The sequence below is a fragment of the Halichoerus grypus genome, chromosome 13 (assembly GCF_964656455.1).
Source record: "Halichoerus grypus chromosome 13, mHalGry1.hap1.1, whole genome shotgun sequence".
Taxonomy (NCBI): Eukaryota; Metazoa; Chordata; class Mammalia; order Carnivora; family Phocidae; genus Halichoerus; species Halichoerus grypus.
Window position 1 is genome coordinate 63,114,231 of NC_135724.1, and position 141,701 is coordinate 63,255,931.

The 141,701-nt window shown below is 47.4% G+C and overlaps 3 protein-coding genes and 3 long non-coding RNA genes across 11 annotated transcripts in view; 4 read left to right on the plus strand and 2 right to left on the minus strand.

Moving 5' to 3' along the window:
• Positions 1-360: 360 nt before the first annotated feature.
• Positions 361-83,696, plus strand: DGCR2 (DiGeorge syndrome critical region gene 2). 4 transcript variants are annotated; one of them, XM_036104267.2, is made up of 10 exons: positions 361-717; positions 29,824-29,946; positions 49,430-49,555; positions 51,930-52,149; positions 53,858-53,931; positions 61,143-61,319; positions 73,273-73,476; positions 77,866-78,018; positions 79,028-79,264; positions 80,734-83,696. In XM_036104267.2, the coding sequence occupies exons 1-10, from the start codon at positions 639-641 to the stop codon at positions 80,988-80,990; spliced, it is 1,650 nt and encodes a 549-aa protein (XP_035960160.1). In that variant the 5' UTR covers positions 361-638; the 3' UTR covers positions 80,991-83,696. The 4 variants fall into 4 exon arrangements, with proteins under 4 accessions (XP_035960160.1, XP_035960161.1, XP_035960163.1 ...); XM_036104268.2 differs by having other exon boundaries at positions 51,939-52,149; XM_036104270.2 differs by lacking the exon at positions 29,824-29,946.
• LOC144379897 (uncharacterized) lies at positions 73,483-77,859 on the plus strand. Its single transcript, XR_013443400.1, has 3 exons — positions 73,483-75,322; positions 76,612-76,675; positions 77,380-77,859. It is a non-coding gene; the product is annotated as an uncharacterized LOC144379897 (long non-coding RNA).
• Positions 83,697-84,336: 640 nt separating the features above from the next.
• Positions 84,337-87,455, plus strand: LOC144379738 (carbonic anhydrase 15-like). Its single transcript, XM_078060102.1, has 6 exons — positions 84,337-84,400; positions 85,336-85,506; positions 86,081-86,258; positions 86,716-86,852; positions 86,956-87,122; positions 87,231-87,455. The coding sequence occupies exons 1-6, from the start codon at positions 84,337-84,339 to the stop codon at positions 87,453-87,455; spliced, it is 942 nt and encodes a 313-aa protein (XP_077916228.1).
• Positions 87,456-87,744: 289 nt separating this feature from the next.
• Positions 87,745-89,588, minus strand: LOC144379895 (protein FAM246B-like). Its single transcript, XM_078060631.1, has one exon. It carries the CDS (start codon positions 89,425-89,427, stop codon positions 88,699-88,701), a length of 729 nt encoding a protein of 242 aa, XP_077916757.1. The 5' UTR covers positions 89,428-89,588; the 3' UTR covers positions 87,745-88,698.
• Positions 89,589-104,701: 15,113 nt separating this feature from the next.
• LOC144379896 (uncharacterized) lies at positions 104,702-134,478 on the plus strand. The gene is made up of 11 exons (XR_013443396.1): positions 104,702-105,140; positions 111,166-111,736; positions 112,446-112,722; positions 115,328-115,397; positions 116,121-116,233; positions 117,900-119,304; positions 119,797-119,936; positions 120,432-121,074; positions 122,190-122,350; positions 133,216-133,271; positions 133,843-134,478. It is a non-coding gene; the product is annotated as an uncharacterized LOC144379896 (long non-coding RNA).
• The window catches only part of LOC118521537 (uncharacterized), a 32,768-nt gene continuing 8,379 nt past the window's right edge, over positions 117,313-141,701 (minus strand). The window contains exons 3-6 of one of the 3 annotated variants that reach the window (XR_013443398.1): positions 130,900-131,077; positions 130,039-130,233; positions 120,373-120,705; positions 117,313-117,915 (exon numbers count right to left, since the gene is read on the minus strand). This is a non-coding gene — a long non-coding RNA (uncharacterized LOC118521537). The remainder of the gene's footprint in view (positions 117,916-120,372; positions 120,706-130,038; positions 130,234-130,899; positions 131,078-141,701) is intronic. The other 2 variants (XR_013443397.1, XR_013443399.1) reach the window with 2 other exon arrangements.

The following is a 141,701-nucleotide window of genomic DNA, read 5'->3' on the forward strand; positions in this document are numbered from 1 at the left end:
GCGCCCCGCCCCTTTCTGTATCCGTCATCTTGGCCGGGTTACTCCTCCCCCACCGCCCCTGCCCTGCGCGTCCTGCCCTGGGATCCCGGCCCTCAGTAGGCCCTACAGCCCAGGCTCCACCCCCAGGTCCCACCTCTCCGCTTAACCAATGGCACACTTAACTCCTTATAGTCCCGCCCGCCCGTCGGGCCCGCCTCTCAGTCCCCGACCCCCCGCCGTCCCAGCCTCAGGCCTCGCCCCTTTCGGGTGCAACCGGCCAGGCTCCGCCCCCCGCCCGGCCAAGGGTCCACACGCATTGGGAGCGTGCAGGCCCCGCCCCCCGCCTCGGCACTCATTGGCCGGCGCCGGAGGCGCGGGCGGGGGGCGGTGCGGAGCCGAGCAGGACGGCCGCCATCTTGCGCGGAGCCGGAGTCGGAACCCGAGACTGAGGCCGAGAGTGCGCGCGAGCCCGCGGCCCACTTTAGCCGCGGCTTAGCCGGAGCCTTCTCCCGCCGCCCTTCCGCGCCCGGCCCCTAACCCTCAGCCCGGCCCGGTCCCCTGACCCTCAGCCCGGCCCGGTCCCCTGACCCTCAGCCCGGCCCGGTCCGGCCTCCCCGCGGGGTCACGCGGCCGCCCCGGGGACGATGAACGGAGGATAAATGGTGCCCAAGGCAGACAGCGGTGCCTTCTTGCTGCTCTTCCTGCTCGTGCTCACCGTCACCGAGCCGCTGCGGCCAGGTGCGCGGCGCGGTGGGCGCGGCGCGGTGGGGGCGGTGTGTGGGGGCGGGGGCGGGGCAGGGCGGGCAGTGTGCGAGGCCGGGGTCGCCCGAGACGTCCCTCCACCGGGCGGGGCCGCTACCCGGGAGGGCGCCGGCGAGGCCTGCCCCCGGGCCGCCGCGCCCCCCCCGCCCCCCGCTCGGGACCGTGCCCCACGCCCGGGACTGTGCCGAGAGTTTACCTGGGCTCAGAGCGCCCCGTACATCACGGAACTTTGTTCTCGAGGGATGTTATCTTTGGATCGGTGTCTGTGGAGCGCTGCGTGCTTTGAGATTGACGGAAGCGAGAGTGATGTGCGGGGCCCGACGTAACTTCTGGGGCCTGGGAGTTCTCTGGCCAAGGAGCTGCGCCCCTGGGGCGCGCCCACCTTGCCCAGCGGCTGGGGTCATCCTGGAGTGCGGGGGTCGAGAGAGAGCAGCTCGTGGAGGCACCTGGTTTCCCATGTTTTCCCTCAGCAGTGGTTTGGTGCCAGCGTCTCAGCCCTGGAAGCTCCTCGGCTGGAAAGCGGTAGCCGTGTCGCTTATTGTCACTCAGTGAGGTGTTGCAGTTGAGAACTACTCAGCGCAGAGACCGGCCCACCGTGGTACTAGGAGTCCGCCAAGCATCGCACGCAGGAAGCAAGCTTCCTGGGGCAGAGACTGGTGCTGTGGCCGGGTCTCCGCCGTCGGAGCCTGGGTATTGCCAGGCCCTTAGGAGTGTTCCTTGAATGTGATAATTAAGTGCTTTGGAGCTCCCCTCGGAACTTGTGTTTTTATAAGTAAGCTTGTGGTGGGGAATCAGGATCATGGCAGCTGGAAGGTCCGGGGTAATTTTTATTTCTACCTGTTTCTTGTGTTCCCCCTCCTCCATTGTGGAAAAAACCCTGACCTTTTAGGTCAAAGAAAATGTTACTATATATTATATACATATAATATATAACGTTATAATATACACATACAGATTTATTGTCTTTATACCGATGCAGTTGAAAGTATGATTCTTAATACTATTTTTTTATGGAGGAAGGGGCCCATGAAGGCAGAAGTGTCCAGGGCTGTTGTCTGTGAGCTCTGTCGGGTCTCGCTGTGTAAAGGCAGGCTGGGGGGCACAGTGGTGTGCCACTCCAAATGCCTCAGCCAGGGCTCTCACCGCAGACCAGACACCTCTCTGCCTTTGTCATCCTTGTGGAGTGCTATCTCCTCCCCGGTGTTTACTTGGTGGCCAAGGCCCTGGGCCCATGCTCAATCTGGAGTCACTCCAGTGATGCTTCTCTGGACTCCCTTTGTACAGCTGGTTGCTCGCTGCTTCTGATGGTTCTCTGGGCAGCAGGGTGACTGTGGGGTGGTCTTAGTAGGAATGGAAGCCAGAAAAAGGCCTACCTTTGGAGGGAGTATTGAATGGGCTCTTGAGCCATGGAGCCAATGGATTTGTGGCTTCTTTTGATTAAATTCTTTAGAAAACATGTCTGTATCTGTAGAGAGGTGAGACATTCTGTTCTGGCTCTTGGGTCCCAGTTTTGCTTGTCAGTCCCTCAGGTGGACCTTGAGGGACCAGGCCACACATCATGCTTGTCTTCGTTGGGGTGCCTCTGGTTCCAGGTCCAGCATCTCCTGCCTGGATGGTAGAGGTGACTAATGTCCCCAGCTCCCTTTCCTTTGCTGTCTGTGTATCCTGCCAACTGGCCAGCAACAATTCAGAAAGAGTTTTCAAGTGCTCACTGTCTGCCTACCACTAGGGATGCTCAAATGAACTGAATAAACCCCTTTCTCTAGGAGTGCCCTTTAAGTATAGAAGCAGAAGCTGGATGTAAATCGGGTCATCGAGTATGGGGGCTTAGAGGCAGGCAGCAGCGGTGGCCGGCCAGTCATTTGTACCCGTGAAGCAGGGGAGGGCTTCACAGGAGACCTCACATTTAGGTCTGAGTTGGGGCAGGGAGGTGGCTCTGGTTGAGGGAGCAAAGTTATCCTTTGCATTCCATGACTTTCCACATCAGAACTTTGCAGTGACTCCTGGTGGTATGTTGAGTTATTCTGCCCCCGGGGGGCTCCAGCTGGTACCCTGACTTTGGCTGAGCAGCAAGGGCAGGTCTCACTTGGGGTCATATGTTCTCCTTGGGTGCTTGTATGTGCTCTGTGTCCTTCCAGGCAGGGATCTGCTGGCTGGTGCTTGTGAAGGAGACCTTCCCTGGTCTTATTCACCTGCATTCTTTCTATGGGAGTCCCAGCTTAGACCTGTACTTGGGTGTGAGGAGGGCATCAGGCAGAACCTGCTTCCCAGGAGGGAGGGAGTCCTTGAGCATCGGGGCCAAGCCACCTTTGGCTCTTCTCTGGTGCAGCCAGGGTGTGAGACCTTTCACAGAGTGGGGGCAACAAGAGAGCTTTTGGCAAAGTTTCTTTTAAATGCATGTTTGATCTTGGTTGATTGAGGACGTGTTACATGCCAGGTGCTGTTCTAATATGTACTAACATGTGCGTTGCTTAACTCTCAGGTGGTCCCTGTGAGGTAGATGACTGCTATTAGCCCCATATTACAGATAGGGAAACAACCACAGAGAACTCACGAAACTAAGTGGCTGAGATGAGATTTCAGCCCCAGATATCTGGCCTGTGTTCCCATCATGTGCCCTTGGCTGAGGCTCTGTCTGCCCCAGCTGTGTATGTCCTGTCTTGGCCATCCTTAACCCCCAGCTGCGGAACTCCGGGACACATCTCTTCCCACGGTAGACCCAGTGGTTCTCCAGGTGAGGGTGCAGACCCTTTTTCATCTAAACACTCTGATCTGAGGGTTAGAACCAGCCGTCCCCTCAAATCCCTTTTGTGGTTAGCCGTAACGACCAGTGGTGGTGGGTGCTACATCTTCCTCCTGGGGCTGTGGTGAGAAGGGTAGGTTGGAGACCTCTGCTGAGGGGCAACAAGCATGGAGGGGCTTCTGGGGAGCCAGTGACCGTGGTATCATCTCATTGTCCCTTTCTCCATGTGTGCAGGTAATGCAGTAGCAATTGCTGATTCTGAAAGTGTTTTTCTAGCTTCAGTTATGATAGAAAATCATGCCATGGTGTTAGCCACAGCTCAGTCTAGGGTGACCCCCACCATACATAGCTGAGAAAACATTTGCCTTCTGCAAGTGAGCTCTGTCCCAGCCGTGTAAAAAGGCTTGTGTTCAGTGAGTCTGCCTGATGAGGTGGTGGGACTGGAAGCTGTCTTCTTTGTACTGTTGGGAAAGCTGGCTGGGAGAGGCAAATGACTTGCATAAGGTCGCACAGCTGGTGAGCAGCATCGCTGGGATTCAAACCCAGGTGAGTTGGTTCCGAGTTAAGGGTTCTTTCCCCTTCGTCATTAGGGATCCAGAGGGGCCTGCTGTCTGTGCTGAACTGGTAAATTTTCAGTGAACGAACTAGTGGCTGCTGCACCTTGCTTCTGGAGCAGCACTTGAGTTCGTGAACAGGAAGAGTGTGGCTGTTTTACAAGCAGACGTGTCTGAAGCTCATGGGAGTAGCTGGGAAGTTGAACCTGCACCTGGGCTTGCCACCTGCACCTGGGCTTGCCAGCCGCTTTCTGAGTTCTGAGCTCTTTCCTTCACAGCCCGCCTCCCTCTAACACTGTAGAACTTGCTCCGCTGGCTGATTGCGCTTTCAGCTTAACAATTTCATTCTTTTTAGTTGGAAAGTAGGATTAACACACTTTCCAGCCTCACTAGCTAGCTAATGAATTGTCTTTTTTTTTTTTTAAACATACAAAGAAAACTTGGAAATAACTTCAAAATTACAGAAAAGTTGCAGGAATAAAATTCATGCAAAGAACACCCGCATATCCTCTACCCAGACTTACCTGTTGTTAGCATTTTAGCTCATCTGCCTTATCCACCATGTGTGTACGTGCGTATGTATGTATGCACACACATAATTTATCTTCTGAACCATTTGAGAGTAAGTGGGCCTTTCCCCCGAACACTTTGGCCACTGCAGAGAGCAGGAGGAAGCTCCTGGTACTTGGCGCCTCCGGGAGAGGAATGGTAATGCCTCCCCACAGCCCTGTAACAAACCCTCACCACAACCTGCTGTGTACCGGGCACCGTGACCACGGGAAAGTATTGAGGGCACAGAAAGCACTGTGGTTAAAGCTCCGGTTGGCCCAGGTGGCAGCGAGTCAGGCTATTGTTTCAGTTGGCGCTTCTGGTCTTAGGAATGGAAAACGCGCTGCTGTTGCACACTTTGCCAGACAGGTCTGCACCTTTTTGCTGCTGTGAGGCTGCGCCTTTCCTGTTCCTCTGGCCCACATTGCTCTTGCCTGCCACCTTCCTTGGTCCTGCTTCCCAGGCTAGCTCACCAGCACTTTCCTCACCCCCTCCCTCCACTGGGCAGTTTGGCAGCGCTGAGGCTTGTCCGCCTCTTAGCCGTCATGGCAGGTGATCTACTTCTCGGCCCTCCCTGCCTGGGTGCTCTCTCACCTCTGTTCCTCTGCCTCCCTTGGTACTTGGCATAGGGAAACATTGGTAGTTTCTTGACTCTTGAGTGGAATGTATCAGTGACAACACGTAGGACCTAGTAGATAGCAAGGGACTGATTAAATGTCTTTTCTTTGGTACACTGCCAGATTGTTCCCTCCTCCCATGTGCTTTTGTATTCGGGGTGCTGAGGAGTTGGTGAGTGGTCCCTTCCTCTTCCTGTCTTCAGAGCGGGTCAGTAATCCCGAGAACGCAATTTTGGGCCAACACTTTGCCAGAATGATGGGTGGGCTCAAAGTATGGTTATTCTGTGATAGCTGTATTTTTGTTTCTGGTGTGATTTACCAGTTGACTTGGGGTGTTTAGTGAAAGTCAGTCACATCTCGTCCTGTTGCTCCAAGCTGGGCTGTGTGTTCCATCCGTGTGGACATGGTTGTCTTGACAGAGCAAGTCCAAGGGAGGGTGAATGGCCCGTGGGCCATGGTTGGAGCGCAGTGAGCTACAGACCCAGAGTGTCCTGGAGCTTCCGGGCATCGACCTGGGAGGGAGGAAAGCCCAGGTCTGGTGTTGCTTCACACAAGCTGTTTGGAGAAGGAGTGGCTGTGGTTTAGAACACAGTGAGTCCAGTGTGGTGGGTTAAGAGCATGAGCATGGACCCTAGAGCTGCATGGCTGGATGTCAGGGCCCACTGTGCTGCCCACTCTCTGACTGCACTGAGCCTCAATTTCCTCGTCTGTAACACAGACATAATAGAACATACTTCAGAGAGATGCTGTGAGAATTAAAATCAATGGGTATAGAGCTCTAACAAATCTGACAAAAAGACCATTCATCTTAGCTCCAAATGTAGGGACACCCCCCCAACCCCCGCTGAAAGTCTGGGTGTATGGGTGTGCATGCATAAGGGCATGTTTCTTGGGAGAGAGCCCCCACCTGGGAGGCAGCAGAGCGAAGTGGCTTTGAGCACTGTCCGACACAACAGTGAGCGCTAAATGAGTCTAGCCATTCCCATGGTCGGAGGGGGGTGTATGTGGTTTCCTACAGCCCCCAAAACAGCCACAGTGCTTTGGACAGGGCTAGGATTGTTCATACTGACACGTTTTACTCTTTGTCACGTTCATGTTGTGTCCCCTGGGCCTAGTTTGGCACAGAGTGGGCACTCAGAAATCAGTTATTGAACAAATGCACAAATGGCTATTTATATTTTGACATAAAGAGCAACAGCTTCCTTAGCCAGCGGGCCTCGCAGCTGCCCCTGGTGGGGGTGGCGAGGATGAGGGCCTTGTGGCCGCCTGCAAGAACGCCTTTGGAGGACCCGTGTGTTGGGGGCCGGGGGGGGGGTGGTGCTGCAGAGCCAGCTGGCCTGGGCCTCACACTGGGGGGAGCTTGCTTCTGTGGGGGTGAGCTGGGCTGCGAGGTGAGAGTGGGTGAAAACTTCCTCACGAGCGTGGATTCTCGTTGTTCACCAGCCACCCAGCCTGGGGTGGGGGTAGGGGTTGGGCAGGAAGCCTTTGGGGGTGGGTGGGCAGGGCTTCCTCTCTGATGGACTTGCTGGGCACCGAGGCTTGGGAACCGGACTTCCCCCTGCATGAGGACATGGCTTGCCCTCCCCTGGGCCATTGAACAGCACAAGCCTTGCTGGAGAGCTGGTGGGTGCAAAAACTGCCATACTTGCCTTTTGGCTTTCTCCCCCTTCTCTGCTTTGTGTGGCCTTTGCTTCAGCCAGCTTGGGCTGGTCATTGTCCCTAGTCTGTGCCCCTGCTCCCTCCAGTCTGTCTCTGTAGGCTGGCTTCCAGATCCTTGAAAGCCAGCCATCAGTTTGGTCACCTTGCTGTCTGTCTGCCCTCAGCTGTTGACTACTCTGTGTTGGACAGGACAGGACTGAGAGCAGAGCCCTGGTGGGTATGCTGGACGAACAGAGCCTTCAGGTGTCCACCCTGTTCTTCCCTGTCTTGGAAGCCTGCTTTCCTAGGGGACCTTCCATAGGAGTTTATGGCTGTGGAGAGGAATGCTTGGGGATCCCTGGGGCACTGGACAAGGGGCAGGGGCCACTGCAGAGGGCATCCCAGAGGGTCAGCTGGGAGATGGGAGGTTCCAGACCCCCCAGTGCTTAGATTGACATCAGGTCTCCTGATGCAGAGGCCTTTTGAGTACTACTGGCTGCTTCCTAGGGTCTCTGGGTCAGTTCATTTATCCTTGGCTTTGTGGTCTTACAAGGCAGAGTGAGAGGACTGGAAGTACCTGAAAGGAATGAGGTTCATTTAGGGCCAAGGCAGGCTTGTGCTGCAACCCTCAGTGGTTTGTTGGCCACATCTTCAGATTCTCCCTCCACCCCATCAGTGCAGGTGGGATGCACATGCAGAATGATGTAAAGAGCCACAGTGAAAGCCCAGGACAGTTTGGAAAAATGATGTTGATTTTTTTTAATATTTACAAAAATTTCATACATGGAATATTTTACATAAATGGAGTTATACTTTTTATATAATTTATTGAGTTTTTCAGTTTACAGTGTTCTGGAGATCTTTGTAGGCTAGCACACATACCTGTACTTCATTTTTTTTTTAAACAAGATTCTGTGAGAACTTTACTCAGTCTCATTTTGTTTTGTCTTTGGGGTCTGCTTCTGGGAGAGGCCTCTTACCTAAACTTTTCATCAACCAGAAGCTGCAGTTTAGTGAGATTTGTACAGTTAGAGATGCCATGGCCGATAGGCTGGGGGACCTAACTCCTAAAATACATAGGCAGTACTTCCAACTGGCTGTTCCCAGACCCTCATGTATTTATCTCAGTCTAAAGCTAGATCTGCAACAACTCCAGGTTGGGCTCCTGGTTTTCGCATGGATTTATGCTATAACTCAAATTTGTGTGCTTATTTATCTATATGGCATAATTTCACCAAGGATAATTTAGAATTAGAGTGGCCATTTAGGGCAACATTGACATGAGCAGAATTATTCAGTTGAGAGGTCCCATATGGGCAAAAATGAAACCAAATCCCAAAGACCCAATGGTCAGCATTTTTTATTGGTATGAGGTAGCTTAATTCCAAAAAGAATTAAGATTTCAAAATATCTTCCTTTGAAGGGAGGCAGAGGGATACTTTGTTCTTTAAAAAAACAGCAACAAACCTTTCTACTTTGGGAACATGCATACATACAGAAAGGTTGCAAGAGTAGTATTATGAACTCCACCTTTATATAGTTCACCTAGATTCACCAATTAACATTTGACTCACCACACATTTGTGCGTATATGCACACGTGTGTGCAGGCATGTGTGTACAGATATATTTTGTATTGGTGGGGGGAACTACTTGAAACTAAGTTGCAGGCATCATGACCCTTCATTTCTAAGTCCCTCAGTGTATATTTCCTAAGAACAAGGCTGTTCTCTTATCAGCACAGTATAGTTATCAAATTTAGGAAGTTTAACATCGATGCAGTACTGTTAGCCATGTTCCCATTTTGCCAGTTGTCCCATTACAACATATTTTCCCAAGCCAGGATCCAACCTGGAGTCATGGATTGCATTTAATTTTGGTGTCTGTTTAATCTTTTAAAATCTGGAACAGCTTCCTGTCTGTCTTTCGTGTTACCAACTTGTGAAAAAGTACAGGCAGCCATTTTATAGACTATTCCTCATTTTGGGTTTATCAGATTCCTTATGATCAGATTCAGTTGGTGCATTTTTGGCGGGTGCGATCCCCCAGATCGTTGAGTCCTCCTCAGTGCATGCATCTAGAAGCACAGCCCATCAGTTTGTCCCAGGAATAGCGATATTAACCTTCATCACGTGGTAGGGTGGCATTGGCTACATTTCTCTGGGGAAAGGTGCCTTTCCCCCTTTGTGATTGGCAGGTACTTGGTAGGGAGATAGCCTTGCCCGTTGATTTTCAGCATCTGTTAATGATTCTTGCCTGAATCCGTTACCACTGTGATGATTGCTAAATGGTGATTTTTCTCTTACTTTTTCTTTTAGTAGTAGTCTACTATAAAAGAGAGCTTCTCTTCCTTTTCATTTTTTACTGTCAGTATGGATTCATGGATTCTTCTTTCTATTTTTTTTTTTTTTTTAGATTTTTATTTATTTAACAGAGATAGCACAAGTAGGCAGAGCGGCAGACAGAGGGAGAGGGAAAAGCAGGCTCTCCGCCGAGCAGGGAGCCCGATGCGGGGCTTGATCCCAGTACCTTGGGATCATGACCTGAGCCGAAAGCAGCCGCTTAACCAACTGAGCCACCCAGGCGCCCCTGATTATTTCTATTCAATTATTATAGTCTGTTACTGTCATGATTCATTTTGATGCTTACATTGTAATTGATATATTACAAAGGGAAACCCCTTTAGGCTGGCTTCTGCATCCTTCTGACATGTCCTCATCCGTTTTGAACATTCCTTATTACCAGGCTCATCTTGTATCTTTCCTGCCCCAGGCATTTTTCCATGGAACACTGGTTCATTTTAGTGGGAGACAGTATTTAGAAGCCAAGATTTTGGTGCTAGGTGTGTTCATTGCTAGTGGGATATTGCTGCTACCAGTCCTTTCAATCCAGCTGGGATTGAAAGGACTGGTAGCATGTATGTGTGTCTGTCTCTGTGCATGTGTGTGTATGGATGGGTCTGTGTGTTCGTCCCTTTTTGTGCAAGTTCATACTATTTCTTTTTGTTCCAACCCAGCATTATGGGATCTTGTCTGCTTTCCCTGTTTCATATTTGTATCTCCCTTTTTCTGCGATGAGAACTCTGGCTTCCAACATCAGTAGATTTACTTATTTGCTTAGTCCTACTGTGTGCACAGAATAGTTTCAGAAGTGCTACACCCATTACCACTATCAACAGCAAACCAACTAAGTACAATTTTGGATTTTTTTTTCTTTTTGCAGCTCTTTTTGTCTTTAGACTGATAGTATATGTACAGTGTACTGGGTCCAAAAGCTACTTGGATTAATTTTTTTTCTCCTTCCTTGTGTTTGTTATACACTTAGGAACAAAACCTTGTTGATTTGGGGGCACCTGGCAGGCTCAGTTGGTAGAGTGTGCAACTCTTCATCTCAGGGTCTTGAGTTCAAGCCCCATGTTGGGCATGGAGCCTAGTTGAAATAAAAAAACAAAACAAAAGAAAAAACCCCAACTGTTGATTTGAAACCACCTTTACTAAATAAAGACTATTGAAAGAACTAATTATTAGAATCTCATTATAACAAGCTTCTACTTCGTCACACTAATCGGTAAAGAAACATCTCCTTTTTGAATAGGTTGTATTTTCCTGGGTAAATTAAAAATCATTTTTATGACTAGATATTTATAGTTTTAACAAATCAGCTCATTAGTGTAAATTGCTATTTGCTTAAGATATTTTTTCCAATTTTGTTTCTCTGGTTTGAAGAGAATTATGTATGTTGAATAAATGACCACTCAGCATCAGTAAAGAGAAAGGCCAAGTAAAATTTATAACAATTACATTCCTTAGATTTTAACACTAATAAGTGCTATTAATTAGTTTTTTAATTTTGTTAACCTTAAAGTCTTCTAATGGAGTGTATTAGAAATTACTTTATAATACTAACTACAGTGTGGGGTCCTGGATTGGATCCTGGAACAGGAAAAGGACATAAGTGGAACAACCAGTGGAATTCCAGTAGTCTGGAATTCAGTTCATAGAAAGGTACCAATGTTAGTTTCCTAATTATTGCCAAATGTGCCATGGTAGTGTGTAGTGTAAGATATTAACAACTGGGCAAACTGGATGAGGGCACATGGCAACTTTTTTGTAAACCTAAAATTATCCCATAGTCAAAGGTTCATTTGAAAAGTTATTTTGTAATAATTGAATATTTAAAAATGAGTTATTTTTCACTTCTAAGCGTCCCAAGACCTTGTTATCCTAGTTTTGTCATTGACAGTTTTGTCAGTGCAATTTTGGCAAGTCACTCTTTCTAGTTTCCGCTGCTGCTTTGGGAAAATAAGTGGAAGGTTTAGATGTCTGGGGTCATTTGAGCTCAAGTTTGCTTAGTAAGCTCCCAGTTCCACCATCCACCCCATGGTGTGTGCCATGTTCTGATAGTCTCTGGGGTGTGTGGTGATGTGGGGGAGCTGTTTGAAGGTGGGGTTGAGCTTGGGCATAGTTGTGTACATGCTTTATCTGACAGTCCTACTTGGGAGGGAGACAGTGAGGCAGGTGGTAGGTCCGTTTTAGGGATTGGGATGCCGAGGCCCAGAGAGGATAATTACCTTGCCTGGTGGCATCACTTGGCTTTTAAGTAGAAGAAGCAGAAACTGGATACCGAAGATTGCTATCTTGAGCCGGGTGCTCTGCCTCTTGCACCATGATTCCAAGATAAGATGAAAAAGCTGCATGGCTGTGGGGGACTGAGTGGAGATAGTTGCACCACCATCTGGCGCCCACCTGCGAAGGAAGAGGCACCTTCTCAGTGCTCATGGCTTCCAGCTCCACCAGTATCTTGTGTGGACACTGATGCTGTCACAGCTCTTTGGACCTGGCTGACCAATTCCGGGAGTTAGTGTTTTAGCAGCCTCCCCTGCTGACCTCAGCACCCTCTGATTGCAATCAAGAAAACACGGACATTTTAAGAAGCTTGGAAGTCTTGTTAATAATCTTACCTGACACCTCCTTGTGGATTTTGAACCGTGTAGCTATATTATCTCTTAAGAAGCATTAATAAAAGTTAATGATCAGAACAAGGTATTTAAAAGATTTCATATAACTAAATGTAAAAATGGTAATACTTTCAAAAACCAGAAAGTAACCCCCAAAATGATTAGGACACACAATAAAACAATGTTATAAAATTCTATCTGATCGCTGTTGTGTGTTTCTCCTTTATAATTGCAGTGTGAGGTGTGATGCTCTTTTTATAGAAAGCAGGTACTCATATCAACCTTATTTTACAGATGAAGAAACAGATTGGAAGAATAAGTGACTTGCCCAAAGTCACACAACTTGTAAGTGGTGGAGCCAATATGTGTAACCTGGGCAAGCTAGAGCTCACGCTCTGATATTGCACAGCTTCCGTAGGTACTTCGTTACCCTTAGCTCTTTGGCCCTCTGCTCCCTCTCGTATTTTTGCTCCTGACTTTTCAACTTGAACTTCTTGCCCACACACTTTTCTTGTCTTCTTCCCATAGCCTTGGCCACCGGTGTCACGGCGCTAACCCCCTATCTCATGTGCCCACGGCTGTGTCCTCACAAATGTCCTTCAGGCACCCTCATACTCGGCTTGCCGGATGCCAGAAGCATCCCCTGCTGGCCTGGTCCTGTACTTTTGGCCTTGGTTCTTGGCTGCTGTTAGTGTTGTTGTCATCATCATCATCACCACCATCCTTCTGCTTACCTCCGTCACCCCCTTCCCCCACCCCCCACCATTTCTGAGTATCATGCACTCTGCTAAGCACTAGGTGTGCAGTAGCTTAGTGAACCCTAACGATAACCCTACTTTTTGGATAGAGTTTTTGATGTGTTGAAACCTACTCTTGATTTTGGTTCTGAAGTAAGTGTATGAATGAAACTTTCAGGCTGCCATTGTAATCTTTAGTATTCTTTAAAGAGGCCCACTAATGAAAAGCTGTGTGCTTTTGTGAGCTCCTATGGGGGTTCATGCAGGTGTCAGAGCTTTGACCCTACTGAGCTAACCTGAGGGAGAAGCTGGGGCAAATCTTCTGATGACTGGGCCTTAGTGTCAATCTCCTTTTAGAGTGCCTCAGACTTATAAGCCTCTTGTTTTGCAGAAGTTTATTTGGTGTTAATATTTTCTTTGTGGCTTTAAAATCCCTCCGTGTCTTGTCTGTGCTTGTGAGGATTAGGTACAGCCCACTGTCACCTCATTTTACATATCGGAAACCAGCCCCGGGAGGGATATGAGGAGACCTCATCTTGTTTTCTCTAAGTGGGGATAATAATAAAACTGACCTCAGAGGATTGTTAACTGGATCCAGGGAAACAAGGTTTAGGTTGTATATTTCTTTAAATTTAAATTTGTGGTAAAGAACGTAATATAAAATATACCATCTTAACCGTTTTTAAGTGTACAGTACTGTTAACGAAATGCACCCTGTTGGGCAACAGATCTTGAACTTTTTCATCTTGCAGAACTGGAACTCACTAACCTACTGAACAACAACTTCCTTTTTCCTCCTTCCCCCAGCTCCTGGCATTCCATTTTCTAAGAGTTTGACTACTTTAGAAGCCTCATATAAGTGGAATCATGCAGTATTTGTCTTTTTGTAATTGGTTTATTTCACTTAGCATAATGTCTTCAAGGTTCATCCATGTTGTAGCATGAGAGAATTTCCTTCTTAAGTTTGAATAATATTCAATTGTATGACTATACCACATTTTCTTTATCCATTCATCTGTGAGTCATTTAGATTGCTTCTGCCTCTTGTCTATTGTAAATAATGCTGTGATTAACATGGGTGTGCAAATATCTCTTTAAGAGCCCATTTTCAGTTCTTTTGTATACATATCCAGAATTGGGATTGCTGGATCATATGGTAATTCTATTTTTAATTTATTGTGGAACCTCTATACTGTTTTCCATGATGAGTGCACCATTCTACAATCCTACCGGTAGTGCACAAAGGTTCCAGTTTCTCTGTATTCTTGTCAACACTTGTTATTTTCTATTTTTTTTTTTATAGTGGGCATCCTAAAGGGTATGTAGTAATATCTTGTTATGATTTGCATTTCTCTAATGATTAGTGATGTTAAACATCTTGTCATATTCTTGTTGGCCATTTGTATATTTTCTTTGGAGAAATGTCTAACTCACGTCCTTTGCCCATTTTTTTTTTTTTTAAATTTTTATTTATTTGAGAGAAAGAATGTACATGCATGCATATGTGGTGTGGGGGAGGGGCAGACGGAGAGAGAAACTTAAGCAGACTCTGTGCTGAGTGTGGAGTCCCGACACGGGACTTGATCTCACAACCCTGAGAGCATGACCTGAGCGGGAACCAAGAGTCAGACACTTAACCAGCTGCACCACCTAGGTGCCCCGCCTTTGCCCATTTTTAAATTGGATTATTTGTATTTTTGTTGTTAAATTGTAGGAGTTCTTTATATATGCTGGATACTAATCCTTTATCAGATACATGTTTGTAAATTTTTTTTCGTTCTGTAGGTTGCCTTTTCACTTTCTTATTTCTTTAAGTTTTATGTAGTTCTTTTGTCTCCTCTTGCTTTTGTTCCCTGTGCTTTTGTTATCATATCCAAGAAATCACTTCTAAATCCACTGTTGTCTTGTATTTTCTTCTAAGGGTTTTTTGTTTTAGGTCTTATGTTTATAAATCCTTGATCCATTTTGATTTAATTTTTGTATATGGTGTTGGGTAAGAGTCCAACTTCATTCTTTTGTATGTGGTTATTTTCCTAGCATTATTTGTTGAAAACATTGTCCTGTCCTCATTGAATGGTCTCAGAACCCTCGTCAAAAATCATTTGACCATGTACGTGAGAGTTTATTTCAGGGCTCTCTATTCTGTTTCATTGGCCTATATATCTGTGTTGTTGCCAGTGGCACGCTGTTTTGATTACTGCAGTGTTGTAGTATGTTTTGAAATAGGAAGTGTGAGGCCTCCAGCTTTGTTTTTCTTCCTCAAGATTGTTTTGGCTATTCTGGGTCATTTGAGATTCCATATTAATTTTAGGATAGATTTTTCTATTTTGGCAAAAAAAAAAGTCATTGGCATTTTGATAAGGATTGCATTGAATCTGTAGATTGCTTGGTTCATATTGACATCTTAAGTCTTCCATTCCATGAACATCGGATGCCTTTCCATTATTTGTGTCCTCTTTAATTTTAGCAGTGTTTTGTAGTTTTTGGTATACTGGTATATCATCTCCTTGGGTTAAGTTTATTCCTACGTATTTTGTTCTTTTTGATGCTCTTGTAAGTAGAATTGTTTTCTTAATTTCCTTTTCAAGTTGTTCATTGTCATTGTATAGAAATACAACTGATTTTTGTCTGTTGATTTTTATGTCCTATGGCTCTGCTGAATTTATTCTAACAATTTTTTTTTTTGGTGGAATCTTCAGATGTGACATATAAAATCATGTCTTCTGCAAACAGGTAATTTTACTTTTTCCTTTCCAATTTGGATGTCTTTTATTTCTTTTTCTTGCTTAATTGTGGAGTGGTTGTGCTCTTTTACATTCCCATCAATATTGTATAAGAGTTCCAGTTGCTCCACAATCTCACCAACATTTTATGTTGTCAGACTTTTAAAGTTTAGCCTTTCTTTTGTGTAATGGTACCGCATGTGGTTTTAATTGCCTTTTCCTGTGAGTGATATGCTGAACACTTTTTCATGTCCTTGTTAGCCATTCATATATCTTCTTTTGAGAAATGTCTGTTCAAATCCTTTGCCCATTTTTTATGAGGTTGTTTGCTTTTTTATTATTTATATTTTTTATTGAATTGTAGGAGTTCTTTGTATATTCCAGATAAGAGATATGTGTTACAAGTGTTTTCTCTTAGTGACTTACCCATTCATTTGCTTAACTGTACTTTTTTCTTTTGTATTATTTTTATTCTTGCTTAACTGTACTTTTAAAAAGTATCTGTTTTAGGGGCGCCTGGGAGGCTCGGTCGTTAGGTGTCTGCCTTCAGCTCAGGTCATGATCCCGGGGTCCTGGGATCGAGCCCTGCATCTGGCTCTCTGCTCCACGGGAAGCCTGCTTCTCCCTCTCCCGCTCCCCCTGCTTGTGTTCCCTCTCTGGCTGTGTCTCTCTCTGTCAAATAAATAAATAAAAATCTTAAAAAAAAGTATCTGTTTTAATTTTTAATTTGGTACACAAATTCCTTTTTGGTATATCCTTTGAGCTTTGACAAATGTGTAGGGTCATGTAATCAATCCCACACTGAAGATGAAGAGCACAGTTCCATCACCCCAAAATTCCCTCATGCTGCCATTTTGTAGTCAGCCCCTCTCCCTACCTTGAGGTTTCCACCTGGTAACCACTGGTCTTTTGATGAATTTAAGTTTATAACATTGTTTTATAGATCTTGCTTTTAGAGATGTATGTAAGCACTTTGCCTAACCCAGGTTCACAAAGATTTTATTTCTTTTCTGCCAGAAGTTTTATAGAGTTAGATTTTACATGTAAGTCTTTGGTCTGTTTTGAGTGAATTCTGTATCCAGTGTGAAGTGTGGATCAAGGTTCAGTTTTTTGTTTTTTAATTTATTTGACAGAGACACAGCGAGAGAGGGAACACAAGCAGGGGGAGTGGGAGTGGGAGAAGCAGGCTTCCCGCTGAGCAGGGAGCCCGATGCGGGGCTCAATCCCAGGACCTGGGATCATGACGGAGCTGAAGGCAGACACCTAACGACTGAGCCACCCAGGTGCCCCGAGGTTCAGTTTTGATATGTGTATGTCTAGTTGTTCCACCACTACTTGCTGAGGGCTTCTTTTTTCCATTGAATTGTCTTTCCACCTTTATCAAAAATCAATTGGTCACATTTATGTGGGTCTATTTCTGGGCTCTGTATTCTGTTCCATTGATCTATGTATCTTTACCACACTTTTGATCAAAGAAGTTTTAAATTTTGAAGTTTATCAGTTTTTACGTTTACACTCTGTGTTTCTCTAAGAACTCTTTGCTGCCCCAAGGTAGTGAAGATTGTCTGCTTACTTACTGGACTTTGAGCTCTGTGAAGGCAAAGACCGTGTATTTATCGTTCTGCTCTTCTTGCTTTCATCTAGCACAGTGTCTGAGCTGCAGGAGGTACAAGACTGTGCTAACAGGTTTGTCTTAAGGATTTAAATATAATAATGTGTTAGAGGCATTTGATACATTGCCTGGCACATACAAAATGAACATACAAGAATCTGATCTTGCTCCAGCTGTTTCTCTTGGAATGAACTGGTTACACTGTACTATGGCTGACATCAAAATGTGGTGTGAGTGATGGATGAAACAGCCAATGGATGTTACATCAGATGCGAGATAGCTATTACTCCAGGTCTACCCCACCCTCTTGCCCTGGTCTTATTCCCACATTTGAACTCTCCCCCACCCCAGCCGCCATAAAATATAGACTGATTGTGGGTTGCTGTTCTTTTCTTCAAAGTGTCATTCATTTAATAGAGATGCTTGGCGAACCTGCCTCTCTTTCCTCTTTCATCTTGTCCAGTCATCCTTTTCCTTTGGGCCTCCCCCTCCTCTTCTCAGATAACTAACTTTAAGCAGGGCCTTCTTCCCCAAACATCTGCTTAAGGAGAAGCTGGAGGACAAGGTAAGGCAGATGAGCCAGTGTCCCAGTTGGGCAGTGTCTGAGGATAGAAGATACAGTAAGTGATGGTCACCTCATCTTCTGGATGTAGAAAATGCTTGTGACTTAAAAAAATAAATACTGAAGTTTGGGCCTTGTCAATTTATTCTAGTGTGGTGGTCTCTAGCATCAGCCTTGTGACGCCTTGACTGATAGGAGAAAGTGGCTTCCCCAGTGCGCCCCCACTCCCCCAGTCAGCTGTCACAGCAGAGCTGGGTCACCTGCTTGTCCCTATCAGGCAGGTGGGTGACAGGGAACAGGGGATGTCCTCGCTCAGACTCAGCAGTCAGATGAGTCTCTCCTCCCATGTGGAGGGCTGACTGAGGGTGATTCTCAGTGATTCTCCTCCTGCCCCAGGGCTATTTGGAAATGGGTTTGGTGGTCACAGTGACTTGGGAGCAACTGGCATTTGAAAAGGCATAGCAAAGAATTTTGGTTGTATTTCAAAACCACAGTATTTTGGTACATGCCTGGCCCTGCAGGTCCCTATCCAGCAGTCAGACACTCCTCGTCCCTGGGGGTTTGTATTGCTGAGCTCCACAGAGGCACTGCGTTTCATAAGTCCTGTGTTTTTTGTCCTAACAAAGAGAAAATGGGTCAGAATTGGAAAGTTTGGACCCAGCCCTCTGAGGAAGGATGGGTTAGCCACGCCCCAAATCAGAATGCAGGGCATCCTGTTGGGGGTGGGTGTGATTCCTGACCTGAGTCCTGATTCCCACTTAGCTGAGCTGGTTTTGGGATAGAGATCTGGGCAAAAGAGCCAGAGCCTGCCTTCTGGTTCCTGTTCTGCTGCTGTCGGCTTGTCATAGGAATGGAGCAGGCAGGTCAGCCCTTTTGTGAAATGAGCTGACTGGACTAGATGGGTTTTCTGATAAATACAGTAGTCTCTGGCCTTCCTGATTTAAATTTTATTAGTAGAACTTCCATACCGTAGTCTTCATGAGCCACACACGTCCCACTCCCTCTTGGATGCTAGGCCCTCGTGTTTGAGAATCATGGGGCCAGCTGGTCTCTGAGCTCCTTGCAGTGTGACATTCAGATACTCTGTCCTTCCTGCTGTAACCCTGATGCCTGCCAGAGTGGAGGAGTGCCCAGGCCTCCCATTAACAGCAGCCTTCCCTGGGCTTTGCTGCTGAACCCCATGGTAGGCTGTGCTGTGCAGAAGCCCCTGGCCCCAGCTCCCTACTCGCATCTTCCCTTTCTCCAGGTGGGTCCCTTGGAGAGCATTTGCCTCTTCAGAGGGCCTCACAGAATCGTTCCAAAGGGCAGAATACATGAAACCGTTCAGCAACCAAGAGCCACCACACTGTGCCAGGAAGCAGGGTGGTTACAGGCAATCTCACTGGTGCCATGAAGTGACAGCTCCCTGGGAGAGGGCTGATGGGATTGTAGGGGTAACCATAGGGACTGCTGAGCCAGGGGTCCCAAGAACCTGAGTGGAGGGGTCTTTGGGAGAAGGCCGGATGGAAGTGGCCCTTCGCCTCATGAAAGGACAAATGGCATTTAGAGCACTGTAGAGAAGGCAACGAGTTTATAATTTAATCACAGTTTATTCTAGAGTGATCTTCTGGGAAATGTTCTGAATGCCTGGTAATGCTGTCCCCATCTCCTAGTTCTGCCCTCCCAGAACCATTCTCTGTCCTGCTGCCGATCGGTGTTCTGCTGAAGGTCTCCACTGCCTGCAGGATCCAGTCTTGGAGCCATAGCATATCCCATGAAACCAGCTTGCCCCCCAGTGCCTTTTGGTTTGATTTCCTGCTGAGCCCCAGCCAAGCAGAGAGCTCCTTTCCTGCTTTGGTGGCACTTGTCCAGGCGGCACCCTTGGCCTATGGCCTTCCCTGTGGTCTCTGGTGGTGCACGTGCCTGTTCAAGCCCCTTATCCTTATCCTCTTACCTGAGGACACAGGTAACTCTACTTCAGAAGGCCCTCTCGGCAGGTATGCCCTGTGTTTTGTATTTTAGTGATCTGTGTGGTCAACAGTGATCTCTGTCCCCTCCTAAAGGTGTCCAGAGCAACATTCCTGGCTCAAGTTCCAGCCAGGGAACACCAGGTTCCTGACATGGTGCTGGACAGGACCCAGCATCCCATGGGAACCGTTTTCCTAGACCTGTCCTGTCACACAGCAGAGCCTTATTTTCAGATCCTCTCTCCCTTCTGCCGCTAGTGTGTTAGTGTGGTGCCAGATAAATATCCCTGTTCCGGTCCTGCCTTGGTGGGGAGGGGGTGAAATGAGACCCACGGGACAGCCCCTCTGGGAAACAGCTGTTGCTCTTTCCAGGGAAGAATGTCTGAGCGGTCTGACGGAGGCTGCACTGCTCAGCTGGGAGCGGGTCTGCTGGGAGACTGGGGCTTCCTGGTCCCCGGGTGGGCACCCCAGCAAGGCATGGAGGGCTATGTCTGAGGATGCACCTCTGCTCTGTGCAGACCATCAGAGCCAGCTAGGGGCAGTGGGAGGAGATAGGGTTGTGGACATGTGTACTTCCGCTGTTCACTGTCTTTTTCTATTTCTCTGTGGGCAGATGTTAGGAGAAATCAATTCCAAACAATTAAGGCCACATACTAAATTTCACACAGTAATTTGAGACAGCTCAGCTTACGTAATTTAAAATGAGGCCAAGGCTTGCTGACAAAGAAGAAATTGAATCCAGAGAAAGAATCTGTATTGCAGAGGCTTCTAAATTTCTAGGGCCCGAATCCTCTAATTCCCAAATGTTGCTTGTCTCTGGGGGCTCTGTGAGGTCAAAACCATTTTCATAATAAAAGCAAGGGTCGTTAGCCTCTGTCTCTCATTCTCTCACCAGTGCTCAGTGGCATTGCCAGAGGCCACTTGACAGGTGATTGATGGCTAATGGGCTGTGTGCTTGGTATTCGCTCTCCCTCTCCGTCTCTCTCTTTTTTAAAGGATTTTTTTAAAAGCTGTGGTAAAATCCACATAACATAAAATTTACCACTTCAACCATTTTTAAGTGTACATTGACACTGCCGTGCCACTGTCCCCACCATACCTCTCCACAATTCTTCTCATCTTCCCAAACTGAAACTCTATCCCCATTAGATAACAACTCTCCATTCCCCCTCCCCCCAGCCCCTGGTAATCTCTGCGTTCCTTTCTGTGTCTGAATTTGACTCCTCTAGGGCACCTCATGTAAGTGGAATCGTACAGTATTTGTCCTTTTGTGTCTGGCTTGTTTCACTGAGCAGAATGTCCTCAAGGTCCATCCTTCTTGTAGCCCGTGTCAGAATTTCCTTCCTGTTTATGACCTGATAATATTCCATTGAATAGATACACCACATGTTTGTTCATTCATCTGTTGGTGAATGCTTGGGTTGTTTCCACCTCTTGGTGATTGTGAGTAATGCTGCTGTGAGCACCAGCGCACAGGCGTCTGTCTGAGTCCCTGCCTTCACCCCTTTTGGACAGGACATAGAGCTAGGAGTGGAATTGCTGGGTCATATGTGTTTTAACCTTTTGAGTGTATGTTTGGGAACCTGGTGTTTACAAAATTTCTCGGTTTTAATTTCTAATACAGTACATGTTGATAGATACAACCCACATAAACCGAAGATCTTTGGGGTCCTCAGAAATGTCAAGCACATAAAGGGGTTTGGGAATGAAAACATTTGAGAACTGCTTAGTGAGAAGAAGTTCTCATTTTGGTTCTGTAGCCTTGCACTTACATAGTTAGGGCCTGGCTTATTTTGAAAAGTGTCAACGGGGGCGCCTGGGTGGCTCAGATGGTTAAGTGTCTGCCTTCGGCTCAGGTCGTGATCCCGGGGTCCTGGGATCGAGTCCCACATCAGGCTCCCTGCTCCTTGGGAGCCTGCTTCTCTCTCTGCCTCTCTCTCTCTGTCTCTGTCTCTCATGAATAAATAAATAAAATCTTTAATAAAAAAAAAGAAAAAAAAGAAAAGTGTCAACGATCCCTTGGCTAGGAAGGGCCTGCCTGTGTCTCCCATTTGCTGGCCAGGAGATAGGCATCACAAGAGGTTTGGGGCAGGCCCTTGGCAAAGCCAGTAGTGGGCAGAGGGGGTGACTGTTTCTGAACAACGTTAGATGTGGCAGAAATCGTGCCGGACGCTTTACAAAGGGACTTGAGAGGATCTTGAGGAAGAAGAGGAAAAGGAATGTTGATTTGCAGCTTGAGTTATGCCAATGAGACCCATCAGAATTGCTGGCTGACCTACCAAGCAACTGACTATGTGTCAGTCCCTGCCACGTGAGGTAAGCTCTGTCATGTCCTGGGTCTCCCTGCTTTGTTTACCATGCTGGCCCCGGACCGGAGAGTTGCCTGGCACAAAGTGGCACTTGGTAGATATTTTTTGAATGAGTGATTCACATGTATTTTACCAGTGACTCACACATTGGATTGCTGTCAGAAGAGTCCCTGCACTACAGGTGAGTCAGGAAGGGAGAGAACCTTCCCTGGGGCTATCAGAGGACTGGTGACACTTTGTTATAGACTTAAAGAATAGAGGAAGATCTTTGAGCAGTTTGGTTCATCTGATATTTAGTGAGTGCCCCTCTGTGCTGGGTGTTGGGTATGGGGTGGAGGATAAAGATTTATCCTTACACTTACACTCTAAGACAGGGTTTGGCAAAAACTCTGTAGGTGGCCGCTTTTAAAAAAAAAACATGTTTCTGCATGTATCAACAGCTCACTCCTTTTTTTTTTTTTTTTGGTGAGGGAGAGCGAGCATAAGCGGGCTGGGGGTGGTGGGGGGTAGAGGGAGAAGCAGGCTCCCCGCTGAGCAGGGAGCCCATGTGGGACTGGATCTCAGGACCCCGGGATCATGACCTGAGCTGAAGGCAGACGTTTAACTGACTGAGCCACCCAGGTGCCCAGCTCATTCCTTTTCATTGCTGAGTAAATAGTCCACTATATTGCTATTTGTTTATCCATTCACTTATTTTGGATATTTGGGTTTCTAGCTTTTGGCTGTTACAAATAAAATTACTCTTTTTATGGACATGTAACTTTCATTTCTTTTTGGGCAAACGCCTGGAAGTGGAATGACTGGGTCATCTAATGGGTGTACATTCAGCTTTCTACAAACTGTCAAATTGTTTTCCAAAGTAGGTGTACAGTTTTACATTCCCACTAGCAATGTAGCAGGGTTCCAATTACTTCACATACTTGCCAATGCTTGGTATCACCATTCTTTTTAATTTTGGCCATTCTAATAAGTATGTAATGGTATCTCATTTTGGTTTTAATTTGCATTTCCTTAATGACTAATGTTGAGTATCTTTTATGTGCTTATGTGCCATCTGTGTATCTTCTTTGGTTAAATGTCCTTTAAAATATTTTGCCACTTTAAAATTACGTGGGTTGTTTTATTATTATTGAAATCTGAGGGTGCTTTATATATTTTGGGTACAAGCCTTTTATCAGATATTTGATTTACAAATGTTTTCTTGCAGTATGTGAGTTGTCTTTTCATTCTCTTCACAGTATCTTTGAAGAAGAAAAGTTCTCAATTTTGATGAAGTCCAGTTTATCAACTTTTTCTTTTATGGATCGTACTTTGGCTATTCATATCTAAGAAATCTTTGTCTAGCCCAATGTCACAAAGATTTTCTCCTGTGTTTTCTTTTAAGTTTTATAATTTTAGGTCTATGATCTATTTTGAGTTAGATTTTGGTATAAGGAATGGATCAAAATTCTTTCTTCTTTCTTTATTTTTTGATGGATATCCACAGTTGTCCCAGGACCATTTGTTGAAAGGACTGTTCTTTCTCCAGGGAATTGCCTTTGTACCTTGGTTGTAAATCACCACCACATATGTGGGCCTATTTCTAGACTCTATTCTGGTTCAGTTGATCTTGATGCTTGTCTTTGATGTTTATGGCACACTATCTTGATTACTGTACCTTTACAGTAATTCTTGAAGTCAGATAGTGTAAGTCCTCCAACTTTGTTCTTCCTTTCCAAAGTTGTTTTGGGTATTTTAAGTCCTTTGCATTTTCATTTGAATTTTAGAGTCAGTTTGTCAATTTCTACAAAAAGGCCTGCTGGAATGTTGATTGGGATTGCATTGAATCTGTAGATGGATGTGGGTAGAATTGGTATTTTTTTTTTTAAGATTTATTTATTTATTTTAGAGCAAGAGAGCATGAGCAGGGGGAGGGGGAGAGGGAGAGAGAACATCCTCAAGCAGACTCCCCACTGAGTGGGGAGCCCGATGTGGGCCTCGATTCCAGGACCCTGAGATCATGACCTGAACTGAAACCAAGAGTCACTCAACCAACTGAGCCACCCCGGTGCCCCTAGAATTGGTGTCTTAATGACGTTGGGTCTATTGATCCATGAACACTTCATTATGTCCCCATGGGTTTAGGTCTTTAAAAAATTTCTCTTAGCAATATTCTGTAATTTTCAATGTATAGGACTTGTCATCTGTCATTAGATTTATCCCTAAGTATTTCCTATTTTTTGATGCTGTTGTTAAGGTAATTTTAAATATTTTAATTTCTGGAACAGTTTGTATAGAATTGGTCTTATTTTGGGGCCCCTGGGTTGTGCAGTTGGTTGAGTGTCCGACTCTTGGTTTCAGCTCAGGTTGTGGTTTTGGGGTCGTGGAATCGAGCCCCGCTACAGGCTCCACACTCAGCTCGTGGGATCTGCTTGGGATTCTCTCCTCCTCTGCTCCTTACCCTGCTCTCTCTCTCTCTCTCTCTCTCAAATAAATAAATAAGATCTTAAGAAAAAAAGAATTGGTCTTATTTCTTCCTTAAATGTGGTAGAATTTTCCAGTGAAGCCATCTGGGTCTTGAGTTTTCTTATGTTTCAACTAAAAATTCAGTTTCTTACATAGCTATAAGGTTACGCAGGTGTCTGGGCTGCCTTTTTGTTTTTATTTTTTTTTATTTTTTATTTTTTTTAAAGATTTTATTTATTTATTTGACAGAGACAGACAGTGAGAGAGGGAACACAAGCAGTGGGAGTGAGAGAGGGAGAAGCAGGCTTCCCGCGGAGCAGGGAGCCCGATGTGGGGCTCGATCCCAGGACCCTGGGACCATGACCTGAGCTGAAGGCAGACGCTTAACGACTGAGCCACCCAGGCGCCCCTGGGCTGCCTTTTTGAGTGAGCTTTGGTAGTTTGTGCCTTTCAGGGAATTAATTTTATCTAAATTGTCAAACTTACTGATATAAAGTTGTTCGTACTGTTGTCTTATTATTCTCCCATTCTTTATTATCCTTTTTAATATCTCTGAAATCCTAGTGATGACATCTCTCTTCTGACGGTGCTATTTTGTGTTCTTAATTTGTTTCCTGACTAGTCTGACTAGAGGTTTATTAATGTTCTTAATCTTCTAGAAAAACAGCTTTTGTTTTCATTATTTTCTCTAATACTGTTTTGTATATTTCCACTCCGATCTTCATTTTTTCTTTTCTGCTGTTTGCTTCGGGTTTCATTTGCTTTGCTTTTCTAATTTCTTAAAGAAGAAGCTGAGATTACTGATTCAAGACCTTCTTTTCTTTTTTTTTTTTTTTTTTAAAGATTTTATTTATTTATTTGAGAGAGAGAGAATGAGAGACAGAGAGCATGAGAGGGAGGAGGGTCAGAGGGAGAAGCAGACTCCCTGCCGAGCAGGGAGCCTGATGCGGGACTCGATCCTGGGACTCCAGGATCATGACCTGAGCCGAAGGCAGTCGCTTAACCAACTGAGCCACCCAGGCACCCAAGACCTTCTTTTCTGATAACAGGAGTTTAATGCATTACATTTGCCTCTGGGAACTGTTTTAGTTGCATCCCACAAATTTTCATCAATTTAAAATGCTTTCTAATTTCCCTTTTCATTTTTTCTTTGACCTGTAGGCTATTTGGAAGTGTGTCAGTTGTTTCCATATAGTCGGGGATTTTCCAGATATCTTTCTGCCATTGATTTTTAATTTAATTCTTTTGTAGGCAAACAACATACTCTGTATGCTTTGAATCATATATTTATTGGCAATTTGTTCTATGGCCCATAATATTATCTATTATGGTAAATGTTATATACACTTGTGAAAAGAATGTGTATTCCTGCTGTTGTTGGCTGGAGAGTTCTGGAAATGTCAGTTGGTGTTGTTCAGGTTGTCTGTATCTTTGCTGATTTCTTGTCTGCTTCTCAGTTATTGAGAGAGGGGATGGAAATTAGTTGTGAATTTGTCTATGATAGCAGTTTTTCCTTCATATTTTAAATCTGCTTTAGATACATAAACATTTTAGGATTATTTTGTCTTTTGTCATTATTAAATGACCTTTATTCCTGGTAATATTTGCTCTGAAGTCTACTTTGTGTAATATTAATTTAGCTACTCCAGCTTTCTTTTTAGCATGGTATATCTTTTTCCATTCTTTTATTTTTACCTATGTGTGTCCTTCTATAAAGTGGGTTTCTTTTTTTTTTTTAAGGTTTTATTTATTTGACAGAGAGAGACACAGCGAGAGAGGGAACACAAGCAGGGGGAGTGGGAGAGGGAGAAGCAGGCTTCCCGTGGAGCAGGGAGCCCGATGTGGGGCTCGATCCCAGGACCCTGGGATCATGACTTGAGCCGAAGGCAGACACTTAACAACTGAGCCACCCAGGCAACCCTAAAGTGGGTTTCTTTTAGACAATATGTAACTGGGTCTTGTTTTTTAACCTGTGTGACAAATTTTGCTTCTTAACGGGGGTGTTTAGATCACCTCATCTGTTTATTGATAAGGCAAAATTAATTAAAATTTGCCATTTTGTCATTTGTTTTCTATTTGTACCATCTGTTTCCTTTTCTCTTTCTTTCTACCTTTTGGATTGAGTGTTTTTATTCCATTTTGTCATCTTCGTTGGCTTATTTGTTAAAACTGTTGAGCTGGCTTTGTGGTATTCATCTTGAATATACTGCAGTTGACCTTCACATGACAGACTGCTTTAAAGTCTTGAAATGGTTGCTTTTGCTCCTCCCTTCCCAGCTTTTGTGCTGGTGTTGTCAAAGTTCTACTTCTGCAATATAGGATACATGTTTTTGCTTTAAAAAATTCTAGGTTGACTACTTTTTTTGTTTTCAGAATTTAAAAATGTTGCTCCACCATCTTCCAGCTTGTATCGTTTCTAACGAGAAATCTGCTGTCATGTTTGTTTGTTTTCCTCTGCAGAATACGTCTTTTTTCTCTGACTACTCTTAAGATTTTCTCTTTATCACTGGTTTTAAGCAATTTGATCATGATGTGCTTTGGAGTAGTTTTCTTTCTGTTATGTTTGGGGTTCACTGAGTGGCTTGGGTCTGTGGGTTTTCATCAGATTGGGAAATGTTTTTTTCATTGTTTTTTCACATATTTTGTCTGTCTCCCTGCCTCCCAAGTCTGTGTATCACATAGCTCACAATTCATTGTTTTCTAGCCTTTTTTTCCCAGTGTTTTAGAGTTTCTGTTGTTGTCTTCAAGTATTCATCTTTTCCTCTGTGAAACTGAATCTGTTCGTCCTATGCCTTGCAGTTTTCATCTCTAGGCAGTGGATTTGCTTCTTTCTTAAAATCTTCTGTATCTTCTGAACATGTTTGATTTTTCCTCTAGCTTCTTTTTTTCTTGTTTTTTTAAAGATTTTATTTATTTATTTGACAGAGAGAGACACACAGCCAGAGGGGGAGCACAAGCAGGGGGAGTGGGAGAGGGAGAAGCAGGCTTCCCACTGAGCAGGGAGCCTGACATGGGGCTCGATCCCAGGATCCCGGGATCACGACCTGAGCCAAGGGCAGACGCCTAATGACTGAGCCACCCAGGCACCCCTTCCTCTAGCTTCTTGAGCATTTGTGACACAGTTTTAACTTTAATGTCTTTGTCTACTCTATCATTTGTACCTTTTCTGAGTCAATTTTGATTGAATTTTTTTCATTTTGGTCCTAATTTCCTGTTTCTTTGCATGTCTCCTAATTTTTTTTATTGTGTGCCAGACGTGGTGAATTTTGCCTTTTTTGGTTACTGCGTATTTTTGCATTCCTATAAATATTCTTGAGGTTTGTTCTAGGATGTGACTTGGAAACAGTTTGAACCTTTCAGCTGTTGCTTTTAATTGTTGTTAGGCTGCGTTTAGTCTGGAGTTTATTTTTCTCTACTAACAAGGCAGGACTCTTCTGAGTACTTGACTCAGTGCCCCACAAGTTATGAGCTTTTCCAGACTGGCTCCTGAGAACAAGCACTGTTTGTGGTCCTGCTGAACTTCAATTATTGTTTCCCAGTTATCCTTTAGGGTGGCCTGGGGTAGTTTCCTCACACCACACACTGATCAGTACTCTGCTTCATTCCCTGAGGGGTTCCTCTCTAGATCTCTGGAGTCTTACTTTTGTGCCACTCTCTCTTCTCCAGAACTCCTGGGAGCTGTCCTGTGAGTGCTCCCTGCCTTGGTTTCCCCCAGTTTTTAGCTGTATCCACTTACCTCCAAGAGTCTTTTGCACCCCCTGGAGTCCTTCTCCTTGCTTTGTAGGCTGGCAATGTTCTTGAGGCAGTAAGGCTCACCTCACATGCTCCCTGACTTACGGATCACTATTCTTTGTTGCTTGATGTCAGTGTCTGGAGAACTGGTGTTTTCTAATATTTTGTCCCCTTTTTTTTTTCTCCCAGTTGTTTCAGGTGGGCAGTTAAATCTATCCCTATAACTCCATCTTGGCTGGAAGCCTTTATAAAATATACAGCATTGTGACTCTTTTGTCCGTGTCATATATTTAACAAAGGTTTTCCTTATGGTTAGATTGATTGATTTACCACGGTGTGTAGTGGCAGGTAGAGAAGAGTGAACACTGGATTCATGATTCCTTTCCCTGGCCCTTCCTCCCTTCCCTCCCTCAGAGTGGAAGACTCTCAGACATATGCCTGACCCTTGGGGGGGATGTGGGTTGTCTCTCCTTGCAGAGCACTCTGAAGAGGCTCTCTCATGAAGGTACTGACACTATGGTACACAGTGTCCTGTGTGGCTGTCCCGGGGTGGTGGTGAGGGGAGGGCTCAGGCCTAGCTTCTATGTCCTACCTGATTTGGTGGGCTCATCTACCTTGGTTAGAGTGATGATTGGCTCTGGTTACTTAGGCCAGTGATGGGACAGGACTCAGGGGTGGGAATAGTTCCTTTTTCTTTCTGGATTTCAGTGGAATGATTCCAGAATAAGGAAGACCACAGAGGGAGCAGGACCATAGTAAGAGAGCTCTGTTTGTTTCTTCTTCCTGTGTTACCAGGTTAGTGTGCAGGACTTCATCCCTCACACCTCAGTGCTTTTCCTTGGTTCCATGTTTGTCCGTGTAGCAGCTGTCACCTTACTTCACAAGTCTGGTTTGAAGAACCAGAGTAAATACTTTTGCCTGTGCAGGTCCTTTAGTCTCTCTTAGTCATCAGTCTCAACTCTGCTGTTGTAGCTCAAAAGCATCCACAGCTGATACATATTTGTGGCTGTGTTCCAATAAAACTTTATTTAAAAAACAAGTGGGAAGGGCAGGAGTTGGCCCGAAGGCTATAATTTGCCGACCCCTGCCTCAATTCAGGTCCTCACTTTACTGGGTTTTTGATATTTTTTGTGTCATTCCCCTATTACAATTGCTTCCAGAAACCATTGCCCGTTCTACCTTGCTTAAAACACAGATCTCATCATGTTACTTACTGACTAAATAACCTCTGGCTTCCTATAACATTCCCAGTAAAGGTCAGAATTATCTTACCCTCAGAGCCTCCATAGTCTGACTCTTTTTATATTTCTGATCTTACCTCCAGTGATTCCCCGTCTGTCGCATACCATCTGCTTGGCATGTTTTCCTGCCCTGTGATATTCCGTAAGCTTTACTTTTTCTGGAATGTTTTCTCCCTTCCTGTTACATTATATGTGTGTATTGAAACCATCCACCTGCCTTGGGAACCCTGTTTACATCCCACCTTCTTTCAGAAGGATTCCAGAGCCCCTCAGGTGTAGGCAGTTTCTCCTTCCTTCATGCTGTTTGAGCACTCCTATGGTGCGCCCTTCTGATTTGCTCTTTGTCAGAAATGTGTGTGTGTGTGTGTGTGTCTTGTTGACCCAGAATCCCTCCTGAGGTGGGAGTTGTGCCCTCTTGTGACCTCTGTAGTCTAGTGCAGAGCCCAACTCAGAGCAGAAACGTGTCAGGTGTGTGTTTGAGATGGCACAAAAAGACTGATGTCTTGGGGGTGCATTGCCCTGGGGACTCGTGTTGTTGTGGGCACAGCTCTTGGCTCCTCCTTGGGGCCCACATGCAGGCCCCTGAGGAGGCGGGCTGTGGGCAGGCTGCCTGTGTTGGGCCACACTCCTGGGCCCTGGGCGGCGGCAGGCCTGGCTGTCTCAGGTCCCCTTTGCTGCTGCCGCTTCCTCAACGGCCTCTTGCCCTTTGGTTCCACAGAGCTGCGGTGCAACCCCGGGCAGTTTGCCTGTCGCAGCGGCGCCATCCAGTGCATCCCCCTCCCCTGGCAGTGTGACGGCTGGGTGACTTGTGAGGATGAGAGCGACGAAGCCGACTGTCCAGGTGAGTGTGTCGGGCAGGCAGCTGCCCGGGGCCCCGCTGCTCCATCACAGCTGCGTGATTGTGCTTCCAGGAAGGGGGGATGGCGTCCACTGCAGCCTGTGCTGGATCCACTCACTGGAGGCTTATATTGAGCTGGCCCCCTCCCCTCTCTCCGTCTCTCTCTCTTTAAAAATAGATGCCCAACGCAGGCAGGTTCCAGAATTTGCAAGGTCGCAGGGTCAGGGCCGGGGTGAGGCAAGAGGGGTGCCCAGGATGCCACGTTTTGGTTGGCACTGCCAGCCCTGAGAGCAGCGCCCCTGAAATGTGGTGCCCTCTCGCCTGGCTTTGGAGGTAGGGGCTTTTTGAGACCTGGTTAGAGTCCTGTTGAGGGTCATTAGACTGGCTTTGGCTCTGCCAACTCATCCTGCTCACTCAGTCCCTAGTAATTTTTCATTTGGGGGTTTTCTCCTGACAATGCATGGACTCCTAAAGATCTATGCAGATGCAACAGAAAGTCTAAACTGTTGGTTCTCCATTTGGTTTCTGCCCCAGCACCCTCAGGGAGTATAATACACCTCATGAGTAATGGTGTTTGCTGCATCCCTGGTTCTTTTGGGTTAGGATGGAAGATGTAGTGTCTTGCATTTGCCCGTGCATATGTGTGTGATACACACACTAATTTGTTTAAGACCCAGGTAGCACCAATAAAGCCCCTAAGAAGAAGGTGTTTTTATTCTACCTTGAGAACCTCGGACCTAATAACTCTTCAGCCTGGCATTTAAATTTCTTGACATTCTGGTTTGGTTCTACTTTACCAACCTGATGTATTGCTATTTTCACTTTAGTGGCTCCGCTGGCCTGTTTCCTGTGCCCACCCCATGATGAATTTCCTAGCCACATGCTTCATTCATGCCTTTCTTTTTTTCCTGGGATCCTCTTGTTCTGTTTTCATGTGGGCACATCTTACCTGTCCTTCAAGGCTTGGCTCAGATGGTACCACAACAAGTAGACATCTCTGGGCTCTCGGATGGAGGTTGGCTTCTGCCAGCACCTCTTCTCTCTCTCTGACAGCATCTAGAACCACCAGTATTTCTCACCATTACCTGTGCCCATGCTTGATCTCTCCTTCCAGACTATGAGCTCCCCGAAAGCAGGAGACCTGTCCTCTTCCTAAGTGTGACCTGGCCTAGGATGGAGGTCCTTTTTAACATTTGGTAAATGGAAAGAATGTTGTAATTCCTGTGGGTCAGGTACTGAAGAAAAACCAGTTACCTTCAACCATGGGGATCAGGTAGGGTATCAAATACAAGGTGACATTTGAGCTTGGGACAGTTCTTTGAAGGGGGTTCCAAAATAAGCAGAGGTGGTCTGGTCAGACTGCCTGAAAAGATGGCCTTTAGAGGGGATCCCAATTATCCCTTGAGCTTGTTCATTGGATTATGCATGTCTCTGGTTGAGGTGCTTGCCTTTCCAAATGAGTTTGAATGGTGGCAGCTGGGGCAGAAGCTTCTGGGACAGCCCTGTCTCTGGAAGCCCACCTGCTCCTTCCTTAGGTCACAGCCTGGAGAGCATGAACTACCCCGTGCTTGGGATGCTGATGTTTCATGTTCTGTCAGCTGTTGAGGACCAGTGGTTGTGACTGGGAGCTTCCCTGGGTCTGCCTTATGGGATGAGACTTCATATCCAGCCTCCTAGAGAATATTCTGAACAAAGAACCAAACGATTCTTGGCTGGCTTTCAAGTGGAAGGATGACTTATTTGCTGATCTCAAAGTGCCTTTTGGCTTAGCTTTTAAGGTTGTGTGTAATAACTGTTCTGTTGTGTAGGTACTGAAAACAATGGTAGGCACTCTAGTTCATCTTGTTTATCTCTCCATCCACTGTGGACTTGATAAAGGCAGGGACTAGATTTTATTTCTCTTCTGGGCCACATGGCCTGGCACAGGAGGTCACAAGTCGCTCAGCACAAGTGTTGATTTGAGGCTACAAAGGTTGCCATATTTTCTCCCCAAACAGAGAAATAAAGTCTATCCAACAGGAGCCTGGAGTTCTGAGTGGATAGTGTGCTCCGGGCCCTAGACACTGAGGGCACAATGATCATGGCAGTGTGTGGAAACTCACAGAGCCCTGATAGGACCAAGGAGTGTTTGAAGAGGGGTGGGAGGGCTAAGGCGCTGTCAGACCTCCTGGCTCACTTCTGGCCTCCCCTTGTGTCTGGTACCATGTCGGTACCGTGATGTAGTGCCACGCCATGATCCAGGTGGTGATAAGCTTTGATCTCTGGGGTTCTGAGAAATGTAAGTTATGAAAATATACAAGGAATAAGTATAGTACTTGTTTCTCACTTCCCCAATCATCAGTAATTGCTGAAATTTTGTCATATTTTCATTTTTTTAAATTAATTTTTTAAAAACATCATGAATATGTTAAATCCTCATTAACACTCTCCCCTACCAAAAAAAAAAAAAAAAAAGAAAAATCTTCGTTAGTGGGGAGGGGAGTGTGGACAGGGAGTTAGCTGATAACTACCTTTGCTGTGGCCTTCCTGTATATGGGGAGAGTTTAAATAAACCTATGGGAAGCCCTGGCCATGCTTGGTCAGGTTTTTGAACATGGGCTTCTGGACGTCTGGAAGGACCATACGAGATTATTTCATTGTCCTTCTGAAAGCCTGCTAAAATGATAGTAAAAGAGTATAGAAGTTATAAAGCCATAGTAAAAGAGTATAGAAGATATAAAAGATATAAAATGGGAAAAGATGGAACAGCAGACCAGTAATTCCAGCATGTTTTTGGAAGATAGGAAATGGGTGGTGTGCTAGATAAGAGTCTGGGCATCTAATATATTGCCTGCATTTCCAGGGCTGGAAGGCTGGAGCTTTCTTATTCAGACCTCACTGCCAGCAGGCTTGGGCTATCACTTAGCCCAGGAGATCCTTCCCATGCAGTTTGGAAGGTAGAAGGGAGGTGGACTCCTCCTTCCTCTGGCAGTGGTGTGGGGGTGCATGGGCTTAGACCAAGGTGAGTGAGTACAGCGGCCTCCGTGGCCTCCTCTGGCCAGCCGTCGCAGGGCTGCAGGGCAGCTGTGATTGGCAGAGGTTTTCTGCGGTATCCTGTCCTGTGGACGGCTTCCTGACTCTGGACTGCAACTGCGGAGGTGGAATGGAAGGCTGGAGGTGGCTCACTTTTGCACACACTCCAGCCTCTTCAGTTGTTCTGAAAGTACCTAATGCCCTGTATTAAACTCCTTTATTTTTGAAATAGCTACCATGGTTTCTGTTCTTCTGACCAAACCATCTTTGATGTAAATGGGAACTAACATAAGAGGGATAAAATTTTTTAATGGAGAAAAATGTACAACTTTATTAAGAGACATTAAAAAAGATTTGAATAAATAGAGACAAGATATTCTTGGCTAGGAAGACTCAGCATGGTGAAGCGGCCTTATATTGATCTGTGGAGTCAGTGCATCTCCAAAGGGGCTTTTGGGAAATGTGACGAGTCAGTTTTAAAATGTGTAGAAGAATAAAGTCCTAATATTGTAGGACACTGAAGAAGAGTAAGGTGTGAGCAGTTGCCTTACCCTTGTCAAGGCTTACATTATTGTTGGCTCAGGGAAGCACAGATTGGCCCATGCAACAGAAGAGCTGCCAAAAACAGACCTGAGAAACGATATATGGCACAGGTAGAATTACATATCACCGGGCAGAGGATAGGTTCCTCAATCCTAGCGCTGTGACAGTTGGGAAAGAATGTATACACAATGTACAGAAAAATCAGTTTCAGGTTAATTGAAGAAAAACTTCTAGAACACAGTCTAGGAGAATACCTTTATGACCTTGGTAGGAAAGGGTTTTTTTTTGTTTTTTTTTTTAAGATTTATTTGAGAGAGAGAGAGAGCAGGAGCAAAGGTGCCGAGAGAGAGGGAGAAGCAGTCTTCCCACTGAGCAGGGAGCCCAACGCGGGGCTCGATCCCAGGACCCCAGGATCATGACCTGAGCCGAAGGCAGATGCTTAACTGACTGAGCCACCCAGGTGCCCCGGAAAGGGTTTTTTTAAAGTCACAAAAATAATCAACTCTAAAATAAAAATGACCAGTTTTACTAGATTAAAATTAAGATCTGCTCAGCAGGGTGTCTGCTTCTCCTTCTCCCTCTGCCCCTCCCCCTGCTCTCTCTCTCTCGAATAAATAAAATCTTAAAAAAAAAAAAATCTTCCCTTTTTCAAAAGGTACCTGTAAAGAATGTGAACAGACAAGCCACAGAGTGTGAATAAATTTGCAATATGTGTAGCCCTTAAAGGATTATAGTACAGCACATATAAAGAACTACATATGAACAAAAGACACTCAGGCATGTCACAGAAGAATTAATAAGAACAGTGGTTATGGGGCGCCTGGGTGGCTCAGTCATTAAGCGTCTGCCTTCGGCTCAGGTCATGATCCCAGGGTCCTGGGATCAAGCCCCGCATCGGGCTCCCTGCTCAGCGGGAGGCCTGCTTCTCCCTCTCCCACTCCCCCTGCTTGTGTTCCCTCTCTCACTGTGTCTCTCTCTGTCAAATAAATAAAATCTAAAAAAAAAAAAAGTGGTTAAACAGATAAAAAGATACTCAACCTCATTAGAATTCCAAGGCTGCAGTGAGATTCCACTTCACAGTTATTTAGATTGGCAAAAATTAAGATGTCTGTTGGCAAAAATTAAGGTATCAACAAAACCAGTGTTGGAGAGGATGTGAGTGACTTGGAAGTCTTAATCTGCTGCTGGTGAGGGGGTAAATTGATGCACCTGCTTTGGAAAACTGGCATTAACTTGTAAAGTTGAACATTCTCATATTCTGTGATCCAGGATTTCCATTTGGGGGAGCTCTAGAGAAATTCTTACAGCACTCTTCATACTAATAAATATCTTGGAAACAACCCAAATGTCTGTGTTCACATGATGGTGTATTATGGACCAACAATGGTGAGTGAATAGTAGGTCCTTGCAGCAACATTAATGGATCTTAAGGACAGCATGTAGGTGACAAAGGCAAATTGCCAAAAAGTACAACACAATAAAGACAAGCAAAAGTGACCATTGTCTTATGTACAGGTACATACGGGTGTGATAAACAAAAATGGCAAAATGGTGATACACAAAATTTGGGCTCCTGGTTCCTCCCTGGTGAGGAGACAGAGGAATAAGACCGGGAGGAACAACCCTATAGCTGATGTTTGGGTTCTGAAGTAGGGTGGGGGTTGGGGTGGAGGGCTCACAACTATATTTTATTATTAGGCTTTAATAGAGAACCCAGAAATAAACCTTCATATATACGGTCAAATTACTTTCCACAAGGGTATGGTTCAGTGGGTGGGGGGAAGAACAGTATTTTCAATAAATGGTGCTGGGAAAAGTGGACAGCCACATGCAAAAGAACCTTTGCTTAGTGTACAAAAATTAATCCAACATGGGTCAAAGACCTAAGTATAAGAGATAAAACTATAAAACTCAGAAGAAAACATAGGAAAAAAGCTTCATGACATGGGCTTGGTAATGATTTCTTACATGTGGTACCCATGACCGACAACAAAGGAAAAATACAGATAAATTGAGCTACATCAAAATTTAAAACTGTGTTAAAACATTCAACAGAGTGAAAAGGCAGTCTATGGATTGCGAAAAAATATTTGCAAATCATATCTGATGAAGGGCTAATAATCAGAATATATAAAAAAAACTCCTACAACTCAACAAAAAAAATCTGATTAAAAAGTGGGCAAAAGAGGGACACCTGGGTGGCTCAGTAGGTTAAGCGTCTGCCTTCGGCTCAGGTCATGATCCCAGGGTCCTGGGATCGAGCCCCGCATCAGGCTCCTTTTTCAGCGGGGAGCCTACTTCTCCCTCTGCCTGCCGCTCCCCCCTGCTCGTGCTCTCTCTCTCTCTCTCACAAATAAAAATCTTAAAAAAAAAAATGGGTAAAGGACTTTGCGTTTCTCAGAGAAGACATACAAATGGCCAACAAGCACATGAAAATGTACTCAACATCACTATTCTTTAGGAAAGTGCAAATCAAAACCACCACGAGACACCACCTCACACGCATTTGGACGGCTGCTATCAAAACAAGTGCTAGTGGGGATGCGCAGATGATGGTGGGACGTGGAGAACTTGGAATGCTTTTGCACAATTGGTGGGAATGTGAAATGGTGCGTCACTGGAAAACAGTATTGTGGTTCCTCAAAAAATTAAAAATAGAACTACCATAGGATCCAGTAATTCCACTTCTGCATATATGCTCAGAAGAATTGAAAGCAGGATCCATGTCCTTAAAAATGGTTAAAATTTTATGTGTTTTGCCACAATGAAAAATATGTACATATATACGCATACACAGATGATCTATTTTCTGAACATGAACAGAACGCTGTGAAAAGGAACAGTTGAGCAAGAAGGAGCTCTTACCCATTGAAAAATTAGTCCAGAAAATCCAGTATCTGATTAGTAAAAGTTCCTTTTTTTTTTTGAGAGAGAAGGAGAGCAGGAGGAGGGGCAGGGGCGGAGGCAGGAGAGAGAATCCCAAGCAGACTTTGTGCTGAGTTCAGAACCTGAGGCGGCACTTGATCTCATGACCCTGAGATCACCACCCCAGTAGAAATCAAGAGTCTGATGCCCAACTGACTGAGCCACCCAGGTGTGCCCCCCCACTTTTTAAAAAGATTTTATTTATTTGAGAGAGAGAGTACAAGAGTGTGCACAAGCAGGGGGGCGGGATGGCGGGAGAAGGAGAAGCAGACTCCCCACTGAGTAGAGAGCCCAGTTCGGAGCTCGATCCCAGGCCCCTGGGATCATGACCTGAGCGGAAGGCAGGCACTCAACCAACTGAGCCACCCAGGTGCCCCATGGTTTTATTTTTAAGTAATCTCTACAAGCATTGTGGGGCTCAAATTCACAACCCTGAGATAAAGAGCTGCATGCTCAGGGTGCCTGGGTGGCTCAGTTTGCTAATTGTATGACTCTTGATTTTGGCTCAGGTCGTGATCTCTGGGAATTGTGAAATCGAGCCCCGTGTTGGGCTCCATGCTGGGTGTGGAGCCTACTTAAGATTCTCTCTCCCTCTCTGTCTCCCCGTCCCTGCTTGTGTGTGTGCGTTCTCTCTCAAGAAATTTTAAAAAGGAGCTGCATGCTCTACAAACTGAGCCACCCAGGAGGCCCAGTAAGAGTTACTTTTTTTTTTTTTTTAAGATTTTATTTATTTATTTGAGAGTGAGAAAGAGAGAGCCCGCACAAGCAGGGGAAGGAGCAGAAGGAGAGGGACAAGCAGACTCCACGCTGAGCACAGAGCCCGATGCAGGGCTTGATTTCACGACCCTGAGATCATGAGCTGAGCTGAAATCAAGAGTTGGATGCTCAACCAACTGAGCCACCCAGCCACCCACCCACCCCCGTAAGAGTTCTTTTATTTTTTTTATTTTTAATTTTTAAAAAGATTTTATTTATTTGAGAGAGAGAGAGTGAGCACAAGCAGGGGAAGTGGCAGGCAGAGGGAGAGATAGAAGCAGACTCCCCGCTGAGCAGGGAGCCCGACTTTGGGCTCGATCCCAGGACCCTGGGATCATGACCTGAGCCGAAGGCAGACGCTCAACGACTGAGCCACCCAGGCGCCCCAGAAACATTTTGTCTTTACCCCAGAATTGAACATTGTCATCATCATCTTTTTGTTTCAATAACTTTATTGAGATAAAATTCACATACCGTAGAATTTGCTTGTTAAATTATGGGTTTTGGTGGTTTTTAGAATATTTTCAGAACCATCACCCCAACTGTAGAATTTTTTTTGTCACCCCAAAATAAAACACTGTACCCATCAGCAGGCACTCTCCCATTTTCTCTTAAGCCTTAGCCCCTGGCAACCACTTACCTACTTTCTGTCTCTGTAGATTTGACTCTTCACATTTTATAGATATGGAGTCATACAATGTGCAGTATTTCGTGTCTGGCTTCTCTCAATTGGCATAATATTTTCAGGTCCATCCATGTAGTTTTCTTTTTGTTTTACCTTTAAAAAAAAACCTATATATGTACTTTAAAGAAAACATATGTCTTATGTTAAGACTTTCAGTTTTTAACACCTTTATTGAGATACAATTTATGTACCATAAAATTCATCACTTTTAAAAAAATGTACAAGTCTATGATTTTTGTGAAATTATTTATAGAGTTCTGCAACTTTAGAACATTTCCGTTGCCCCCAAAAGATCCCCACGTCTATTTGTAGTCACTCCTTGTTCCCTCCCCCAGTCCCAGGCAACCTCTAATCTATTTTCTGTGTCTTATATACTTGCTTTTCTGGACATTTCCTATAAAGTGAATCATACCATATGCCTTCTTTTGTGTCTGGCTTCTTCCACTTGACATCATGTCTTTGAGGTTCATCCATTTGCAGCCTGAGTCAGTAGTTTTTTCCTTTCCACACCAAATTTTCCATTCTATGGGTAATGCCACATTTTGTTTACCCTTCCACTTTGATGAGCATTTGAGTTACTTCCACTTTGTGAGTAAAGCTGCTGTGAACATCGTGAGTTTTCAAGGGGACATATGCTTTCATTTATCTTGGACAAATATATAGGGGTGGGATTTCTGGGTCATATTGTAAATTTATGTTTCACTTTTTAAGAAATGGCCAAATTGTTTGCCAAAGTGGCTGTAGATTTACATTAAAAAAAAAGTCCTTAGCAGGATGGAGCTCTTTCCTGATTTCCCCTCAGTTGTAGATCTGTCATTATTCTGCCAGAGTGATTTTGGAATCTCTTCTCCCAGAGCCCCCGACTTCACCTGTCTGGCTTAGTGCTGGCAGGGCCTGCTGCCCACCTTCCCGGCTGTCCTCTTGGGTTTTCCCTTCACCATCAGCATGGGAGAATCAGTAGATTTCTCCCTCGTGTCTGTCGCGCTTGTCTGCCTCTCTCTCTCTCTCTCATGTTAGATCCTTTGTTTTTTGGTTTCCTGTTTTGGTTTATTCTCTCATTTAAGTAATGTACTGCCTTCCTTAATAACTTATGCAGAAAAGGAACACCAGAGATAAAAGTTTTTGGTTCCTTGCTTGCATGTCTGGAAAGGCCTTTATTTGACCCTCACACATGATAGATTTAGCTGGATTTAGAATTACTAGTTAAAAGTAACTTTCCCTTACAATTTTGAAGATCTTACTCCATTTTTATGAGCTTTCAACATTGCTGATGCCATAATTCTGGTTCTTTGAAGGAAACCTGTTTTTGTTCTTCTGGAAATTTTGAGTATCTTTTGATACATTGTGCTGGCCACTCAGCAGATCTTTTCATTGTAGGAACTCATGCATCTTGGTTTAGGGAAAGAAAAGACTAGATTTTTTTTTTTTCTCTTCCATTTAATTAGTCTCTTTCTAGAACTGTTATTGGAAATTGGAGCTCTTGGACTGATCTTCAATTTTTTGTCTCCAGTTCTTCATCTCTTTGTCTCTTTTACTTTAAGGAAGTTTCTACTTGCACCACCACATCTTTTAACAGGTTTTCATTTTTGCCATCATGTTGCATTTCTAGTGGAGATTTTTCTTTGGGCGGGGGGGGGTTACTGGTGTCTGTATTATGTTCCTTTTTAATAGCATCCCATTCTTGTTTTATGGATACAATATTGTCTCTCACTTTGAGTATGTTAATGGCATGGTTTTGTTGAACTGTTCCATATGCATCCCTTCTGTATTGTTTCCTCTATAGTTTGGTGTCTTTCATTTGGAGGCTCTCCTCAGAGGTTGGTTGGCCTTGCCTGCCTGTCTGCTGTGTGTGGCAGAGGGACTGGAAACTGTGCTTCTGGGCCTCCTTGGATAGTGAGCCAGCTGCACTGTTTCATTGGGGGGTCTCCTCCCCTTGGGGACCTTTTTCTTAGGCTGGCCAGATTTCTCCATAGAGGAATGTTCCAATCTGCCCTCCCCAGCTAAGAACAGAACCCTAACTTTCAGTTGAACTGGTGTCCCCAACCAAGAGACACCTGTTTGACCCTCTCGTCAGTAAATCACCCATCTTCTGCTGGGGCGAAGGAGAGACAGGGCTGCCTGAGCAAACCAAGTACAGGGGATGAGATCTGGGTTTGTCAGCTGCCTTCTCTCCCTGACTTTTTTTTTAAGATTTTATTTATTTATTTGACAGAGACACGGTGAGAGAGGGAACACAAACAGGGGGGAGTGGGAGAGGGAGAAGCAGGCCTCCCATGGAGCAGGGAGCCTGATGCAGGGCTTGATTCCCAGGACCCTGGGATCATGACCTGAGCCAAAGGCAGACGCTCAATGACTGAGCCACCCAGGTGCCCCATCATTCCCTGACTTTTAATATGAGAAACTTCAAGTCTGTAGAAAAGGTACATGAGTAGTACAGTGAATGCTTATATTGCCCTTTACCTGCATTCACCTATCCATAGCAGTTTGCTGCAGTTGCTTCTTTACATGTTTTTTTCTGAACCCTTTGAGAGTGTGTTAGTGATACCATGACATTTTCCCCTAAATACTTCATCTATCTTCTTCTTTTTTTTAAAGATTTTATTTATTTGTCAGAGGGGGAGAGAGAGAGAGTGCATAAGAAGCGGGGAGGGGGCAGAGAGAGAGGGAGAAACAGGCTCCCCGCTGAGCAAGGAGCCTTGAGGCAGGACTCAATCCCAGGACCCTGGGATCATGACCTGAGCCAAAGGCAGACGCTTAACCATCTGAGCCACCCAGGCACCCCAACTTCATCTATCTTCTAAGAAGAACAACAGTCCCATAACCACAATACACTTTTCATGTGCAAGAAACTTACCATAGTACTGTTATGTTGCATACAGTTCATTTTGAAGTTTTTCATTTGTCCCCAAAAATATCTTTTACAGGTTTTTTGTTTTTAAATTCAGGATTTATTCGAAGTTTACATATTGTATTTTCTTGCCATCTAGCTTTATTCTGAAATTCAGAAGTGTCTCCAGCCTTTAAAAAAAAATTATTATTGATCTTACGTGGCATTGACCTATTTGAAGAGTCCAAGCCAGTTGTTTTGTAGAATGTCCTTCAATATGGGCTTGTCTGTTTCCTCATGATTAGATTCAGGTGAGACTTGTTTTTAAGCAGGTCATAAAGTGTTCCATTGGGAGCACATGAGGTCAGTTTGTCCCATTACTGGTGATGTTAAGTTTGATCACTTGGTTAAGGTAATGTCTGCCATATTTCAGTACAGTAAATGTCTCTCCCCCCTCCTTTGTAATGAAAAGTAATCTGAACAAGTAATGAGTAATATGTGGAGTGGTATTCTAGGTATTCTCCAACAACCTTACACCCAGTTGTTTTAGCTTATATTGATGGTTCTTGTCTGAATTAGTTATAATAGTGGTGGTTAAAAAATGGTGATTTTGTAATTCTACCATATGCACTCCACTTAATAAATTATATTATTTTATAAAGATCTTTCCTATTTCCTGGCACTGCAAAATGTTCCAGATTCAGGGGGTGCCTGGGTGGCTCAGTTGTTAAGCATCTGCCTTCGGCTCAGGTCATGATCCCAGGGTCCTGGGATTGAGCCCCGCATCGGGCTCCCTGCTCCTCAGGAAGCCTGCTTCTCCCTCTCCCACTCCCCCTGCTTGTGTTCCTGTTCTCACTATCTCTCTCTCTGTCAAATAAATAAATAAAATCTTTAAAAAATATTGTTCCAGGTTCATCTTACAGTTTTCCTGCCCCAGACCTGGAATCAACCATTTCTCTGAAGAGTCCTGTTCCTTTCGGTGAGGAATGGTATTCAGAAACCAAGATCTGAGTGGTAGCTATGCTCATAGTTATTTGGGCATCATAGCGTCTAGGCATTTCTTTCAGTGGATTGAGCTAGGAAACCTTTTTAAAAATAAGCAGCTCATATTTATTGATGCCTCTGATTCTAATCTATACTAAAGTTCTCTTCCTCCCATCTTATATTTTTATCTTCTCTTTCCCATAGTAAGAACTGTGGTTCCCAACACCCTGAATATATGTATCCATTTGGCCAGTCCTAAAATACTTGTAGTTTTGGAATTACTACTCCTATACCACTACCAAGAACACACCTACTAAGTAAATTCCAGGATTTCTTTGTAGTTTATTATGTTATTAAGCTGTTTCCCACTGATGGGGTATAGTCAGTTCTCAAGTCAGAAGTCACTAGCACTCATTCCTTTTTTTCTTGGGGGTGATTATGTTAACATTTCATTCTGTTTGTATTTAGTTTTAGGACTTCGCCTTCTCATCTTGTTGATTTATTTTTAATGTTTTTGTATTGAGATAAAATTCATGTGCCATAAAATTCACCCCTTTAAAATATATAATTTCACATTCTTTAGTATATTCACAAGGTTGTATAACTGATTTATTTTTAGGATATGTAAAATGTAAACAAGATTCAGAAGTCATAACTATATAAAAACATATATTTAAAAGTTCTTGGGGTACCTGGGTGGCTCAGACGGTTAAGCGCCTGCCTCCAGCTCAGGTTATGATCCTGGAGTCCCGGGATCGAGCCCCGCATTAGGCTCCCTGCTCAGCCTGCTTCTCCCTCTGCCCCTCAGCCTCCTTGCTCTCTCTCTCTCTCTCTCAAATAAATAAATAAAATCTTTTAAAGGTTCTCCACGGGGGCACCTGGCTGGCTCAGTTGGTAAAGCATGTGACTCTTGATGTTGGGATTGTGAGTTTAAGCCCCACGTTGGGCCTAGAGCCTACCAAAATAAAAAAGGTTCTCTTTCCTCTCCTTTTTCCCTTTGCCCTGTTCCTACTCACATCCTATAGGTAAGTAATTCGATTAGTTTCTGGCTTATCTTTCTGGAGTTTGTTCTTGTTTTGTTTTTTTAAAGATTTTATTTATTTGTCAGAGAGAGCACAAGCTGAGGGAGAAGCAGGCTCCCCACTGAGCAAGGAGCCCGAGTCGGGACTCGATCCAAAATCAAGAGTCAGACGCTTAATTGAAAAGCCACCGAGGTGCCCATTTTTCTCTTTTTTTAATTTAACAAAATGCCCATGAAGTCACTATGTTAATTCATAAAGATCTTTTTCATTCTTTTTTACAACTCTTTTGCACTCCATCTTAGGAACATACCGTACTTTATTTAACTAGTCCTCCTATGTATGGGCCTTCAGGTTGTTCTCATTAGTTTGCTATCAAATATAATGCCACAATTGGGGCGCCTGGGTGGCTTAGTCGTTAAGCGTCTGCCTTCGGCTCAGGTCATGATCCCAGGGTTCTGGGATCGAGCCCTGCATCGGGCTCCCTGCTCAGCGGGAAGCCTGCTTCTCCCACTCCCGCTGCTTGTGTTCCCTCTCTCGCTGTGTCTCTCTCTGTCAAATAAATAAATAAAATCTTCTAAAAAAAATAAAATATAATGCCACAGTAAATAACTTAATACATGTTTCCCCTTTTCAAATTGTTGAAGATGTATCTTCACTGTAAATTCTTAAATACAGGATTGCTGAGTCAAAGGGTCAATGTATATGTAGTTTTGCTAAATATTGCCAGATTCCTTTTTTTTAAAATTTTAATGGAAGTATAGTTGACATAATATAGGTACTTTACTTTTGTACTTGCCCACCCGTTGGCCTAGGATTTAGCTTTCTGGGCTCAAGTAAATTGAGTGATTTGCTTCTTAAATAAGACAGTCTTGAGACTGACAAATGCTAATAAACTGGATAGGATACTGGGACAACAGGCATAAACCAAGATCATCCCCAGGCAAATTACAATGTATGGTTGCCTTCTTCAAGCTAATTATTACTTCTGTTTTCCAGTTTTTACAACTTTGCCATCTTCCTTCCTGTTGTTTGTCCCTGTGACTATGCCTTTTAAAAAATTCCATTACTATTGTTTTAATTAAGAGTTTCAGGAGAGACTAGAGGTGAATGAATATGTTCATTCAGTTGCATATCTCTAACTAGAAGCTTCAAAAATGTTATTAATCTGGGATTTTTTACATTCAGAGGAACCTATCATGCATGAGAATGGAATAAAGGCCTTTTCAGATATGGACAGATTCAGAAAAGTTGCCCTGCCCTTTCTTAGGAAGATATGTCTTGTAAAAGGAGAGGGTAAAGCAGAAAAGAAGGTAGCCTGGGGTCCAGGAAAGAGGGCCCAGTACAGGAAGACAGCAAATGGACCCCAGGATTACAGCCATGCCCCAGCCCAGACAGCAGCCTATTCAGCCTGGTGCTAGAAGGTAGGGACTAGAGGAGGGGTTTCCGAGGGAGAAGTGGAGCCAGGAGATTCTGATGTGATGTTTCAAGTGTTTAACATTTTTATTGCTAGCCATTGTTATTTGCTATAGCAACTGGAAAGAATAGCAGTAGATATACCAAAAGCTAAGCAAATTTAAAAATTAATGCGCATATTAACTCCAGGAAAAAAAAAGGTTGTAAAGAATTGAAATACCTAGTATGCTTTCTGGCTCACAAGTGAAGAACCTTTGTACATTAAGTGTACATTATTACATTATTCTACTAACTTTAATTACAAAATTGATTCTACTCTGTTGGGAAGGTGGATAAGAGTGTATATGAGCTAAATCTGTACCTGTCCTAACATTACGTCAATGGACAACATTCAAAATTGATAAAACTGGAAGTAGCTGGGTAAACCTATTATTTAGAAATATGGACAAAATATCAGAAGATATGAGTAAAAAAGATGTTTTTAGGAAATGGGATTAGGAGCAGGGGGCTGGGAAGAAGGGAGATGGGTTTCTATTTCATCTTGTGGGTATACATAAGAAATAAGAATTAATACATACATACCTTGGGTGAGGATTCCTACCAGGCCATTCTGCTTCTGCCGTATCTCTGCTGGCACTTGAGACCCAAGGCCACATCTTGAGTGTGTCATAGGACTATCTGATGGCTTCAGCTTCTGTCACCGGCCTTAGTGGAAGGTAAGGCATTTTTTCTGTGAAGTTGTGCCTCAGACATTTGTGGATCCTTGCAACAGGAGGGAAGCAGATTTTGAGCTTGGAACTGACAGAGCTGTATTTTTGCAGTTATTCTCTGTGTTGAGTTACATATTATCCACATGTGGGTATAAAATGGGAAAGCAAGGGCGCCTGGGTGGCTCAGTTGGTTAAGCAACTGCCTTTGGCTCAGGTCATGATCCTGGAGTCCCGGGATCGAGTCCCACATCGGGCTCCCTGCTCGGCGGGGAGTCTGCTTCTCCCTCTGATCCTCCCCCTCTCATGCTTTCTGTCTCCCATTCTCTCTCAGATAAATAAATAAAATCTTTAAAAAAAAAAAAATGGGAAAGCAAAAGTGCTCATTTGTTATTTCAGAAGCATAGTTCTCGAAACCTTGATAGAATAGAGACAAAGATGGCAGTCCTGGGGCTTGCCCGAACTAGTAAACCTTTAGCCTCAGTGAGATTTTTTTTTTTTAAGATTTTTATTTATTTATTTATTTGACAGAGACACAGTGAGAGAGGGAACAAGCAGGGGGAGTGGGAGAGGGAGAAGCAGGCTTCCTGATGAGCAGGGAGCCCGATGCGGGGCTTGATCCCAGGACCCTGGGATCATGACCTGAGCCGAAGGCAGACACTTAAAGACTGAGCCACCCTGGTGCCCCTCAGTGAGATTCTTAGTAAGCTCGGTGCCCCTGGCCCTAGCTGGAAGGGAAAAGAATCAATGTAAAGAATGTACAACATAATGGAAATACCATTCAAAATTTTATATTTTCAGGCTCTCTGATGTTAGAAATCCTCTTTTGGTAAGCAAGTGTTACTTACCTACATTTGGATTTTTGACCATGATTCCAAGCCTGTTTCGTTATAAAGAAAGAAAGTGACATGCATTCTGACTACTTGGAGCTCTGGAGACTCTCCAGTCTGTCTTGCCCTTTATTTGGAGAGGTTACAAGCTCATCTGGACCCTAATGCCATATTTGGACAAGTTATACAATCCTAGAAACACAAATTAGAATCAGTCACATTTTGTCCTTTATTTGCAAATAACAGATGTTGGGAAGCAAGCATGCCACTGCCTGCCCTGACTCAGTTTCCTTGTTGGACTCAAGGCTCTCCTATGCCTCGACCCCTCCTCCCCCAGCTCTCCCTGTGAGGCCTGTAGTGGGAAAGCAGGAAACCTGGCATGCTGGGTGCCCCTCGTGGAGCAAGGGGCGGCTGCCCTGAGCACTACACACCCCCCACCCCCATCCGCAGCACACAGCTTGGGAAGATGGGTGGGGACAGGCCTCTGGTGGCCATGCTGTGAGGTGGGAGGAGGCTCAGGTCCAGTGGACCTGGAGCAAGTGGAAGGCTCACATCTCCTATTTTCCACTACTTCTGTGAAGCAAGCCTCATAACACTTCTGAGCCTGCTTTCCCATCTGGAAAACATTCCCTTTACCTCAGTTTTTATAATACCAAGTCAACCATGTTGGCTCCTCCTTGCTTCACGTCTCCGTCCATGCACTCCATCCGTCTTTGGTGGCCAGAGCTATTCTGAAGTCTTGGCGAGGACACCTGAAGAGAGCAGAATACAGACAGCAGTCTGTGGTGCAGAGAGCACCCCTTCCAAGACGGCAGGCTGGGCTGGGGACCGGGGGCTGGGATGCGCACTCAGACTCTTCCATTCCCAGTCACAGGGTGTAAGTGTGCCCACCGCCAGTTGCTGGATGGAAGAGAAGGCGGACCGAGGGCATGACCTCTCACTAAGGGAGGACAGGATTGTCTGCTGTTTTGCTCACTACTCTATTCCCCATGCCTGGAGTGCCTGGCACACTGAGGTTGCACAGGAGGCAGAGGGAGAGGGAAAGTTGCTTTGGGGTGTCTGCATCCTGAAACCAGTTCTTGGGGCCGGCTGCCCAGGTGTCAGCTCACACCTGCCAACTGGCCCGAAGGGGAGATGCTGTCAGTGAGTTGCAGAAGGAAATTGTGTGTTGTTAGAGGTGCTCCTAAGGGGTCTGTAGGGGTGCTACTCCAGTGAACTCTGTCTCTTCCCCATTTGCACCCAGTTGCTGCTTCTCCTGGCCCCCAGGACACTCGGAAGTCCCTGGTCTGTGCCAGTGGGTTCCCATGGTGGTGCTGAACACATGAGTGATGAGGGCATGGGTGTGGGCGTTTGGCTGTGAAGAGAAATAATGGAAAAGAGAAGGGCTCAGAATTGCCACCTGAGCCACCAGAGAAGCCTGCTCAGTGCAAAGTGGCTTTGCCATCACCACTTGGCTTTCTGGTGACTTCCCTGAGTTGTTCTGCCTATTGCCCCACACCCCCTCCACAGTCAGCCAGCATCCAGCCCCCGGCAGCACTCTCCCTGCCCTGTGCCCCAGATTTATCTGTCTCTCTGAACAGTTTGGTCTGTCCTCTACCAGGTGCTGCTGTGCTTGGGTCTGGGCCAGAGGCCAAGACCCAAAGTGGAATCACAGGTCTTGCTCGTTGGAGCAGACAGAGGGACACATGAAAATCAGGTGTAGGGAAACGTGCTCACCACACCCAAACTTGCCCTCGAGCTTGTCCCAAATGTGTCCACCTTTGGCCTTTGCCCAAGCTGTGCTCTCTGCTGGGAAGCCCTCCTTGTCTCTAGTCAGCCATCTCTTAGAAGCCCAGTGTGGATCTCCGCACTCCTCTGCCTGCCTCCCCGGGGTGGGGGTGGAGGGGGGGTATGGCCATGGTAGCACTGCCCTGTGTCAGAACTGCCAGTCCCCTGCCGGGAGTGGCAGTGCTCAGGATGTGTGGATGGAGCACCCTGGTCCTGGAGAACTGATGTTGCCCCGAAGAGAGCAGCTGCAGCACGCAGGTGGCTGCCAATGAGGTCGTTGTGTTGGCGGTGAGGTTGCACCAAAGGCCTTGAACATGCTTCTCCTCTGAGGTCTTGCCTTGAGTTGAGCTTCTCTCAGACATGGGTAGCACATTTATATTTTAGAGTGGTTTGTAATCGGATGGCCCCTGAGCCCCATCACATGCCTGGGGAAGGGCTGTGGAAATATTGTACTGAATAATGGGGAAGGAACCAGAGCTGCTAGGGCAGGAGGAAACAAGGAGGAGCACACACAGATTTCTGTACAGGTTGTTCTGTGCAGCCCTTTGTAGGGTAATGACAAAATGCAAACGACCTAAACTTCGAAACATTGGGGATTATGATAACTAAATCCATTCACAGAATTCTGTGCAGCCATTAAAAGTGATGTTCTTAAGTGCATTTAAGAATATGGAAAGCTGTTTAAATTCAAGCTTACGAAGCAGATCATAAAATAGAGTGATGTGATCCCAGTATTTTTAGGGATTTGTACAGAAAAAAAGACTGGGAGGGCGGCAGACCCTAGCATAGTAGTGGTTTATGTTTTGGCTTTTCAGACTTCTGTGTTTCTCAGTTATTTCACATGAATGATTTGTTATTTTACAATGAGGAAAAATACAGGTTATTTATGAAATAAAAACCGTGTCAGAGTCTGCGACACGAGCAGGATCAGATAGCTGGCGAAGCTTCAGTGAAGTGGAGCGCTGTGGAGCCAGGTCTCCCACAAACCCACGTGCCACGCCATGCCCGTGTGCCCCACATCCTCTGCCTCAGGCCTGCTGGAGGTGGCCATGGGGAAGCACAGCCGGCCTCCTTCTGTGCAGCCATGCAGACCAGGGTCACCGCTGTTTGTCCTGACCTTGCACCAGGTGTCCTCACCGTGCACCAAGATGCCCCCATGCAGGCAGAGGAGGGAGGAGAGTGGCCCGGATGGGACGTTGCCTCTGGCTGTCTCCTGTTCTGTGCCTTGGGTACCTTACGTCACGTCTCCGCATCACCCCTCACCTTTGAGAGGGAGGAGAGTGGTGCTCTCAGGGTTGGAGAACTCCACAGAGAGACTCTGGAAGCACCAACCTGCGAATTGCTATTAGATCATGATCCATGAAACTAGAAGTCTTCCTCATCTTCAGCTTCCTGTTCGCACTTCTGACTGTGCTTGAGGCTGGCTGCACGACGGGGCCTGTGCCAGGCGCCCGGGAGCCAGGCAGGAATGTCAGAAGGCCCTGGCCTTGCACTGAGAGGAACCTGCAGGCAGCTGCTCAGACAGCAGCTCAGGCCCAGTGTGAGTAGTGCAGAGGAGGGTATCACACAGTGGTTCCCCCTTCACGCGCACGGGAAGCTCCCAGGCAGTTGGGGTGCAAGGGGCAGCCTGGCCTCTGGAGAGACTCCTCACTGTCCCCCGCCACGGAACCAGAGCTGCTGAGGGATTTTCCACAGGAATGACTAGCCCTGTGCTGTGCCCGTTAGAAAATGCAATGAAGGAGAGACCTCATTTCGTAATAGTAAAACAAAATGAATAATTTCAGTGAGGAGGGCATGTGACCTGCTCGGCCTGAGCAGCAAGGTTTCCTAGACTTTAAAGAACACCTGAGTAACTAGAATATGTGCTGCCTTCCCCTCGACCTGGTTTTCCCAGCCCTGAGTAGGCTGACTACGCTGTACTTTAATTTGGCACTGGCCACAGAGAGCCCCTGGCGGCCGTGTGCCTCGCTGCTGTGTGAGCAGTGCTGACAGCCCGTTTCTCTTCTTGCTTTCAGAAGTGACTGGAGAGTCGCGTCCTTATCATGGGAAGGAGGCTGTGGATCCGCGGCCGGGGCGGGCCCGAGGCAGCGACCCCAAGCACTTCCACGCGGTGAATGTGGCTCAGCCCGTGCGCTTTAGCAGTAAGTTGCAGACCTGCCCTGTCCGGGACCTAAGCGTTGTTGCCCCGTTTGGCCCCTGGCCATCAGGGCCACTTGGCTGGACGAGGGGTGTGCCTCCTAAAATGGCCCTTCAGCCCCTGCGTGGTGAAGCCGTGATGCAAACCCAGGCTCTGGAACCAGGCTGCTTGTTTCCACAAGTCAGAGGCTTTTTGGGGTTGGACTGTACCGGCTCTTTGGTAGATGGAGAAATAAGCTCCCAGAGCTTAGGTCCAGCTGACGGGGAGGGAAGGCTCTACCTCTGTTGTTAAGCCGTTTTTGAAGAGACTAGTTAATGTCCCTATGACATTAAGATTTTAAAGGAGCGTTACAAGATTAAAGAAGGTTGAAAGAAAAGACACACCGAACTCCCCCCCCCCCCAATCCTAAACAGACAGGCGTAATGACATACGTAGGTACAATGCGCCAGGACAGGAGGAACTGACATGTGATGTGTCTCCTGCGGCCTAGGAGCCTGTTGGCTATGTTCATACCCCCCGCCCAACACACACACACAGACACTCAGCACTGGGGGGCAGCTCAGCTCTGGGTTGTCTAACCCAGACTGAGCGAGTGCGGAGCTGGCGTCAGCCATTCCCTATCCTGATGCAGTGCTCGGCCTTGATCCATAATAGCTGTGAACTGCAAGGGTTCTCGTGGTTGAAGGGGCACTGGGCAAGCTTGGCAGGTGAAGAAACTGAGGCTCTGAGAGGTCATCCCACCCAAGGTCATGCAGCCAACAGGGGACTCAGCCCTGTGGAGTCCCAACTCACACTAGCCCTTTTCATTGCTTATCTGTTTTTTTTGGAACAGGTAATATTTCTACTGAGGTAATAAATCCACAAATTTCAAATGATTAAGAAAAGATGAGCCAATAGAAAGTAATGTTCCCTCCTTCCATTGCTCCCCACCACCGGCTGCCATCCCGGGTTTCCTCTGGACCCATCCCAGGGTGATGGGCGAGGAGCCCGGGGTGGAAGCCCGCCCTGCTGCTTGCCAGCCGAGGTGCTTGGCCCCTGTGCGCCTCGGTGTCACCACCTCTGTCTGGAGACAAGGCGGAACCCACGTGGAGGGGGTGTGGCGGGCAGAACGCATCACGTGTGGGGGCTTAGGAACCATAGTAAAGGCTCCCCTGGTGATCCCCCTGCCCCTCAAGGCCGCACCACACACTCAGCAGGCATGTGCTGCGTACCCCGCGCACCTTCCGAACAGGGATGATCTCAGGGCTGGCTCCTGGCCCACCGTGAAGAGCCTTCGAGCACGCTCAGCAGTTTGTGAGCGGGTCCTCCCCGGTGGGCAGGTGGCGCTGTCCCCCTGTCGCACTGCAGCACTGCTGTGGCAGGTCTTGGCTCCGGGCCAGAGCTGCCATTTCCTCTCTTGTAATCTCTGTACCTCTGTTAATAAGTACACACATAGGCTCTAAATAATAAAAACACGAGCATCCATCTTTCAGAAGTTTTACTAGTTCCACAGGATGTAGATGGATTAAAAAGTTGGGGTTTGTTAACAGTTGGCTTTGTTAAAAATTATTATTATTCATTAATGTGTGCTTAGGAGGTGGGTACCCCAGCATCTGAAGGCTGTAGATCCTGTGGAACAGGTCACAGGTCTTACGTAAGGCCAGCCATACAGTAGGGCAGGAGTCTTCCCGGCCCCGGGGGGGGGGTGGGTCCACCTGGTGAGGAGACATGTGGGCTGGCCCACCTCAGGGAGACGCAGGCTCCCACTGGCTACTCTGCCTTTGCCTGCTGCACAACCACCTGGGCCTCACTTTCTCGTCTGTGGGAGGCAGGGGCTGGTCCCTTTATCCCAGTGGCACTTGCAGCTCTCATCCCCTGAATTTCTGTTTGAGGGGAGTGCTGGCCAGTACCCACGTGAAGAGAAAAGGAGGGCCAAGGAGTGGGCTCGGGAAGCAGTGGGCTTGCTGGTGGAGTGGCCAGAGAGCCAGCTGTTGGGGCAGTGAGGGCAGTGTGGGCGGGGAGCCCTTCTGTTCACCCCCGCCAGGCTTGCAGTGAGCAGACATGGGGAATTCTGCCATCTCGTCAACCAGATTTCACCTGAGAATGAAATCTACTTTACCAAAATGCATTCAGCAGCCAGTCTTTACTGCCAAGTCAGTCAAAGGCCTTACCGAAATGAGAGGAGTCCCTGAGTGTGCTTGTGCCTTGGGCTGCATCTGTGTCTTAGAGAAACTTGCATTTCACAGCATGTGTGGTCTTACAGGCAGAGCTTGCTTCTTGAGCCTCAGTTTCCCCGTTTTTCTGGGGTGATTTCTGACCTCTGCTCAGATGCAGCATGTCTAATTGCATTTTGGAGTAAGGATCCTAATTTAGGGGACAACCCCCTTCCCGCCCTTCATGTTTCCTAGGGAAGTGCCCGACAGGATGGCATCACTATGAAGGCACGGCCAGCTGCTACCGGGTCTACCTGAGCGGAGAGAACTACTGGGACGCTGCGCAGACCTGCCAGCGCGTCAACGGCTCCCTCGCCACCTTCTCCACCGACCAGGAGCTGCGCTTCGTCCTGGCCCAGGAATGGGACCAGCCAGAGCGGAGCTTCGCTTGGCAGGACCAGCACAAGTGAGTCCTGAGGTGGGGCTCCTGGGCCTGAGGTCAGGCTGCTGCCCAGCAAGCAGGATGCCCACCGAGGCCATGGCCTCTGGCCACCCATGACACTCCGCAGGCTTAGCTGGCCGGCATTTGGGGGAAGGGCAGCCCCATCCACTGGAAACAAATAGAGATCTGGGGTTTAGAGCAGGCATCAGGATGATGTTGGGAGCTCTTAGACGGGCAGGGATGAGCTGCCACATTGTATCACCTCGGGCCAGTCCCCTTCATTGGCTCCCATCTGGGTTCAGCTGCAGCTGTATTGGGAGGGGCTGTTTGATGGGGCTTCGTGGGCCTGGCAGGAAGGCCGTGCAAGTGGGTGGGGGTTCCTTCCGAGAAGGAGGAGAACTTTCAGGCCTAATGCTCAGTGCTTCCCATCGGCACACTTGTTCAGTCTTCCCAGAAACCACAGGAGGCCAGTGGGTGAACACGTAACTGCAGAGACACACACTAGCTGGGGCATGCCCAGGTTCCAACCCACGCAGTCTGGCTCCAGAGCCTGGCTCTTGACCCCAAGGCTCTGTGACGTGGAGAAAATGTGGCAGTTGCGGCCAGCTGCCAGCATCTCCCAGCCCAGAGTTTCCAGGGTCTTGTTGGGGGGCAGGTGTGTGCTGAGGACTGTGGTGGTCCTCCCCTGGAGGTGGTGTCCTGCTGCCTCTTCCACGCAGCCAGGGGGTGGGGGAATGGATTGCAGGGGTTGCCAGATGGCCAGCGCTCCCTCTCAGGGATGCCACGCTGCTGTAGGAGCACAATGACAGTTGCAGGTGGAGAGCGAGCCTTCATTTCGAGACCCTGGCTGGGTTCAGACTCCACCGTTAACACCCTGTGATGTTGGCAAATCACAGTCACCTTGCTGTTTTTCCTTCTACAGCTACAAAGTGAGAAAAATAACTTGTAGATCACAGGGTGATTGTGAGTCCATGGAGAAGCAAGAGGGTTCAGCCCACTGGGTGGGGAAGCACCCTGTCTCCCCAGGGTGGGCGTGTGCATGGCAGTAGGCTTAAGGGACAAGAGTGGCATCGATCCAGATCTCCCATGGTGGCATTGGGCCTGCTGACGGGCATCTCCAGGACTGTGGCTGGAAGGCTGGGGTGAGAGGCACGCACTCAGCAGGTGGTTGTGGCAGTCGGCCAGGTCCACGGGCGTGGCCCCGTCAGTGCTGTGATGTGCGTGCTCAGGAGCACACTGCAGGTCTGGGGCGAGCTGCCTTGAAGCGGAGACCAAGTGGGAGACCATGAGCATGGTTTTACCCAACACTGCACTATAGACTCGCACGGGTTTGTGTTTTATTGAGATGTAATTCACATACCATAAAATTCACCCCTTCAGAGCGTGCCATTCTGTGGTTTTAGCATATTCAGCAAGAGTTGTATTCACAGGGCTGTATATACCCCAAGAATAAGATTGCTTTTGCATAGAATGTGAAAACTTTATTGGATCAGCCAATAAGAATGGCCTTGGCAGGAGTTACCCAAGATACAACTTTTTCTGACCTGTGAATTTATTGTTTAGACTTCTAATACATTTTATTAAAATTAAGTATCAAAACTTAAAAAATCATTACTGCTTTACAAGCTTGGTATTTGAAAGGTCACTATAACTCTAAGGTGTCCACATTCATACCCCGTCCATGGCTGTCTCCCTGCTGTGCTGAGGTCTGCTGCCTTTCACCCTCCTGCAGGCTGTGGGTCGGCTACCAGTATGTCATCGCCAGCCGGAACCGCTCCTTGGGTCGCTGGGAGGTAGCCTTCAAGGGTAAGTCTTTCTGGTCGTTTAGAAGAGTTGTTGGGTTTGCAGTTGGGGTGGGGGGCATCATCCTGACTAGGAAGATATTGCTAGGGGCTCCCCACTTCCCCCCCACCCTCTCCCTAGCAGTGCCTAGTGCAGGGCTCATGGAGAGGAATGGGCCCCAGGCTGTGGGGAGCACCGTGATGATGGGCGGGCACCCCAAGGCCCTTCTTTCAGGCCCTGTGTGGGGCTAGAGCCTTCTCTGGAATCTGTGCTTCCTTCTCACTGGGCCATATTTCTAGACTGTCCATTTTCCCTTTAAGTGAACGCCTTTAATTGAGGTATAAAAATGAACATACAGAGTGTGCAGCTGACAGAGAGGGAGGGATAAGTCTTCTAGGATAGAGACATCAGAAGTAGAATCTGAACTGGAAGGAAAGCCATCAGGCAGATGGAATTAAAATAGATAAGAGTGTGTGTGTGTATGTACACGTGTGTTGCTTTAAGGATTTTATGCTGAGTTGCTTGGAAACGCCAACATAACGTAAAGGAAGCATGTCTGGTGTGGGCAGCTGAGTCCTGCCCCCTGCCTGTCCCTCCCCTCCTGCCCCATTGCCCTGGCACTGGCATGTTTCACCCAGGCCCTGGATGTGGCCTTTCCACTTGCTGCCTGAGCTATGTTCCCGTGCCCTGTCCCCTTTTCAGGCCTTGCTTTGGGGCTGCTGTTTGGGCCTGTGGTTTGAGCTTGGGTCCTATTTTCCCCCAAACATGTCCCAGTCCCATTGTGGATGTCTTAAGTATCTCTGAGAAGGACAAGTGAGGAATGGTGGTCCCAGGGACCCCAGAATTTTGCTCTGTCCACCTCACTTTGGAGAATGAAGGGAATTGACCTCAGAGCCCACCTGTTACCCAGCCTGAATGGCCTTGAGGCAGGCTGTGTTTTTACATAGAGTGGGTGAAGGCACAGACAGGATCAGTATTCAAAAGCCCCAGGCAGCTGGCTTCCCTGGAGAGAGGCAGGGTCTCACGGGACAGGGGTGCTAAGCCTGGCAGCTGGAAAGGGGCAGGGAGCAGAGATGGTGACTGCAGAGGCCCCAGCAGAGGGGCCACACCTACCAGTCTTTGCTCCTGCTTGGGAAGTCACCCCATTCTTGTGTCCTCCAAATATCCTATTGAAAGCATGTCCCATATTTGCAAACTTGGTCTTTCCGAAGAGTTGTGAGTGTAATGCGTAGATGTCCCACCGGAGTAGTAGATAAGTAAAGAGCTTTTGGGTTTCCAGGCCCAAATACCTTGCAAAGGGTAAATCTAGTAGTTCCTCATTGCCCTAATCACAGCCATTGGTGGTGAATCCTAGGCCTAGGCCAAGGCCCACTGCCCTGACCCCAGCAGAGCGCGCTGGCCTTCGGGATAGTATAGACACTCCTGGATACTGTTACCTTCTTGACATTGGCAGTTAAACAGAGAATACCCCAGTCTGCAGTGCATGATAGCATCTTCTGAGCTGGGGGGCATGGGACCGTCATCCCTGGCGAGAATGGCAGAGGCCCCGGGTAGGCTCTAATGGCCGTGCTTGTCTCTGTGGCAGCACTGGGGCATTTGGAGAGCAGTCATGAAAAATAAGTGTGTCGACACTGGCAGCAGTGGCTCAGTGTGCGAGGGACCCGAAGCAGGAGTGAGGCGCCCACACGGACGGTGCTGATGCCCTGATCTCCAGCAGCTCGGCGTGGGTGTGGGCGCAGCGTGGTGTTGGCTGCTTGTGCCCGCTTAAGTGAGACTTGGCAGTTCTGTTCCGGATTTAAATTAGTAGCCACAAAATGAATATGTGGCTAAAAAAGGTTCCTCTACTGCAGGATAACTGGCCGCAATACTTGACACAGCTCAACATCATTTGTTCTGGTTTTTTTGTATTTTGTCTTAGGTTTTTGTTTTTGTTTTGTTTTGTTTTGTTTTTGTTTTTTTTGAGAGGGAGAGAGAGTGGGGCGGGGGAGGGACAGAGGGAAAGGGAGAAACAGAATCTCAAGCAGGCTCCACGCCCAGCGCAGAGCCCGTCGTGGGGCTCCATCCCATGACCCTGAGATCATGACCTTAGCCAAATCCAAGAGTCAGACACTTAACTGACTGAGCCACCTGGGCACCCCTGTTCTGGGTTCAAAGAAATTAAAAGAAAAAAACATAAACTCACATGTAGCACCTGAATTCTGATGCATCCTGGATTGGGAGGGGAGTTATAAAAACTTTAGGGCACAGTTAGGGAAGCTGAATCTGGATTTGTAGTAGAGGTTGACTCATGGATTTTCAGAGGTTTGACCGTAGTGTTGTGCTGTGGACGAACGTGTAGGGCGAGCTGCCATGATGCAGGACAGAGCTTCGTGGGAGTTCATTATCTTCTTCCCTCTGTTTTTGTGTCTGTTTGAAAGTGTTCATACCGAAAGCATCTTAAAAGGTTTGTGCTAAGGAACTCCAGCGTGGGAGAATCCTGAAAACACAGCCCCAGCAAACGAGCCGGTGGCAGAGCCCCCGCTTTTGCTTACGAAAGTCGCTGTTTGCGAGGTGCCACCTGCTTCAAGACTGGGGACCCTGCCGCCTGGCAAGTGGGCCCAGAGGTGGTGCATCACGAAGGCAGCGGGAAGTGGATTTAAGCCTTTTGTCATGAATGGCAAACTCGCCCCAAAGGAAAGACTGCGTAAGAATATGAGCGATAGTGGTAGGAAGCCACCACGAGAAGGTGTTTAAAACTATTCACTTCATTTACATCTTGTCCAGTGTTTTCCTGTGTGTTTTATAACGTGTTGTGTACCGGCACAGTGGTGCCCGCAGAGTATTATCCATATATACACACTTCTTATCCGTGTGTGCAGGCACCCCACTCCCCAGGTGCACTTTAAGTTTGGAGCTCTGCTTGTGAGAGGGCCTGCTCCCATGGCCTCTCCCCTTGGAGGGAGGCCCTGCCTCCGGCTTCTGTCCGCACAGCAGGTCAGCCCCACCCCAGGGTGCCGAGACCCTGACGTTGAGGTAGCACCCAGGGCCTGGCGTGCCCCAGAAGGTGGAGAGCTGCTGCCACCAGAGAACACGGGTGCCACTTTTATAACATTGGTGACCGAAGTTTGAAAAGAGATCTGTGTTCTCCAGACGGAATCATCCCCATTTTCCCGTAAGCCACTCCCCAGGGCCCCAACATCATTGTTGTTAACAGTGTCATTTCAGTTTCTGGTTATGATACATGATATTTATTTTAAAATACAAAAATGGAAGCATACTGCATGTTTGATGTGTCCACGTTGTGTAACTTGCTTATTTAAGACCTGCTCAGTCTGGCGTCTTGGCCCCCATTATCCCCCCATCTCAGCATGCCCACCTCTAGGGGCTCACTTCCGTCACAGGTGGGCTGAGGCCACACATGCCACTTAGGAAGCCCTTTGTGGTCTCCATCTTCTTGGCCCTGGTGCCCACACCCGGGGAGTGTGACCCTCTTGTGTGCCCCCTGACCCGTCCTGATCTAGAATCTTCTGTCAGCAGTGAGGAAGGGGGCGGCGGGGGGAGGATCAGGGCTCAGGCGGGCCTAGAAGGCACAGTGCAGAGACCCTGTCCTCTGGGTGAGGAGACTGTCAAGCTGGAGTGGAGTCAGCTGGGGTCAGGCCACAGTTTTGCTGAAGGAAGGCAGCCCTGAGAGTGGGGTTGCTGCCTCCAGTAGAGGGGCATTTGGGAGGATCCCCATGGACCCTTGTGGGCCCCAGGGCAGGCCCGTTCGGTGGGGACTGTGGTAGCATACAGGAAGGTGAGACCCTGCCTTGAGAGGCAGACAGCCTGCTGCAGGATGGGGGTGCCGGCCGAGGAAATTCCGTGTTGTTGTACGTGGCCGTGTGTGGCCGGCTAAGGACAGCTCGTGTGCACAGGGAGCAGTTGCCGCCACCCCCACCCACCCCCACCCACCCCCATCTCCTCACACAGCTGTCTGAGGGTCCTCTATTTTTCCCCCTCCCACCCTCGTGGCTCCTTCTCTCAAGAAAGGCTACAGTAGCCTTTCCCTCTGCCCTCCCTCCAACGCCCCGCAGCCCTCCTCTCTAGCCACATGCCTCCTCTGCTGCTGCTGGAAGCCCTCCCTGGGATGCTCCTTCCCCAGGTCAGGGCTCGCTCCGGAGCAGGGCAAGGTAGCACAGCTGGCCTGGTCCTGGCTGCCGCCTGGGACGGCTCAGGGATTAGGCAGAGCCCACTGTGTCGAGCCGCCTGGACCACACGAACGATGGGGTTTATGGTGAACACCGGCTTCCCTTGATGAGCCTGGAATCGGGGTGCCCGGGGGCTCCTCTGGGCAGAAATGCCACACCCATGTGGCTGTAGCTTGCAGCTAGCAAAGGCCCACACCCTCTTGCCAGGTGGGAGAGTGCTCGGGAAGTCTGGCCTGGATGCCCCCAGACTCCGCTGAGCTGTCCCCTTCTCTTGCCGCTGGTGTGTCATGCTGTGTTGCTGTAATAAATCTTAGCCATGACTGCAGCTAGAAGCTGGGCCCCTTGAGTCCTTCTAGCAAAGCAGCACGCCTGTGTGTGGTGTGGGACTCCCAACACAAGCCTTGTCACCCCTCCCCTCCATTCTCTGCTCCCGAGGCACTGTTCCAAGGTCTGCCTTCATCTCCATGTGCCAGCTTTCTCTTTACCTAGAACAGCCATGACCTTCCAACATCACATACACTTCACTCACTGGGTCTCTTAGTCATCTGTTTCCAGTCCCTCCCCCCGCCCTGATTTGAGCTCTGCAAGGCAAGGCCTGGTGTACCCTGAGTGCCTGTTTACAGGATGGGGCCTGTGGGCATTTGTTAAGTCAGTGGGGGAGATGATTAGGAGGCTCTGTTAGATGCCTGGGGCTGCCCTAACAGAGTACCACAAACTTCTGGCTTAACACAAGTTTATTTTCTCACAGTTCTGGGGACAGATCCAGAATCAAGGTGTCAGCAGGGTTGCCCTCCCTCCAGAGGCTCCAGGAGAGTTCTTCCTTTGCCAGTGCATAGTGGCTCCTGGCGGTCCTTGGCTTGTGACAGCCACACTCCAGGCTCTGCTCATTTTCCACATGTTCCTCTGTGTCTTCTCCCTTGTTGTAAGGATACTGGTCCTTGGATTTAGGACCCACCCCAAATCCCAGATGATTTAATCTCGAGAGCAAAATAAGGTCACATTCTTAGGTTCCAGGTTCCATGAATTTTGGGGGGATGCTCCTCAACCCACTGCAGAAGCTAATTGAAGACCACACTGAGTGTGTTGGGGTTTTAGCTGCTGGCAGAGAAAGAATGGCTCCATTTTTGGGAAAATAGAGTATGAGGTGCCATAGAGAGGGCACATAAGATGAAGGCTTGAAAGGAACTAAGTTTGGCAAAGAGGAAGTGATCTTCTTAGTCATTGGTTTCAAGAAACTGCAGCCCACATGGCCTCAGGGTAAATAGGGCTTCTGACCAGCACAGAGCGAGGAGGCCCAGGTAGTCCCAGGTAGTCCCGTGGGCACCAGCGGGTGGGAGGAGCTCGCTCCACTCTGCCCTCCCTGTGCCCTCCGTCTGTGCATGGCTTGCTGGGGCCTGAGCCACCCTTACCCCACCCTACCCTCCACTCTCAGCTTGGCTCAGGTAGGTTCCACGCAGCTGTGGGCAGGACAGGGGGTGGGGACCAGGTGCAAGGACTCTACCCTGAGAGGTCATTTGTGGTCTTGGTCAGAGTTTTGCAGTTATGCACTGACATCGTGCTCTGGGCTGGTGACTAGACTCAGGGCTAAAGACTTTTTTTTTTTTAAGATTTATTTATTTTAGAACATGAGCAGGAGGGGCAGAGGGAGAGGGAGAGAGAATCTCAAGCGGACGCCACACTGAGTGCAGAGCCTGATATGGGGCTCAATCCCAGTACCCTGAGATCATGACCTGAGCTGAAACCAAGAGTTGGATGTCCAACCAGGTGCCCCTGAAGACTTGTTTGTTTTTTATAAAGGACAGGATGAATCTATTCCATTTTCAGCCCATGAGACAAGAAGCCAAATAGTGAAGAAAACAGTTTTTAAGAAGGGAGGCATCTCCCATCTGAAGGAGAAGAAGAAGGCACACAAGGGTTCCAGGAGACCTCATTGGGGAACAGGGGCTGGATGACACTGTGCTCATGGCAGGGCCCACTCTTAGCATTGGAGGCAGTCTCCCCAAATGGTGTAAGAAGACCCCCCCACCCATGCCCTCCCTCCACGGTCCTCCTGTGAGTCTGACCACTGGGGCCCCCGTATCCCCTAGCAGGTGTGCACTGACATTGACTGTGCCTCTCGGCTGGCGACTGGGCTTCTAGCCCATCATGCTTCCCCAGAGTCCATCTTCCTGCCCTTGTCAGGGAGCTGGGAGGCCATGTTCCCAGCGTCTAAAGGATGAGGCCCCCCCTCCAGACTCGCTGGCTCTTTAAAACTGACCTCCATGCTTAGTATTGGGAGGAAATAGAATTCAAAAGGCATGCATGGGAATGCCTTGTTGCTGTCAAAGGGTAAACCACATTGTCATCTTAATAAAATGAGGGTATCTCCGGTGACCCGCGTCCGGGTTAGCCTCAAGGCATCTTTTGGTGGTCCAGTGTCGGAGGGTTCTCTGAGGTAGAGAGTGGGGTCTGGGAGCTGGCTGTGCTGTGCCCCAGATATGGCCAGAGTCCCACCTCCTGGGACATTGCAGAAGAGAGGCTTAGAGGTTCCTGGCCCCCTCTCCCTGCACTCCGGCACCCCCACTCTGGCCTGCTAGGGCAGGACGATTTCTGATTGCCTGGTCCCCAGCTTGGAAGGCAGAAGTTCAGTGAGTGACAGAGTCTCCCTGGAGCTGGGGCTTTCCAGTTCACCCGGCCAGCTGATACCCCTGCTGGGCTGTCGGAGCCACGATTCTGTCGGAGTTGTGTCCCCCGGCATGTGTGGTGGGTGCCTTTTTGAGCCCTTCTCCATTTACCAGTTGATACCCTGTTGTAAGAGAGGATCCCCCGCCCTTGTTTATTTGTTGTTTATCCATATGAGCTCAGACATTTTAATCCACTGTGTTCTGGCCCGTTACTTTATTCTTCGTGTTGCCCAGAGCAGTGCTCATGGGAACTAAGGGAGGCTGTGAATGAATGCCGTAACTGCAGTGTGCACCGAGCACGTGGCGGCCCACAAGCCCTTTGACTGATGGTCTGGTTTGGGGGGGTCTTGGTCCCCATGAGGACTGCACATGATTGGTATGTTGACAGCATGTGATTTCCCCCCAGGTTCCTCAGAGGTGTTCCTGCCCCCAGACCCCATCTTCGCGTCGGCCATGTCGGAAAGCGACAGCGTGTTCTGCGCCCAGCTCCAGTGCTTCCATTTCCCCACCCTCCGCCACCACGACCTGCACAGCTGGCATGCCGAGAACTGCTACGAGAAGTCTTCGTTTCTCTGTAAAAGAAGTAAGCCACCGTGGCCGTGACTCCTAGGGAGCTGTAAGGAAGTGCTTCTCATGAGTACATGAATACGGCTCTCTGATTTCCGGACCTTGGTGTCAACCTTGAGTAGCCTTTGACCTCACGGTGCACCAAGGCAGACCCCTGTATCGCGGTGGGGCGGCAGGAGCTCCTTGCCTGGCTCACACCCCTCTCTGAACGCACACCGCCACCGTGGGGGGAGGGCAAGAGCTGGGCAGCAGTCCATGTCTGTGAGCCCTCGTTCCTCTTTCCCAGGATAGAGGTGGTAATTCCTGCCCTCCACACCTCGTTGTTGTTCGGAGATTAAATGAGAATGGTGACGGAGGACTTGCCACATCTTGTGGTGTCTTGGAGCCTCTGACTCCCCTGGTCACCCACCTGCACTCTCCTTGGATCTTTCCAAGACTGCCCACTCTGCATCTGGACTGCTCCCCCGGCTCCGTCTGTGATCCTTCCCTGTCCCTCTGCCCGCTCCCTCGCTCATATTCCACATTGAGGCCTCCTCTGGCTTCAGGGACACACAGTGTGTTGTCCTTATTGAGGGCAGGGACCCTCGTCCAGGCCCCTCTGCGGTGGGAGGAGGGATGAATTGCACCCAGAGGCAGCATGTAAGGCAGGCTGGGTGGCAGCCGATGGTCTGAGCGCCATTAATTTGGACCATCATTCCCTTCCCTCCTGATGGGTCATTCATCAGGGGTTCATAGATGTTTGAGCCTATTTCTGGACTCCATTCTGACCCTAGGCTGTTTGTCAGTCCTGTGCTGATATCACACCGTCTTTACAGGAGCTTTGGGATACATCCTCTTGGCCGGTGCTGGGCTTCCCTGCCTTGCTCTTGCCCCTGCTGTTGCTGACTCTCAACATTTTTTTCTCACCTGAATTTTAGGATCCGTTTTCTGAGCTCCATTATTAGAACGCTTACCTCGGTGGATTCTGCTAGGTTTTCTATTTATGCATTTTTGTGTCTTCTTTCAAATCTTTGACTTTTTATTTCTTTACGTTTTTTTCCCCTGGTGTTCCTTTACTTGCTAAGGGCTCAGTGTAGTGTTGATTAGAAGTGCTGGTAGTGAGCATAATCTTATCTTCCTAGCCTCAAAGGGAAAGCTTTCAGTGTTTCAGCGTTAAATATGGCACTTTCTTTAAGATTGAGAAAATACAGGATGCCTGGGTGGCTCAGTCGTTAAGCGTCTGCCTTTGGCTCAGGTCATGATCTCAAGGTCCTGGGATTGAGCCCCACATCGGGCTCCTTGCTCAGCAGGGAACCTGCTTCTCCGTCTGCCTGCCACTCCCTCTCCTTGTGCTCTCTCTCTCTGACAAATAAAAAAATCTTAAAAAAAAAAAAGATTGAGAAAATACCTTTTTGAGGTTAAGGAAGGACCTTTCCATTCCTACTTTGCTGGGAATTTCTACATTACAAAAATGTAAATGCTTTTTTGCACTTATTGGGATCATGTGGCTTTTTTTCTTTACTGATTTATATTACTATTTTGCTTATATGATTTTATTTATCATTTACTTTTTTACATTAGTAGATCTCTGATATTAAATCATCCTCAGGGTTTTTTGCATATATATTGCTGGCTTTGCTTGGCTGATATTTTATTTAGGATTTTTGAAACTCTTTAAAGAAATGAGCTTGTCCTGGGGCGCCTGGGTGGCTCAGTCATTAAGCGTCTGCCTTTAGCTCAGGTCATGATCCCAGGGTCCTGGGATTGAGCCCCGCGTCGGGCTCCCTGCTCCGCGGGAAGCCTGCTTCTCCCTCTCCAACTCCTCATGCTTGTGTTCCCTCTCTTGCTGTGTCTCTCTCTGTCACATAAATAAATAAAATCTTAAAAAAAAAAAAGAAAGAAATGAGCTTGTCCTGTTATGGTCCTTTTCTTTGCTTTCCTTGATTAGTTTTTGTATCACATTTATATTCGATTTATGAAATGAGTTGGGAAGTGTCTAAGTCACTTTGCACTAGTTGGGGATGATCTTGTCCTTGAGTGTTTAGTAGACCATACCCTATAGAACTATCTGGGCCTGGGAGGCGGGGGACTTTGTAATTTGTTATTTAGATACACAGTTGATACTCGAACAACATGGGTTTAAATCCACTTACATGTGGATTTTTTCAGTAAATACAGTACACTGTTGTGAATGTATTTTCTTTTCCTTATGATTTTCTTAATACTTTTTCTCTAGCTTATTGTAAGAATACAGTATATAATACATATCAAATACAAAATATGTGTTAATTGACTGTTCATGTTATCTGTTATCAGTTACTGTTTGGGTCAACAGTAGACTATTAGTAGTTACATTTTTGGGGAGTCAACAGTTATACATGGATTTTCAACTATGCAGAGGTCAGCGCCCTTAACCCTTGCATCGTTCAAGGGTCCACTGTAATTTCGAACTTAGGGAAGAGTTGTGGTAATGGTATAAAGAACTTCCTCTCATATACCCCCTACACAGATTCACCAGTTATTTGTATTTTGCCACATTTGCTTATCATTTTTTCTCCGCATATTTATTCTGATCCATTTGAGAGTAAATTGAAGATATTGTACTCTAGAGGCCTAAATATTTGGTGTGTTTCCTAAGAACCAGGACACAGTCTTACATAACCACAATTATGAAAATCAGGACATTTAACATGAGTGTAGTGCTAAACAGTAATCTGCAATTTGTTATGACAGTTTTGTCAGTTGTTTCAATAATACACCTTATAGCTATTTTTTTTTCCTGGTCCAGGATCCAGTCCAGAATCATACATTGCATTTAGTTGCAGTGTTTCTTTTTCCTTTTTGTCTTTTAGTTTGAGTAATTTCTATTGACGTGTTTTACTAATTCTTTCCTTAGCTTTGTTGAGTCTGCTTATGAGCCCATTGATGGCATTTTTCACCTGTTTGGTTTTGACATTTTGTGTGTTTTTCATTTCTAGCATTTCTATTAGATTCTTTTTATTTATTTATTTTATTTAAAAAAAAAAAGATTTTATTTATTTATTTCTCAGAGAGAGAGAGAGAGCACAAGCAGGGGGAGGGGCAGAGGGAGAAGGAGAAGCAGACTTCCTGCTGAGCAGAGAACCCCACACCGGGGCTTGATGCCAGGACCCCTGAGATCATGACCTGAGCTGAAGGCAGCCGCTTAACCAGCTGAACCACCCAGGCATCACTATTTGATTCTTTCTTGAGTTTCCATCTCTCTGCTGAATTTTTCATCTCGTATATTATCTGTCTTTTGCATTAGAGCTTTGAACATATTCATCATAGTTATTTTAAATTTTCTGTGGGATGGTTCCTTTATTTGAGTGTAGTTTTGTTGATCTAGTTGTCTCTGGAGTTTTTGTGGGTTTTTTATTTTTTCTGGCTTTTTGTATGCCTTGTAATATTTTGTCGAAGATCAGACAACTTGTATAGGACAGTAGAGATTGAGTTCAGTAGGTGGTTTTGGTCCATGGAAAGAGGCTTGCCTTTCCTTCTGATAGGACTTGTGTGTAGGGAGGGTCTTTACTGCAGTGGTGGTATGGGGGTCAGTATGGGCAGGTTTTGGGCTGGGCTGTGGGTATCCTGCATGCAGCCCACCCTTCGTATTCAGTAGCTGCCTTGTGTCTAGAGTGGAGCTGGTTTTCCAAAGGGCTCTTCTTTCTTTCTTTTTTTTTTTTTAAGATTTTATTTATTTATTTGACAGAGACACAGCGAGGGAGGGAACACAAGCAGGGGGAGTGGGAGAGGGAGAAGCAGGCTTCCCGCTGAGCAGGGAGCCCGACGCGGGGTTCGATCCCAGGACCCTGGGATCATGACCCGAGCCGAAGGCAGACGCTCAACGACTGAGCCACCCAGGCGCCCCCCAAAGGGCTCTTCTTAATGTCTGCTCTGCCCTCTGCTTTAGATCTTCCCTTGGGGCCACTCTTGAGAGAGTCTGTCTCTTGCAGCTGTCTTAATGTGTGTGGCCATCACCAGCATCTGTCCTGCCTCCAGCTGAAGTTGTAGATCCATCACGGGGTTTTCACCAGTGCCCTAAAAGCTCCCGGTGTGCTCTGATTGGAGGCAGTTGGCGTGGGAAGCTGGGGGCAGGCTAACTAACTACAAGCCAGGCAGTTAAGGCAATTGGTTTGAGGGGCATATTTGGCTTTCTCTGCTGGGTCCTGCCTTGGAAGTGTGGAAAAAACAGGGAAGCTCATAGTCATCGACCAAATCCTAAATGTTTTGGGCTGGTCGCCGCAGAGGTGGTGGGTCAGAGCTCTGTTGTCATATATGGTCTAGCCATTGTCTGTATATTTAGTCCCTTAGATACATCATCTGATGAGGCATGTGGTGTCGCTTTGCCCTGACATTGGAGACATTAGGTTTGATCCCTGGATTAAGGTTGTACCTGCCAGATTTCTGTACTGTAAAGTTCTAGTTTTTCGCGTTTTGAAATTAATAAGTAATATGTGAGGAGATCCTTTGAGGCCATGTAAAATTCCTGTTCCTCATCAAATTTGTACCTGCTGATGCTGGCATGTATTGGCAATTTTCTAACTCTGTCATTCCTTCCATATTTACTAGTTGGCATTCTATGGTAAGGAAGAGCATTCCCTTCTCCCCCGTTTATTAATTTCTTTATTTGTATTAGAATGCACTCTTGGATTTTTATTATATAAGATAGGTTATAATTCATGAGTACCATTATTTTTATGCTTAATTTGACCCATTTATGCTGGCTTTTTTTTTTTTTTAAATTGACATTTTTATTGAGATCCTGTAGGTTCAGATGCATTTAAAGGAAGTAAGACAGAGAGATCCCTTATACGTTTTGCCTGATTTCCCCAAATGGGAGCGTTTTGCAAAACCATAGTGTAATATCACAGCCAGGATATTGACTTGGACACAATCCACTGATCTTATTCAGCTATCTCCAGTTTTACTTGTATTCATTTGTGCGTGTGTGTATGTGTGTGTGCGTGTGAGAGAGAGAGAGAGAGAGAGAGAGAGAGGGATTTATAGAGTTTTATTACTTGTCTAGGTTCCTATAACTCAGTCAAGATATGAGTAGTTCCAGCACCATAAAGATCCTCCCTATTATTCCTTTATAACCACACGCACTTGCAACCACTGTCCGTGGTGGTAGAATTCTCCAGTGAAACCACTTGGGCCTGAGATTTCTTTTGGGGGGAGTTTTTAAATTATGAATTCAACTTATATGATGGCTATAGGACTGTTCAGATTGTCTATTTCACGTTGAGTGAATTTTTGATAGTTTCTGGTTTTCAAAGAATTGATCCATTTCTTGTAAGTACTCAGATTTATGGGCATAGAATTATTCATAGTGTTCTCTTTTTTTTAAGATTTTTAAAAAAATTTATTTGAGAGAGAGAGAACATGAGAGAGGGGAGGGTCAGAGGGAGAAGCAGACTCCCTGCTGAGCAGGGAGCCTGATGCGGAACTTGATCCTGGGACTCCAGGATCATGACCTGAGCTGAAGGCAGTCACTTAACCAACTGAGCCACCCAGGTGCCCCTCATAGTGTTCTCTTATTAACCTTCTTATGACTGCAGGATTTATAGTGATGTCCCCTATTTCATTCCTGATTTGTGTTTCTCCCATTTTGATTTTGTCAGTCTTGCTAGAGGTTTATCAATTTTGTTGATTTTCTTGAGAACCAGCTTTTTGTATCATTGATTTTTCTCTATTTTCAATTTCACTGATTATTGCTCTTTATTATTTCCTTCTGTTTGCTTTCTTTTTCTAGTTCATCTTGTACTTTCTGGACTCAGCCTTTTCCCAAATAGCCTTAGAGGACCTGGACACTAGTTATGCTCATGGCTTTTACGCCATTTCAGTGGACAGAGCTAAGACGTGTGTATGTGTGTGCGTGTGTGCATGTGTGTGTGTGTGTGTATCTTGGATGTAGATTTTTGATACTAATTTAATTGTTTTAATGATTATAGATGTATTCAAATTTTCTGGTTCTTTTTCAGTCATTTTGATAAGTCATATTTATCTAGGGCATTGCCTATGTGTCTGAATTTTCTACTTCATTCTCATACAATTCTCTTAGCATTCTCTTAGGATTTTTGAAGCATTCGTGTATATCATTATGACCTCCTTTTGATTTCTAATATTATTTATACCTTCTTCCTTTTTTCTTGATTAGTCTTACTAAAAATTTGGCTCTTTGATTCATCTTTGTGACTGACCAGCTTTGGGTAGTAATGGAGTCTCACTGTTGTGTATCTGTTTTCTGTGCCATTAATTTCTACTGTCAGTTTCCATCCTTTCACTTTTATTAGATTTACCCTTTTCTGGGGTGCCTGGGTGGCTCAGTCGGTTAAGCGTCTGCCTTTGGCTCAGGTCATGGTCCCAGGGTCCTGGGATCGAGCCCTACATCGGGCTTCCTGCTCAGCAGGGAGTCTGCTTCTCCCTCTCCCTCTGCCTGCTGCCCCCCCCCCCCCCCCCGGCTTGTGCTCGCTCTCTCTCTCTGTGAAATAAATAAATAAAATCTTAAAAAAAAAAAGATTTACACTTTTCTTTTTCCACCTTCTAGAGTTAGACCCTTATCTCCTTAATTTTTAGTTTTTTTCTAATATAAGGCATTAAAGTTTAATTTTCCCTGTACTTACAAACAATAAAGTACACAGATCTTAAGTGCAAGTTTGTTGAAATTGTACACATGTGTAACAACTTCCCAAATCAAGATGTGGAATATTTCTAGCCCTCCAGAAGATGCCTCCTATCCTTTTGTAGTCAGTATGTTCCCCCCTTCCAGGAAGTCATTCTTATCATAGATTAATCATAGATCGTATTTACTAATAGTCTCTAATTTAGTGGTTTATGTGTATTGTGATCAGATTAACATGATATTTATGTTCTATTGTTGTTAGGATTTTTGTTACTATTCCATATGTGCGTAAACTCTTGGCAGTAGGATTTTTTATACATTTATTAGCTCAGGCTTATTGATGGCATTGTTCAAGTCTGTTTGGACTGCATGGTATATCAATTGTTGAAAGAGATGTGTTTTAATCTCTTGCTGTGGATGTTGATTCATCCATTTTTCCCTGATAATTCTCTAATTTTAGCTTTATCTGTCTTGAGGTCATGTTATTGGGGGCGTTAAGTACTCATAATTATTATATCTTCCTGAATTGAACCTTTTTATCATGATGTAATGATCCCTTTTTATCCATACTAGTTTTTGTTGGTTTTGCTTAAAGTCTTACTTCTTTTCCAGTGGTAGCTGCAAAATGGTATTATGAGAAGAGGCTTAATAGATAGCCAGACTTTGAATCCAAGTTTGGCCTTGGACAAGTTTCTTGAGCTCTGTCCCTTGGGTTCCACATCAGGAAAAGGGGGTAGTAGAGCACACCTCACCATGTTGTTGGGAGAGATTGGTCAACATACGTGCAGTGCAAACAACAGTCCTTGGCATATAGAAAGCTCTCAATATATATGAACTGTTTTCATTATTATTACATAATATTTTTGTGCTAGCTTCCTTTTAATATGCCTTTTTGTACTCTTTAATTAAGTCTTCAAGTTGATTTTGGCACTTTATTCTGTGCTGTTTACCCAGGATTTTTCTTCTTTTTTATCTTTTCCTGACTTATACGAGATTAATCAACTTTTCTCTAGTCTCTTTTTTTCCTATACTGGTTCAGAAGTTCTGTTACATATGCCTGTCGTGTTAGTGGTTACCCTTACATTTTTAAAGGGCATAATTGATTTATTTTTTTAAATCTAAAGACAGTGTCTCTAACTTCCTTCTTGTTAATACAAAGACCCTATATTGCGAGGCCAGTCTAAGATCTGAATTACAAATTTACAGAATTTGCTGCTTAGTAAGTAATTTCTTTTCTCCCTGATGGAGCCTGTAATTTCCAGTGGGCCAGTGCCACTTTGTGTACACTGATCGAGTGAGGAAGATCTAGACTGCACAAGGGCCTAATTTCTACTCACCGTGCGAACCACCTTTTAAGAAGGCTTAAAAAGGGACATTGGGGGCATCTGGGTGGCTCAGTCAGTTAAGTGGCTGCCGTTGGCTCAGGTCATGATCCTGGAGCCCCAGGATTGAGTCCCACATTGGTCTACCTGCTCAGTGCTTCTCCCTCAACCTGCTCTCATGCTCTCTCTCACTCTCTCTCAAATCAATAACATCTTTAAAGGGGGGGGGGGGCATTGGGAGGATGGTTAAAACCAACCCTTATCTTTCTTACAATTCTGCAGAGCACATGCCCTGCGTCTGCAACTTGGGTATGCCTCCCCTTCCCTAGATGATGAATTCACGAGGGACCTCACAGGCTGCTGAGAACAAGTGTGCTTTTCAATGAATTATTTTATGGATATCAGTCAAAAAGTCACCATTAGCTGGAACTGGAAAGCAGAGGGTTTTGTTTTTGTTTTTGTTTTTTCCCCAGTGGCAGCCATTTCAGCTCAAAAGCTCAATTCTTGGAAGACACACTTCCCTGTGCACCTAAAAATAAAAAGTAAAAAAAACCCACCAAAAGCTCTATATTGCTTTAGCTTCAGTTGTTCCCCAGCTTCTGACTTACATGGACTTGTCCATTATTTTAGTTTTACTTTGTTTTTATATTTCTTAAATGAATCACTTGTTGGTTTATGAAGCCAGCATTTATGTACCTTTCCTCACATGTTCCTCAGTTTCTTTATTATTTCTTCTTGCATCCCACTTCTTTCTGGGTTCAGCTTTTTATTTCTCAAATACATTCTTTAGGAGCTCTTTGAGATGAGGTTGTGTTGTTAGTGCTACACTCTCTGAATGAAAAGTCTATTTTTTGTCCCCAATCCTGAATTTTCATTTAGCTGGGTATAGATTTGTTGGTTAACAGTTACTTTTTCTCAAGACTTTGAAGATGTTATTTTATTGTTTCTGCCTGTTCCTTGCTCTGAACTATCATATGTCTTTCCTTCGTTTGTTGGGTGTGTTATAAATTTAAAACTTCTTATCTTCCTGCTCCACAAACAGGCTGTGAGCACCCCGCCCAGATGGCCAGGTGCGGCAGTGTGATAAGGCTGGCCTCTGCCATAAGTTCTCCTTGCCCTCCCCTGACTGTGACCTAGTGAGAGTCAAGTGCTCTAGTGCAGTCCGCCCCCCATGCCTTTGCTTGTGCACTCCACCCTGACCCCCAATAAAGCACTTGCTGTGGGTCTTCGCTCCTTCTCTGCTCCCTGTCCACTTGGTTGAGCGGCACCCTTGGTGTTCTTCCTGTGTGATCCCTCCTGGTGTGCAGTGAATCTGTCGGTCCAGGACCTATGAGTATAATACACTTCGTTTTCCTGTGCCTCCCCTGGGTTCCCCTTGTGGCCATCCTGACTGACCATTGCCTAAAAGAACACAGAACAGTAGGTAGTTGTCCTCTCTTGTTGCTTTTGAGTTTCTCTTTGTTGATACACTGAGGTTTCATCACATTGTGTCTGGTTATTGATTTATTTTTATTGGTCCTTTTAGGACCCCTAGGGATTTATATGTTTTGTTGATAATGGGACGATCTCAGCCATCATCTCTCTTTTTTTTAAACAGCTTTATTAAGTTATAATTCACATACTTTATAATTCACCCATTTAAAGTGTACCACTCAACGCTTTTTAGTATATTCACAGGTAAGTGTAGCTATTACCACTAATTACATGTACATCTACATATACATTTTGCCATATACATTTTATTCAGATTAGCTTCAGATTGATACTAGGTTCATTTCAGTGATATGTGGAATGTTACCTCTTATAACCCTATTCCCTTTCCTTCTTTCTGTGGTATTATTATACACATTAGGTCTGTTAGTGTTACAAACGAACAAAACATAGTTGTTAATTACCACCTCCAGTCATTTCCTTAGCCTAGAACAGCTTTGCTTCCACACACCTCCTTTGGGCTGTTATTGGCAAACACGTTCATTGCATTTCTATATGTTAGAAGCCCAGTACTGTTATAAACACAGTATCTTATACAATTGCCTTTTCAGTCAGTTGAGAGAAAAAAAATACTCATTTATATTGTCTTTCATAATTACATAATTATCTTTTCTAGTGCCTTTTGGTTTTTTGTATGGATCCAACTTCCTCTCTGAGGGTCACTTTCTTTTAGCCTTAAGAACTTCCTTTGGGGTGGGGCGCTTGGGTGGCTCAGTTGGTTAAGTGTCTGACTCTTGATTTTAGCTCACGTCGTGATCTCAGGGTTGTGAGATAGAGCCCGCGTCAGGCCCTGTGTCAGGCTCCTCACTGGGTGTGAAGCCTGCTTAGGATTCTCCCTTTCCCTCTCTCTCTGCCCCTCCCTCCCCTCATGCTCACTCTCTCTCCCTCTTTAAAAAAAAAAAAAAAAAAAACTTCTTGGGGGAAAAAAGATCTTATAAGAATTGGTATTTCTTGGGCGCCTGGGTGGCTCAGTTGGTTAAGCGACTGCCTTCGGCTCAGGTCATGATCCCGGAGTCCCGGGATCGAGTCCCACATCGGGCTCCCTGCTCGGCAGGGAGTCTGCTTCTCCCTCTGACCCTCCTCCCTCTCATGCTCTCTGTCTCTCATTCTCTCTCTCGCAAATAAATAAAATCTTAAAAAAAAAAAAAAAAAGAATTGGTATTTCTTATAAGGCAAGTGTGAAAGCAACAAATTCTCTCAGGTCTTGTCTGTCTGGGGAAAGTCTTTATCTTGCCTTCAGGTTTTGAAAGCTAGGTTTGCTGGATATAGGATTTTTGCTTGACAGTTTTTTCTTTGAGCACCTTGAGTATGTTATCCCACTGCCTTCTCACCTCTGTTTTTTCTGCTAAGAAGTCAGCTGTTAGTCTTATGAGGGTTCTCTTATAAGTAACAAGTCATTTCTGGCTTGCTGTTTTTAAGGTTTTCACTTTTTCTTCGACTTTAGCACTTTGCTATGATGTGTGTGTCTGACGTGTTTAGGCTCTTTGCATTTATCCAACTTGGAGTTTGTTGTGCTTCCTACACGTATAGGTTTTTCCAGTGAATTTGGGAAGTTTTCAGCAGTTATTTCTTCAGATACTTTTTTCTGCTCCTTCTACTCTCTTCTCCTTTTGGTACTTCCATTTCGTGTATGATGGTGCACTCGATGGTGTCCCACGTTTCTCCAAGGGCTGCTAATTTTTCATCATTCTTTTCTTCTCTGTTCTAGCAGAGAACAGTTCTATGTGAGTTTCTTGCCCTGCATATTCCTGACCACATGAGCTTTGTAGATTTGACTCCAGTCTTAAGTGAGGCACAGACCGATGGTTGTGGGATTTCTGATGAGTTTTTTAGATATCTCTACTCCCTTTGGAGACTGAAACAAACTTCTTCTCATATCCCTTTGCCCTTCACTGAGAATGTGTCTTTTGGAGAGCTGCCCCTGCCTCATCCCTTGTCCCTTCCTCCAGGCATCTGTTGTGTCTGGGGCTGGCTTAGGGCTCTTGAGTTTACAGCTCCCTCTCGTCTCTGGCCATGGCCATTTCTCTTCCTCTAGCCCAAGGTCAGGTCCGCACAGAGTTTACTGTGTGTGTCTTGGGACTAGTGGACTTTGTAAACAGAGCCAGCAGCTTCTTGGGAGAATCATTGGAGACACATTCTCAAATGTGTTGTAAAATGGTTAATATGCATGGCAGCTGCATCTTAAAATTGAGGAAATCTCTAAGTAAACTGCTTAGGCAAACACTTGAAAGCAAACACTTCTCCATGGGCTTTCCCCTGGAATCTAGCACTCTTCTCTCTCCTAGGTGTCTGGGCTCATGGCCAGGTGTGCCCTGACCAGGTGTGCTTTGTCCTAACAGTGAGCTGTAGTGACCTCTCTCAGATAGCCACTTCCTCTGGTTGTGGGCCAGATTCACACACTCCAGCACTGGGAGGGCTCTCAGGTTGATCTTGCGAACTCCTCTGTTGTCATGTCTGCTACCTAGACCCAGCTGGGGAGAGTCAGGACTCCTTCTGCTGATAATGCATACATATATGCATGTATGTGCATGTTGCAGGTCAAACATGCGTTGACATCAAGGACAATGTGGTGGATGAAGGTTTCTACTTCACCCCCAAAGGAGACGACCCATGCCTGAGCTGCACCTGCCATGGTGGGGAGCCCGAGATGTGTGTGGCTGCCCTCTGTGAGAGGCCCCAGGGCTGCCAGCAGTACCGCAAGGACCCCAAGGAATGCTGCAAGTTCATGTGCCTGGACCCAGGTGAGACTGATGGTGGGTCATGAGTCAGCTCCCCTGTTCTGAGCTGGAGCCCAGATGTCCCTTTGCTTTCTCAGTGGTAGGGACTCATGAGAGCTCATGGCACATGGCATAGCAACAGTGGCAGCATTTGTTGACAGAACTGTCCTGCCCGCTTTGAGGGCCAACTGCTCTTGTGGGCATGTGTGTGTCACATGACCCAGTTTTCTCTAACTGCCACCTTACAGGTTGGCTTGTGTCAGCTCTCAGGTAGGTAACAAGTACTGTACACCAGTGAACTTGAACTTGAATGTGGGTGTCTGTTCATGAATCAGCTGTAACTGATGGCTTCAAACCTGACCTTTCTCCTCTCAAGACTTATGTCCCCATTTGAGCTCTTTTCTGAGTATGGTGATGTGGACGGTAATGACAGTTTTTATTGCTTATAGTCATTGATTTTTACCATTAAGATCTTTCAGAGAAAGATTAAATATTACCCTCAGTTTTGAGAAAGAAACTCCTTTCTACCAGGTGGTGTTTGTGGTTAGACACTATGCAGGCATGTGGTCTCTAGATAGCCCTCTTCCTTTCCTTTAAAAAAAAAGAGCAGCAGGTAGCAACCTGCTCTGTACGACCATTAGTGGGCATCACACTCCATACAGCATGCTGGATTATTCTCCACACCAGTGCAGTTGGCATCTCTGTGAATTCATAATCTCAAGTGAAATGTAAATCAAAAGCATGAATTTGTTTTTTTATCTTGGCAGTGTGAGAGAGACGTGGACAGGGCCTTGTGGAAGTCCCTAAGCTCATGGACCCCGTAGAAGAGAAGGTTGGGCAGGGCGTGGTGGCCATCTCCATCCTCCAGGGCCCCTGTGGAGGAGAAACTGATTTGCCTAGTGCTGGTGGGACAGGAGCTGGAACTGGTGTGTGAGGGCCACAACAACTAGAGCTCTCATTAAGTAGAGAGTTGTCAGTGTCCCTGCATGCCAGGAAGGGCTTCTGGGGGAGAGGGCAAAGCAGTGTCAGAGGGTGTCTGAGGTTTGGCCGAATCAGACACTTTGGCACATGTCCCAGACGTGCAATCGGCTGTGGAGAGTACAGAGGAGCCTACCAGGGAGAGTGGAGGTCCGTGAGGGTACACTTGGGCCTCCCTATCTCACAGAGTAGATTGTATCTGCTTGTACAAGATGCATTCCTATGGGATTCTGACAAGCACTGATTGGGTGCTTACCAGGTCTCCTGTGTCCTGGCCACATCACTCTGAACCTCCAGCTCACTTACCTTCCACAGGAGTCAAACTCTGGCTTTCATAAGCCACATCACCTGGATTTCTCATTCCATCTCTTAGGAGTCTACCAGTGTTGCCTTACCCCTCCATCCAGGCTTTGTCAGAATGACTAGGCCTATATAAAGCCTGTAGGCAAGGCTTGCCTAGCCCTGAGGACTTCTCAGCAGAGCAGGGCTCTCAGGGCCTCTGGATGAGACCACAGCTGCTGCAGGCCATTCTCCTGTGCAGCCAGAGCAGCTTATCCAGAACTTCTCCCTGCCTCTTGTTCAGCCTTACTTTTGCAGGCTCCTAACTGCTTCCCAGGCTGAGTGTCTTCCCCTGGGAAGTGACTGTATTCCAACAAGGACAGAGACACTGCCACCCAAACTGGGGACATTGGGAAAGTATCCCCTTCAACAAAGCAAGGATGTCTGCTCTCACCACTCTGTTCATGGTTGTATAGGAGGTCAAGGGCAGTGCCAGAAAATGAAAAGGTATCCAGACCAGAAGGGGAAAATGAAATCATCTTTTTTTTTAGTAGATGACATGATTGTCTGCATAGAAAATCCCAGAAGATCTACAAGAAAGTTACTAAAACTAGTAAGTGTGTTTAGCAAGGTCTCCACATACAAAGTCATATATAAAACTCCATTGTTTTTATATATACTACCTGTGAACAGTTGGAAATTGAAATATCTAAGAAAAGTACCATTTACAGTAGCACCAAAAAAACATGAAATACTTAGGTATAAGCCTTACAAATATGTGCACAATCTCTATGCTACAAACCGTAAAATACTGATGAAAGAAATCAAAGGTGTAAATAAAAGGAGAGGTATACCATGTTCATGGATCATAAGACTCAATATCATTAGGCAGTTAACTCCCCCCAAATTATCTGTGGATACAATGCTGTCCTAACCCAAATTCCAGCAGACTTTTTACAGACATTGACAAGCTGATTCTAATATTTATGTAGAAGAGTGCCTGGCTGGCTCAGTCAGTGGAGCACAGGACTCTTGATCTCAGGGTTGCAAGTTCGAGTCCCATGTTGGGTGTAGAGATTACTAAAAAGCTTAAAAAAAAAAAGATAAATAAAACTTATGTAGAAAGACAAAGGAATTAGAATAGCTAAAACAGTTTTTGAAAAGAATAAAGTTGGAGGATTCATGGTACCTGATTTAAAACTTACTGTATGGTCATAGTAATCAAAACAGTGTGGTATTATCAAAAGAAGAGATACATAGATCAGTGGAACAGAATAGTCTAGAAATAGTCCCACACATATATGGCCAACTAATATTTGACAACAGTACAAAGGCAATTAAATGGAAAAAGGATATCTTTTAACAAATGATGCTGGAACAATTGGGCATTCATATGCAAAATATATATATACACACACATATACCTTTAACTACATATCTTACTATGTATAAAAATTAACTCAAAATGGTTATAGACCTAACTGTAAAACCTTAAATTGTAAAATTCCTAGGAGAAAATATATGCTCTAAAAAAAAGAACATAGAAATCATAGAAAAATCTTTGTGACCTTGGGATAGACAACACTTGTAGCTAACCAGTCATGGCGTGAGTCCCCAGGGACCCAAGAGTTGCCTTCTGGCTCCTAGGACAGTGCTGTTTTCTCTGTGTCTGACAAAGTGTGTGCAGGTGGCTTTCTTCTAGGGGATGCTTCTTCCTTCCTGGTAATCACCATGGAGGGATGGTCAGGGACCTTGACTGTGTCCTTGGGTTCATTTTGGAAGTGATTAATAAGAGTCATTGCAAAGGGACTGCTGCTTTAGGTGCCCCCTTGGGACTCTGAGCTGGCCAGGAATGAACAGACATGTCAGCAGCCCCCTGAGCTGACAGACTTCCTCCCACAGACAGAGACAAAATGTTCCCTTGAGACTGGAAGAGGATCAGAGGCACCACAAAAGCAGCTAATTGGTGAGAGGACGTATCCTTTCCACATATTTACTTCCCAAGGGTTGTCAGCAATAAGTGCAGCTTTGAGGGAAGCTCTCTGGCCCTGTAGGAGGAGGGCAAGAATGAGCTCGGACCATCTGCATTGGTGTGGAGCAGGCTGGGCCAGCAGAAGGAGTAGAAGGGCCCTGGGAGCCCGGCCTTTCACATGGAATCCATGTTGGCCGTGAAGTGTCTCCTTGGAGCTGGTGGTTGGGGAACCTGCCCGCATGGTTGTCACAGAGTTGAAAGTCGACAGTCCTTGGCCCTTCCACCCATGCGGAGTCCTGCTTCCAGTGGCTACCGGTCACTCTCCCCCCCACTGAGGCCTCCGTGGCCTTCCCTCTGGGTCGTGGAGGCAGGGATTCCCGGGACCACTTCCTGGTTCTGTGTTTCTGTGGCTTGGCGCGAGTGGCCCGTCTCACCTCGGTGAGAGCCCCTGGAGAGGTCTGTCCCACGGTTGGCACTCAGCCAGTGCAAGTTCTCTTCCCTCACACCTCATCCCATGATCATCTGTGCTCCCCCTGCAGCAGCTCCATGGCAGGTACCTAACAAACACTGGTGGGCACCAGGGCAAGGCAGGGTGTCTCCATGTGGGCACTGTCAACATTTGGGGCTCAGCACTGTGATGTGGGCCCTTCTTGTGCTCAGCAGGATGTTGAGCAGCATCCCTGGCCTTTACCCACTAGATGCCAGGAGTGCCTGCACCCTCGAGGGGTTGATGGTGACCCAAAGTGTCTCCAGACATTGCCCAATGTTCCCTGGGAGTGACAGAGTCGCCCAGGTGAGCATCCCTGGTCTAGGGTCCAGGAGCTTGGTCACATAGGCCTGATTTTGTACTGTGTGGTTGGGGGCACAGGGGCCCATAACAAAGCTTCTTAGGCAGAAGGGGTGCATTGCATGGAACTTAGTGCTAGGCTGGAAGGTAAAATATTTTTCCTGGCTGAAGATTTGCTTCTCTCCTTTGGTGTTATCACAGTATGCATGACTCTGAGCTGTTTCATTTCTGCCATCTCTCCTGAGATCGTCAAGTGCAGGGAATCAGGAAGCAAGTTGCCTTTTCCACATAACCGCTTGGTGGTGAAAGGCTGTCGCCTTCCCATAGCACTAAGTGCCTGGGGGGTCAGGCTCTCCTTTTCGGAAAACAGCCGGTTTCCTTCCTCCCCTTGTACCAGATGGCAACAGCCTGTTCGACTCCATGGCCAGTGGGATGCGTCTGATCGTTAGCTGCATCTCCTCCTTCCTCATCCTGTCACTGCTGCTTTTCATGGTCCACCGGCTTCGCCAGAGGCGGCGGGAACGCATTGAGTCCCTGATTGGAGCCAACTGTGAGTGTGCCTGGCCCTGCCTGTGACAGCCACAGTGGAGGTCCCACTCCAGGCTGTGTCCCCTGTGGGGTGGGAGGCACAGGAAGCGGGAAGGGGCAAGGAGGACAGAGGGGATGTTGATAGGGATGCCTCAGCATGTCCCCGTCCCACCCACTCACCTGCTCCTGGGCTGAGCACACACCTGGGCAACCAGGGGAACTGTCCTGGGGACCTGAAATCAGGCCCTGGATGTGCAGAGGAAGGGACGCACCCTCAATGCCAGTTGCCCCCAGGCTCCCCGGCCCTCCAGGCCTTAAAGCAGGACCCGCAGCGGGCGCTGGGTATTCAGATCGGGGATGGTACCTTTCCCGGCAGTCTGGACCATGAGTGGGCCACCTGCTGGGGGCAGAGGGCGCGGCGCAGCCGACACCCCGAGCAGCTGTTAGGCAGCTTACGGTGTGCCTTGCCTTCCTCAGCCCGAGTCCTCTGCAGCGAGTGCCCTTGCCCTCAGTAGAGCGGTGGGAGTCGCTCCGTCTTAGCGAGCAAGCCAGGCCCCCAGCACCCAGTCCCCTGGTCCCTGTGGGCAGCGATGGGGTTGCAGACCCCGAGGGCTCGAGGGCTCCGATTCAAGGTGGCCGGAATGCTGAGGGACCGTGCCGGCTGCAGTCGGGGGCCTCATGGCCCTGAGAGGCAGCCCAGTCCTTCCCCAGACCCTCAGTCTCATCAGGCCAGCTACAGAGACCCTCAGCTGGAGGGGTGTGGTGACGGCGGGGCGGCCGATGTGGCAGGAAGTAGTGATGGCTTGCACGTGGGTGAGGGCCAGGCGTGCACTGAAGGAGGGGGTCCGGGTGAGAGATTCAGGGCTCTCGTGTGGGCAGCTGGGCACACGAGTGTGACAGTCGGGATGCCTGATCCCTTGGCCTGGGGGTGGCAGGTCCAGCCTCGGGAGGGGGTGGGTGACTCGGGGGCTGAGCCGCGCATCTTTGAGTGACATGGCTCTGTTGGCTTGTCTCTCCCTGCGGTTGCCCAGTGCACCACTTCAACCTTGGCCGGAGGATCCCCGGCTTTGATTATGGCCCAGACGGGTTCGGGACCGGCCTCACACCACTACACCTTTCTGACGACGGGGAAGGTGGCACGTTCCACTTCCATGACCCTCCGCCTCCCTACACCGCATACAAGTACCCAGACATCGACCAGCCTGATGATCCGCCGCCGCCCTACGAGGCCTCCGTCAACCCTGACAGCGTGTTCTACGACCCCGCAGGTGCTTCCCCCCCAGGGACAAGGGATCAGCACGTCACTAACCAGGGGCTCGGTGGTCCTCCTCCCCAGTCCATGAGGCCCTGAACCTCCACTTCTTCCTGGCCTTCTGCTTTCCCCTTGAGTTTCCCTTTAGGTGGAAGGAACCACCGTCTGTCGGTAGGTGGGCTCTTCCCAGAGTTGCCCGTGCAGATGAGCACACCTTCCTCCCGAACACCTGTTAGCAAGCAGCCCTTGGGGCACACCCAGCTGGGCTCTGCGGAGAGCTGGGGAGCCGAGTGCTGGTGGTTGTGGGGTCAGGGCGAGCCCAGAGCTGCAAGGGACCACCCAGAGCCAACTGCTCGGCCATAAAGTCACATGTGTACGTGTGGTGAGCTGAAGAGACGCCATCATGACGTTCCCTCCTGTCTGGAAGCAGTTCTGTGAAGAAAGCACTGGTTCTGTGATGTTGGCCCGATGACTTGAATCTGCTGTCCATCTGACACCGTGGAAGCTCGTTCCTCCCAGGGCCGTGTAGCACAGAGGGAATGCCGGGGGCCTCACCCGCTGCCTGGCTTGTCCCTGTGCCTGGTGTGCAGCTCAGGCGTCCCATCCCGTGTGCCGGTGTGTTAACATGGTCTCACACACACGACCCCCTGTGGTACACCAGCGGGCAGTGCCCTCCTCCAAGGCGGCCAGTTCCCTGCACACCATGTACCCCAGCAGAACAGGGGTCATGGGGCCAGCAGTGCTGTGTTCACTGGGACCGAGACTGCCCCTCTGTGGTCTGTGGGCAAGACCTGGATTTGACCCCTGTGCACACGGATTGCCCGTCTGCTGTCGGGGGGCTTCAGGGTAGAACAGGCTTCCTGCCAGGGATGCCGCGGGGGGGCAGCAGGTCCCAGATGCCTGCATGGAGCCGGCTTTAAGGGAGCACATGTTCCCCAGGGCAGGGTAACAGGACTGCTGAGCCTGGGGGAAGCCAGCCAGCGGAAAGGGGCACGCTGGGCCCCCACGTTCTAAGCTTTCAGAGAGGGCCTGGGTAATAAGGAGCAGGCACACTGAGGGGAGTGGGCTGCCACAAAGCTTCCCTCAAACCAGGGATTTCTGCAGACCCCTGTGAGGTGTGCGGAGCTGCCTGCCACGGCCCTGCCTCCTGCATTCTCATCCCTGTATTCCAGCCACGGCCTGGCCGCTGCCAGCCCAGTAACCCCCTCACGTCACGGGAGCCCTGCTTTGATTCCCACCAAGTCTGAGAGGATTTTTCCTCTCCCCTGACTTTGTTCTGCCGACTGTCAAAGTATGTCCAGCTCATAGCTGTACCCCTGTACCTCGCCCGCCCCTTGCAAAGGTGAGGGGTGAGCACCGCTTCCCCCCACTCCCACCATAGTGGGAGCGTTCAGACAGGAGGAGCGTCCCCTGGTTCTGTCCAGCCCACCCTCTTCCCCTGGGCCAGACGCACCGTCCTGCTGACACCCTTCTGTCTCCTTGCAGACGACGATGCCTTTGAGCCAGCAGAGGCCAGGCCGCCCACCCCAGGGGATGGTAGCGGTGAAGGTGCATCCCCCCGGCGCCTGGAGCACCCTCTGCCCGCCGCAGGGGCCTCTCTGGCCGACCTGGAAGACTCAGCCGACAGCAGCAGTGCCCTGCTTGTACCCCCTGACCCTGGCCAGAGCGGGAGCACCGCGGCCACAGAGGTGCTGCCGGGGGGCGGCTGCCACAGCCGCAGTTCCCTCAGTACCGTGGTGTAGAGGACGGCCCGGCCCACGGCCCTAACGGGCAGGGAGCACCTTTTTGCTGTCTTGCTGTCAAGAAAACCTTGATCCCCATGGGAGACTTACAGGGCCCTTGAGGGAGCCTGGACCCAGCTGCATGGCCACACACCCACCGATGGCGTGCGTGTGCACACACAGACCACACTGGCCTCCCGAGGGAGCAGACACCTGCGCCGGGTCTCCTGGAGGGCTCCAGAAACATGCATAGCTGTCGGGCCCTGTCTGTTTCTTTTCAAATGGCAGAAGAATGACGAAGTTCGTTCAGACCACACGTTTCAGAAGTAGGGAACAAAGAGGGCACTGTGGGCAGGGGCAGGGGCCAAACCACACCTGGCTTTGGTGGGCTTGCTGGCTGCAGCATGCCGTCCAGAGGAGCCTGCCAAACGGCCACCGAGCCCCAGCTGCCAGGAGGCGGGAGGGGCGCTTCCAGGCACTGCTGTGTTTGTGGACTGTCAGTGTTGTCCGGGCACTTGGTCTGCCTCAGGGTAGACGGCCTTGGAGGTTACACAGTGACTGCTCTGAGGATCCCCCCCCACCCCAGCTGTGAACATCAAGGGTGACCCTGCCCCGGGCTGGGGGCTGGCCTGGACCGCTGGTGCCCGAGGCCCTGAGAAGGGGGTCATGGAAGGAGGTTGAACTCTCCACTGCGAATCCCAGTTCTGTGCCAGGAGGCCCTGGCCCTACCCTGTCATTTTTCTCCCCAGCATTGCTGTGCATGGCTCCCCCAAGAGGCAGCCCTGGAGTTGGGCCAAGACCCTTAGCCAGGCATGAGTGTTCTGGCCCTGGATCCTCTGTTGGGGGTTGGGGGCTAAGCCGGCTCCTGTCTGCTACCCTCTGGAGCCCCCAGTCCTATTGAATTTGCCCCTGGGCCTGGCCTGCTCCTCACCCCATCTTGTTTGTGCCATAAGGGGTTCTTTCTTTGTGGGGAGGGGTGGCTGAAATGAATGCCCCGGGCTGTGTCCATCTCCTGGAAGTCCACTTGCACACTATCACCACTGGGGCCGAGTGCTCAGTGGCCACATGCCACCTTCCCGTGCTCCTCAGCAGCTTGGGGTGCGGGGTACCCTGCCCAGGGGCCTTTGGACGAAGCGACCCTATTGCCTGCTCCTGGGCAGTGGTCTCGTCTCCTGACACGGGGCTTTTAGCGTTTCTGAGGTTTGGAGATTAAGCGGGTTCTGTGCGATTTTTAGCACATCCATATCTTTTCTACGTTGAATGTCTGGATCTTTTCCTTTTGTGTGTGCGCGTGTATCTGTGTGTGTGTGTACATATGTGTCCAAGTTTTGCAGGTGGTGGCGGTACACCGGAACTCGGGCATGAGGCCCCAGTTTCCCAGGCCAGCCGTGGCCTTGGGGCTGGCACTGAGGCACGGCCAGGTCTGCACCTCCAGCCCTGAGGTGGAGGCCGAGAGCATGGAGCCCTGCTCCTGGTCCCCTGTGGAGCCTTTCCAGACCAGCATGCACTGACCGGAGGGTTGACTAGAATTGGGTGCTTCTGTGGGGCTTTGTGGTGACAGATCTCGGTGGCACGTTCTCACACTCTCCCATTGGAAACCCGTTGTGTTCTTCCAGTATGGAATGCGATTTTTGAGTTGCCCTACAGAACTTTCGTCCCCCGAGCCCGCCAGAGGTGTAAATTCTGAACAGCCTGTCCAGGATCACAGGATCCAGAGTGCTGGAGGCAGGCCTCAGGCAGGTGGGCTGCGTGCCACACAGGCCTGAGCTCCCCTTGCCAAAGGACTGCTACTTTGAGAAAGGCCTCCTGGGCCCATGTGGCCCACGCCGGCGGCTGAAGACAGCAGGAAGCGTGTTGGGCCGCCAGCGTGCTGGGCTCCGGGCAGCTGAGGGCTAGAGAGCAATCACGGGTCTTACTGGTGCCAGGTGAGTGTCCTGAGCGTGTCTGCTTTGGAGTGACCACCACAGCGGAGCACAGAGGGGCCTGACCTCTACAGCTGAGAGGCCTTCACAGCTCCCATGTCTCTGGCCCCACATCTCAGAACCATGTGTAGAGGGCAGGACGGTTGGCACAAGGTGCATGGGACTGGGGAACTCCCTCTGGAGACTGAAGGACTGCTGGGGCCAATTAGGCACGCGGGAGGCATTGAGGAGAGAGGGACCTGAGACGCTGGGCCTGCTTCTGGACCGGCCCGGGCTCTGTCCCGGCACCAGGGTGCTCAGCCCACTGGTGTCCATGGGCTGGGCAGAAGGCCCGCGAGCAGTGCTGCTCCAGACCCCCGCCCGCTGTGTCTGCAGGAGTTGGTGCCCGGGAACTGACCTCTGCTGGACAGCGGTTCTGAGGGGAACAAGGTGGGGAGCTGGGGTCTACCTGGCTGTCCTCGGCCTCCTGTCCACTTGCCACCCTATGTAAGATCTGACTGTGCTCTACGGTCCAATGAAGAATCCCGAGGCCAGCCCTAACTGAGACTCTCGTGCTCCTGGGAGAGACCGGGCCCCCAGAGGTACAGGCCAAGCTCTTGGGAGGGGCGTCCTCCCCCTGGGGGCCTGACTTACCTGGTGGAGGAAGGAGTCGATACTGTAAATTGTCTCGATGCCTGTTTTTTGTTTTCCTTTCACTAAGGGTTTTTAGTTTGGGGTTACTTTTGGTTGGGTTGGCACTAATCCTTTTCTTAAGATGCTGTGAGAACCATTTCATCCAAATGCCAAATAAATTTGTGTTCTGGAAGAGGTGTGGTCAGTCCTTGGTGTGACCCAAGTGGGGACAGGAGGCTCCAGCCAAGTCAGGGCTGTGAGACGCAGTGGTGGGGATGGGTGGATGGAGGGGTCGGAGCATCTGTGCAAGCCAGGCCAGGCGCACGGCTCCAAGATGCCCCTGTTCCTTCTGTTCTCTCACCATGGCCCTCTCAGTAATTTCCCAGTTTGTGATAGAGGAACAAAGGGGTGCCCAGGGGACTCAACCTCTAACCCAGCATCGTGGCAGTTGGCTCCAGACCAGGCACTGGGGGCCCAGGGACTGGATGGGTGAGGGGCCAGGGTTAGGAAAGGAACAGGGAGTCCCTTGGTTGGGATAGGAGTTTTGAGGACAGGTCCCTCATTCCTGAACACACCTGCTGGGGTGGTGAGGGGTCCTGAGTGCCATCAGCATTGCTGACAGCGCCCCTTCCCCAAAGAAGAGCCTGGCCCTCTGGAGGTTGGAAAGAGGTATCACCCCACCTCACCGCCCTCCCTTCACCCCACTGGCCCAGTCGTGCTCACATCCACAGGCACACACATGCCCAGATACAGAGCTCTTTCCAAACAGCCACCTCGCCTGCCCACTGTCCTCTGGCACTTTCCAGCCCTCTGGAGTCAGTGGCTGCGGCAGCATGGCCCCGGGCTTTGCACTCGCCCTCCTCACCGGGCCACTGGTGGTGTGCGGGGACACAGAGGGTGAGCACCTGGACCCTGCTGTCCGTTCTGGAATCTACGCTCCCTCATAGCTCCCCCTTTTCCTGTTAAACCCTGCCACTGCGGGGTTTCCTTGGGGAATGAGATGTTGGGGTCTGGGACAGAAGAGCAGGGTCTGTGCTAGCCTCCTCTGGCCTAAGGCCTGCGCCCTCATTCTTGGACCCTGGCTGGGCTGGAGCTCGGAGAGGACCCAGATGACTGTGCCTCATCTCAGTCCCCTGTCCGCTGTCCAAAGGCACCCGGTGCTACGACTCCCAGGACCCGAAGTGTGGTGAGGACAGAGTGTCGTGTGAGGCTGTGTGAGATGTCTTTGTCCTGGGACCACTAGACAGTCTGGTGCTAGCATGACCCAAAAACAGTGTGCATGTTGAGCTGCTGTGGTCCCTGCAGGTTTCTATCTGGGGTCCTGGGTCACACTGGCTGTCTGGGCACCAGGCGGCATGCGCGTGACCGTCCCCCTGCATGAGCGTGCGGGTCTGCTGCTGGTGTGACCTCCAGTCCTGCCACATGTGCCAAGCTGTTCGTATCGCTGGGGCCTGCAAGCCAGTCAGTGTGGCCAGCCCATGTGTGAGCAGGTGGTACCGGTGCCCAGTGTGGGACCAGCTTGGGACCCTTGTGCCAGGAGACCGTTCTACCCCCGTTCCCTGTGGGGCAGGCTACCTGCAGGCGACTGTCAGAGTATAGCCCAGCCCAGGTGGCGCCTCCCTGTGTGAGAGTGTTGCAAACATTGTGGTCTGGCCAGGTCAGGGTGTGTGTGGCAGTTGTGACCTGTCTAGGTGTGCGGGGTGGGGGGGCAGGGACGAGCTTCCTGAGGCTGGGCAATTCTCTGTATGTGTGGGAAGGAGCACCGCCTTCCTCTGTGTACCCCCAAGTTGCCTCCCTGATCCCCCCACAGATCTCTGGCTTTGTTCCCTCAGGCCCCACCCACTGGATGGAGATGGCCCTTGCTTGTGGGGGCCCAGCCCAGTCCCCCATCAACATTGACCTTCACCTAGTCCAGCAGGACCCCACCCTGGGACCTTTCATCTTCCAAGGCTACAACTCAGCACCTCCAGGCCCATGGATCCTGGAAAATGATGGCCATACAGGTCAGTACCCTGGGACCAGGACACCCCCCAGACAGGAGCAGGAACCCACCTGGGAGTGGGAACTACCCACCCCTCCCCGCACACACACACAGGAATCAAAACCTCCACAGTCAGCACAGGAACATCCACACATGTTGGTAAAGACACCCCCAACAGGGGTCATGCACCCCCGTATACAGGTGTCAGGACCCCCCTAACAATAGCAATCAGCCATTGCCCCTAGGACCAGAAGTTAGGACATTCCCAGAAGTCAGAGCCCCGTCCCCCCTCCCCGCCCAGCATCAGGATGCCTCAGAAGTCATCACAACCCCCCAATATCACACATAGCTGTGGTGGGTCAAAACTCGAGTCACAGGGGGGCCACTCTCTCCCCCGTCCTTGCAGGGTGGGTTATTAGCCCTGCAGTCTGCTGACCCGCAGAGGGGCCTGGACACCAGATGAGGTCCTGATTCCATGGAAGCCCAGCCAGGGAGCAGATGGGCCTGAAGGGGACCTGTGCTGGCACCCTGGGCCCTAATAGCACAAGGGTGGGCAGGTGGGGGGAAAGAGACAGTCACGCGCTCCCCTACCCTAGTGCTGCTCTGCATGGACACTGGCCCACAGAGCCGTCTGGGGATTCAGGGCGCCGGGCTGCCCCTGCCTGCCTACCGTGCCCTGCAGCTGCACTTCCACTGGGGGGGCCCTGGGCGAGGAGGCTCGGAGCACAGCTTGGATGGGCAGTGCCGCCCCCTGGAGCTGGGCTGGGGCATGGGGTAGGGTGGTGGGAGTGCCCCGTGGGAGGGGCAGCTGGTACCTCTCACGATCTGTGCCTCTCCAGATGCACGTGCTCCACATGAGCATGAGGTACCAGAGCCTGGGGGAGGCGTGAAGTCACCCTGATGGGCTGGCCTTGCTGGCGGTGCTGTTGGTGGTGAGGGAGGGTCATGTGACTCCCGGCAGTGAGGGAGGGACAGAGGAGCTCTGTGACTCCTTGTGCTTCCCAGAAAGAGGTCTGCAAAGCAGGGCAGCGTGGGCCTGTCCATGGAGTCTTGGTGGAGCTGTTGGGGGAGTGCATAGGGTTTGTAGGATTTAAAGCGTTCTGTGGGAGGATGGGGGCCAGCCAGAGGTCCTGGAGCTGCGGGGTCAGTGGGGGGTGACCTTCCCCCCAGCAGATGTCCCAGCTGACCCCTACTGGGAGTCTACCCTCTTGCCTCTTACAGTCTCCCCTAGATCCCCTCAGAGTTCCCCCTTTGGAGACCCGTCCACTCAGAGCACCTCTCACTTGGAGTCTCCTCCCCAGGAGCAAGACACTGACAAGGCCAACTTCTCCGCCCTTGTGTCAGCCCAGAAGAACGTGTCCCAGTGCGGTGAGGAGCCACGGGGTCGCAGCCGGGGCTGGGGGTGCTGGAGGCTGGGGCCGGCTGGGCACAGGGACGCCCGTTCCGGTCCCGCCTCCCCTCCCCCGCCCAGGGGTCTCGGTGAATCTGGCATCCACCTTCCCGAGGGCCTCGCTGCTACAGGATGCCTCCGGCCTCTCCCGCTACCACCGCTACTCAGGGTCGCTGACCACGCCCGGCTGCCAGCCTGCGGATGTCTGGATGGTCTTAGAGGACAGGGTACCCATATGGCGCGCGCAGGTGGGCCCACCACCCCTTCCCTGGGCGGTGCGGCCCTCCCCCTCCCTCCCTCCCTCCTGCAGCTGAGGGCAGCCCACATCTTGACCTGTCTCTGCCCCGAACCCTCAGGTGGCCCAGTTCCAGACTGTGCCCCAGGCTGGGCTCCCTGGCTCAAACCCTGCACCGCTCATGGAGAATTTCCGCCCACAGCAGCCTCTCCAGGGGCGCAGGGTGTTGGCCTCTCCCAGCACCTCCATCAGCAAGGCAGCCTCGGCCTCCGCCCCACCCCTGGCCAGTGTGCACGGGGCTCTGCTGGGCCTGGGGCTCAGCTTGTGGCTCTGGCAGAGCCCCTAGGAGCCAGAGTCGACCCCTTCCCGCAATAAAAGATGCACAGAGTGACCTTGCCCTCAGGTATCTTGTGGGGGCGGGGTGGGAGCACACTGCCTCTCCCCCTGCCCTAACCCCACTGAGGCCTCCGTGTGCCTTACAACGGGGAGACCCCTGAGCGGCCCTCCCTTACCGCATCACAGCCAGTCCCAGACCCCCACCCAGAACACCCAGACCTCCTCAGATTCCCCTGAGAGGGAGAAGGTGCCCCCATTTCCAAGGAGAAAAACTAGCAGGTCGTGGAAACACCACCTGCTAAAGTCTAAGACTACACATTTTATTTTAAAAAACAAGCTGGCTGACTGACCCCAGGCCACTGTATGGGTTAAATGGTGACTTCAGCGGACATTTCCCTGCGGCCAGGAGGTGCGAAGCTACTGGCTCCGGGCTCTGCTGCAGGCTGTGCTAGGTGAGTGGGTCCTGGTGACAAGGACAGCTAGCAAAACTGCACCCAGGTGACACTGGGAAGTTCGGCTGTGCAGCCTGAGCGTAGGGTGACACTTTCCCAAGAGCCTGTGGGGAGGCTAACTGAAGGGTTAAGTGTCCTTGGCGTCACCGTCCACAGCGAAGCTCAGACCAGATGCCACTGTGTGCAGGCAAAGTTGTCCAGTGAGAGGCTGGGTCTGTCAGTAGAGTGAGGCTGGCCAGGGCCAAGCTGCTGTCCAGTTGAGGCCGCGTGGACTGCGGTTGTATATCCCCGCGGCATTGCCCTGAGTGAGGCTGTGTCCAGATGACGATGTCCCAGCCACCCATGTGTCCCTAAAGTCTGTTGGGTAATGTTGGGTCACACACTATCTCAGTGCTTGGAGGCCCTGCCTCCTGGCCAAGGCCCCTAAGAAAAACAAAACAAAAACCACCCTCCCCTGAGACAGACCTTTGGGCTCTCCCCGAGGCTGTCCCCGGGGCTGCGACACCCCTGAGCCAGACCCTTCTGCAGCTCTGAGGCCAAAAGGGGCTCCACCCCTCCTCCTGCCCAGACTCAGTCTCCAGCCTTGATCCCCCGCTGCGCTTAGCCATCTGCACTCCCCAGACGTGATCCCCAGGAGTCCCCAGCCTCTGCGCGTCCCAACGCCCAACCCCAAAGCCGGAACGCTAGCAGGCGGTGTCTGAGGCCCCTTCTCCATCCATGGGGGTGTTGGATCTGTCCATACAAATACATTGCCCGAGGGCGCTTCCAGCACCCGTCCCGGCAACCCTCGGGGGGCTGCCCTCAATCCCCGCCGCCCTGCGGGGCCCCGGGCGGCACCGGCGTCTTCTTGAAGTTCTTCCTGGTCCGGACCCTGTTCGCGCCACCGTCCGCAGGGCCGTCCGGGGCGTCGTCGGCGGGCCTCGCGACCGCGGCCAGGGCGTTCATGGTGCCGAGTGCCCGCAGCAGGACCGGGCCGCGGGGCGCGGCGCGGGGGGCGGCGCGGGGCTCCCGGCCGGCGGGCGGTGGCGGTGGCGGCGGCGGCGGCGGGGGCGGCAGCAGCTCGCGCAGGGCGTCCAGCTCGGCTCGCAGCTCCGCGCGCAGCGCCTCCAGCCCCGCGCCCAGCTCGGCGCGCACAGCCGCCAGGCCCTCCTGCAGCCGCCGCTCGCTCACCTCCAGGACGCCCGCCGGGTAGGTGGCCCCGCCGCGCGGCTCCCCGCACACGGAGCACACGGAGCCGCTGCTGCGCGCGTCCGCTCGCTCCCCGGCCCCCGGCGCCCGGGCCTCCCCCGCCGCGGCCCCCGCGCGCTCCACCAGCCGCAGCAGCCGAGGCGCGTCGGCCCGCGCCGCCGCCTCCGCCCGGAGCTGGACCCGCAGGCGAGCTAGGCGTCCCGGGGCGCGGGCTTCTTCAGGGCCCGGCCCTTTGGGCTGCGGCCCGTGGTCCCGCCGGCGGCCAACGGCCCGTCGCAGCGCCTCGCTCGCGCCGTACGCACTGCGCGCCTGCACCCACGGGCGCCCGCGTTCCGCCGCCATCCGCGCCGCCACCGCCACCGCCACCGGAGCCGGGCCTGGTCGGGAGCCCCAGCCCGCAGCCTAGCGACCGCTGGGGCCCCGGCGACGCTCCGTGGAGATGGCCCCCGGGACGGCTGTGGGAACGACCGAGGCCTCGGGAGATCTGGCCTGGGGCCCGGGAACTCCGGTAGGGCGGGGGTGGGGGGGCGGGTGGATGGAGCCCCAGGGGACCCCGGCGGGGCAATGCAGGCAGGCTTGAGTTTGCTGGACCTGCTCTAGGGGACTGCGCTGTCGGTGGGTTGAGCAGCTTGGACTGGCTTCTGGGCAGGGGGTGACAGGACATGGAATGAAGGCTGCAGAAGCCTAGGTGCCCAGACCAGTCAGGAAACAGGCTTGCACCCTGTACTCCAAACTGCTGTCCCCATCACAGTCAAGGGAAGGCAGGTGTGCTTATGGACCCGCCAGTCCCCAGTCCTCCTCACCCGCTAGGGCCCCCACTTCCATACCATAGTCCAGGTCCCTATTATCCCCGCCCCCACCCCTACAGCTGCAGGAATCTGTCCTCCTCCTGGGCGCCCCCATTCAAGCTCTTCAGGGGTCTGGATGGCTCTCTGCTGTGCCCCAGTCCTCAGCCACTGGATGTCCCAGCCCACCCTACACTGCGTTCTGGACATGTCTTCTTTTACCCAACAACCTCAGCCCCTCTGAGCCTTTGCTCAGGTGGTTTCTCCTGCTGGGAACGCCCCCCCCCCCCCACCATTTGCCTGGCGGCTCCCATTCATCCCTCCTCTGCAGGACAGCCTTCCTTGGCCACCCCAGCCCCCAGCAGGTGACTCAGGCTCCTCGCCCCCATGTTTAAATGGCTCTGTTTTCTGTCCACCGGGATCCACAGTAGGGGTCCTGAGCACCGGAGGACTGGGTCACTCAGTTTTCAGAGGTACTAAACATGCTGGATGTTGGAGGCAGGAGTAGATGAGTGAATGAGTCTGGGGCTGAGGGTCCTGAGTAGTGCAGGGCCTCTACCACCCACCCTGGTCAGCCCATGCACCTCCTCAGCCTGGCATTCAAGACCCTCGTAGTCATCCTTGCTGACTTTCCTGTCCCTGACACCTTTCCCACTTGTGTGGGCTGTCCTCACCACTGTACTCCATCCTTTTTCACCCCGGTGCCTTCACCCATACAACTGCCTGTGGCCATCACAGGGTCATGGGCAGTGCACTGTGGGCAGCATCCCTCTGCCCAGCATGCTGTTCTCACCGAACCCTAGGGCCTAGTTAGGACTCTGGGTGCCCTGGGGGGCCTCCCCAGCAAATTGTGGGGAGGGAAGGTCTGGTGTGAATCCAGGCTGGGCTGGGAGGGAGATGGCAAGGTAGCCACAGGGACCTGTGTCCCTTGAGCGCACAGGGGCCTAGCCACTATGTAGCTCTGTGCCCGTATGCCCGTGTGTGTGTGTGTGTGTGTGTGTGTGTGTGTGTGTGTGTGTGTGATTGAGGGTGCTGCCAACCTAGTTCTTTGGCAGCCCTGGACCCAGGCCACCATGAAGACTTCTGGATCCCCTCTATTCATTCATTCATTCATTCATTCATTGTAGCCTCTCTGGAAGGTGCAAGGGGAGGTGAGAATTTGGCACTCTGTCAAACCCCACAGAGCCCCCCATTCCTGCTGAGTCACCTGACCCCCTGGGATATCCAGTGTCTGGTTCTGCTGGTCCCTAGGGCCTCGTTAACCATACTCCTGCCCCCCCTCCCCTCAGTAATTAAAATATTGCAGACAAAAATGCCCTGGATTCCTTCTCCAGGCCTGCTGGAGTCAGGTTGTGTGACCCAGGGGCTCTGCCTCCTCTGAGCCTCACCTGTGAAGTGAAGGAGGCCCCTAACATCTGTGGTGTGGGCACAGCAAGGAGGTTGGGAAAGGCTGGGGAGGGGGCCGGGGGGGTGATGGTGGACAGACTCCAGATCTGTGATGTGGTATGAGAGCCAGGAAGGGTGGGGCTGGGCTGCCAGGGCAGACAGGGGCCTCGAAGTTTTCTGACTATTGAGGCTGCTGGAGGGATGTGGTAGGAACAGAGCCTCTGCGGTGAAGAGCTGACGATCCTGCAGGTGCTGCAGATACGAGGTCATGGCTGGTGGCAGAGAGTCCCAAAGTCATGGGCAGACAGATTACCCAGGAGCGAGTGCAGAGTGGGAAGGGAGGCCCCGGGGACCCCGGGCAGGGCCAGGCAGGCTTTGTATGTTGGAGGGGCCCTGGTGGCCTCGGAGGGGGCAGGGGAGCCTCCCAGTCATCACGGGAGTGTCTGGAAATGCAGATGCCCAGGTCACCCCCTCCGCCAACCCCACGAGGTAGAACTGAGTGTGAGCGTTCAGGGCACGGTGGTCTTTGTCTTCTTCCGCAACTGTCTGCACACCAAGTTCTGGCCCAGCCTGGTTCTCAAGGTGGGGAGACCCTCCCGGGTTGGCTCTGAGGGTCTGGGGAGGGGCACCCCCAGGGGAAGCAGGAAGTATGGTCTGCCCTGAGCCCCCAGCCACCCTGGGAGGAGAAGGGGGCTAGCCTTGGAGCTGGGCCTGGAGTGGGCTGCCCCTTGCCTTTCTGGTCACAGACCCCGGCCCTCAGCACGGACTCTAGAGCATGGGTGCCCACCCAGTCTCTAGCCAGCTGTGCCGCTTGCTGTGGGAGCCAGACTGACTAGGCCCCTGGCTTGGCTGGGGCCTGGGCCTTGGCCCCAGGGCTCTTGGGAAAGGAAGGCTGTGGTACCTTTGGGGCCCCGAAGTGCAGGCCACATAGTGGAGCGTCAGTAGACTAAGCGGGCAGCTCGGGCTTGGGCCATGGCTCAAGGCACCACTCTGGGCTAGTTCATGCTGCCTCACGGAGCTCTGGTGGCCCTGTTGCCTTGCTTCAGTGTTCCCAGCTGTCAGAGCCCAGAGCCAGTCTTTGCTGGCCAAGAGATGGTGAGGGTGGCAGTGGTGACAGATGCTGGGAGGTGGGCAGGGGCCATGGGAGGCCTGTGGCCTGAAGGGCAGGTCTGAGCTGCAGGTGGCTCCTCATTTAAAGAAGGGGCGAGAGGGTCTGGGGCTTCCTGCGGGGACTGGACTTGGGCACACTCTGCCCCTGAACACCCCTTGGCTACGAGGCCCTGGAACTGTTCCCCGGTCTCCTGGTGGCTCTGGCTACCCAGGCATTCCCTAGGAACTGTCCTGGGCCAAGGGGCTCGGCAGGGGACAAATTACCTAGTAAGGACCTTGCCTGACTTCAGTAATGAGCTCATTACCTGATAATGACCTTGTTTGCCTCATCCTGGTGTCAGCAGCCCTAGAACGTCTGGCCTGGGGTGGTTCTGACCAGTCCTGACCGTGGCCTTCAGCCTCCCCACCCGCCCCAGATGGTGCGTCAGGCCCGCCAGGATCTGTGTGCCCTGCAGGCCCAGCCTGGGCTCCCAGTGGGACCATTCTGGGTTCCTGACCACCCCCAGCTGCACAACCTGGGCAAGTGAACCCTTTAACCTCTGTGCCTCACTCCCTCACCCACAGGTGGGGCGGGAGGGTTTGCGTGGAACAGAGGGAGGAGGGCCGCCTCTGAGGGACACTCTCTGACCACACAGGGCTCCTCAGAGGCTCCCCTTCTACAAGCTGGGGGGGGTCTCCACGTCAGGACCATCCGCACAACCACTGGTCCCCGGCATCGCCCCTCATCTCCTCACTCCCGGTATAGGGGAGTATGGGGAGGTCTGAGGGCTGGGTCAGCCTGCCCCATCAGGGTCCCCTCACCTCCCCTGTGGCCAGAGGGCATTTCTCTGTCCTCAACTCCCTTCTCTTAGCAGCACTAACACAGCTGGCTATGGTCTCCTACTCACGCCCGCCTGGTGACCCCAGACCCTGGCAGACGCTTCTCACTCCCATGCCATCCCCCTGGACCCCCCCATGCCCCCACCTGCCTCACTTCTCCAGGCCTTGGGTTTCGCCCTTTTCTTCTCAGTGGGAGCCTGATCAACCTAATTCTTTTTTTTTTTTTTTTTAAGATTTTATGTATTTATTTGAGAGAGAGAATGAGATAGAGAGAGCATGAGAGGAGGGAGGGTCAGAGGGAGAAGCAGACTCCCTGCTGAGCAGGGAGCCCGATGCGGGACTCGATCCCGGGACTCCAGGATCATGACCTGAGCCTAAGGCAGTCACCTAACCAACTGAGCCACCCAGGAACCCCAACCCAATTCTGATTAAGACCCACCTCTGCCCAACATCCTCTGCGAACTGCCACCTCACTCCTGCAAGAGGCCGGGATCCTGCGTGCCCCCGGGGTTTGGACGTGCCCCCTCAGTGACCCGCTTCCTCTTGTTCCCCAGGCCAGCACCCCCCCACCCCGAGCCTGTGCACATCCTGCTCCCTCTGCCTCAGGTCACAGTTTACATGGCCTCCTAGAAAGGCCTGCCCTGACCCGGGGGCCCTTCCCCATGCTGCCCCTCCATCTGCCTACCTGGCACTCACCAAACTTTGCATTTCCTCCTGGAATGTGGGGTCTCTGGTCTCTGTCCTTGTTTGGGTTTGACTTCCAATAGGGCAGGGACACCCCGGCATCCTCAAGGTCCAGAAACTTGTGCCTAGCACACAGTAGGCATGGCATAAATCCGCTCTCTGTGAAGGAAGGTGTCTGCACTGGGCTTGGCATTGAGTAAGCACTCAGTGTTGGCTTTATTTCCAGGCCTGCAGGGCGGGGGTGATCGTGGAAGGCCCAGCTTGCGGGGCTGGCTGTGTCTCTAGTGTCCCTTGCCTGGGATGGCCTGAGGAAGGGTAGGGTCCTCGCTCAGCCCAATCCTAGGATTTCCCCACCCCACCTGGAGTTGGCCGTGGCCAGGCTCTCTGCCCTCACCCTCGACGTGCCCCAATGGGGTGGGCTGGCAGGGGAGGGGATGGAGAGTATACAAGTGGGGGAGGTTGGTGTCAGGGAGGCCTGGGCTGCATAGGGCGATGAAGTTGGGGGTGATATTCATGCAGGGAGGGGGTGTCAGGACTGGGGGGTTGGACTGGGGGCAGTATGGGAGGGCGCATGTCACAGGAGGGGAGCCCTGACCACTCCCCACCCACCCCACTGAGCCCCCTCGAGGCCTTTCATGAGTCTGGCATGAGGGATGGAGACAAGGGAGTGTGAGTGTAGACCGCTTTCCAGGATTTGAACCAGGTCATGTCAGACATCTATGTATACCCTTGTAACTAACACCCACACCAAGATCTTTCCCCTACACCTTCCTGTCTCAAAATTCAGTTCAAAGGAGATCAGTTTTCTGTGTATTCTATGTTTAATGTCATGTATGATAACACACAAGATACCACGTAACATGCGTGTCTGCTGAAAGCATCCCAGCAGAACAACTGTGAGTCAGCGACCCAACCCAGGAATTGCTCCAGTACCAATGAGTCCTCTCCTTCTCTCCAAAGGCACCTGCTGTGCTGAATTGTGTGTTTCCTTGACTTTTATGTATATATATATCTTGTCATGTATGTAGGTATCTCTACACAGTGTGTCATTTGGTTTCGCTTGTCTTTGAGTGCCGTAACAATGGCATTAGACCGTGTGTGCGCTTGTGGGTCTTGCCTTCACCTAACGTTACTTCTGAGATTCATCAGGTTGCTGGGGCGGAGCTGGTGTTCGTTCTTTTTCACTGCTGTATAATATTGCAGTTGATTTGTGCACGCTCCTGTCAATGGATATTTGAATCATTCTTGTTTTTTGCTATTACTAATTGTGCTTCTATCCACATTTTTGTACCTGTCCCCTGGGACCCATAGGCAAGAATTTCTCAAAGGAATATATTGGGGTGTGGACCTTGTGTAGCACCATGTAAATATTTGAGAGAATGCCAAATTTTCCTGAATTCCTACCCTCACCAGCAGTATGTGAGGACCTCTGTTGATTCACAAGGATCTAACACATGGTCCTGACAGGATTCTTGTATTTCGCTAATCAAGTGGGTGTTAATTGGTATTTCACTGTGCTTTTACTTTGTGTTTCCTTCAGTACTGGAGAAGTTGTGCCTCTTTTCAGATGCTTATTCACCATTGATGGTCCCGGCTCTGTGAAATGCTCATTCATGACTTTCGCCCATTTTCCTGTTGAGTTGTTTTGGTTTTCTTTTTTCTTATTGAATTGTAAGTGTCTTATTTAATTCATTTATTTTCTCAAGATATGATTTGCATTTAGTATAGTGCACATATTTTAGATGTACAGGTGGACTTTTATATTCATGTTCACTCATTGTCTTGGTCTGTTCGGGCTACTATATAACAAAATGCCATAGACTGGGTGGCTTATAAACAACAGAAAAAAAAATTTTTTTTAAAGGTTTTTATTTATTTGTCAGAGAGATAGAGAGCACAAGTAGGCAGAGTGGCAGTCAGAGGGAGAGAGAGAAGCAGGCTTCCCGCTGAGCGGGGAGCCCGATGTGGGGCTCGATCCCAGGACCCTGGGATCATGACCCGAGCTGAAGGCAGCTGCTTAACCAACTGAGCCACCCAGGCGCCCCCGCAACAGAAATTTTTTTTAAAGATTTCATTTATTTATTTGAGTGAGAGAGAGGGAAAGAGAGAGAGCACGAGAGTGGGGAGGACCAGAGGGAGAAGCAGACTCCCTGCTGAGCAAGGAGCCTGATATGGGACTTGATCCCAGGACCTGGAGATCACGACCTGAGCCAGAGGCAGACGCTCAACTGACTGAGCCATCCTGGTGCCCCGAAACAACACAAATTTCTTTCTCACGGTTCTGAGACTGGAAAATTTATGATCAGGGTGCCAGCATGGTCACCTTCTAATGAAGGTATGAGGGACATCCTTAGGGGGCCCTCTCCAGGTGGGAAGGAGTCCTGGGTGCTCACACACAAGGCTGTCCAGCAAGCCGGTGGTTTCTAGACATGTGGCCACAGAGCCTTCTGCCAGGGGAAGTCGGGGCTGCTTCAGGAACACTGAATAGCCTCAGTCCTGCCTCTGGGTGCCACTTGTTGAGCAGGAAGCTTCTCCTGCTCCTATTTGCTCACGTTCTGCAGCGCACATCCTTCCACCTATGCTCTATAAATGGTGCCTCTTCTAGACTGCACTTGGCTTCTCTTGCATTTCTCTCAGGTGCCTGCTCTCATACGTTTGCTGACTTGCTTAACCATGCTGTCATCTCTTGGTTTTTGTGTTGAGTTGGGCTGTGCTCTTCTCTGCCTTCTCTGCACTTAGTTCCCCTTTCCAGTATCTCTTCTGTCTGTCTCCATGGCCCCAGTTGTCGCCCTTCAATCCTCCATGAAGGACTGTTTTTATTCTCTGCCCCCATCTAATATACTTACTGGACTTTCTGTAACCACTTTTTATCCCTGTCTCACTCCTTGTTCATATATCACAATGGCTTCCATTCTCTGTGCTCAAAATTCCATAAGTAACTCATATAGATTATTATTTGAAAGCTGACAAAGCCCATTAAACTTATACGTGTTTCAGTTACTTTATGCTTCAGTTTCTTCATAGAAGTTTCTTGTGTGACAGACATTCTGCATTTGTAATTTCTTTCAGGCCAAGAAATAAGAACTGAGCCAAAATTCAAATCTGAAGCAAATTATTTCTGAAGACTTTTCCCCCTGGAATAGCAGAAAAGCTCAAGTCAGATGACATTTTGTACTCCCCAAGTGAAGTCTCAGATTTTGGTGACTACTTAGGGTGTCGCTGGAGATTTCCCCTGGTAAGTCATTGTCGTTCATAAGAAAAAGCTTCATTCAGGAGAATGTACTTATTTTTTTTTTAATTTATTTTTATTTTTTTAAAGATTTTATTTATTTATTTGACAGAGAGAGATATAGTGAGAGAGGGAACACAAGCAGGGGGAGTGGGAGAGGGAGAAGCAGGCTTCCCGCGGAGCAGGGAGCCCGATGTGGGGCTCGATCCCAGGACCCTGGGATCATGACCTGAGCCGAAGGCAGACGCTTAACGACTGAGCCACCCAGGCGCCCCAGGAGAATGTACTTAAATGCAATGAATTTGGGGGAGACTTTAGTCTGAACTCAAACCTTATTTCATGGGAGCATATTCCTGAAGGTTACAGAGTGCATAACTGTAACAATGATAGCAGTAACTTCACACAACCCAGAACCTAATTAATCAAAAGAAGCTATACAAGTGAAAAGCCTTACAAATATAGCAAATGTGGAAAACACCTCTCAGCTGCATCGCATATCTTACTCAAATTCAGAGACATATTGGAACTTCAGAGACATACTGTCTCATGGTGGAGACAAAGCCTACAGTTGAAATGGATGTAGGTATACATTCAGTGATAGTGCATATCTTACCTTATTGAACATCAGAGACCCTGTGTATATATGTATACTTATGTATGTATTTTGTTACTGAAGTATAATTAACACACAGTGTTATATTGGTTTCAGATGTACAACCTATTGATTTCACAAGTCTACACATTACTCAGTGCTCACCACAATAAATGTGGTTACCATCTTTTTTTTTTTATTTTATTATGTTATGTTAGTCACCATACAGTACATCATTAGTTTTTGATGTGGTGATCCACGATCCATTGTTTTCGTATAACACCCAGTGCTCCATGCAGTATGTGCCCTCCTTAATACCCATCACTGGGCTAACCAATCCCCCCTCCCCCTCCCCTCTAAAACCCTGTTTGTTTCTCAGAGTCCATAGTCTCTCATGGTTCATCTCTCCCTCCAATTCCCCCCCACCCATTTTTCCCTTCCTACTCCTAGTGTCCTCCATGCTATTCCTTATGTTCCACAAATAAGTGAAACCATATGATAACTGATTTTCTCTGCTTGACTTATTTCACTTAGCATAATCTCCTCCAGTCCCATCCATGTGGATGTAAAAGTTGGGTATTCATCCTTTCTGATGGCTGAGTAATATTCCATTGTATATATGGACCACATCTTCTTTATCCATTCATCTGTTGAAGGGCATCTCAGCTCTTTCCACAGTTTGGCTATTGTGGACATTGCTGCTATGAACATTGGGGTGCATATGGCCCTTCCTATCACTACATCTGTGTCTTTGGGGTAAATACCCAGTAGTGCAATTGCTGGGTCATAAGGTAGCTCTATTTTTAAATTTTTGAGGCACCTCCACACTGTTTTCCAAAGTGGCTGTACCAACTTGCATTCCCACCAACAGTGTAAGAGGGTTCCCCTTTCTCCACAACCTCTCCAACATTTGTTGTTTCTTTCCCTGTCCATTTTTGCCATTCTAACTGGTGTAAGGTGGTATCTCAACGTGGTTTTGATTTGAATTTCCCTGATCGCTAATGATGATGAACATTTTTTCATGTGTCTGTTAGCCATTTGTATGTCTTCTTCAGAGAAGTGTCTTTTCATATCTTCTGCCCACTTTTTGACTTGATTATTTGTTTTTTGGGTGTTGAGTTTGAGAAGTTCTTTATAGACCTTGGATATCAGCGCTTTGTCTGTAGTGTCATTTGCAAATATCTTCTCCCATTCTGTGGGTTGCCTCTTTGTTTTGTTGACTGTTTCCTTTGCTGTGCAGAACCTTTTTATCTTGATGAAGTCCCCAAAGTTCATTTTTGCTTTTGTTTCACTAGCTTTTGGAGATGTATCTTGAAAGAAGTTGCTGTGGCCAATGTCAAAGAGGTTACTGCCTATGTTCTCCTCTAGGATTTTGATGGATTCCTGTCTCACATTGAGGTCTTCATCCACTTTGAGTTTATCTTTGTGTATGGTGTTAGAGAATGGTCGAATTTCATTCTTCTGCATGTGGCTGTCCAATTTTCCCAGCACCATTTATTGAAGAGACTGTCTTTTTTCCATTGCATGTTTTTTCCTGCTTTGTCAAAGATTATTTGACCATAGAGTTGAGGGTCCATATCTGGGCTCTCTATTCTGTTCCATTGATCTATGTGTCTGTTTCTGTGCCAGTACCATGCTGTCTTGGTGATCACTGCTTTGTAATAGAGCTTGAAATCAGGCAACGTGATGCCCCCAGCTTTGTTTTGCTTTTTCAGCGTTTCCTTGGCAATTCGGGGTCTTTTCTGATTCCATACAAATTTTAGGATTGTTTGTTCCAGCACTTTGAAAAATGTCATTGGAATTTTGATCGGGATGGCATTGAAGGTATAGATTGCTCTGGGTAGCATAGACATTTTAACAATGTTTATTCTTCCGATCCATGAGCATGGAATATTCTTCCATCTTTTAGTGTCTTCTTCAATTTCTTTCATGACTGTTTTGTAGTTCCTAGAGTATAGATCCTTTACCTCTTTGGTTAGGTTTATTCTGAGGTATCTTATGGCTTTTGGTGCTATTGTAAATGGAATCGTTTCTCTAATTTCTCTTTCTACAGTTGCGTTGTTAGTGTATAAGAAAGCAACTGATTTCTGTGCATTGATTTTGTATCCTGCCACATTACTGAATTGCTGGATGAGTTCTAGTAATTTGGGGGTGGAGTCTTTTGGGTTTTCCACATAAAATAACATGTCATCTGCGAAAAGAGAGAGCTTTTCTTCTTTGCCAATTTGAATACCTTTTATTTCTTTTTGTTGTCTGATTGCTGTTGCTAGGACTTCTAGTACTATGTTGAACAACAGTGGAGAGAGTGGGCATCCTTGACGTGTTCCTGACCTTAAGGGAAAGGCTCTCAGCTTGTCCCCATTGAGGATGATATTCGCTGTGGGTTTTTCATAGATGGATTTTATGAACTTGAGGAATGTTCCCTCTATCCCTATACTCTGGAGAGTTTTAATCAGGAAAGGATGTTGTATTTTGTCAAATGCTTTTTCTGCATCAATTGAGAGGACCGTATGGTTCTTCTCCCTCCTCTTATTAATGTGTTCTATCACATTGATTGATTTGCGAATGTTGAACCACCCTTGCATCCTGGGGATAAATCCCACTTGGTCGTGGTGGATGATCCTTTTAATGTATTATTGGATCCTATTGGCTAGGATTTTGTTGAGGATTTTGGAATCCACATTCATCAGGGATATCGGTCTGAAATTCTCCGTTTTGATGGGGTCTTTGCCTGGTTTGGGGCTTAAGGTAATGCTGGCCTCATAGAATGAGTTTGGAAGTTTTCCTTCTGTTTCTATTTTTTGAAACAGCTTCAGCAGAATAGGTATTATTTCTTCTTTGAATGTTTGGTATAATTCCCCAGGGAATCCATCAGGCCCTGGACTCTTGTTTTTTGGGAGGTTTTTGATCACTGCTTCAATCTGGTTACTGGTTATTGGCCTATTCAGGTTGTCAATTTCTTCCTGTTTCAGTCTTGGCAGCTTATAGGTTTCCAGGAAGGCCTCCATTTCATCCAGATTGCTCAGTTTATTGGCATATAGTTGTTGATAATAATTTCTAATAATTGTTTCTATTTCCTTGGTGTTAGTCGCGATCTCTCCCCTTTCATTCATAATTTTATTAATTTGGGTCCTTTCTCTTTTCTCTTGGATAAGTCTGGCCAGTGGTTTATCGATCTTATTAATTCTTTCAAAGAACCAACTTCTATTTTCGTTGATCTGATCTACTGTGTTTCTGGTTTCTAATTCATTGATTTCTGCTCTAATTTTAATTATTTCTCTTCTAGTGCGTGGCTTAGGCGTCGTTTGTTGCTTTTTCTCCAGTTCTTTAAGGTGTAGAGTTAGTTGGTGAATTCGGGATTTTTCTATTTTTTTGAGTGAGGCTTGGATGGCTATGTATTTCCCCCTTAGGACTGCCTTTGCAATATCCCATAGGTTTTGGACCGATGTGTTTTCGTTCTCATTGATTTCCATGAATTGTTTAAGTTCTTCTTTGATTTCCTGGTTGACCCAAACATTCTTGAGCAGAGTGGTCTTTAACTTCCAAGTGTTTGAATTTCTGCCAAATTTTTTCTTGTGATTGAGTTCCAGTTTTCGAGCATTGTGGTCTGAGAATATGCAGGGAATAATCTCAATCTTTCGGTATCGGTTGAGACCTGATTTGTGACCCAGTATGTGGTCTGTTCTGGAAAAAGTTCCATGTGCGCTCGAGAAGAATGAGTATTCTGTTGTTTTAGGGTGGAATGTTCTGTAAATATCTATGAGGTCCATCTGGTCCAATGTATCATTCAAAGCTCTTGTTTCCTTGTTGATTTTCTGCTTAGATGATCTGTCCATTGCTGAGAGTGGAGTATTGAGGTCTCCTACAATTAACGTATTGTTATCCATATGACTCTTTATTTTGGTTAACAGTTGGCTTATGTAGATGGCTGCTCCCATGTTGGGGGCATAGATATTTACAATTATTAGATCTTCTTGTTGGATAGACCCTTTAAGAATGATATAGTGTCCTTCTGTGTCTCTTATTACAGACTTTAGTTTAAAATCTAATTTGTCTGATATAAGAATTGCTACCCCAGCTTTCTTTTGAGGTCCGCTGGCATGGAAGACAGATCTCCATCCCTTCACTTTCAGTCTGGATGTATCTTTAGGTTCAAAATGAGTCTCTTGTAGACAGCATATGGATGGGTCCTGTCTTTTTATCCAATCTGCAACCCTGTGCCGTTTTATGGGAGCGTTTAGGCCATTCACATTGAGAGTGATTATTGAAAGATATCAATTAATTGTCATCATGTTGCCTGTGAAGATGTTGTTTTTATAGATTGTCCCTTTAAATTTCTGTTGTATATCACTCTTGGGGTCTTTCTCCTTTTATAGAACCCCCTTAATATTTCTTGCAGGGCCGGCTTAGTGGTCACATACTCTTTCAGCTTCTGCCGGTCATGGAAGCTCTGCATCTCTCCATCCATTCTAAATGAAAGCCTTGCCGGATAAAGTATTCTTGGCTGCATGTTATTCTCCTTTAGTACCCTGAATATGTCTTGCCAGGCCTTTCTGGCTTGCCAGGTCTCTGTGGATAGGTCTGATGTTATTCTGATGTTCCTCCCTCTGTACGTAAGGAATCTCTTCCCCCTAACTGCCCTTAAGATGGTTTCCTTGGGGGCGCCTGGGTGGCTCAGTTGGTTAAACGACTGCCTTCGGCTCAGGTCATGATCCTGGAGTCCCAGGATCGAGTCCCGCATCGGGCTCCCTGCTCAGCAGGAAGTCTGCTTCTCTCTCTGACCCTCCCCCCTTTCATGTGCTCTCTCTCTCTCTCTCTCTCATTCTCTCTCAAATAAATAAATAAAATCTTAAAAAAAAAAAAAAGATGGTTTCCTGGGTTCTAAGATTTGCAAGTTTTACTATTACATGCTGGGGTGTTGGCCTGTTTTCCTTGATCTTGGGAGGGGTCCTCTCTGCCTCTAGGACTCGAATGTTTGTTTCATTCCCCAGATTAGGGAAGTTGTCAGCTATGATTTGCTCAAATACATCTTCTAGTCCTCTCTCTCTCTCCACTCCCTCCGGGATTCCAATTATTCTGACATTGGAACGCTTCATGGTGTCACTTATTTCTCTGATTCTATTTTCATGGATTCTGAGTTGTTTTTCCCTGGCCTCCTCTTTTCCCTTTTTATCTATTATATTGTCTTCCAGGTTGCTTATTCTCTCTTCTGTCTCAGTTACCCTAGCTGTTAGATTATCTAGATTGGATTGGATCTCATTGATAGCATTTTTAAGTTCTGCCAATTCCCCTTTTATTTCTGCCCTTAGAGACTCTATGTTGCCATTAATTGATTTCTCCATTCTAGCCATTGTCTTCACAATTGCTAGCCTGAATTCCATCTCCGACATCTTGGTTATATCTGCATCCATTTGTAAATCTGCAGCATAAGTCATAATCTCTGAGTCTTTTCTATTTTGGGGGCTCCTCCTAGTCATTCTGTTGATGGGTGTTTGAGGGAATGTATAGAGTCCAAATTATTGACCAGAACCCAAGCAAGATGCACCTGTTTTCTTGGGACCTTAGGGTTGCTGGCCTCTTGTTTTCCCAGCCTGTCTTCTGCGGGAGGGGCCTGCCGCGCTGTTACTCAGGCAACCCTGTTTGGGCGGAGTTGCCCTGCGCCCCTGTGGCGGGGGATGGGCTCAGTGGGAATCAGTTTTTGGGGCTTTTGTTCTCTGGCGGCTTTCCCTGGCGGCTTCCCACATCTCTTCCGTGAGTCAGAGCAGAAGAGAGAATGTTTCCAACCCTCTGCCTCAGAGCAGAGAGACCTCAGTCTGTTCTTCAGTGAGCTAGCCAGGCCGCACTGTCTCCGTTTCTGTCCGTGCTGCTATAAATTGCAGCGTCCTGGGTTGTGTGCCCCTCCGCAGCGCTCCCAGTCCTGCCTCCACGTCGGGGCACGTCTCTGCCCTTTGTGCTTCTAAAACCGCCAGCCGCTCCCAGTTCGCGCGCGCATGCGCGCGCGCAACCCCGCCGCTCCAGGTTTCCACCCCAGGGGCTACAGTTCGTGGGTGCAACCCCGCTGCTCCGGGTTTCCACCCTGGGGGCTTCCCTCAAGTCCTTTCCCCACTGCTACCGGTCTGCGAGTCTGTGCCCCGTCCGCAGCGCGCGAGGCTGTCGCTCACCGGCGGTGTAGGATCCCCACGTCCAGGCACCCTCCCGCTGCCGTTTATCCTCCGATATCTGCCCGCGGAATCACGCTCCCCAATTCATACCTCAAAACCAACCGCCTACGATATTCTGTTTGTAGAGATCCAGATCTTCTTACATCTCAGGCTGGTTTCATGGGTGCTCAGAGTGGTCTAGTGGATATCCAGTTCAATTCCCGGGGACCAGTTGAAATAGGGTCCCCTACTCCTCCGCCATCTTCCTCCCCCCAGTTTGGAAGTATTACACAAAGATGTCCCTACCAGGAGACGAGCTTTACAGCGGCCATTCTGGAGGCCAGCAACCACAGCAGGGTTGTGCTGGTGCTGGCTGGGTACAGCTTGGGGCCAAAGCTGAACCTGGGATTCAAGTCAAGAAGGGTGAAATTGTTCGAGCACTGTGTCAAGGCTGGACCAGACCCTCCTTCCCCTCTCGTGAGGAGGGACCAGCATCAGGATCACTGGGCCTGAGAGCAGGGCTGAGGATTTCCCTACCCCTGCCCCTGTCCCTCCTTGCAACCTCAGGTTAGGGGCAGCAGGGGCAGGAAGCCTGGTAAAACCCACCACCACTAGTATTCTTAGGGCAGGAGGTGCATGAGCCTTTTCTGCAAAGGTGGATATGGACCGGGACCCACCCGAATCCACCTGGAGACGTGGACGAACTGACAGAATCATTCCACATTCCTGGGCACCATCTTCTGGACACCCCTGCAATTAGACACACGCGCTGCCGTCCAGTCTGACACCGGAACTACACTTCCCAGAAAGCTGTGCTACAAGCTCCTCTTGGTCGGTGGTCAGAGCATCTGGGAAATGGAGTCCGCTGTCTGCGCAGCGCAAAGCCTCCCGGGAGTTGTAGTTCGCGCTAAGTCCGCGCAGGCGCACCTTCCCACGGCTGTTTTTGGGCTGCTCTTTTGTGGCTGTCGCTGGGCTCTTTTGGGAGGGCGGTCAGCCCCGGGACCTGTCTTGGAGGCCGGGCTCCGCGCCCTCTAGTTCACAGCAGCTGAGCCCGAAGCCGGCCTGAGTGTGTGGGGCCCGAGTGATGGGGTGTGGGGCGCTTGCTGAGCCTGCCTGACCCCGACCTTGAGGGGGGGCGCAGGGGGCTCCGCGTGCGTGATTGTGCAGCCGGGACTGCGTGTGCGACCCCCCGGGGCTCCCCTGCAGGCTGTCGCTGAGCCCCAGGAGGCTGCAGAGCTGCCCACGCCTCCGGGGAATGCTGCCGAGTGGCGGCGCCATGGAGACCCCTGCCTGGAAGCCCCAGGAGACAGGTACAGCGTCACTCTCTGTCTGTGGATTTGTATTGGAAGGGACTGAAGGTGAATTTTCCTGCTGTGAAATTCTATACGGAAAACCCAGAAATGAGAGCTGTATGAACGTTGATGAATCTTACCTACCCAAAGTTAAGCAAAAGAGTAACACACAAAACGATTATGTTTATGCCAAGGTCAAACACTGGCAAAATAGAAACTGTTGTTTATGGTGCAAGGTTGTGGTAAAACTGTAAAGTTAAGCAGGAAGGTATTACTGTAAAAGCCAGAAGCGTGTTTAGCTGGGGAGTGTAGGGAGGTGAGGGAGAGAGATGATAAGAGAAATAGACAAGGCAGGGGCTGTTTCGGGGACACCATTAGTATTTATTTCATGACCTGTGTCAAGAATTCCATGGATGTTCTCTATACAACTGTCCGGTCCAGTGTAAGGTTCTTGCACGCACTGTATGTGTGTTTCACAATCAAAATCTTTTAAAGATAACCACACACCCATTAGGATGGCTATTATAAAACAAAAACACCCAAAAAATAACACGTTAGTGTGGATGTGGAGAAATTGGGACCTTTACACTGTTGGTGAGAATGTAAAATGGTGCAGCCACTGTGGAAAACAGTATGGAAGTTCTTTAACTTTTCTTAAAAAAATTAAAACTAGAACCACCATATAATCTCTGGGTATGTATCCGAAAGAATTGAAATCAGGATCTGAAAGAGATACTTGCACACCAGGTTTATAGCAGCACCAGTCACAATAGCAAGAGGTGGAAGCAACCCGTGCGTCCAGCCACAAATGAACGGCCAAGCAAACCGGTATATCCATACAAGGCACGATGGTGTTCAGCCTTAAAAAAGGAAGTTTTGACACATGGTACGACATGGATGAAGCTCCAAGACATTATGCTAACTGAAATAAGCCCCATCTCAACAAATACTGTATGAGTCCACTTATATAAAGTCCTTAGAGTAGTCAAATTCATAGTGGAATGGTGGTTGTCAGGGGCCGGAGGAGGGTGTGCGGAAAGCTGTTGTTAAACGGGTGCAGAGTTTCAGTTTTGCGAGATGAAAAGTTCTGGAGATTGGTTGCACAGCAATGTGAATATACTTAACACTACTGAACTGTACTTAGAAATGGTTAAAATGGTGAATTTTTCTGTTACGCGTATCTTTACCACGATTTTTAAAAATTTAAAAAACATTAGTAAAATAATGATTAAGGTGTTAGTGCGAACAAAAGTTGAAAAGACCCTGGGAGCCCACAGAACACTGGGTCGCCTGGGCCTTTTCATGCCCTGATGGGTCTCCTTTCTTGAGTTGGGGTTCTGACAGGCTCCCCTGGTCCAGGAAGGGCATCTCTGAGAAGCCTGCTCCTAACACCCCTGCCTGGGGTTTCTCTTCCTTCTGCCTGGGGTGCTTGAGTCAGGAGCTCAGAGTCAGAAGTTCTTCCAGGTATTTGGAGCAGTGGTCCAAAACGTGGATAACAGGAGACCATCTAGCTATGCATCCGTCCCCTGAGCACTTGTGTGGGGCCCTGTGTTGGGGGGCCTGCCCTCAGGGCCGTGGTCCTGAGTGACCAATGGGAGAAGCGGCTGGGGCTGGGCCTGGCATACAGTAGGCCCACAGGCAGAGGGAATAGCCTGTGCATATCCAAAGACAGTGACAGTGTCTGGGCAACTACATAGGCCATGAGGAGGGTCTCATGAGTCATGCTGAGACTATCTCTGCTTTATTGTAAAGAATCATCCAGTACAAGTAATGCACACGTGCTGGGGAAGTGTTGGAAAATCCAAACAAGCACGATAAATATTAACCCCCCAAGTCCCAGACAGAGCTCCTCTTACCTTTTTGGCAAACATTCCTGTGGGCTTTCCCAGTCTGATTATGCTAATTATCTCAGTAATTACGTAATGTAATACTTTGAGATTGGTAAGTCCAGTGGCATATTCATTCACATAGGATCAATACTAAGCAAGGATCGAAAATGATCTCAGATGTAAGGTTGGTAGTTACCAATTTGAAAGTATGATCTCTCCCTGTTAATAAAACCCTCTTGTCCCACTTTCCAGCAACCACCCTGTTCCTCTTTTTTGCCTTTATACCAGAACTCCTCCAAAAAGTTGTTTCTGTCTGCTGTCCCTAACTGCTCTTCTCCAGGTCGTCTTGAACCCACTCTAAGCAGGCTTACACCCCTACAGTGGTACCCCAACTGTCCATGTCAAGTTCTCCAGCGAATGCTGTGTTGCTTCATCTGCAGCACTGTCTTCTCTGGGCGGGGGGACAGCGCCCCTCCTGGCTCTCCTGCTGCCTCTCCAGGAACTCCGCAGTCTCCACTGCTGGGTCCTCGTCTCCCCCTAAGATGAGAGACCTCTCTCCCCAAGACTAGAGGGCCTCAGGGCTGGATCTTCAGAAGCCTCCCCTCTTCTCTAGCTGCCCTCACTTTGGAGAAACGTCATCCAGCCTTGTGGCTTTCACTGCCACCCATGGGCTGCTGATGCCCACATTTGTATCTCCCGCTTAGATGTCTGTTCTGAGCTCCGGGCTCACTACCTGACTGCCCACTCGGCGTTTCCATTTGGATAGCTAATGCCCTGGGACTTAACATGTCTAAAAGGACTCCTGCGCTGTGCACAGACCTCCCCCTCCCCCTGCACTCTTTCCCATCTTAGCAGTTGATCGTTCCTTTCTTCCAGTTGCTCAGTCCAAAAATCGTGGAGTACTTCTTGACTCTGCCTTGTCTCTCACATCCCACATTTGATTCCTTCACCAACCCCGTCAAACTCTTTCTTCACAAGGTATCCAGACTCTGTCCCCTCTCAGCTTCTCCCCTGCCCGATGCCATCTCTCCATGGATTGTTGGAATAGCCCCTCCCTGGTCTCCCTGCTTCTACTGGTTCTGCTCTAGCAGCTGGATGATCCTGTTCCAGAATGAGCCTCACCATGGCCTGTGAGGTCCTGTGCCATCTGGTCTCCGGTTCTGAGTTCCAGCCTCATCTGGGGTCACTCCCTCCCTCCCTCTGCTCCAGCCACATCCGCCTCTCTGCTGTATCTGGAACTCACTAGGCATGCTTCCACATGATAGTCCCTCTGCCAGGAACACTTTTCTCCCAGATACCCATGTACCCAAGTGGTTTGTCTCGTCACTTTTTTTTTTTTTAAGATTTATTTATTTTAGAAAGAAAGCATGAATGGGGGGAGAGGGAGAGAGAGAATCTCAAGCAGACTCTAGAGCCCATGACCCTGAGATCATGACCTGAGCTGAAACCAAGAGTCGGATGCTTAACTGACTGAGCCACCCAGGTGCCCCATGGAGCTAGTTTCTTTTTAATCAACTTAATGCCATATAACTTAGATACAATAAAATGGGATGTGATGCAATGTGGCATATAAATCTGTGTACCTACCACCCCAATTAAGACAGGGAACATTTTTTAACATCCCAAGAAGTTCCTTTATGCCTCTCTCTAGTCAATTTCTAGTTTTTCTCACTTCAGCAACCACTGGGCTGATTTCTGTCATCATAGAACTTGCTTTAGAACTTCACAGATTGTGTGTCAACTATACTTCAATTAAAAAGAAAAAAAAGAAAAAGGGGGGCACCTGGGTGGCTCAGTCGGTTAAGCAGCTGCCTTCGGCTCAGGTCATGATCCCAGGGTCCTGGGATCGAGTCCTGCATCAGGCTCCCTGCTCGGCGGGAAGCCTGCTTCCCCCTCTCCCACTCTCCCTGCTTGTGTTCCCTCTCTCGCTGTGTCTCTCTCTGTCAAATAAATAAATAAAATCTTAAAAAAAAAAAAAAAGAAAGAAAACAAAGTTCATGAAATTCAACCATATTATATGTACCATTTTTCATCTGGCTTTTTAAAAATTTTCATTGAATTAAATGTCTCAGATTCTTCCATATCCCATGTGTATTAGCAGTTCATTCATTTTTATTGCTCTGTTACTCCTTGTATGAACATACCACTGTTTGTTTATTTTGTTTCTTTTCTTTTTTTTTTTTTTTTTAAGATTTTATTTATTTGAGAGACAGACACACAGCATGAGCAGGAACACAAGCAGGGGGAGGGGGAGAGGGAGAAGCAGGCTTCCCACATAGCAGGGAGCCCAATGCAAGGCTCGATCCCAGGACCCTGGGATCATGACCTGAGCCGAAGGCAGATGCTTAATGACTGAGCCACCCAGGCGCCCCGAACATACCACCGTTTGTATATTCGTTCACCTGTCAGTGGGCATTTGAGTAGCTTCTAGTTTTTAGCTTTTATGAGTAAAGCTGCTGTGGTCATTTGTGTACAAGCCTTTCTGTGGACATATATTTTATTTCTCTTGGGCAAACAGCTAGTAGTGGAACGGCTGGTGGCTCATATGATAGTTACATGTTTAACTTTGTAAAAAACTCTGAAACTTCCAAAGTGGCTGATCCAGTTTACATTCCCACTAACAATGTGCAAGAGTTGTGTTTGCTCCAGATCTTTGCCAACACTTGGTATTGTCAGTCTTTTTAATCTTAGCCCTTCTAATGGTATGGTGCTGACTCACGAAGTCTTTCATTTGGATTTTCTTGATGGCTATGATGGTGAGCATATTTTCATATGCTTTTCATCATTTTTATATCTCATTTTATGAAGGCCTAAGTCCCTTGCCCATTTTTTAATTTTTTTATTTTTAATTTTTTTAAATTTTATTTTATTTTATTATGTTATGTTAGTCAGCATACAATACATCATTAATTTTTGATGTGGTGATCCACGATTCATTGTTTTCGTATAATACCCAGTGCTCCATGCAGTACGTGCCCTCCTTAATACCCATCACTGGGCTAACCCATCTCCCCTCCTCCTCCCCTCTAAAACCCTGTTTGTTTCTCAGAGTCCATAGTCTCTCATGGTTTGTCTCCCCCTCCGGTTTCCCCCTCTTCATTTTTCTTTCCTTCTCCTAATGTTCAATGCTATTCCTTATGTTCCACAAATAAGTGAAACCATATGATAACTGACTTTCTCTGCTTGGCTTATTTCACTTAGCATAATCTCCTTCAGTCCCATCCATGTTGATGTAAAAGTTGGGTATTCATCCTTTCTGATGGCTGAGTAATATTCCATTGTATATATGGACCACATCTTCTTTATCCATTCATCTGTTGAAGGGCATCTCAGCTCTTTCCACAGTTTGGCTATTGCGGACATTGCTGCTATGAACATTGGGGTGCATATGGCCCTTCTTTTCACTACATCTGTGTCTTTGGAGTAAATACCCAGTAGTGCAATTGCTGGGTCATAGGGTAGCTCTATTTTTATTTTTTGAGGCACCTCCGCACTGTTTTCAAAGTGGCTGTACCAACTTGCATTCCCACCAACAGTGTAAGAGGGTTCCCCTTTCTCCACAACCTCTCCAACATTTGTTGTTTCTTGCCTTGTCAATTTTTGCCATTCTAACTGGTGTAAGGTGGTATCTCAATGTGGTTTTGATGATGAACCTTTTTTCATGTGTCTGTTAGCCATTTGTATGTCTTCTTCGGAGAAGAGCCTATTTATGTCTTCTGCCCATTTTTTGACTTGATTATTTGTTTTTTGGGTGCTGAGTTTGAGAAGTTCTTTATAGATCTTGGATATCAGCACTTTGTCTATAGTGTCATTTGCAAATATCTTCTCCCATTCTGTGGGTTGCCTCTTTGTTTTGTTGACTGTTTCCTTTGCTGTGCAGAAGATTTTTATCTTGATGAGGTCCCAAAAGTTCATTTTTGCTTTTGTTTCACTAGCCTTTGGAGATGTATCTTGAAAGAAGTTGCTGTGGGCGATGTCAAAGAGGTTACTGCCTATGTTCTCCTCTAGGATTTTGATGGATTCCTGTCTCACATTGAGGTCTTTCATCCATTTTGAGTTTATCTTTGTGTATGGTATAAGAGAATGGTCGAGTTTCATTCTTTTATACCTAGCTGTCCAATTTTCATCTTCTGTTCCACACGTCTTACAAGGGAAAATGTGTTAGTGATGCGAATATGTATTAGTATTAATAGACATTCTGTTTTACATTTTAGAGGCTCCATGGGCACCGTGTGTAAGGAAAGGGCAGAGTTCCAGCGGGGCCCCATTTCATGCCCGAATCCCCGGGAATGTGTTCTACTGCTGTCACCAGTGAAGGGATTAACCACCTCCGGACACGTGTCACCACTTGGAACCTAGGGCCCCAGGATTTTGTCCCCCCCCCCCATGTGTCTCTGTCACTGAGCTTAGCGCCACTAGCATACACCTGACAGGAAGCCGCACAGAAGCTTCTCGATGAAGAGGACCAGAGAGAAGGGCCCAGGGCTTTCCGTCTCAGTTCCTCGTTGTCTGAGACGCTGTGGGTGACGGTAGCTGCTCCCACCGCCCTGAGCTGTAGTCCAGTGATAGTCCGCCTCGGCCTCAGCCTGCAGCCCCGAGATGCGCAGAAGCCCCGCATTGGCCGAGGCGTCTTTGGAGCCCGAGAGGCGGCCGGGGACCCCGGAGCCCTGGTGCTTACTGGAGTCTGAGGAGTAGTACAGCAGACCCTGGGGAGGGCTCGCTGGCTGCTGCTGGATCCGGTAGATGTTCGAGCCGCCAACACTGATGTTCCTGCTCAGGGTGCAGGTGAGTCTGGCCGTCGTTCCCGGAGCTGCAGAGAGGGGGCGGCCGGGTCAGCACGGGCTGGGACAGGGAGCCTGCAAACACACACATCAGAATGAAGAGAAGGGATCGGGTGCGTGTGCATGAGGAGCTGAGCCAGAGGGATCTGACTCAGGCTGGGGGGCCGCCCTCGGGCACTGGGGCCTGTCCCCACCTGTGCAGTGAGGAGTGCAAGGAGGACAGGGCTCTGGACCATGGTGACACAGCTCCTTCTTAGGCCACAGAGCTGGGGCTGGGCTGCCCCTGGACCTGTCTTATCCCCTGTCCAAGGGCCTCACCGAGGAGGGGCTGCTCATGCAAATGTGACCCACCCCTGCTTCTCCCTGCTGTGCACTCCCGGGTCTGTGGCCCCTTGACAGGGTGAATTCCTGATGCACTAGTTTCTCCCTGGTGGGCCTGGAGGAAGCAGCTGCTGGGACCACACACAGGCCCAGGTCTAGGGACTGGTCCAGGTCCAGAGAGGACACGACTGCCCAGTTCCCACTGAAAGCAAGGGGCCCCACCCTAGGGCCTCCTGTCGGTGGAGGACTGCCCAGCTGGGAGCCCTAGCCTGCACAGACACCCAGATACCGCCTCCCCGCACCCCCCGCTGGTCTCTCAGCAAATATGTCCTTCTTTCCCACTGCTGGCAAGCCTCTCCTTCACCTGCTTCTCTGATTCCTGTTCCCACCAGGTGACAGTGACCCTCCAAGGAAGGACAGAGGTCCTGGTGTGCTGTCCCTGATCAGGCTTCCTCCGTGGACGGGGGTCTAGCGGGAGGTACATGAGCAGTCCTGACCCAGCAGAGCCTGTGAACCACTGTGGAGCTGAGGACAAGACACGGGGAACAGAGAGCAGAGGGCATCTGTCCCCGTGGGAGGGTCTCAGAGGAGGTGGGCTGGCTCTGGGAGCTGAATGTGAACAGGAGCTTGCGGAGGGGACACACACCTTCAGAGAGGAGGACACAGAAGGTGGGAATGCTGGGTCTTTCTTGAGCAGGACTGACAGGACAGAGTAAACCCTGATGAGGCTCCTGGAGGTTTGTAGACAGAGCAGGGTCTGAGTGTCTAGCAGCGACCAGTGCAGGGACATCCTGTGACTGCCCCTCCATTTGCTGTGAGATTCTTAATCCCAGCTGTGCCTGTCCTCACTGTTGCTCATTAGAGAATTAGCTCCATGGGAAGTCCTAGGACAGAATTTGGGACAGGGAGACCTAGAAGGGGCCATTGGAGGGGAGAGTGACCAGAGGAAGATGACAGCCAAGGAAATAGGGAAGGGTGAAGTGGCTTGTGTCCCGGTGGGACACAGGGAGATGAGTGACTGGGCCCTGGACTGTGGGAGAGGGAGGGATGGTCCAGAGTGCGTGCCAGGTGGATGGACGGGGATGCCTGGGGGGACACAGGTGAGGTCAGGGGGGAGAGCAGGTGGGGAGCTGGTGATGGGTCCGTTGTCCCCGTGTCACATAGAGACCATGGTATGACCTGTGCAGAGGTGCAGAAACACAGAGAACCAGGGCTGAAGGATGCCTTCCCTCCCCCATAGGGAGGATGTGTGTGTTACAGTAACCTGCCTGAGGGCTTAGTCTGCATCATTCATTCATTCATTCATTCACTCATTCACTCTTTAAACACACATTTAAGGAATATCCACAGGTGTCAGATCACTGTTCAACATAATATGAAATAAAATATGATTTTATATTCATTTCAGAATTTCTAGTACATTATCTGTTTCATATAATGTGCATGGTTTCTCTTGGCTTTCTCAGTGTCTGTGTTTGAGAGTCCAACTTCTATGCACAAAGGTTCCTACTCAATCACTCTGTGTCCATTTAGCACAAGATTCTTTGATACACTGGAGAAAAGTATGCAATTCTATATGCATCAAATTTGAAGATAAGGAGGATCTAAAACTTAAGGGAAAAAGGAAGAATTGGAGAGAATAATTGTCATATCTGAAAAAACAGTGTCAGCTTCTGTAAGTCACCATAAAATATAGAAATAAATGACCAATATCATATTCCTTAGGAATAGCAACTAAATATCATGACAGTTTGAGAACTAATGAATTCATTGTAGATTTCATCATGAATAAATTGGGGATTCACAGTAATCAGCCAGGCTCCCTGACCTTGAAGAGAGCCTTGAGCCCACCCTAGAACCTGTCTCAGGCGTTCTCAAGGCATCCCGGGTCAGAGGAATCCTTTCCTGCTGGCAAGGTCTGGAGCCAGTGGTGAGCACGAGGATTGGAAAACTGGATGTGGGAGAAGAACCGTGGGCCCAGGAGCCCCTCACAAAGTTGGAAGGAGCAGAGAGCCTCCCGCTTGCTCCTAACTCCTGGGGGCTCTAGGGAGATGCTGGTTTCCCAGGGGAGAGCTGCCTTTGGGCTGTGCTTTTCTTCTCTGAAGGACCATGCTGATGCACACTGCCCACCGGGGGCTCCAGTACCAAGGAGTCCCATCAGTGGGTCCATGTGTGAGCAGAGAAAGCTAGGGGTCCCCAGGGTGGGGGGGGAAGATGGAATATAGTTTTCCTGGCACAGGAGAAGTCATTTTAGGCCCCCAGCTATTTCCTACGATCTCTGCCCTTGTCGCTCTACTTTCCCAGCACACATCTTGCAGATCTTCCTGAGAGGTGCCAGAATTAAGAAGAAATGCAAAACAAAAACAAACACAAACACAAAAACACTTCAGTAGTTAAGGATTTTAAGGGAAGAAAAGGAATGCAAAAATGGACAGTCTCTAACAATCCAGGAAACAGTCTAACCACATCAGAGACACCCCCTGTGCTGTTTCCAAGGAAACCAGGCCTTGGACTCCTTGCCCCAGATAAGGAGCTCAAACCCTTTCCAGTTAATCCTGGCTCTGGGAGCAGATCCCTAGCCCCTTCCCCTTGTGGGACAGCCACCTCTGCTTCATTATAATGTGAAAGTCTCTGCACCAGGAGGCGCACTGGCCGCATTAACAGAGCAGAGGATGCCTGTATAGGCCTGTGCTCTCAGGACTCCTGACCGACCTTACGTCCACCTTGACATGGGATGACAAAGCTCCCTTCTGAATATTCATCCCAAATACGAAATGAAAAGAACCCACTCACTCCGGCTCTGGGAGTCAAGGCTTTGCAAGTTATTCCCTGTGATCTCCTTATTTGCTGCAAATACGGATGCTTTTGTGTGACTCCACACCTGGCTGGGTCTCTAAATTTAATTCAGGATGGAGCAAACTCATATTAGTTCCCAGACCACAGTAACTTCATTTTCCTCTCCCTCCCTCTGTATATAGCTTATAGTACTTAAATGTATAACTTATAATATATGATATGTATATGCAGCATGCAACTTATAACATACACATGATATAAGATTTATATATAATCTATGGTATTTTATATAATACATATTTATATTTACTAGAGTATATATAAAATGATATAAGTAATAATTCAATATAATATACTGTACACATTTAATATATGTTTATATAATGTGTATATATTATGTAGTTTTATAATATGTGATATTTATTTATAATAATTTATAATATATATCACTTTTTTTTTTCCTTTTCCCCCTAACAAGGACCCCGATGCCCTGGACGGCAGAGTACCACAGTCTGACAGGCCCTGGAAGGAAAGCTGGAGGCTCTAAGGTGACAGAAAGAATGGGGCTTGTTTGGGAACAAAGCAGTGCAAATGCCTCCCCACCCCAGCAGCTTTTCTCTTCAGCCCTAAAGGGACCTCCTTGTCTATGAGGGAGGAGGCCATAGAGGAATCAGGACAGGACAGAGAAGCCCCAGAGTCCGCTGGCTGAGGCCACACTGGTGGCTTTCCCCTCCTCCCCTCCCCAGGGGTCTCTTGCCCTGGGCCCCCGTAGCATGGCAGGTGATTAGTTTTCATGATGCGAACCACTCCAGGTGTGGGCGGGTCTGTCCCTGTCTGAACACCAGCCTGGGCAAGGCCCCCATGGGGTGGCGGATGGAGCAGGAAGGAGGGAGGGAGTCAGAGCTGAGCCCCCACGCAGCTGTGGGGACACAGGTGCTGCGGTCACACTTCAGTGAAGACACCGCCTGCCAAGTGTGCAAGAATGAGTAGAGTAGTTCCCTGGTTGGTCTGGACCAGAAGCCTGTCCTCACAGGCCCAGTCCCACAGCGCCACCTGCTGGGCCGAGACACCAAGTCGTCCAGCCCATCTGACACCTCCCAGAGCTCCTGGAATGATGTCCAGACGTCTGCAATTGGATCATTCCAATATCACTGCCCAGAGCAGTAGAAAGAAGAAGAATGTGGTGTTCAGGCTGACAGGTTATTTCCAGATCACTAATGACCTCCGGATGGTTAAAAACATTATGTATTGCACACTGCTTATGTTAGCAGGTATTTCAGGATTACCTGACATTGGAGTTTGCCTCTTCCAGGAGCTTGGGGTCATAACAAGTCTACCATCATCTTGAACCAAGAAAAAGCCTTAAAGTTCTCCGAGTACCAAGGTGGTTCACACCTCATAGTAATTCCACATGGACCCGTCTTCCAGTTTGACCGTTGTTGTTGTGGGTTTAGATTCCCCTGTGAGGTCCCCTCAGCCTGCACTGCAAGGACGTTTGATGCCTGTCCCTGCCATGGGAACAGAACACTGTCAGGGACATGCGTCCTCTGCTCCTGCTGACTTTTCTGGGTTCAAAGTTTCCTTGAAATTCAGCCTGCAAAATGCTTATATATTTGACTCTCTTGTATACTTAATATATTTTAAATCAGTTTTACAATTTTAATTAGTATGAAGATTGTTATACACAGAACATTACTATAATTGGAGCCCTCCTCTATTGAGGGGTTCTTCCACATCTCCTGCACTGAAAATCCTCATGGCCTAATGTGGAATTCGTGGGGGATGAGTGTCTAAAATCTGGGTCCAAAGAACAGACATTTATCCCAAAACCCTCCAACAAGCAGTTGCGGGGCGGGGCCGGGGGGGGGGGGGAAGCAGTGACCAGTAGACATCCTGGAATTAAACTGGGGGAAACAAGCTCACGGAAGGACAGCACTGAATGTGGAGATGGACTGGATGGTGTTGGTTGTACCTTCACAATATTAAGTCATCCAACCCATGGATGTGGGATCCTCTCAATTATTTAAGTCTTTTTAGTATTTTCAGCTATCCTTTGTACTTTTCAGTTTGCAAGTCTTTTGCTTACTTAGTTTAGTTGACTCCTAAGAGTTCTATTCTTTTGGATGCTATCTTAAATGGAATTGTTTTTTTAATATCCTCTTGGGCTTCTTCATTGTTGGTGTAGAGAAAATCACCTGGTTGTTGTAGGGAATTTACTACATGAACTCCTGTAGGAAATGCTAGACAGATAGAGCTTAGGGTGATAAGGACACTGACCTCCCCGCACCCAGCCCCTTTCTGCTGGTCGACGAGATCCCACTCTGTCCTCCAGCCTCCAGCATGTCCCACCACCTTCCCCCTGGACCCAGATTCCTCTTTCTCTGAGAAAGTCAGTTACATCAAAAGTTAACCTCTCAAGCTTTGACACCCACCTTGGACTGTTGGATTAATTGAAGATGGAGAAAAAAAAGTGTGTTCCACACCACTAATTCAACTTTATATTTACACTGGAACTGTGCAGTTAGAAGCCTATAAGATTCTGATTATAAATTATTCACAGATAATTATACTTTTATTGATTCATATACTCCAATACTGAGACATTTTCAGTTGTTTTTACAATTTATAAAAATTATTATGTATTTATCCTCTATAGTAAGAGCCAGATACTCATCAATTGCAACATTTTCACATATAATATCAATGTTTTGGCCAATATCAAAATAAATAGATATCAGTAGGATATGACATGTGCATGTTAAAAGTTCAGGGATGCTTGCCAGGGGGTAATTCATGTTGAGGGGATGGGGTCTGTTGAAGTGAATCCCTATGTGAGGAGGTTGCCAAAATCCATTATTCCTCCCCCAGATGTGTGGGTCTGGCCCACCTCTCAGCTCCCCATGTGAGGAAGGAACTGAGTGAGGACACTCAGGAAGACACATGGATCTTCACCAGAACATCAGTTTCCTTGGGATGATGCATCTTCTCTGTATGGGGTAGTTGTCTATGACCATACATCTATTCCATGTATGTGTCCCCTCTGCTTCTAGTCACGGACAGAGGTACCTATGAGAAGGGAAAGGTGGAAACAGAAATAAGGAACAGATTCTTAGAAGGGATGTAGAAGAATGTGGTCCAGGGAAGGGCTGTGCATCCTGCAGTTGACAAACGGGGAGAGAGGTCCCTCGAGGAATTCCAGGTGAAGGTAGGATCCCCCCCCCCACCCCCATACTCTGGGAAGGACAGTTGTAATAAAGTGTGGGAGGGAACCGGCCAATTACTCTTTGGGGCAGGATATTAGAGTTTGGGGGATGCCTTGGAGTGGGGGAGAAGGTGAACCAAAGAAGAGTAGGAGGAGTGAAGAGCATCTAAGGCAGAGAGAAAGGACCCCCTCTGTCTAATTCACTGTAGGTTCCAGCATATAGCCCCTGCCCCTCCAGAGGGGAGCTGTCTGAGGAACCTGCAGAATATGGTGGAATGACTGACTGAGGGCATGAGGAAGCTGGACAGGCACAGAGAACCTGCAAGATTGATCCAGTCATTGGGGCACCTGGGTGGCTCAGTCAGTTAAGTGTCTGATCTTGATTTCGGCTCAGGCCCTGATTTCCGGGTTGTGAGACAGGCCCCATGTTGGGCTCCACACTCAGCAGGGATTCAGCTAAAGGATTCTCTCTCTCCCTCTCCTTTTCCCCTCTCTCCTTCTCTCTCTCTCTCTCAAATAAATTTTTGTTTGTTTGTTTTAAGAAGCAGATTGATCCAGTCACTGCTCAAGACACTGTCAGCTTAGGGGTACCTGGGTGGCTCAGTCATTAAGCGTCTGCCTTCAGCTCAGGTCATGATCCCGGGGTCCTGGGATCGAGCCCCGCATCGGGCTCCCTGCTCCACGGGGAAGCCTGCTTCTCCCTCTCCCACTCCCCCTGCTTGTGTTCCCTCTCTCGCTGTCTCTCTCTCTCTCTGACAAATAAATAAATCTTAAAAAAAAAAAAAAAAAAAGACACTGTCAGCTCAGAGATGCCCTTGTGAGCTGAGCAAACTGTCATCTGTCACCCACCTCGTGTCTTCCATTTTGTGGGAATTCCACCCCCATACTCATCTCAAGACACCCCATAGCACTTCCTCCCATCAGAAGAGCCTTGTTCCCAACTGTGCTCCCTGATATTTACTCACATGGGCAGGGACCTTAATTGTGCTGACTTGGATGTTCCTGCTGCCCCAGACTCCTTGCTGTTGGTGTTTATTGACTCTGACCTCTGCCAGAATATAAAGTCAAGGAGAGTCTTTTTCTGTTTTGATCACCTGTGCATCCCCTGGTCTTGCATAATGTCTAGCAGAAAATAAGCATGGATCTGTGTCTATTGAATGAATGAATCCAGGAGAAGGAAACAGCTGTGTGGACAGGGAAGAGCATTTCTACCAGAGAGAACAGCAAGGAGCAGTGAGGATGGTGTGTTCTAGGTAAGAAAGGCAGCTGGTTGGGGCTGGAGGGGTTCGGGATGATGTGAGCAGGGATGAAGACAGGTGGGGTAGAACATAGGATATCGTTGGGCAGAACTCGGTGTGATGTTGAGTGGGGAGGATGTGGTAAAACACACACCACACACAATTTGCCATTTTAACCGTTCTTCAGTGCTCGGTTCAGGGGCACAAAGCAGCTGCCACCACCATCCGTCTCCAGAACTTTTTCATCTTCCCAAACTGACACTCTGTCCCCATCAAAGAACTCCCATCCCCTGGAAACCTCTATTCTCCTCTGTCCTTATGAATGTGCTTATTCTAGATCCCTCCTGTTAGTGGACTCCTACAGTAGTCGTCCTTCCGTCTCTGGCTTCTGTCGCTCAGCCTAATGTCCCCTAGGTTCCCCCATCCCTTAGCTTGGGTCAGAACTGTCCTCCCTTTTTACTGGGATGAAATACACCTAACACAAAATTTCCTTCCTTGCTTTCTAAGGCTCAGCAGTATCCCACTGCGTGTAAACAGCACATCTTGTCCGGGGTTCCCGGGCAGCCAGGGGCGGGCGGCACTGCAAGTCGCACCTGCGCGCAACGCATGGCCGCGCGCCATTCCGGTCTCGGCGGGAGCCTGGTTGGGTAAGTTATGTCCCAGGGACAACTGCGCGTCCGGCCGTCAGGGGGTCCCGGGGAGGGGGGACGTGGCCCGCCCAAGGTCACAGGCGGGGCGGCCAGGGAGGCCCTGGGACCCCGTGGCGGCGGGAGCAGGGCCCCTGGCTTCCACGTGGCCCCGGAGGCAGAGCGCTCGGGCCCTGCCGCCGCCTCCGCCCAGCCCGAGTTTGCCCTCCAGTGAGGGGGCCCCGGACGTTCGCGGGGTGCCTGTGCGCGGTTAATGCGAGCCGGGCCTCCCCGACGGGTGACGGAGTGGCGAAGGGACGTGTCTGGCTTCTCCCGTCACCTGCCGGGTGCAAGCCGAGCACTGGGTGGCCCGGCTCACTATTAGGGCTGGTGCTGCCGCCACCCCCGCCTTTGTTTTTATGCCCTATTGATGCCGAAAAGATGGGAAGAGGCTTACCGAGATGAGAAAGCAAACTTCCCCGACTTTTTTTTCCTTTTTGTCATTTTCTCGTAAAGGCTCACAGTTGCCGCTGCCGGTGGCCCTGTTAAAATCAGCATTCCTCGGGAGTTTGCCCACTTCAGCAACATCTGCTAAATGCCTAACTGTGTGCCAGACGCTTCTCCGGGCTCTAAGGTGCCTGGGTCAGGTGGGGGAAAGAGCGACTGTAAACCTGGTTAAGGTATCAAGGAGAGCCAGGAATCCTCACACCACGGAACAGGCCGATGGTACTGTATCCGTGCGTAAGTTTATCATGAGTGTCGCTGAGATCCAGCGTGGGCCGCGCACCGCCTACAAAGAATGAGAGAACGAACAGCAGTCTTGCTCGTAAATCTCCTGGAGACCACTGGTGCTCGGAGAGGGCTTTTCCTTACTTTCGCCGGACTCTTGTACCCGGGCCAACCTGTAGTTGAAATTCTGCCCGTGATCTGGCAAATTGAGTTGCCTCCCAACCTATTTACCAACAAACATCATTAAATGTAATCTGTGATATGAACATGGTGGATGTTACATTAATAAGACAGAAATGAAGCCCAAAAGACTTCAGAATTTCATCACTGATGTGAGCAGCTTCTTCGACCGTGGTTTACAAATACAGTTATTCCTCAACATTTTGTGCTGTTTACAATATAAAGGCTGCAGGCTTGACACAAAGTTAAGGTGAACTACATTGTTAACTTTCTCTATTACTTTCTTGAGTCTAGACCGGGGGTTGGGTCAGATGGCAAATATCTTCGGCTCTGCCAGACACATATAATCTCTGTCGCATATTCTTTGTTTTGTTTTGTCTACAAACCTTTTCAACCTTCAAACTCTGAACTATAGAATTTTCAGATTCCCACAATATAAATATTCCTCTGAAGGCCGATTTCAAGCTATCGACCTGGAGTGTCTGAGTGCAGGGTTGAGAATGCTATTTCCAGCATATGGATCCAATAGATGTAAATAACCCCAAGAGCATAGGTCATGGTAGGAGAATTGGGAAGTAATGTGTTTTGAGACCTTGTTGTCAACAGTACTGATATCATTGTAAACTTGTATAATTTAACTTTTGATAATATCTGTTTGACAGCAAGCCCACAGAATTCCTGAAAGTTTAACGTTGGGTTCTCATGAGCCGGCTCCAGCTCGGCACTAGTCTTACCTCTAAGTGGAGATGGGGCTGGGTAAGTTAGGCTTCTGGGTTGGTGGTCGATGTTCAGTTTCGTCACCTGGGTTCCACTTAGGCACACCCCAAGGGGACCCCCAGTGAGTCAACAGCCTGTATCATCCCCTCCCTGTGAGTGTGGGCTGGACCGGTCATGTGCTTCTAACCAGTAACAGAATTTGTTGAAAAGGGCAGGATGTCCCTCCCTTGATGATGTCATGTCAAATGGGAAGGATGATGGATGTCATGCCCATCACGCTCATGTTCCCGGGATGACTGGAGACAGACTCGCCTGCTGGCCTGGCAAGAGCAAACAGCCAAGTGAACAGCCCCTGAGAGGGCCACGTGGCAGGGGACTGTGGGCAGCCTCCGGGACCTGAGGGTGGTCTCCAGCCAGCCGCCAGGAAGAAGCTGGGGCCCTCAGTCATGCAATCATGAGAATATGCATCTGCCGGGGACCTGAATGAGCTTGAATGACTGGCACCTCGAGATGAGAAGAAAGCTCAGTCTGTACCTGGATTACAGCCCCGTGAGACCCTGAGCAAGACCCAGCTACAGCCGAGCCCCTGCTCTTGCCCCCCAGAAGTGGAGGTAAGTGCATTTTTTAAAGATCTTATTTATTTGACAGAGAGAGGAGCAGAGCACAGGCAGTGGGAGCGGCAGAGGAAGAGGGAGAAGCAGGCCCCATGCTGAGCGCGGAGCCCGATGTGGCGCGCGATCCCAGGACCCTGGGATCCTGACCCAAGCCAAAGGCAGTCGCTTAACCGACTGAGCCACCCAGGTGGCCTGGTAAGTGCATTTGTTAAGTTCCCAAATTTGTGGTCCTTTGCTACACTGCAGCAGAAAGTAAACACTGTTATTCGCGAGATTTATGCACCTTTCTGGGTGTGTGTTACGTTTCTCAATTTTAAAAGGTTGGGGGAGGAAATGTACACAATACACAATAAAAATAGAAGGAAAGAACTGTACCCAGGTGTTGGCCAGAATGCTCTTGGACAGTGTGACTCTGAGGAAACTCACAGTGGGTTTACATTTTTTTTTTTTTTAAAGGTTTTATTTATTTGAGAGAGAGAGAATGAGAGAGAGCACAGGAGAGGGGGGAGGGTCAGAGGAAGAAGCACACTCCCTGCCGAGCAGGGAGCCCGATGTGGGACTCGATCCAGGGACTCCAGGATCATGACCTGAGCCGAAGGCAGTTGCTTAACCAACTGAGCCACCCAGGTGCCCTACATTTTTTTTTTTTTTTTAAAGATTTTATTTATTTGCGAGAGAGAATGAGAGACAGAGAGCATGAGAGGGAGGAGGGTCAGAGGGAGAAGCAGACTCCCCGCTGAGCAGGGAGCCCGATGTGGGACTCGATCCCGGGACTCCAGGATCATGACCTGAGCCGAAGGCAGTCGCTTAACCAACTGAGCCACCCAGGCGCCCCCATTTTTTTTTTTTTTTTTTTTTAATGCTTGATGGAGAATTTATTTTTTGTGAGTTTTTTATTATTATGTTATGTTAGTCGCCATACAGTACTTCATTAGTTTTTGATGTAGTGTTCCATGATTCATTGTTTGATTATAACACCCACTGCTCATTGCAATACATGCCCTCCTTAATACCCATCACCAGGCTAACCCATCCCCACACTCGCCTTCCCCTCTGAAACCGTTTGTTTCCCCGAGTCCATAGTCTCTCATGGTTCGTCACTGCCTCTGGTCCCCACCCCTTCATTTTTCCCTTCCTTCCCCTAATGTCCTCCATGCTATTCCTTATGTTCCACATATAAGTGAAACCATATAATTGTCGTTCTCTGCTTATTTCACTTAGCATAATCCCCTCCACTTCCATCCATGTCGATGCAAGTGGTGGCTATTCATCCTTTCTGATGGCTATTATTCCATTGTATATATGGACTACATCTTCTTGATTATTCTTCTGCTGAAGGGCATCTCGGCTCCTTCCATAGTGTGGCTATTGTGGACATTGCTGCTATGAACATTGGGGTGCATGTGCCCCTTCTTTTCCCTACATCTGTATCCTTGGGGTAAATACCCAGTAGTGCAATTGCTGGGTCATAGGGTAGCTCTATTTTTATTTTTTGAGGCACCTCCACACTGTTTTCCAAAGTGGCTGTACCAACTTGCATTCCCACCAACAGTGTAAGAGGGTCCCCCTTTCTCCACAACCTCTCCAACATTTGTTGTTTGTTGCCTTGTCATTTTTTGCCATTCTAACTGGTGTAAGGTGGTATCTCAATGTGGTTTTGATTTGAATTTCCCTGATGGCTAATGATGTGAACATTTTTTCAGCTGTCTGTTAGACATTCATATGTCTTCTTTGGAGAAGTATCTGTTTATGTCTTATGCCCATTTGTTGACTGGGTTATTTGTTTTTGGGGTGTTGAGTTTCAGAAGTTCTTCATAGGTCTTGGATACCAGCCCTTTATCTGTAATGTCCTTTGCAAATATCTTCTCCCATTCCATGGGTTGCCTCTTAGTTTTGTTGACTGTTTCCTTTGCTGTGCAGAAGTTTTTTATCTTGATGAAGTCCCAAACGTTCATTTTCGCTTTTGTTTCCCTTGCCTTTGGAGACGTGTCTTGAAAGAAGTTGCTGTGGCCCATGTCAAAGGGGTTACTGCCTATGTTCTCCTGTAGGATTTTGATGGATTCCTGTCTCACTTTGAGGTCCTTCATCCATTTAAAGTTTATATTTGTGTATGATGTAAGAGAATGGTTGAGTTTCATTCCTTTGTATATAGCTGTCCAATTTTCCCAGCAACATTGATTAAAGAGACTTTTTTCCCATTGGATATTTTTTCCTGATTTGTAAAAGATTAGTTGACCATAGAGTTGAGGGTCCATTTCTTGGCTCTCTATTCTGTTCCATTGATCTATGTGTCTGTTTTTGTGCCAGTACCATGCTGTCTTGGTGATACCAGCTTCGTAATATAGCTTGAAATCAGGCAACATGATGCCCCCGGCTTTGTTTTTCTTTTGCATCATTTCCTTGGCGATTTGGGGTCTTTTCTCTTCCCATACCAATTTTAGGATTGTTTTTGTCTGGCTCATTGAAAAATGCCATTGGTATTTTGATCAGGATGGCATTGAAAGTATAGTTTGCTCTGGGCAGCATAGACATTTTAACATTTATTCTTCCAATCCATGAGCATGGAATGTTTTTTCCATCTTTTTCTGTCTTCTTCAATTTCTTTCCTAAGTTTCCTGTAGTTTCTAGAGGATAGATCCTTTACCTCTTTGGTTAGGTTTATTCCAAGGTATCTTAAGGTTTTTGGTGCTATTGTAAATGGAGTCGATTCCCTAATTTCTCTTTCTACAGTTACATTGTTAGTGTATAGAAAAGCAACTGATTTCTGTGCATTGATTTTGTATCCGGCCACATTACTGACTGGCTGTATGAGTTCTAGTAATTTGGGGGTGGAGTCTTTTGGGTTTTCCACATAAAGTATCATGTCATCTGCAAAGAGAGAGAGAGTTGGCTTCTTCTTTGCCAATTTGGATGCCTTTTATTTCCTCTTGTTGTCTGACTGCTGAGGCTAGGACTCCTAGTACTATGTCAAACAATAGTGGCCAGAGTGGGCATCCTTGTCGTGTTCCTGATCTTAAGGGAAAAGCTCTCAGCTTTTCCCCATTGAGAAAGATATTCGCTGTGGACTTTTCATAGATGGTTTTTATGAGTTCGAGGAATGTTCCCTCTATCCCTACCCTCTGAATAGTTTTAATCAGGAAAGGATGCTGTATTTTGCCCAGTGCTTTTTCTGCATCCATTGAGAGGATCATATGGTTCTTGTCTCTTCTTTTATTAATGTGTTCTATCACATGGATTGATTTGTGAATGCTGAACCATGCTTGCCTCCCAGGGATAAATCCCACCTGGTCATGATGGATAATCCTTTTAATGTACTGTTGGATCCTATTGGCTGGGATCTTGTTGAGAATTTTAGCATCCATATTCATCGGGGATATTGGTCTGTAATCCTCCTTTTTGATGGGGTCTTTGCCTGGCTTGGGGATTGAGGTGACGCTGGCCTCATAGAACAAGTTTGGAAATTTTCTTTCTGTTTCTAATTCTTGAAACAGCTTCAGGAGAATAGGTATTATTTCTGCTTTAAATGTTTGGAAGAATTTCCCTGGGAATCCATCTGGCCTTGGACTCTTATTTTTCTGGGAGGTTTTTGATCACTGCTTCAATCGGTTACTGGTTATTGGTCTATTCAGGTTGTCAGTTTGTTTCTGTTTCAGTCTTGGTAGTTTATATGTTTCCAGGAGGCATCCAATTCTTCCAGGTTGCCTAATTTATTGGCATATGGTTGTTGATAATAATTTCTAATAATTGTTTCTGTTTCCTTGGTGTTAGTCATGATCTCTCCCCTTTCATTCATAATTTTATGAAATTGGGTCCTTTCTCTTTTCTTTTGGCTAAGTCTGGCCAGTGGTTTATCGATGGGATTGGCTACCCCAGCTTTCTTTTGAGGTCCGTTGGCATGAAAAATGGTTCTTTCAGAGAACCAGCCTCTACTTTCTTTGATGTGCTCTACTGTTTTTCTGGTTTCTATTTCAATGATCTCTGCTCTAATCTTTATTATTTCCCTTCTCCTGCTTGCTTTATATTTTGTTTGCTGTTCTTTCTCCAGTTCCTTTAGGTGTAAGGTTAGCTTGTGCATTCACAATTTTTCTACTTTTTCGAGTGAGACTTGGATGGTGACGTATTTCCCCTTAGGACCGCCTTTGTAGTATCCCATAGGTTTTGGACCGACGTATTTTCTTTCTCATTGGTTTCCACAAATTGTTTAAGTTCTTCTTTAATTTCCTGGTTGACCGAAACATTCTTAAGCAGGATTGTCTTTAGCTTCCATGTTTGAATTCCTTCCAATTTTTTCTTGTGATTGAGTTTCAGTTTCAAAGCATTGTGGTGTGACAGTCTGCAGGGAATAATCTCAATCTCTTGGTATTGGTTGAGACATGATTTGGGACCCCATATGTGGTCTATTCTGGAGAAAGTTTGTGTGTGTTCGAGAAGAATGAGTTTTCTGTTGTTTTAGGGTGGAATGTTCTGTATGTATCTCTGAAGTCCATCTGGTCCAGTGTGTCATTCAAAGCTCTTGTTCCTTTGTTGATCTTCTGTTTCGATGATCTGTCTGTTGCTGAGAGTGGAGTGTTGAGGTCTCCTACTATTAAAGTATTATTATCAATAGGATTTTTTATTTTGATAAACAGTTGGCTTATGCATTTGGCTGCTCCCATGCTGGGGGCCTAGATATTTACAATTGTTAGATCTTCTTGTTGGATAGACCCTTTAAGAATGATATAGTGTCCTTCTGTGTCTCTTACTACAGTCTTTAGCTTAAAATCTAATTTGTCTGATATGGGATTGGCTACCCCAGCTTTCTTTTGAGGTCCGTTGGCATGAAAAATGGTTCTCCGTCCTCTCACTTTCAGTCTGGATGTATCTTTCAGTTCAGAATCAGTCTCTTGTAGACAGCATATGGATGGGTCCTGTCTTGTTATCCAATCTGCAACCCTGTGCCATTTCATGGGAGCATTTATGCTGTTCCCGTTGAGAGCGACTATTGAAAGATATGATTTTAGTGTCATCATGTTGCCTGTGAAGTCCACGTTTCTATCGATTATCTCTGTAAATTTCTGGTCTATATTATTCTTGGTGTCTTTCTTCTTTATAGAACCCCCCCTTAATATTTCTTGCAGGGCCGGCTTGGTGGTCACCTATTCTTTCAGTTTCTGTGAGTCTTGGAAATTCCTTGTCTCTCGATCCATTCTGAATGACAGCCTTGCTGGATAAAGTATCCTTGGCTGCATGTTCTTCTCATTTAGTACCGTGAGTATGTCTTGCCAGCCCTTTCTGGCTTACCAGGTCTCTGGGGACAGTTCTGACGTTATTCAGATGTTCCTCCCTCTGTACGTAAGAAATCTCTTCCCCCCAGGTGCTTTCAGGATTGTTTCCTTGGATCTACATTTTGCGAGGTGTACTATTACACGTTGTGGTGTTGATCTGTTCCCATTGATTTTGGGAGGGGTCTCCTCTGTCTCTTGGACGTGAATGCGTGTTTCCTTCCCCAGGTTAGGGATGTTCTCAGCTACGATCTGGTCAAATATATCTTCTAGACCTCTCTCTCCACTCACTCAAGGATCCCAATAATTCTGAGATGGGAACATTTCATGGCATCATTAATCTCTCTCAGTCTGATCTCTTGGGTTTTAGGCTGTTTTTCCCAGGCCTCCTCAGCTTCCTTCTTTTCTATCATCTTATCTTCTAGCTCACTAATTCATTCTTCTGCCTCATTTACCCTGGTAGTCAGAGTATCCAGTTTAGACTGCATTTCATTCATAGCATTTTTAAGTTCTGCCAGATTAGATCTCATTTCTGCCCCTAGAGATTCTATAGTGTCACTATTATTTTTCTCAAGCCTTGATATCGACTTCATAATTGTTACTCTGAAGTCTATCTCTGACGTCTTGCTTATATCCATATCCATTAGGTCTGTGGCAGACACCATAGTCTCTGGTTCTTTTCTTTGTTGGGGGTTCCTCCTCTTAGTCATTCTGTTGGGGGGTGATTGAGGGAATGTACAGAGTCCAAAGTCCTTCATACCTTGAGACCACTGGTTATTTTCTGCTTGTAGGTATGCAGATAAATATTCTTACATCTCAGGCTGATTTCTTGGGTGTTCAGAATGGTTTGATAGATGTCCAGCTAAATTCAGGGGACCAGTTGAAGTAGGGTCCCCTAATCCTCCACCATCTTCCCTCTGTCTCCAACAAAATTGGCATTTAACAAGTGGCTTTCAGGGGCGCCTGGGTGGCTCAGTCGTTAAGTGTCTGCCTTCGGCTCAGGTCATGATCCCAGGGTTCTGGGATCGAGCCCCACATCGGGCTCCCTGCTCGGTGGGAAGCCTGCTTCTCCCTCTTCCACTCCTCCTGCTTGTGTTCCCTCTCTCGCTGTCTTTCTCTGTCAAATAAATAAATAAAATCTTAAAAAGAAAAAAAAAAACCAAAACAAGTGGCTTTCAAATCCAAGAGAATAGACAATGAAGTATCATGGAATTTCACAGTCACAAGGGACCCTGGCATCCTTTACTCTAATACCTCTTGTACTCTTTCAAAATTAACTGGTCTCTGGATTATTCCCTCCAGAGACACAGGCAGCTTATAGTGTTAACTCTCCTTCCAGCAAGCTAAAACTGGTCTCCCAGTACCTCCCCACACTGGTTTGGAAAACACTCCAGGAAAACAAAACTGGGTTTCATTTTTTTCCATGCGAGAACCCCTTGTTCCCTCCACAACTGTATTTCTATGGTGTTGTCGTCCAAGCTTGATGTTCCAGAGACAGGGTTTCAAATGCTTGCTCACCATCTTTCATCTTCCTGGGAATAAAATAGCTTTTTAAAGCTCCTTTCCTAGAGAGAAGTACCTAGAGAGCACCCCACTGACTCTTTGAGGACCATAAAATCTCTATCTTTTCTCAGCTTTAGATATCTTGAGGTGAGCCCTCTATGGGGCCATACACATGGGATTCCTGGTTGGAGGCACACAGAAGCTACTGGAATCAAGGACAGCAGCCTGAAACCCCCTACCCCTCCTTCCCAGAGGACTGGGCCCTACACTGCCAAGGTCCATGCTCTTATGTCTGAAAGGTCCAGAAGAGGCTGGTAGTGTCCCTGGGGTAGGGCAGGTGCTGGGATGTGACCAGAGAAGGCTCCAGCAGCCTGGGAAGTCGCAGTAATGACCCGAGAGAGCCACAAAGTGGCTGGCAATGGCTTGGAGGCAGGAAGGCAGTATTGTAGGAAATGGCCTCAAAGAGTCATCTGGCCAGAAAAGGGGCACTAATGACTGTGAGGGGGAATGGGTTAAGGGCACTGGGAGGTGTCTGGCCTCAGCTCCAGGGGGCTGGGAATTTGGGAGCAAAGGTGGGGGGGTGTCAGTCGGGGCCAATCCCGGGGTGGAGGGGCTGCCAAGAGGTGCTCTGGGCCAGGGTCCTGCACCTTGATGTCCCGGCGCCGCCCACCCACTGGAGTAGCCCGGCAGCCCTGGGGCTCCTCCAGCAGTGCCTGTGGCTCCCGTTGGGGACTTATGCACAGCAGAGGCCCCAGGATCACGGGCAGCCGTGGCCTACCGCCCCCTACATTAATTCTGAGTGCTGGCACATGGTGATGGTGTCCGGGATGCGCCAGTGACTTCAGGGGGCCATAGCAGCAGCCCTGTTGGAACCCTGGGGGGGGTCAATCACGGGTGGGCTCCCAAGAGGGGCTCTTGGCCAGGGTCCTCCCCCGCCGGTGTCCCCACGCAGCACACCTACCGGAGTAGCCCCGCAGCTCGATGCTCGGCCCCCAGTGTGGGTGGCAGCCGGGCTCCCGGGCTCTGCCGGGACCTACACGCAGAAGAGAGGCCCCAGGATCATGCCCCGCCAGCGCCTATCGCCACCTACAATTCTCAGAGCGCCAGCTCGGTGATTACCTCCGGCAGTGACAGTGACGTCAGAGGGTGACAGCGGCAGTGGGGGCAGTGGGGGCGGCAAGCAGCGGCGGTGGGCAGGCAGCAGGTGGGTAGGCGGCGGCCCCAGGCAGGCAGGCGGCAGGCAGAGGAGACAGGAACCCACGGTAGGCAGGCCGCTTCCCCTGCTGTGCTCTCTCTCTCTCTGACAAATAAAATCTTTAAAAAAATTATAAAAATAAAAATAAAATAAATAAAAGGCAGAGATCATTGAGGTGCCTGGCTGGCTCAGTCAGTGGAGTGTGCAACTCGATCTTGGGGTTGTGGGTTTGAGCCCCATGTTGAGTGTAGAGATTACTTAAAAATAAAATCTTTTAAAAAAGGCAGAGATTGTCATACTGCATTAAAAAAAGAAAAAGATACAAATACATGCTATTTATAAAAGATTATAAAGGCACAGAGAAATAAAAAGGAAAAAGATGAAAAAAAGATATCTTGTGAACACAATCATCACAAGAAAGCTGGAGTGGCTACTGATATCAGACAAAGCAGACCTAAAGATAAGGAATATTACCAGATATTAAGAAGGATATTTAATAATGATAAGAAAGTGAGTTCTTCCTGAAGACATAATCCTAAATGTTGATATACCTAATGATATAGTTTCAAAATACATTGAATAAAAATTGACATAAAAGAAGAAATAGACAAGTCTGCAAACATTTCAAGATTTGAACAATTCTCTTAGTAACTGATAAAACAGGTGGGCCAAAAACATAAGAATTCAGAGAATTAAACAATCAACTTGACCTAATTGACATGTATAGAGCACCATCCCCAACAATGCCAGGATACACATTCCTTTCAAATTAATATGGAACATACATCAAGATAGACTTAATACTTGGGATGCCTGGGTGGCTCAGTCGGTTAAGCGGCTGCCTTCTGCTCAGGTCATGATCCCAGGGTCCTGGGATCGAGTCCTGCATGGGGCTCCTTGCTCAGTGGGAAGCCTGCTTCTCCCTCTGCCTGCCACTCGCCCCTGCTTGTGCACTTTCTCTCTCTGACAAATAAATAAATAAAATCTTAAAAAAAAAGATAGACTAATGCTTTACTGTTAGACAAGTTTAATAATCTCAAAATAATTGAAATCATACAGAGTCTGTTCTTAGATCACCATGGAATTAAAATAGATATCAAAAGCAAAATATATAACTAAAGTATCCCCAAATACTTAGAAACTAACACAAATAACCACCTAGCAAAGAAGAAATCACAAGGGAAATAAAATGTTTTAAAATAAATTATAATAAAAATACATTTCAAAATTCATGAGATGCTGCTAAAATAGTACTTAGAGGAAACTCATATATTAGAAAAGAAAAAAAAATGGTTATGAAATACAATTTAAGGATTGCCTGGGTGGCTCAGTCGGTTAAACGTCTGACTTTTGATGTTGGCTCAAGTCATGCCCCATCTTGGGCTCTGCGCTCAGCATGGAGTCTGTTTGTCTCTCTCCCTCCCCCTCTGCCCCTCCCCCTACAGGCATACACACACACATGCACTTGCTCTCTCAAATAAATAAATAAAATCTTCAAACAAAACATAATTTAAGCTAGTAACTAAAAATAACAACAACAACAACAAAGAACCCAAAGAAAGAAAAAAAAAAAGAGCAGAAATCAATGAAATAGAAAACAGATGAATAATGAAAACCAACAAAGCCAAAGTGGAATATTTGAAAAGATGATTAGAACTGGTAAACCCCTGTAAAACTGATACAGAAAGAGAGAAAACACAATATAAAGAAAGAGTGAAAGAGGAGAGATACCTATACTCTTGGCATTAAAAGGATAAGGGAGTGGTATTAACAAATTTAGCAACAAATTGCCAAAAATTTGAGAACTTAGATAAAATTGACAATTCCTTGAAAAATGGAATTTGCCAAATCTGACAAAGAAAAAAAAATATGAATAGCCCTATAACTAAAAACAAAAACCCTCTAAAACTGTAATTTAAAACTTCCTTAGAAATAAAATTTCAGACTCAAGTGGTGAATTCCACTAAACATTTAAGGAAGAACTTATACCAGATATCAGAAAATGTTTTACAAAATAAAAGAGAAGGGAACACTTCCTAGTTCATTTTCAGAGGCTTAAAATATCCTAATGCCAAAACCTGACAAGGACATTACAAGGAAAGAAAATTACAGAACAACAATGCAAGAACACAGAAGTGGAAGTCAAAATAGCAAATCCAATCCAGCAATACTTTAGAAAGGATAATATATCACGATTAAGTGGAGTTTATTCAAGGAATGAAAAGTTGGTTTAATATTTCAAAATCAATGTAATTAGCCTAATTAACATAGTAAAGGAGAAAAAAGTATCCTCAATAGAAACAGAAAATGCATCTGATAAAATAATACAGTTTTTATGGACAGAAATGGACAAGCTTGCTCTAAAATTTTAACAGGAAAGCAAAGGACCAAGAAAAGTTGGGATCATTTGGAAGAAGTATAAAGTTGAAAAAGTTATGTGAAAGTTGGTGTCATGAGGGTTTGCTCCTAGTAAGGCAAATTAGATTGGTAGCAGAAGACTGCAGACTGCCCCAGACAGACCTGGTTTCTAATGCTATGTGTAAAAATTGAAATTTCACCATTGCCTGAACATCTTTGAGCCTCACAGGGTTTCCAACGCCTAACTGTGGATTCCCTTTCCTCTGCTCTTCCAATATGCCCACTGCCCAATAGGAAAGGCTCCTAATCCAGGTAGTTTCCCTATCACCTGGCTCAGTGTTCCATCCTCACCCTCCTAGCCCATGAATTATTCACACAAGCCAATCACATTCTCTGGTGGAAAACAGGGAATACCTCACTCTCTTACTACTACAAACCTTCTTCCCAGTGCTCCTACTGGTTCGCTCTGCTCCTGAGTGCAACCACATGGGGTGTTTGTGTGGTGTGGTGTGCACTGTCCTTCCATGCGCTGGGATCATATGTGACTAATAAACTTCTGTCAGTCATCAGGCCAGTGTCAGGTGTCATGCATTTAGCTATCTTGTATTACGTAGGGTGGAGGATCCCACCCTCACCAATGGGATAAATAGGAAGTGATCTGAACAGTGTTTGCTACAAAAATTATGAATTGGAGAAGTCACAGAATTAACTTCAAAGAAACACCTCTGCCTTCTATTTTCCAGAAAAAAAAAGATCCCTTCTCTAATTTTTGCAAAATAATTCAACAATTACAAAACAGGTAGGTTCTCTGTATGGTACAATTTATGACTATTATGTTGCCCTAATTTACTTTTTTTTTAAGAAATCTGTTTACAATGTAGAATGTTGACATATTATAGTTGGTTATCTATACCCTCAAGTTCAGGAAATTTATTCTGTAAAGGGCTAGAGAGTATTTTAGGCTTCATAGGCTTGTTATGGACTGAGTTGTGTTCCCTCCAAATAACATGTGTAGAAGCCTGCTATGGTCTTCATCATATGTGTATGATATCAGATTTGTGTCCCTACCAAAATTCATGTTGAAATCCTGACCTCAAAAGTAATTGTACTAGGAAGTGGAGGAGGGGGGGCTCTGAGAGGTGATTAGGTCATGAAGGTAAAGCCCTCATGAATAGGATTAGTACCCTTATAAAAGAGACCCCAGAGAGATGCCTCACCTTCCCCACCATGTGAGGGCCCAACAAAAAGATGGCCATCTATGAACTTGGAAGTGGGCTCTCACCAAACACTGAATCTGCCAACACTTTGATCTTAGACTTTTCAGCCTCCAGAACTGAGAAATAAATTTCTGTTGTTTATGATCCACCCAGCCTACAGAATATCTGTTGCAGCAACCCGAACAAATTAAAACAAATCCCTGAACCTCAATGTGACTAAAGACAGGGCCTTTAAAGAGGTGATTATAGTCAAATGAAGTCATAAGGATGGGACCATAATCTGAAATGCCTGGTGTCCTTATAAGAGGAGGAGGAGACACCAAGGATGAGTGCACAGAGGAAAGGTCATGTAAGAACACAGCAAGAAGCCAAGGAGAGGAGACTCAGAAGAAACTAAACCTGCCAGCACCTTGATATTGGACATCAGCCTCCCAAACTGTGGGACAATAAATTTTGGTGGTTTATCCATTACACTTAAAGATTTTTTTTTTTTAATTTTTTTTATTGTTATGTTAATCCCCATACATTACATCATTAGTTTTAGATATAGTGTTCCATGATTCATTGTTTTACACTTAAAGATTTAAATGTAGACATAGACAGTTGGTTTGGCTGTAAATTGATTCTTTGCTTCTGGTTAAATATGTAAGACACATATGATAAGAAACTGTTTTATGTTCATGATAATTCCTTTCAGAAGTTCAGTATCTAAAATAGAAAGGCACTTTTAAAGGTAGTGGTCACTTCCTTAACCATGTTCTTGAAGAATAAAGTCTTCAGGAAAGATCACAGAGGGAGATGGACATTGTATATTTGTGTGTTGATTTTTCATTAAGAAAAAATGGAATGAAAGAACAGAAACTTTCAGTAATTGGGTAATATAATAAAAATATTTTGTTGAACATATATTTTTCTAAATATTTGATGATAGGTTCGTCTGGAGAATATTCATAATGGCGACCAGGAATAAATGTGAAAAAATGTGAAAAAACTAAAATACTAAATGTGAAAAAAAAGATTTAAATGGAAACAAACCAAGATTTTTTTTTTGTTATTGTTTGCTTTTTGTTTTTAATAAAAGAAGCCAAATGAGGGAAACTTGCCCAATTAGGCATTGGTCCAAAACTATGATTATTAAAACAACATTATATTTATGAAACCAGGCAGCCTAGATGGCCTGGAAATAGGTGCCAATTTAGACACAAACATGGCCTTTTTAGGCAGCAAGAGGAGATGGATCATTCAAAAATGGTACTGGACAACTGGCTAATCACCTGGAAAAAATAAAAAGAAGATACCCACCTTACACCATTTTTTTTAATTTTCTTGAGAGAGTGTGTGCATGTGGGGGTGGGGGAGGGGCAGAGGGAGAGGGAGAGAGAGAATCTTAAGCTGAGCATGCTGAGCCTGGAGCCTGACATGGGGCTCGATCTCACAACCCTGAAATCATGACCTGAGCTGCAATCAAGAGTCAGACACTTAACTGACTGAGCCACCCAGGCACCCCCTTCACACCATTCTTAAGGACAAAATATATTAGTTTTTAAAGCTATGATAGTCACAATAGTTATATGGATTGAAAAGAATAACCTTGGGGAAGGCTGACACCAAGGCCAGGATCCATTCTAAAACGAGAGGCACACTTGAAAACAAAGAAATCAGATTTTCTGTACAACCTAAACAAGTTTGAATTTTCCCAACTAACTGGGAAAAGGAATTTGCAATATCTATTATTTTCAAAGGATTGATAATCTTCTATGTAAAAAGTTCTTATAAATCAATAAGAATAAAACAAATAAGAGAAAATGGACATAAGATATGAGTGATTCACAGAAGCAATTCAAATGGTTAAAAAGTACATGCAAAGATGTGTGTGCCTGGATGGCTCAGTCAGTTAAGTGGATAATTCTTGATTTCAGCTCACATCATGATCTCAGGGTCCTGGAATTGAGCCCCATGCTGAGTGGGGAGTCTGCTTGAGGATTCTCTCTCTTTCTCTCCCTTTGCCCCTCCCCCTGCTCATACACTGTCTCTCTAAAATAAATTTTATTTTTCTTTCTTTCTTTCTTCCTTTCTTTCTTTCTCTTAAAGATTTCCCTTTATTTTTTTGTCAGAGATAGAGAGAGAACAAGCAGGGGGAGCAGCAAGCAGAGGGAGAAGCAGGCTCCCCGCTGTGCAAGGAGCCCGATGCGGGACTCGATCCCAGGACCTGGGATCATGACCCGAGCCGAAGGCAGATGCTTAACCGACTGAGCCACCCAGGCGTCCCTAAAATAAATAATCTTTAAAAAAAGAAAAAAATATATGAAAAGATGTTCAAGCACACTAATGAAAATTTGAAATGGAAATTAAAGGAGTAACTTTTTTTTCCTTTACTGTTAAATTGGCAAAGATTAAAAACTTTGCTAGACTTCAGTTTCCAGTAATTGACTGATTGAGTATCCAAAAGTGATCTTCCAGCTGAGAACAAATAAAAATCCTGGATAAAATGTCTTTCAGGAAAAAACTATAAAACTTTACTGAGACATAAGAAGACTGATTACTAAAATGGCATACATTCTTTGCAAATTTATGATAAAATTAACTAAAATGCAAAATGAAATTTTTTACTTTGCTAAAAAAAGACACAAAAATTCATCTGGGAGGAAAATCAAGCCAAAAGAATTTTACAAAGCTAAAATTATTAAATTACCTTTGCTTCAGTTCAAAAACTGCTTTCATTTAAAAATAAATAACTGGCTGAACAGATAACCTCCAAACCTGGTTCTTGTATATTTACTAATTTAATATCATAAAGGTGATATTACAAATAACTGGAGGGCAAATTATTCAATAGATAGTGCTGAAGTCACTTGTATGCAACAAACTGGAGAGCCCAGATGAACGAACAAATTTCTAGAAACACCCAAACTACTAAAACTCATTCAAGAAAAAATTAAAAAATCTGAATAACAGGTAAGGAAATTGAATCAGTAATCAAAAATCTCCCAACAAAGAAAAGCCCAGGATCAGATGGCCTCACTGGTGAATTCTACCAAACACTTGAAGAAGAATTAACACTAGTGCTTCCAAAAATTGAATAGAAGGCAACACTTCCTAACTCAATCTTTGAGGCTAGATTTACCCTGATACTGAACCAGACAAAGAAACTATAAGAAAGGTACAGATCAACATCCCTTATGAATAAATATATAAAAACCCTCAATAAAGCGCTAGAAAATCAAATTTAGCAGGATATTACAAGGGCTATACAACATGACTAAGTGGGATTAATCCCAGGAATGTAAGGGTGGCTCAACATACAAAAAATCCAATCCACATAACACACCACATTAATGGAATGAAGGAAGAAAATTACATGAAATCTTAATTGATTCAGAGAAAGGATGTGACAAAATCTATCACCCTTTCATGATGAAAACACAACTAGGAATAGAAGGGAACTTCCTCAACATGGTAAAGGCCATATGTAAAAAAACCAACAGCTAACATCATACTTAATGGTAAAAGTCTGAAAGCTTTATCCTCCAAGATGAGGAATAAGACAAGAATGCCACTCTTGCCATTTCTATTCAACATACCACTACAAGTTCTAGAGAAAGCAATTAGGCAAGAAAAAGAAATAAAATGTATCCAAATTGGAAAGGAAGAAGTAAACCATTTGCAGGTGACATGATCTGATATGTAGAAACCCCTAATGATTCCATAAAAAAACTCACCAAAGTTTTAGGATATAAAATTAACACCGAAAAACTGGTTATATTTCAGGTGCAGAAAAAGCATGTGACAAAATTCAACATCTGTTCATGATACAAATTCTCAACAAATTGGTAGAGTGGGAACATCATACTTAATGGTGAAAAGCTGAGAGCCTTTCCTCTAAGATCAGGAACAAGAGAAGGATGCCCATTCTTGCCACTTTATTCAACACAGTACTGGAAGTCCTAGCCAGAATAACTGGGCAAGAAAAAGAAATAAAAGGCATCCAAATTAGAATAGAAGGAATAAAACTGTTGCTATTTGTAAATGACATGATATTATATATAAAAAACCCTGAGGATGCCATCAAAAAAACTGTTAGAATTAATAAACAAATTCCGTAAAGATGCATGATCAACACAAAAAAATCTCTTGTGTTTCTATACACTAATAATGTACTATCAGAAAGAGAAATTAAGAAAACAAGCCCATGTACAATTACATCAAAAAGAATAAAACATCTAGGAATCCATTTAACCAACAAGGTGAAAGATGTGTGTATTGAAAACTACAAGACATTAAGGAAAGAAATTAAAGAAGACACAAATAAAAGGAAAGATATTTTGTGCTCATAGACTGGAAGAATTAATATTGTTAAAATGTTCATATTACCCAAAGCAATATACAGATTCAATGCAATCCCTATCAAAATTACAATGTGACAATTCTATTTTCACAGAAATAGACCAATCCTAAAATTTCTATGACACCATAAAAGACCCCAAATAGCCAAAGCAATATTGAGAAAGAACAGGCTGGAGGCATCGTATTCCTTGATTTCAAACTATATTACAAAGCTACAGTAATTAAAACAGTATGGTATCGGCATAAAAACAGACACAAAGATCAGTGGAACAGAATAGAGAGCACAGAAATAAGCCCATGCATATGTGGTCAATTAATTTATGACAGAGTAACCAAGAAAATACAATGGGGGAAAGGACAGTCTTTAATAAACGGTGCTGGGAAAATTGGACAGCCACACACAAAAGAATGAAATAGGACCACTATCTTACATCATACACAAAAGTTAACTTAAAATGGATTAAAGACTTGAATTAACACCTGAAACCCTAAAACTCCTAGAAGAAAACATTTGAATCTGACACCAAAAGCAAAAACTACAAAAGCAAAAATAAACAGATGGGACTACATCAAAGTAAAGAGCTTCTGTATAGCAAAGGAAACCATCAAGAAAATAAAAAGGCAACCTACTGAATGAGAAAATATTTGTAAATATATATTTGATAAGGGGCTAATATCCAAACTATGTAAAGAACTTCTATAATTCAATAGTAAAAAAACCAAACAATCAGATTAAAACATGGGTAGATGATCTGAGTAGACATTTTTCCAAAAACATACAGATGGCCAACAGACACATGAAAAGATGCTCTACATCATTAATCATCAGGGAAATGCAAATCAAAACCACAAGGAGATATCACCTCACACCTGTTAGAATGGCTATTATCAGAAAGACTAGAAATAACGAGTGTGGGCGAGGATGTAGAGAAAAGGGAAACCCTCACACACTGTTGGTGGGAATGTAAATTGGTGCAGCCTCTGTGGAAAACAGTATGGAGGGTCCTCAGAAACTTAAAAGGAGAACCACCATAGGATCCAGCGATCCCACTTCTGGGTAGTTATACAAAGAAAACAAAAACACTAGCTCAAAAAGATATCCATACCCCTGTGTCCACTGCAGCATTATTTACAGTAGCCAAGATATGTAAGCAATACAAGTGTCCATTAATAGGTGAATGGATAAAGGTGTGGTGTATACATACAACGGAATATTACTCAGCCATCCCCACACAATGCCATTTGTGACAAAATGGATGGACCTTGAGGGAATTACGGTAGGTGAAATAAGTCTGGCAGAGACAAATACCAAATTATCTGTCGCATATGTGGAAAATAAATAAATAAATAAATAAATAAACAAACAACACCAAGCTCATAGATACAGAGAATAGGTCAGTGGTTGCCAGAGGTGGGGGAGTGAGGAGTGGGAGAAATGGGTGAACTATTTTTTGTTTGTTTGTTTTGTTTTAGTTTAAATTAGCTTTCTTTTTTTAAATTTTTAAAATTTGAGAGAGAGAGAGAGCACACGTACATGCATGTGAGTGTGGGTGGGGGTGGGGAGGGACAGAGGGAGAGGGAGAGAATCCTCAAGCAGACTCCCGGCTGAGCCTGGAGCTTGATGCTGGGCTCAATTCCAAGACCCTGAGATCATGACCTGAGCCGAAATCAAGAGTTGGCTGCTTAACCGACTGAGCTATCTAGGTGCCCCGAAATAAGTTAACTTTCTAAAAAAGAAAAATTGGTTGTATTTCAACATACCACTAATGAAAAATACCAAAAAGAAATTAAGAATATGATTCCATTTACAATAGCATCAAGGAATAAAATACTTAGGAATAAATTTAACCAAGGAGATGTAAGACTTGTACACTGAAAACTACAAAGCACTGTTGAAAGAAATTAAAGAAGACCAAAAGAAATGGAAAGACATCCTGTTCTCATGGACTGGAAGATTTAATATCACTAAGATGTCTATATTACCCAAAGCAATATAAGATTCAATGCAATCCCTATCAAAATCCCCATGGTGTTTTTGCAAAAATGGAAAAACCTATCCTAAAATTCATACAGAATTTCAAGGAAACCAGAATAGCTAAAACAACCTTGAAAAAGAAAAACAAAGTTGGAGGACTCACACTTCCTGATTTAGAAAAGTACTGCACAACTATAGGGATCAAAACAGTGTGGTACTGGCATAAGGACAGACATGTAGACCAATGGAATGGCACTGAGAGCCCAGAAATAAACTCTCACCTTTATGGCCAATTGATTTTTGAGAAAGGTGCCAAGACTATTCAATGGGGCAATAGGCAGTGCAGGATAAACTGGATATCCATGTGCAAAAGAATGAATATAGACCCTTACCTCACACCATACACAAATATTAACATAAAGCAAATGAAAGACATAAATTTAAGAGTGAAAATGATAAAATTCAGAAAAAACATAAAGGCAAATCTTCATACTGTGGATCTGACAAATGGTTCCTTAAATATAACATCAGAAGCACAGGAAATAAAATTTAAAAAAATAAATAAATTGGACTTCACCAAAACTTGAAAGTTTTGTGCATCAAAGGATACTATCAGGAGAGCAAAATGGCAATCCACAGAATGGGAGAAAATATTTGCAAATCATATATCTAGTAAGTGCTTAATATCCACAATATATAAAGAACACATACAAATTAACAACCACCAAAAACCAAAAACCAAAAAACAAAAAAACAACATAAAAATGGACAGGAGCACCTGAGTGGCTCAGCTGGTTAAGCATCTGACTCTTGATTTCGACTCAGGTCATGATCTCAGGGTCCTCAGCGTGGAGTTTGCTTGGGATTCTCTCTCTCCCTCTGCCCCTCCCCCTGCTCATGCTCTCTCTCTCTCTCTCTCTCTCTCTCAAATAAAGTCTTTAAATAAAAATAGAAACGGACAAAAGACTTAAATAGACATTTCTCCAAAGAATATATATATGTATATGTACATGTAAACATATAGCCAATAAATACATGAAAAGATGCTCAACATCATTTGTTATTAGGGAAATACACATCAAAACCATAATGAAATTTTACTGCACATCTACCAGGATGGTTGTAATAAAAGCAACGGAAAATACCAAGTGTTGGTGAGACATGGAGGAACTGACACATTTATGCACAGCTGGTGGGAATGTATAATGGTACAGTTGCTGTAGAAAAGTTTGGTGATTTCCTCAAAAAGTTAAACACGGCACTACCATATACCCCAACAATTCCACTCTTAGGTATATGCCTCAAAGAATGGAAAACGGGGATTCAGATAGATACCTGTACACCAATGTTCACAACACCATTATTCACAATAGCTAACAAGTGGAAACAGTCCAAGTGTCCATTAACAGATGACTGGATAAACAAATGGGGGATATGCATACAATGAAATATTATCCCACCATAAAAAGGAGTTAAATTCTGATACATGCTACAACATATATTATATGTTAAGAGTGAGGAATTATCTCTTAGTTTATTTTTTAAAAGATTTTATTTATTTATTTATTTATTTATTTATTTATTTATTTATTTATTTATATAGAGTGAGCAGGGGGAGGGGCAGAGGGAGAGGGAGAGCGAAAGAATCTCAAGCAGACTCCATGCTAAACGCGGAGCCCAATGCAGGGCTCGA

What these genes read in the sequence shown, in the direction of transcription:
- DGCR2 (XM_036104267.2), top strand. Translation starts at nt 639, where the DNA reads ATGGTGCCCAAGGCAGACAGCGGTGCCTTCTTGCTGCTCTTCCTGCTC. An exon ending in CGACGAAGCCGACTGTCCAG is followed by an intron (nt 29,947 to 49,429) that starts GTGAGTGTGTCG and finishes TCTTGCTTTCAG; the next exon opens with AAGTGACTGGAGAGTCGCGT. An exon ending in TTCGTTTCTCTGTAAAAGAA is followed by an intron (nt 61,320 to 73,272) that starts GTAAGCCACCGT and finishes TGCATGTTGCAG; the next exon opens with GTCAAACATGCGTTGACATC.
- LOC144379738 (XM_078060102.1), top strand. Translation starts at nt 84,337, where the DNA reads ATGGCCCCGGGCTTTGCACTCGCCCTCCTCACCGGGCCACTGGTGGTG. An exon ending in GGTGTGCGGGGACACAGAGG is followed by an intron (nt 84,401 to 85,335) that starts GTGAGCACCTGG and finishes TTGTTCCCTCAG; the next exon opens with GCCCCACCCACTGGATGGAG. An exon ending in GAAGAACGTGTCCCAGTGCG is followed by an intron (nt 86,853 to 86,955) that starts GTGAGGAGCCAC and finishes TCCCCCGCCCAG; the next exon opens with GGGTCTCGGTGAATCTGGCA.
- LOC144379895 (XM_078060631.1), bottom strand. Translation starts at nt 89,427, where the DNA reads ATGGCGGCGGAACGCGGGCGCCCGTGGGTGCAGGCGCGCAGTGCGTAC.